General features: G+C 37.8%; 1 protein-coding gene across 2 annotated transcripts; it reads right to left on the minus strand.

Annotated features, from left to right (window-relative positions):
* Nucleotides 1-25,613: 25,613 nt before the first annotated feature.
* Nucleotides 25,614-121,681, minus strand: plppr5.L (phospholipid phosphatase related 5 L homeolog). Of its 2 annotated transcripts, XM_041589279.1 has the most exons (7): nt 120,533-121,681; nt 69,830-69,962; nt 65,310-65,560; nt 48,611-48,787; nt 42,647-42,766; nt 39,812-39,856; nt 25,614-26,205 (listed from the first exon to the last, which is right to left on the minus strand). In XM_041589279.1, the coding sequence occupies exons 1-7, from the start codon at nt 120,761-120,763 to the stop codon at nt 26,173-26,175; spliced, it is 990 nt and encodes a 329-aa protein (XP_041445213.1). In that variant the 5' UTR covers nt 120,764-121,681; the 3' UTR covers nt 25,614-26,172.
* Between the last annotated feature and the right edge of the window lie 215 nt (nt 121,682-121,896).

Consider the following 121,896-nt stretch of genomic DNA (forward strand, 5'->3'; position numbering starts at 1 on the left):
GTGAAAAACTAACTGGTGTAAAACATGGTGGTTTAAAACAACAGTACAGACCTCCTCGCTGGGTATCCTATATACTAACCGAAGGCCTATCTATGTCCCGAGTGGAGGGGAGGCAGATGCGCACGCAACTTCGGTTAGGATCTATGAGATGCGCGCGCAACTTCAGCCGAAAGACATAGATGCGGCCTTCGATTAGCAGATGTGCTGGAAGGTTAGGATCAGAACAGGTTAGGATCGGGGAGGCAGATGCGCTGGAAGGTTAGGATCTAGGGAGGCAGATGCGCTCACCGTCTCCTTCTGCCTCCCGCCGCCTCTTCTTTCCTGCTCACTCAGGCGGCGACCGCTGGAAGGTTAGGATCTAGGGAGGCAGATGCGCTCACCGTCACACTAGGGGAACCGGTTGCGTACCTGCACGAAAGTCTGTATAAGCGTCGGCCATCTTGCTACTCCTCTGCGACTTTGTCATCCGCCCACTGCCAAATCCGCCCACTAAAGTCTGTATAAGCGTCGGCCATCTTGCTACTCCTCTGCGCGTTTGTCATCCGCCCACTAAAGTCTGTATAAGCATCGGCCATCTTGCTACTCCTTTGCAAGTTTGTCTAATGGCGGCGCTAGCGTCACTCTAGGAGGGGAACCGGTTGCGTACCTGCACGAAAGTCTGTATAAGCGTCGGCCATCTTGCTACTCCTCTGCGACTTTGTCATCCGCCCACTGCCAAATCCGCCCACTAAAGTCTGTATAAGCGTCGGCCATCTTGCTACTCCTCTGCGAGTTTGTCATCCGCCCACTAAAGTCTGTATAAGCGTCGGCCATCTTGCTACTCCTTTGCAAGTTTGTCTAATGGCGGCGCTAGCGTCACTCTAGGAGGGGAACCGGTTGCGTACCTGCGTGGGTGGCCATTTTTAGCAAAACGGGCTATATTATCTCCAAAAAATATTGATGTTGACATGATAAACAACCAAGTGATTGCATTACTTCCTGGACAAAGCTGTGTCTTTCTGAGTACTGACTGTATTGATTCTGAAGACGAAAGTGAGAAACTTAACTTCCCATTAGAATATTTAAACACTATCAACAATGCTGGATTACCACAACACAATCTTATACTCAAAGTAGGAACAATAGTCATGCTGTTAAGAAACCTTAAGGGTAGGGGCACACGGCGCGATTTCGCCGCGATTCTGCGCTAAGCGAGTTGTCGCTGCGTTTTTTAAGCCGAAATAGCTTTGCTAACTTTGGCGCTGGCGTCAATGCAAATCGCGGCAAAATCGCTGCGCTAATTCACACGCGGCGATTCGTTTTCTATTGTCGTCCGAAGTTGCCTCGCTGAGCGTTTCCGGGCGACAGTAGAAAAAGAATCGCCGCGTGTGAATTAGCGCAGCGATTTCGCCGCGATTTGCATTGACGCCAGCGCCAAAGTTAGCAAAGCTATTTCGGCTTAAAAAACGCAGCGACAACTCGCCCAGCGCAGAATCGCGGCGAAATCGTGCCGTGTGCCCCTACCCTAACACTAAGCAAGGTTTATGTAACGGTACACGGTTGGTTGTGAAGAGCATGAGACAAAATGTTATCAAGGCAGAAGTGCTTACAGGATTCTTGATTCCCAGAATTGACCTTACCAGTTCTGACCAGGAATTACCTTTTAAACTTAAACGACGACAATTCCCCATTAAGGCTGCATTTGCCATGACAATCAACAAATCACAAGGACAAACATTGGATAAAGTCGGCATTTACCTATCTGAGCCTGTGTTTGGTCATGGTCAACTTTATGTTGCATTTTCAAGAGTGCAGCGTTCATCTGATGTTAAAGTCAAGATTTTAAGTACAGCTCACCAGGGAGAACTCATTCAAGGACAGGAGAACATTTTCACAAAAAATGTTGTTTATAAAGAAATTTTTCAGTAACACTTTACTACCAATAAACTCAAAATTTAAGAATTCTAATAGCAGATAGGTAATAACAAGCAATAGGCACAGATTCACTCTACATCCCCACAAATTAGCGTCGCCAGTTGCTGCCTGGGGATGCAGAGTGAATCAGCACCCATCGCATTTTGCTGCCTCACTGTTGTTACCATTCTTTCATTAACGATTCTTTAGAGAATCGGGGGTTTACTGGTAAGGCAGAAACAGAGAGTAGGGAGTAGTATAGGCGTAAATGAATGTACACAGAGCTAGGGGGCGTGTCCAGACGCACAGGCAGTGATCAGTGGAGGTGGGGGCCCCTTGTGGCCAATCAGGAGACAGTGGGGCGGAGCGGAGTGTTCGGCCCAAAGGGAACACCCACAGGTAGTGACAACAGTCATTCCCTGGCAACCGCAGGCCGGAATTTGCATAGCAGGTACTCGGGTTTGTAGCCGCATGACAGTAACACACTCAAATGAGTGCGAATACTCTCAGGTCTGCGCATCACTCCCCACCTACATCCTGGCACCGGAACTTTATTCTGCTAAAGCAGCCGCACCACCTTCCTGTGTGCCCACGTACTGAAAACCTTGTGTCGCTCATGTGTAAGGAGCCAAACCTTCCGCTCCTTCGCCCGATACTCCCATAGGTCTGTACCTAAGCCCAAAAAGCGAGTCATGGATCTGACTGGGATTAAAAGCAACAAAGTTGCAACACTTAGCTGTGCCATGTATCCAGCTAGATTAGGTGGAAAAGGTTACTACAATATAAGGAGGGAAAAGACAACAGATGGATAATAACAAAAAGGGAAATGTTGCAAACGTAAAAGGGACATGACAAAGTCCAATGCATCGGATGTTCTAGATAAAACATCCAAGTGGCAATAGTTCATTAAGGCCACGTGGGGCCACAGTATCCAATGTGTAAATCCATCTGGATTCCTTCCTCAATAATGCTTGGTCCCGGTTGCCCCCCCTGGGCAAGGGTGGTTGGTAGTCAATGGCCATACATCTGAAAGTGTGTCCCTCGGCTAGAAAATGTCTAGCCACCGGTTGAAGAGCCTTGCCTTCTTTGAGTGCTTTGCTAATAGATGAACGGTGGTTGGCTATGCGCTCCTTCAGAGTCGTGGTGGTTTTACCAATATAATACAGGCCACAAGGGCACGTTATGAGGTACACGATGTAAGTCGAGCAACACCCGAGTCTACTCCGGATTTTGAACCTCTTCCCCGTATGTGGGTGAGGGAAGTCAGGTCCTGTAAGTAAGCACCGACAAGTAACACAATCCGGGCACCTGTAGCAGCCAGCCTTCTTCTGAGTAGTAAGCCATCCGGGCTGTATTTCCCTGAAGAAAGTTCCTGTGTGGAACTGAAACGTCGGATTGAATAAACCTGCTCATTTTCTTGACATTATATCCTTGTCTTCAAATCCTTGGAGTGCTGTCCCACCCTGCACCTGTATCCATTTATCTTTTGGATTAGCACCCAGGTCTTTTGCCACTTATGGTGTGCGGAACATCTGCATCTCTACTATTATGGACTGATCTCCTAGTGGTTTCAGCCCCCTGCTCCGCACCCAGCAGCCCTTGTCCATAGGGTCAGGATCGTTTTTGTGTCGTCTATCGTCTATTTTCACCATATGAATTGTACATAGGTTTACTTCGGGAACCAGTTTTTCCAGCCAGATCCAGACCTTAACATTGGTCCGTTACTACCGCTTGCATCCCCCACTCCCTGGATCACAAGATGGCGGTGAGTTCATCACAGTTACCATTGGACATTGATACCAGCCAAGATTTTATGTTTACAACACAAGATGTGGACAGGATTCTGTTTTCAGTAACCCCCCAGGATATGGCCATAGCTAAATCCAGCACGGATATCTACCATGAACTTTTAAATCTCAAAAGGAAGGAACAGGATCTCCTTTTGCACGGGATCTATTTATCCAACTATCATCGCCAACGCCTAATACCTAGGGGATTTAGGGTCAGCAACATCCCTACGATGGGCCGCAACAACCCAGAATTTTGTGCCAAATGGTGCGGGATCCTTAATAGATGTTCCTTCGATCTCATTCTCCTAGTAGTCGAATTTGTCGGTAAGGAACTGGCTGCCACAAGAGAGGGCATTCGTACCTTGGAACAACAACATCTTGATACACTAAAACAAGACACAAATACAGATTGGTTGGGTAAACTTCAGCAATTAGTTGACAAGTATACACAGGACCTCACATACTTTAAGCAGAAGAAATTAAACAAAGTTTCCGAGGACTACAAGTCCAAACGAGTATATGGGTGGCTATTGGGACTTCGTCAGGACAACTACAGGAGACCACCTCGTCGAATGAAACATATCCCGAAATCCTTTCGCTCGGTAGATAGTTCAGATCAGTCCACCGACTCTGATACAGGCCCCGAAAATACCGGCCCGAATACTTCTTCTTTTTTAGGGGTGGCCACGAGATCAAAGGCGGGGAGAGAGAAAGAAGGCGGAGAAAACACACCAGACGTGGAGGGAAAAAAGCTAAAGGGAAAACCTCCGAAAAGAGGGGGGAAAACATAATTTTCAATTTGAGCAAGCACATCCTCCAACCCTGTGAAATCTCCCTGTTATCCAAGGGTCTATCATTTATACCTACATGTTCACCAGACCCATTGGATCTTCTTGTGGATATCCATAGGTTCCAAAGGAAACTCCGATTAAAAGAGCACTTTAAAGATTCATCCGATAAGCCTACCCCGAAATTTCGAGCTAGGAGTAATTTTGACCCTCCCAATCCTCCGGCAGCGATCAAGACATTTGGCAAGATCCTCAGTTGAGATGTGTACCAACAAATAGAATTTTCCACAACGACAGAATCTATCCCCACGAGAGAGATAGGCTATCAGGACACTTCAAGCTGACAAGGACCTGATCATCAGACCGGCGGACAAAGGTGGGGCAATCGTGCTTCTGGATTTATCCTATTACAGAACAGAACTTCTTAACCAACTCTCTGACACCACCACCTATCGCCTTTTGCCTGGCGACCCTACCCACAATTTTAAAAAAGAACTTGACTCATTCTTATCAATGGCCAAGACCGCTGGATGGATTGATACGGACACCCACAAGTTCCTCACTACACAGTACCCTAGGACACCGATCATTTATACTTTACCTAAGGTTCACAAATCCCTGGCAGCCCCTCCTGGGCGACCAATCATTTCAGCAGTGGACTCCCTGTATCAATCCATCTCTACCTATGTGGACCAATATCTACAGCCAATAGTCAGTACCATGCTCTCCTATACCCAGGATTCGGGCCACGTCATCAGAAAACTAGCAGAACTTCCTCCGATCCCCTCGAACAGCATATTGGCCACCATGGACGTGACAAGCCTTTACACGGTGATCCCCCATGACCAGGGGATTCAAGCCTGCAGGAGAGCCCTTGTATCCTCTCCCTCCATAGATGTACCCATTGAGTTCTTGATACACCTCCTAGAACTGACATAATCCAGGAACTTTTTCCGGTTTGAACACTCTTTTTACCTTCAACTGGCAGGGACCGCAATGGGAAGTGCACTGGCTCCGTCCTACGCCAATATTTATATGCTTGACTTTGAAACAAAGTACATTCTCCCGCTACTGGGACAACAAATCCTCACCTACCTCCGCTACATAGATGATCTTCTCCTGATTTGGACAGACACGGAGGAGGCACTCATATCCTTTCATCAGGGGCTTAACATGATTGACAGCCCCATAAAATTGATCCTCAATTATAGCAAGGAAGACATTGATTTTCTAGATTTAAACATTTTTCTATCAGGCCCAGAAGTGGGCACCCGTCTCTTTAGGAAGCCAACAGACAGAAACTCGATCCTGCATGCCAGCAGCCACCATCCTCCGGCCTCCATCCGAGGGATCCCATACTCACAGTTTTTGCGTGTGATACGCAACAACAGCTCCAGATCCACAGCTGTATTGCAGCTCCGAGAGATGCTGGATAGATTCCTTGACAGAGGCTACTCACCTGGCATGTTATATGAACAACTTGAGAGGGCACTCCAACACACCCAAGCTGAACTTCTCCAGCCTATTTCCATCAAGGAGCCCACTTTAAAAAAAACCTTGATTTTCTCCACCACTTACTCCACAGCATCTGGGCAGCTGAAGGCCAGCATTAACAAACACTGGCCCATGCTGAATATGGATGAGTCACTTTGCCTTCATTCCTCCGAGAAACCTCTGATGGGCTATAAAAGAGGAAAAACTTGCGAGACCTACTGGTAATAACCGACCTCAAGGGGATCACCAATACAGAGCCCGGATGGCTTACTACTCAGAAGAAGGCTGGCTGCTACAGGTGCCCGGATTGTGTTACTTGTCGGTGCTTACTTACAGGACCTGACTTCCCTCACCCACATACGGGGAAGAGGTTCAAAATCCGGAGTAGACTCGGGTGTTGCTCGACTTACATCGTGTACCTCATAACGTGCCCTTGTGGCCTGTATTATATTGGTAAAACCACCACAACTCTGAAGGAGCGCATAGCCAACCACCGTTCATCTATTAGCAAAGCACTCAAAGAAGGCAAGGCTCTTCAACCGGTGGCTAGACATTTTCTAGCCGAGGGACACACTTTCAGATGTATGGCCATTGACTACCAACCACCCTTGCCCAGGGGGGGCAACCGGGACCAAGCATTATTGAGGAAGGAATCCAGATGGATTTACACATTGGATACTGTGGCCCCACGTGGCCTTAATGAACTATTGCCACTTGGATGTTTTATCTAGAACATCCGATGCATTGGACTTTGTCATGTCCCTTTTACGTTTGCAACATTTCCCTTTTTGTTATTATCCATCTGTTGTCTTTTCCCTCCTTATATTGTAGTAACCTTTTCCACCTAATCTAGCTGGATACATGGCACAGCTAAGTGTTGCAACTTTGTTGCTTTTAATCCCAGTCAGATCCATGACTCGCTTTTTGGGCTTAGGTACAGACCTATGGGAGTATCGGGCGAAGGAGCGGAAGGTTTGGCTCCTTACACATGAGCGACACAAGGTTTTCAGTACGTGGGCACACAGGAAGGTGGTGCGGCTGCTTTAGCAGAATAAAGTTCCGGTGCCAGGATGTAGGTGGGGAGTGATGCGCAGACCTGAGAGTATTCGCACTCATTTGAGTGTGTTACTGTCATGCTGCTACAAACCCGAGTACCTGCTATGCAAATTCCGGCCTGCGGTTGCCAGGGAATGACTGTTGTCACTACCTGTGGGTGTTCACTTCGGGCTGAACACTCCGCTCCGCCCCACTGTCTCCTGATTGGCCACAAGGGGCCCCCACCTCCACTGATCACTGCCTGGGCGTCTGGACACGCCCCCTAGCTCTGTGTACATTCATTTACGCTTATACTACTCCCTACTCTCTGTTTCTGCCTTATACCCAGCGAGGAGGTCTGTACTGTTGTTTTAAACCACCATGTTTTACACCAGTTAGTTTTTCACTAAGCTCAGTATGTTTCATGTTACATACGGTTGCCTAGCAACCAGACTTGGCGCCATTATGCTGTTTTAAACCCTGCACTGTGCACTATGTTCTGTATTTCCCTGAAGAAAGTTCCTGTGTGGAACTGAAACGTCGGATTGAATAAACCTGCTCATTTTCTTGACATTATATCCTTGTCTTCAAATCCTTGGAGTGCTGTCCCACCCTGCACCTGTATATATATATATATATATATATATATATATATATATATATATATATATATATATATATATATATATATATATATATATATATGATTAGTACATAATTCAGATTATTGGTACATAACAGCACAGAAACCAGCACAATTAGCATCATAATTTATTCATCAGCTTTGTAATATCAGCTACCGGGCTTACCTATTTTTTGATTTGTGACAACCCCTAAGCTTAGCTTCTAAACAGCTGCTCAAAGTTCACTGAGCATGTGCGTGTAAAAGACTCTCTTAACAAAATCCAAGATAGGGAGTTCCTGTGACAAAGTTGAAGTCCTGCATTATTATTGCTATAGAAATGCTGAACCTTTAGGCTGTTTGAATAAGTTCAGAATATAAAATATGCAATTGTTTGCCATATTCAGTGTTAGGGTTCAGTTCTCTTTAAAAAAAAAAAAAAAAAAATACACCTATCAATCACTGTGGCTTGTTCACTGGGAGGGACCTCCTGGTATGGAAGGCCTCATTGGGGCACAAACATTTTCTTAATGAGTGAGGTGACTATAGCACTCTATAGGGGACTTTTCTTAAAAAAATGCTATTGTTTCCCCCATCTGCACTGAAGGCACTGTAGGCCTGCACCTCCTGTAGGTGAAACAATTTTTTGGTGATAGGCGATCTTTAATTAGCCTTCCCAAACTCAAAAGTCACCCTCCGCCTATGCATAGAGATATCTCTTCACAGCACAGAAAAACAAAGAACTGCTCTTAGAAGAAGAAGGTGGCTCTGCCTCAAGGCCAGGGTACTAGTGACCAAAGCTAGCTTGAATCCATACAAGTCACAGAATCTTATTCTCGTATACACACACACATATTTTTACAGGTCTATCTATACACTAACATATATGAACTATACATAGCAATATCTATACTTATTGTGAATTTGTATTTGTGATTACTCTAGCTTTTCAACTCGAGCAATCATAGATTATTTTTCGGGATGAATTACTAAGTATGGAAACTCACAACGGGGTTCCTTGATGATTGTACCCTGCTAAAATGGATTTAATTTACCAAACCAAACTGGTTGATCATGCCTCAGTAATGTCAGACCACAATCATGGGCTGCCTAATTACTATTAGCTTTTTATAATGGCATTATAACACAGTATAAAAGGCTATGTCAGTTAATAAAGAAAGCATGACAAGTCAGACCAAGACAATACAGTCTCTGGCAAGCCAAAGTAGTCAAAATAGTTGTTGCCCATATATGCTAATAAAATCAGTGGTAGCAGCATTCTGATAAGCCCTGATGAGAATCCCTCCTCAGTCAGGAATCAGGATCTGATCAGAAGACAGGCCAAGGTCAGGACAGGCAGCTGATATCAGTAGTTGGTAAACAGGCCAAAGATCAGGAAACAGATCAATTTTTTAAGGAAAAAACAAGGAAGTGTTGGCCTCAGCATCCTTTTAAATGCATTGTACGTTCGTGTTCAAATCATGTTGGTCGCAGAGAAGAGCGCTGACAAATACAATTAAGTAGACCTCACATAAAGAAGACCAGATAAAATAAAATATATAGAGCAATTGCATAAACTACATTGTAATAAAAATCATTTATATGTGAAATATCCCCTAACTGTTTACTAAAACTTGAGAAAAAACATCAGTTGTGAGTCCCTCCAAAAATCAGTCAAGGATATTAAAAAATACAAAGTATTTATTAGGACTTAGTAGACAGCGGCCTAACGCGTTTTGTGCCTTGTTGGGGCACTTACTCATGGGCTTAAATACTTTGTATTTTTTACTATCCTTGACTGATTTTTGGAGGGACTCACAATTGATGTTTTTTCTCATGGATATGCGCCTATGGACTGGTGTGAACTGTGAGTATATCCTCCCCCTGTAACTATTTTTGCTTTTTTGCAATTCTATTCATTGAGGTAGGGCCCACATTGGCTTTTTGGCACCTGTTTTGTCGTTTTTGTTTATTAGAATTTCCCAAAGTGCTACATTTGTGAGATATTTTAATTTTAGAAAATATGTTGAAAATAAAAAATGATGCGCATAAGGGTAAATGATACATAATCCAAATAGTCCAATGCATTAGTATTCCCAAGTGGTCACATTGTCCTAAAAATCATAGATGTTTGCCTGGTATATAGACTTTGGAGTCCCTATTTTTATTAAACAAGAAACAAATATGCAGTAAATGCTATCTTTTAACCTGACAGTTAGGGGCAGATTTATCAAAGTTCGAGGTGAATTTTCGAATGAAAAAAAATCGAATTTCAAGCTATTTTTTGTGTACTTCAACTAGGGAATAGTCCAAATTCGATTCGAATTTGAAAAAAATTCAAAAATTCGAATATCGAATGTACTGCCTTTTTAAAAATTCGATTTCAACTATTCGTCATCTAAAACCTGCCGAATTGCTGTTTTAGCCTATGGGGGACCTCCTAGAACCTACTTGGAGTCAATTGGTGGACTTTGAAAAAAATCTTAGTTTTTTTGGGAAAAACTTTGAATAGAATTCGATCGAATGCACCATTCCTCCAATTTGTACCATTTGAATTTGGCTGAATACGGACATATTCGATCAAAAACGGACCTATTCGACCAAAAAAAAAAGTTTTTTCAATTCGAAATTCAACCCTTGCTAAATATGCCCCTTAATTAATGTAATGTTCTTTTTAGCAATAATAGCAGTATACATTAAGAGAGCAACATTTTACACCTTGCAAATCAATACAAAGTTACAATTTAACATGTTAGCAACCCTGCAACAAGAAGGAATTATTTTGGGCTGAATTATTCATTTGGTAAATACAAAAAAAACTATTATTACAATGTAAATGTCTCAAACATAGCAGTAGTTTATATGTTAAAGCAAATAGCTAATATGTTCTTTTAGCTGGAAATCAAGGTTCACCTATGCATGGAGTTGTGACTTTTCTTCCAATATGACATTTTCTTTTAATATTTTGTGCATGCCTTCCCAGATAAAGCCTTCACTTTGTGCCCAACTCAATGGAAATGTAAATATCTCAACAGTGGCAACATTACAATATCATCTGCATTAGATGTCAAGTTGTCAGAATATAAACAGAAGATGAATAACTGCCCACAACCCAAACACAGCATATTAGGCATTCCTTTACTAAAAAACACCAGTAAGCAATCTGAGAACAAGCTTAAAATATTGACTGCATCGCCAAGACTTCCTACATTAAAATGTACCTCAGCCGGTAACGAAAGTGTCATAGCTGCGGAAAACAGCAAGAGAATAAGGAAGTTAATATATATATTGAAGAACAATTCATCCAACAGATATAAAGTGTATAATGATTGTAACACTAAGAATAAAAGATATACAGAGGCCAATGAGAAAACTATCGAAGCCTTCATTTCTCCTTTATGTATTATCCATGATAATGATAATGGGGAAAAAGAAGTAGCAGAAGAGACAGACTGCCCAACACCACCTGATATTATGATCCAGACAAGCGCTGATGGCAATATTCATACATATGTTACCAAGCTTTCTGAAGAAAACAAATTACTGGTCAATGATACTTCGACTAGTAAAGGCAGAGAGTTTGAACAAAAGGACCCAAGATGTGACTTAATTCCTTATCCTTCCTCCTGTTCTACGTCTCCAGTATCTGTGATAAAAAGAATTTGTAATTCAGGCAGAGAGAAATGTACACGTTATGAAAGTACCAAAAACATCTCAAAAGCGGGAGTACGAGAATTAAAGTCTGGAATGGTGAGAATATTTCCTCTTTCGGGAAAGGAAAATACCTCTCAGAGACAGGTAAGCAATTAAATCTAATCTGTATTTCAATTCTTTTATTTAAAGCTATAGTTTGTTGTAACGTGCAATCAATGTAATTTTTGTTTAGAGAACTATACACAAAAGGGAATTAATATAAATGGATCAAAAATGCTGTAAGCAGGGAACTCCACTTAAGTTCATGGCATACAAATATTATAGAGAATGGGTGCATTGGAAAGCTATTTCTACAAACTAAATAATGTTACCCGCAATAATACTATATACACAATCATTTACTCCAGGCACACCATATTAACATATAAGTTATGAAAGGCATAGGTATAGTATATTCATAAAGCTTTTGTTATGTAACTGACATGATAAAATAGCCATCAGTAGAACAATTATGGAATAAATAAACATACAAAAGGGATACCTTTAAAAAAAGAAAGCAGAACCAGCAAAAACAGACACGTTACAAGAATGAAAAGCCCCAACGTTTCTGAACACAGTCCATTCTCAAGGGAAATCAGATTCTCATTCTTGAAATATGTCTGCTCTTGTTGGTTCTACTCTGCTCTTCACAGAGGAGATTCACATTCAAGACTAGCTACAATATAAATTGATATGCAATCAATGACTGTGAGATTTCACTCCTGTCAGTTTCACACCGCCTATGTATGCAGACAAAATATTTAAATATGCCCCTCATTGCTCCATATGTGTATGCATTGACAGGACTGTCTGTAATCTGTCTGTCTAACACTGCACACACTGAGTGTATTTCTGACAGAAAATTCACACTTGATTGTTTTTACTCTGGTGGAGATAACATGATGTGTGCCATAAACTTTAAGCCTAAGAAAGCCTCCCGTGGCTATAAGAATGTCCTGAGGAAGGCAATTTATTTTTATTAGTGTGATGATGTTGACCTGTGATGATGCATTTTGCCTTCTCAGCTGATTACAATATAATAAATTGATGAGTGCTCCAGAGGGATAGTACAGCAAGAATCTTTATATAGCAGGTTGGTGATCTATGTTTTGGAAACTTCATGAGAAAAGCAAGTCACACTGCACTACTGCAAAATATTACTGCACTTTGTATTTATTTTTGGATGATTTAGAAGATCATCCAAGATTTCCTTCTAATAAACATATCTCGCTTTCCCATAACATTCATAATTTTGATACTGTAATTTATTTGTGTACTGTATGGGGGTTATTTACTAAACTCCGAATACCCGAAACTCCCCGAAATCCAAAAAAATTGTGATTATTTGTGTTATAATAGGCTTTTAAAAAATCACGAATCTTTCAGAATTTATTAAACCCCGAAGGCTAAAAAGCCTGAATATAAAAACACGGCATCTCGAAACCTGTCGAGGTTGAATAAAAGTCAATGGTAACAGTCCCATTGATTTTTGGTTGTGTTGGGGGTTTCGGGCAATTTCACTATGTTTTCGGAGCTTTTGGGTGAAAACTCAGAAAAATTCGGAGTTTCCGGGGAAAATTTACGGAAAATTTGTGAAAATCGTAGCTTTTCCCGCAAAGGTAATTTCAGGAAAATTTAATAATAAATAAGCGTTAAAAACCCGAGCTGGTTAAATCGGAGTTTGTAGCAGCCGATATTGAGATAAATTCGGACCTTGATAAATAACCCCCCAAGTGTCTTGATAATAGATAGCATTATGTTAAAGGGGTGGTTCAACTTTAATTTAACTTTTAGTATGTTATAAAGACTTGGAACTGGGCCCTGCTGGCCCAGACCTGCTCCTTGGCCCAGTCTGTTTTTACTGCTCCCAATCTCCTTCTCTGGCCCAATTGCAGCAAAAAACAGGTATGAGCCCACATCGGTGGGCCCCGGCCCCCCAGTTCAACCGTGATGTTATAGAGTGGCTAATTCTGACCAACTTTTCAGTTTGTCTTCACTATTTATTTTTTATAGGTTTTTAATTATTTGCTTTCTTCTTTTACTTTTTACAGCTTTCAAAAGGGAGTCACTTTCCCCCATCTAAAAAACAAATGCTCTGTAAGGCTACAAATTTATTGTTATTGCTACTTTTTATTACTCATCTTTCTATTCTGGCCCTCTCCAATTCATATATAAATAACTAAAAACCACAAATAATAAAAATAGAAAACCAATTGCAAATTGTCTCAGAATATCACTTTCTACATATACTAAAAGTTATCTCAAAAGTGAACAACCCCTTTAAAAGGATTCAATTAAAAGGAGTCAAAATACTTAATGTACCGCTTCTTCTCCCTGCAGGGTTTTTGGGGGTTTCCCGCCTTTCTTCCTCATACTTTGAAAACATCGCCCCATAGTGCTTCACATTCAAGAACGCAGAAAAGAAGTGGCAAGGTAGGACTACAAAAATTGTAATAAGTATGATTTTGGACTAAGTTGTACCCAATCAAGCACATGGTGGGTTTGTCAAATTAAAGGGAAATAAAGCCTGTAATGTCATACTCATTACTCTAGTTACCATATATGGCTGGTGTAATAAAGACAGCAGTATCACATGGCAGGATATTTCCCCAAAGCTATCGACTACCCTCACTCCCCTTCTAGAAACATACGCATTCAGAAATTGCTACAGTGTGTAAGTTCAAATAGCCATCAAAGTGTGTTGTGCATCTATGGTGTTATTGTAAATTGTTAACAATGGTTCATGAAGTAGACCATGTGTTTTGGGTGCTAGTCAGCAAATACATTGCATACTTAGTAAGAGAGAGAACACAGGCAAACCTGTACTGACCTGTAATAAATGATTTGCTGCTACATCAGCATTTCTGTCCTAACAGAATAGAACAACCTGGTTGAATGAACATTTCTAAATGGCTCTTGTGCTATAAGCTGTTGCTACAGCAACCAAAAGAGGCTAAACCACTTTGTGAGTTCCAAGGAATAAGAATACCTTGCAAAGTGTAATGGAACAGAGCTGCACAATATGTTGCAATATAATGCTTACTTGAAATGTAACCATCAGAATAAAAACTAACTAGTATAGTATAGTATATATCGGGTTTTCGGATTATCGGATGAAACCCAGGGGAGACCACAATATCTTCAAATTGGAAAAGGGAATTCTTTCATTTACTTCTACAGGATCTCAACAGGTTTGAAATGGAGTATTTCTGAATTAGGACTTCGGTGTATAATAAATCTCGTTTTTTTCCTCAAAAAAATTGAGTTTTTCCCCTTTAAAAGCCCGGTCATAGATATTTAGTTTCAGGTGGCGCTGTGAATTCCAAGAGGAGATGGGAGAAAGGCAGGGTCGGACTGGAGGGCCCAAGTTCCACCGGGGCTACTGTCTCCGCCCCCCTGCCCTGTGCATGCGTGTGCGTACAGGTTTTTTCTCACTACTTGTCAATCATATTTGCAGGGAGTGGGTCTAGGCCGGCAGGGCCCACAGGAGCCGGGGCCCATGGGGTTTTTTCCCGTGTCCCGCTCGTCCAGTCCGACTCTGGAGAAATTTAGTCTGTAACTTGGGAAAGGACAGAAGGAGAAAGGACAGGCATAGACAGGTAGAATTGGGTGTCATCATCAGCATAAAGTCCAAATGACTGAATATATTTTCATAGAAAAACAGAGGTCCTTAGATTGAACCTTGAGGAACTTCAACAGCGTGAGAAAATTAAGTAGCAGTAGAGTTAGAGAAGGCAACTTTAAAGAAACTGTTGGAAATATAAGAGTTTAACCTAGAAATAGCAGTGTCATGAATGCCAGTTGAGTACAGAATGTCTAGGAGAAGTGGGTGATCATACAATATTTGTATCATATGGCAGAAAAAATGTCAAATACACGATCATCAAAAGCTGAGAAAAAATGTCCCAGTGCAGGGCTAGTTGGCTCTATACCAAATTACACCAAACACTGCAATAAAAACATGTACAACACATAAGAGATGTATTATTAAGCAAGTGTGTGTTGCTGAAGTGACAGTACCATTAACATTTATCTCATTTCAAATACAGCACATTAAAATGATGTCTTGTTTTATTTTCTTCTGTAGAGAAATCAATCAGCAACACAAAAGATTACTTCTCGTCAAAATCAAAGCAAGCAGCTATCTGACACGAGCCCTGCAGGAAGCCAAGCCACTCTGGCAATGTTGAATGCAATTAGAAATGGACTGCCACAGAATAATGTCAAAATCAGGCTTGGGCAGAAACAGGTATGTTTAATTTCAAATGTATGTCAATAGGATTAATATCTGAGATACCTGAACTATTTATTATCCTTCAGGCTTCCAGGAATTATATATGCGTGTCTGGGATATTAGTTGTATATCTTAATGTTTACTTTACCATTCTTTAATTAGTATCTGCACAGCACAATTCCTTTTTATTGTCCAAAAGCTAATCAGGTTGGTCAGAATATGTTAAGGCAATAGAGTGCCTAATGAATAATGAGGAGATGAAATGATACCCATAGAAAATACCAGGACGTTATCATAAGGTTTAAAAACTAATAGAAAAAGATCAGCATTATATTGAAGACCATAGACTCTACTAAATGGGGGTCTTTACAAAGAACCGGGAAGAATTCAAGAGCCCGTTGTTGTATTAACAAAAAGTTAAAAGAATTACTAAAGTAATCAATATGGTGAAAGATGAATCTAATAGTTAAACACTTTTGTTAGTCCTAGTTCATTAAGCTTATTTTTTATTTTGTTATAGCAAGAAGAGACATTTAGGGTGGTTATTTATTAAGGTGAGATTTTTTCGTGATTTATTATGCCCCAAAGCTGTTCCAAGTCTGAAATCGAAAATATACACCATCTAAAACTTGCCAAATTCATGTAAAAGTCAATGGCAGATGACCCCTTAACCATTTGAAGATGCTTTAACCCTTACAAAATGTTTGGGGTTTAACGCTGGTTTTTCCCGCGAAAACTCAAAGGGGCAGATGTATGAAGGGTCGAATATCGAGGGTTAAAATCGAATATCGAAGTCGAACGATTTAGCGCAAATCCTGCGATCGAATGATCGAAGGATTATTCGTTCAATCGAACGATTAAATCCTTCGAATCGAACGATTCGAAGGATTTTAATACAACGATCGAAGGAATATCCTTCGATCAAAAAATCTCAGGCAAGCCTATGGGGACCTTCCCCATAGGCTAACATTGACTTCGGTAGCTTTTAGCTGCCGAAGTAGGGGGTCGAAGTTTTTCTTAAAGAGACAGTACTTCGACTATCGAATGGTCGAATAGTCGAACGATTTTTAGTTCGAATCGTTCGATTCGAAGTCGAAGTAGTAGTCGAAGGTCGAAGTAGCCCAAAAAACACTTCGAAATTCGAATTCGAAGTTTTTTTAATTCGAATCCTTCACTCGAGCTTCATGAATCGGCCCCAAAGTGTTTCGTGGTTTTCGGGTGTCAAGAGAAAAAAATTATTTCATATGCTAAAAATCCCAAAAGGCTAAATGTGATATTGAAAGTATAATACGAAAGTATATTGCGAAGATCCGATTTGTCAGCTCCATAATATGCTGTACTTATTGCTCTGTTTGTTTCTTGTGTTATTGAAATTGTCTGTATGTATTCTTTATTAGCCATTGGGAATTACACTGCAGTACACATTGAGTGTTACTAAACACAACCAAGAGGGTGAATAGGAAGTAAGACTAAAATCTGGAAAGCCAACATTGAAGAAAATGCTGTGGAATATGCACCGTAGCACACCAGAATTACCCCAGGAATGGCTTTTCCACCCTCTACACAATTGACTTTACAAATGGTTTATACCAAAGACTATGCACATTGTGAGTCTTCTACAATTTCGACTGTGAAATTTTAACTACAGCTTTACTTACTAGGAGTTCACAAGTGCTGACCATTCTTTCAGCAGAAGTTCTAGTAGGCATCCTGAGACTGCTGGTATATACTGTATCTCATTATCTCTGCAGAGCAATTATGTGGTACTATAGTGAAGCAGGCTCAGAAATATTACAATTCTCCCTTTAAGGCATTGACAGAACATGTAAAGCTTTATATGTTTTTGCACGGAGGTGTGGTAGAACCTTCTGGGGTATCGCAAGAGAAGCTGATAAAGAGTTGACTATGTAATGAAATATGTCGGTGCATGATGGGTTATCTGCACAGTGCAGAGTTGCAGGAAGATATATAATGAAGGAGAGGCACTATCATCACAGACCCAGCATGGCAAAACATCATAGCAATGACAATATCAAAGAATGGAGGAAACATGTTTGAATATTAGGAAAGAAACTGCATTAATTGTATTTAATGAGGTATTCGGTTTTTTCTAGAACTCCCCATAAAGGGGCGGTATACCCTTTGTTTTTCATCAATGAATAGGGCTTGTGCTGAATATACTTTTTGATTATAAAATCTGTTTTTTTTAATTGTGTATGGGAAATCTGAAGCCATTCCATGTTTGGTATTTGCAAGGTGGATAATTAAATTACCAATGCACAGAGCAGCAGAAGACCATTGTGCAGTGGGATTATCTGGGCACTGGTAATCGAATTATCTTCCTCCCATGGACCAAACATGTGACAGCTTCATTTTCCCATTTTTTTATTTCCCTGCTCAAAAAATAACAAAAAACAACGATTTTTCATGATTTAAATAAAGTATGTTCAACACAAGCCTCATTCATGAACTCAATGTACCTCACTTTACTCTTCTATTGGGTTTCTTCCTCTTACATGCACACCAACAGAACTTCACCAAAGTTACTCCCTATCTTTGAAATTCATTACTTCACACTTCCACTCCCAGATCGAACAGAGTTTTAGATGTTCTTTTCAGACTCACCTCTTTTGTTAAGCTTACACACTTACCTAATAACCACTAACAGCTCCTTTGCATTCATCACTTTCCATAACTCATCAACTTTTGCTGACCCATTATATCCTCACTAGCAGAATTTCTCCAACATATACTTCCCCCACCACTACAATTATTTTATACCTTTTGCCACACTTGTTCAGACCCTTATAGATTGAAAGCCCTTGTGTGCAGGACCCTCAATTATTATGTATGCATATATGTTGGCTCTTTAAAATAAATGTAATAATAATAATAGTAAAGATCTGGTTTGTTAAACAGAGTTAGAGGTTTCATATCTGTTATATTACTTGCTGTACCTGCAGCCTTAGTATCAAGTCTGTAGAGATGCTATGTGCTATATAGATAATTCCTTTTGAGCAAGAAAATATCTTCTTTAAAAAATGAATGAACTAGCAAAGTAAGATACTGAATTTGAAATTGGATTTGGCTACAACTAAGGTTTTGATATTTGTAGAAACTCTTATTAAGTTTTGATGAGGTTTTGCTAAGCCTGGAAAGTTCATGATCAGCACACGTTCATAGTTTTTCTGGATTTACCTTGCATTTATTGTTCTGTACTTTCTCTTGGCCATTCCTTTAGCAGTGTAGGCAGTCACAAATGTTTTATATAATAATAAATGTATTTATTAGTCCTATGTTTTCATATTGCAGCATGTAACTTCTGTATAGTATACCCTACATTTGCTGCAAGCATGGCAAGTATTATATAACTAGTATCCACTAACTCCCATAGTGGGAATGTTTGAATGTGTTCAAAAGTTATTGGGACTTATTTTAATGATGTTTTTATTATTTTATCATTTATCATTTCTAAAGCTGTAATAGAGGTGAGTGCAGGTTTAGTAACTAGCCTGTTAAGGATTATTGTAGCATGCCGACAAACATGGCCTATCACAGGCTACCTGTGAAGTTAGCATTGGATGAATATCTGATTTTTGGCTTCGGGTATAAGTGCAGAACAGATCTGCTAGCATATCCACCCAGAGATGCCCATATAATGGCTGCTAGTGCAGAATAGCTAAAATGTGTGCCATGATGTTCATGGAATATTTCTCTTAATTTGGACCAGTTGAACCAGAAAGATGCACTCAACTAATTCAATGCGATGTACCCGAAGTACCTCCAATGGTTTATTGGTGCGGAGTACAAAGATCAGACGTTTTAGAGGCCTCATGTCTCCTTCGTCAGTGATAAAGTACATACTTTATTGACTATTTTTGTGCAACATTCTTTTACCAGTGTCGATTACTAGGGATGTAGCGAACTGTTCTGCGGCGAACTTGTTCGCGCGAACATCGGCTGTTCGCGTCCGCCGCAAGTTCGCGAACGTCGCGCGACGTTCGCCAATAGGCGTTCGCGTCAAAATCGTTCGACCATTCGACCATTCGATCGCTAAAATCGAACGATTTTCGTTCGAATTGAACGATCGAAGCCATTGGATTGAATGAAATCATTCGATCGAATGGCTTCGATCGTTCGAATCGAACGAAAATCGTTCGATCGAACGATTAAAATCCTTCGATCGTTCGAATCGAGCGATTTTCGGATGTTCGAAGTTCGCGAACTGTTCGCGAACTGTTCGCAATTTTTGCCGGTGTTCGCGAACGGCGTTCGCGAACACATACTCGGCGGTTCGCTACATCCCTATCGATTACACAATTTTTTTTAGGTAGCGCAGGGGGAGATAAGGCATGTCTTTCTTGTATTCTGAACTGTGTTTTAGGCGTATTATAGTTTACATGCATATAATGTAGGTGGAAATTTAACAGGAGTTTTTTGTTTCTTAGGTAATTGATATTTTCAATTTAAACTAATGAATAAAATGTTCTTGACCATTTGCAAACGCTGGACTCAAAAATGTTGACTGTTGGTCTGGTTTCCCTCTTTCCATGATAAGGGCATGCTTATATAAAACTGACAATATTATTACAGGTGTAGGATCCCTCATCTGGAAACATGTTATCCAGAAATCTTTGAATATGGGAGGTCCATCTCCGATAGACTTAAAAAAGTCTATCAAGTACCTAAATATAATAAAATAAAATAAAAAGTTGTTATATTGCCCTACACGTGAGCCCAGTGTATAGTTTATGTGCCATATGTTAGGAAATGTAGGGGGGAAGCCAGTTACTCCAAAAAAATGTTACACTCTTTTTCAGCCTATCGAAGCAAGTTACCCCAAAAAAATGTTACGCTCTTTTTCAGCCTATCACCTTGAAAAAAAATAAGATGCCAACTCTATTTACTCTATTGCACTTCGCCTGGTCTGAGGTGGCGAAGGCAAGTCTGGAGCAAGAGGTAACGTTCAGTAAAATCCGCATCTTAGTGAATTTGCATAGTCACGTCCATTCGCAAGGCGCTATGGAGCGACGTACCCCTAGAGTATATCTCCTTCCCTAGCAAAGTTACGCCAGCGACTGTTAGTAAATCTGCGAAGTAAATTTGCCCCTATGGGAGACAGCCTTTCTGTAATTTGGAGCTTTCTGTATAACTAGTTTCCAGATAACGGATCCCATACTTGTACTTACACATTATATATATTAAATGAAGAAGACTACAGACCACACATAGTATATTTATTGCACCAGAAGCTTTGGAGATAAACTTGACTTTATGCTGAAAACAGGAGCTAAGCCATAATAACAAATCAACATTTATAGCTGTTTAAATTACCCTAACAAAATCTATGGAAAAATAATGACCGAATAGAAAAAAACCTTAGAAATCAAATTCTTTTTTAATTCTAGCTGCTGACTCAGCATGTCCCATATCTTCCTGATTTAGTTTGAATGGAAAAGTTCATCCTGTATGTTTATAATGTTTACAATTGTCATTTCTTAATACTTGCTTTCCTTTTCTAATATTCATCATCTGTGCTCAGGGAGGAAATGCAGGCAGTTATAAAATTGTCAACCAACCATCTGTTTTAATTAGATTTTTTTTTTATTTCTTAAAAAAATTGCAGTTAATATTATCAGATCATTTACAGACTTTAAATAGCTCACAGATCTGAATTTGTGAAGATTACCATGTATGTTGAGAAGGTTCTAAAAGGGTCTAATTTTTTTCTATGAGGCATTGGAACACTGATTCTTGCTAATTTCAACTGAATTATTTTCCCTTACACTGAGTAGAGCTTTAAAGGAGAAGGAAAGGCTTATTACATTGGGGGTGCCAAAAGTTAGGCACCCCAAAGTGATTATATATTCTTACCTCAAATCCATGGCCGGTGCTTATCAGGAGAAACCTGCACCAGTCCAGGGGTTCTTCCAGCGAACACCATGGAGAGATCAGCTTCCTTCTTCTTTCTTCAAATTTCCCGGGGTAGACGCATGCGCAGTAGAATGAAATAGCCAACATCTTCATCGGCTGTTCGCGCTACCGTGCATGCACACCCACACGTGGAAAGAACAAGAAGGAGGTCAATTGTTCCGTGGTGCATGCTGGAAGAACCCCGGGCCGGTGCAGATTTCTGCTGAGAGGAGCACCAGGGTGTCAGGTAAGTATATACAATCACTTGGGGGTGCCTTACTTTTGGCACCCCAAGTAAATAAAGCCTTTCCTTCTCCTTTAATGTTTTATGTTTAATGTTAGGTTATCTTATGTTTTCTGTTTATTACTTTTAGCTTGAAGACATTTGAGCAAACAGTGTTATATATAGTTTGCATAACTGCTTATTACGTTTTACATTGCATATGCTTTGATTTTACTTTTGTTATGTAAAAGTCTTTTTTTCTTCTTGAAATCTCAATAAAAAGACTTAAAAAGAAAGAAAGATATCCTTATGTAGTAAGTCATGCTCCAGTATTTTCAAATATCCTTAACTTCTCTTGCCAAAGCAGAGCACCTAAGGAAAAATAAATTTACACGGACACTTTTGCCGCTATGATATAAAAATGCAAAAGAGGCAGCATCCAAAGTCTCTATTCTTAAATCAACAACTTATCTCATGCAGTTACCGTCCTCCTGCATAATCAATATCACAGCTGCCTTCTCATGCTTTACCAAAAGAACGGCAGTACCGCTGGGTCTCTTAAATGTAGCACATGGCACAATTAACTAAGATAAATACATTTCTGCTTTCAAACACATGTACGATAATCTAGCTGCTCCCATATTTTTCACAAAGATTAGAAGCTGAATGGCAGCAAGAGACAGAAAACTGGCAGAATGCATTTGTTTTTATGTAAGGTTGTTTGATTTGCTTTTGGGAGTAGAAATAATGGGGGATAGTAGTGAAAATATACATTACACCTTTTTTTCAGAAAAAGATAAATAAATATATGGTTTGTAGTGTAAATATATTTTGATCTGTATTGTGTATTTGAAATTGAAGGAAATCAATCATTAAAAATTGACCACTGCCTCATTGGCTATTTAGAGTAACTGTGGGAAGAAGATGGTCAGCTTTTCATCCATCTGTGCTTCCTCTAAAAACATTTTTTTTTACATGGGTGTAAATTGATGGAAGAATCAAATATTTATTTAACTTATCTATACTGATGCTCAGGAAATTGTATTGATTGTGTTTGATAAACAATTAAAATTGACATTATCCCATTTACATTTGATGCGTAAGAATGATGTCACAATGAAGCATTAATATAGGCTTGTAAAAACATACAGTATATGACTGTCTAATGCTTGATTTTTTATTGGTTTGGAAAATCTATGGCCCTTCCCCCCACATGCTTTATTAACTTCTCCTAACTACTCCTGTGTGTGTATGTGTTTATATACAGTATAATTAATTGTATATGGATTAAATACAACGTTAAACCCAGTTTACCGCTGTGTAACTGGCATGATGTTATAACTCCCAGCTGTATCCTTTATTGCTATTACTAGATTGCTTGCATAAAAGAGTAAACTGTAAATCCCAGTGGTATCTGGAAGTTCTTTAATGCATATGAGGCTACATATGAGCCAATGGCGGTGCTTGAGAAAAAAGCTTGTTTTATTTTATTTTTTTGAAAAGATTGATATTGTCCATTTGATGTATCAAGAGAGAAGCAGAGTAGAATGTCAAATAATCACACACAAACATACACATACTCACAGAAAGACCAGTTGCAAAGTTATGGGCATCTAATGCACATAAAAATATAAGTGCAATGGACATGGTCATCAATAGTGATGGACGAATTTATTCGCCAGGTGCAAATTTGCCTGTTTCGCCGCCGGCAAATAAATTCACCAATTTTCCTCGAAAATTTGCGTTTGGCAAATTTTTTGGCCAAAATTCGTGGTGAAGCGAAACGGGACAAATTCACCCATCACTAGTCATCAATTAATACTAAATCAGCCTCTAAAGGAAATATATAAAAAAAAAAAGTTCCACAGCTCAATCTTGACATTAAGGGGGTTATTTATTAAGGTTCGAGTTGTGTTGTCCATGAAAATTCGAGTTTTTGAGGTGATCACAAAAAAATTTGATTTTTCAAGATTTATTATACCCCGACTCTGGAAATAGCTGGAATTGGAAAATACACCATCTAAAACCATAGCAGAGGTCCCTTGAACCATATGAAGATGTTAATAGAGGTTCGAGTTTTTTCTGAGGGTTTTTTTTTGTCAAATGAATTTGAGTTTTTGGGTTTTGCAACTCGAACTTGCTGAATCTCGTTTTTTCCATTCGAGTTTTTTCTTTAATAAGAAACCATCCCAGTTGTGAGTTCATTCGAATTCATTAGAGGTATAAAAAACTCTAACATTCAATCTTTGTTAGATAACCCCCTGAACATCTAGCATTTATTTATGTTCTCTTGATTTCTTGCTGGCGTTTTCTAGCCTAAACATCTTGGGAGTTGAGAGGTGACAAGATCAATTCAAACCAATGAGCTACAAATATTTCCATAAAAAATGCATGTATCAGACAAAATACTCAATCTATGTAGTAGAAAGCATGTGCAACTCAAGAAGAATTTGAGAATATAAAACTGGTACAAAAATTATAAATGAGTGGGAGCAACACTGCGTGGCTGGTAGTATGTGATATTTCTCTCTTTCAATAGTCTGATTGCTGGTCATTTACCTCTATTTGCATTTCTCACTTCTCGCTCATTTTTAAGGTAAAGTAAAAAATACCAAAAACTCTTCTAAGATTTAGCTTAATCTGCTCATAACGATTAATTTAAAGGTGACCTCTACCTTTAATTTCAATGAAAAAAATACATGGCCCCAATAAAATACACCAAAGAAGCATAATTAAGTTGTTACAGTTTTTTTTATTTTTTTTGTAAATCTGCTCTACTCTCTAAAATGAAATGTACTAAAGTATCCACAGTTTATTTAGGAATGCAAAGGGTCAATCAAATTAACATTGTGTAACCTAAACAAGGGATCCCGGAATTTCATAAAGTCATCTTTTCTTATTATTACGGAAATTACAAACCATTATAGGCGCCTGCAAAATTTACTCTTACATAATTATTTTAATGTTTTCACAGAATAACTGGGAATGGTTTTAGAGCAGCATAACACTTTTGGTTTTTCAAAGAATGGAGATGGTCTGGGAATTCATTCTGGCTTCACCAGTTTCGCAAGAAGGCCCACAGTTTTAGAAACATTTAAGGACCAGCATGCCATTCCTTGATGACCAGTATAACTTCATTCATTGCTTTCCTCATGGGTCTGCCTAATGGAAATTTTGAATATATATTCAACAAACAAACTGCATTATCTACATAGCTTCTATTTTGGTTATAATTAGTGATGTATGAAGTTTTGCTGCAAAAATAACATCCATAGGATCCAATGGGTGAAAAAAATTGTTGCCCATCAAAACAAATTTGTTGTGCCTCAAAAAAATGTTGTTGTCCATAGACTTCATTGCATTTCGACAAATTTTCACCTTTTGAGAATGTTTCGGTGAAGCGAATCATCTGATACAGGTTCAGAGAAACAGTATCAGATGCAAAGAAAATAATTGTTTGGGTGGAGGACCCCTTTAACTCTTGTGCATGCAGGTAGTTTCAAATACTAAGTATAGTTCCCCTGTAAACCTAAGGTTATAGTGACCCTTGAAGTTTGTTGCATAACTAGAGTGCTCTCAGCTCCCCTGCAAAAAATATTCAGGGGGCCGACGCACTCCAATCCCCATCCTCTCAACCCTCCTGCCCACCTTCCACTCTGCCTTCTCCCATTTCCTGCCTTGTGCCAACTTGCACCCCCGTTACCCATCAAAGGTAAGAGAGCGGCTGGGGAGGGGAGATTTCTTGTTAGTTATAGTGGAAGCAGACCCCACAGTCCGGGGCACAATGTTCCTTGCGACTGCGGAGTCTGCTTCCTCTTTATTTACACCATTATATTTACAGTAAGTGTGTTCACATATGTTAAAGAGATTAATCTGCATTTGGTCTACAGATGAAATAGAAAGAAAACTCTCTGCAGTACACGACAACTTTCCAAATAAATAAATTTTTAATTGTGATACATAGAGTAAAAATTTGCATTTTCCCTTCCAAACATAAGCACCAGTCTTGATATAACATTAAGTATAAATCATATATTGAAATATTTAGCAAAATACCATGTGCAAACTGTATTAAGCACAGAACATAAATACATTTCTTTTTGTATTGTACATATTGGATTTTTTTTTTTATATGGGAATCATTTCATGCTAAATTAGCTTGAATAAACCTCAACTAAAATATGTGGTCTACTCTAGAGTACTGTACATGGAATATTGAAAAAAAAGAATTGTGGGGCATTGTAAATACTGACTAGTGCACATTTTTTTTACACATCTTCAATGGTTCTCTGAAAAAGTAAGGAAAACAAGGTATAATTACAAAACAACCTTCAGATGTGAACAATATTTTGATACTGTAAAAATTATTAAATAGACCAGGTACGGTAGCTTGTACTTCCTGCTCTTTTCAAATAGGTCTCATTTGAGATGAGTGGACTGTGAAGAGGGTGGAGGTCCAGTGCAGAGAGTAGGCATCTGATTCAGCATCATGTGACTTCTGCAAATGCAGTGAGGTGGTTCTATAACAAAAAAACAAACTGTAATTAGTAGGTAGCTCATAAAATATCAAAAACTGTAACACAGTCAGGTTTAACCATCCACTTGCCGGTATTTTTTTTGTTAATCCTTCAAGCAGTCATATGCTAAATAAGCCCTCGTGTATTTAGTTTCGGAATATGGTCTGATTTATTAGAGATGATGTTGGAAATGCCTACGTCAACAAGCAAGATGCCATGTCTACCTGTATCCAGCTGTAAGTAGTTGCACTCCAGTGGCTTGGTGAATTAAACAGGTTTATGTTGCTCTCCTTTACAGAACAAGAATTCATGTCTCCATGTTTCTAGTTGGGGTCTGAGATGTTAGAGTAAAGAGAATTTGTGAAATGATTGGGCTGATGTCTTTTTCTCTAAAGGCTAAACAATCCTTAGTAAATATTTCTAATTCTACCCTTTATTTTTATCTTATTGCAAAGCTTTCAGGCTCCTATCAAGATGTCAGGCAACTGGATCACTTTCTTCATGGAGTTGCTACGTTTGTGGTACACATCAGTATCGCTTCTAAAACAAATATTAAATTTGCCCCCAAAACCTTTTTTTATTATTATGTTGTCCTGTTTAGATAATGGTGTGATTTTAGGCAAATAAACACTACTGTTTTTTAATTGTTTTATAAATAAAAATTATCACTAAATATTTAAAGGAATACTGGAAAATATGGTCTCCCTGGTTAGATTTCATTAATGGTGTGGGTTACATGCAAACTCTCTCTTCTTACTCAATTGATCTCTTTCCTCTTCCTTTTTTTTTCTCTTTTTTCTCTCTGTTAAAACCCTCTGGTATTTTTTTATTTTAGTTTTTTTATTCTAAATTTAATCTGCTTTAAATTTTATAATATATAATTGTTTTAGTTATAACATAGTAAGGTCATGCATCCAGTGTACGCCTACTTTATTAAGAAAAGTAAACTACTGGCTAAACTTAATTGCCTGCGACTTCCCCTTCCCTTTCTCTTTTTCCTGTACCCCTGTTTCTTTTGGAAAAAATATATATAAAGATTTGAAGAAGGAAAAAAAAAAATATTTAAAAGCCATTGGGATACTTAGAGGTAATAGAGATAAAACTCTAATAATATACAGATATTAATAAAATGATCCAATATAATGTTGTGTGTTCCATGCCAGTTTCTACAAACCACAGCCAATAAAGATGGTTCTTAAGTAGAACACCAGCCTAAAGATTAGCTTTAACATTTTCTAAAAAAGATGCTAGACTCAGAAGGAGAGATTATTTATAATTTAGCTCCATCTTGAACATGCAGTATAATTTTTGCCCCATTGCACAAAAAAACCTAAAGGAAAACAACATTTAAAAACTATATGAGGGGGCACATTTAGTTAATTAACCCTCGATATTTGACCATCGAAGTAAAATCCTTCAACTTCGAATATCGAAGTCGAAGGATTTACCGCATTTAGTTTGATCGAACAATCGAAGGATTAAATCCTTCGAAATCGAACGATTCGAAGGATTTTAATCCATCGATCGAACGATTTTCCTTAGATCAGAAATTGCTAAGAAAGCTTATGGGGAAGGTCATCATAGGCTAACATTGGTGCTCGGTAGGTTTTAGTTGGCAAAGTAGGTAGTCAAAGTTTTTAAAAAGACAGTACTTCGACTATCGAATAGTCGAACAATTTTTAGTTCGAATCGTTCGATTTGAAGTCATAGTTGAAGGTCAAAGTAGCCAATTTGATGGTCGAAGTAGCCAAAAAAACCTTCAAAATTCAAAGTTTTTTTCATTTGAATCCTTCACTCAAGCTTAGTAAATGTGCCCCTAAGGCTACTTGAAAATCTCAAAATAGGATAAGTTAAACTGAAAAATGGTTTTAAAAAGGAGAAAATATAGAGCTTTCGAGACTATTTAGGTCTCTGCTTAAGGTGGGGTTTTATGATGGATTATATCATACCTGAAAGCTTGAGTTTTATAATGTACTAATTTTGTCAATAAAAGATAAGTAATAATAATAATCCACTCTATATTTTTGTAACATTTGTATTTGTAACACAAGGAGAGTATTGTCTCTCAGGTTGTTTACAACCTAAGAATAGACTGGTTTACTGTTTTAAAGCAAACAAGTTGATCCCGTGAGTAATTAAATGTCCATTTTGTGGCCAGCAAGTTTTTTTAATCTGAGGAGATGGAAATCCTTTACTTGCTACAGGACCGTTTTTAAGCAGCATAGGTTTTATATATATATATATATATATATATATATATATATATATATATATATATATAGTCGTGTTCCAAGGAATGACGCACTCCAGGACTTCATAATGAGATCAAGCAAAGTGAAGTTTATTTGTCAACGTTTCGGTCCAGTCTGGACCTTTCTCAAGACATAACAAACAGAACATGTCCGAAACGTTGACAAATAAACTTCACTTTGCTTGATCTCATTATGAAGTCCTGGAGTGCGTCATTCCTTAGAACACGACTATCTGCACTATATATGACAGCACCCAGGCAGTAAAACTCTGCTGGATTGGAGTGCACCACAGCCTGAACTGTATATATATATATATATCCACAAATATCTATATATTGTTAACCTATATATATATATATATATATATATATATATATATATATATATATATATATATATATATATATAAATTCAAAAAAAGAACCGCACTCTCAGGACTTGCTCCACATGTAGAAAATAATGCAAATTTATTTCAACGTTTCGGCTCAAAACTTAAGCCGTCATCAGGAATATATATATATATATATATATATATATATATATATATATTTTTATATATATTTTCTTAACCTGTACAAGCACGTTAATAAAAATGTCATACCCTGGCAAACACATGCTAAAAAATATAAACTTTAAGTTAGCCAAAGTAGTAGTAAAATCAGAGGAAAAGCATACAACTCACCATGCAGTTTTAGTAGTATTTGCATATTTTGTTAATACAGTTTTCGGCATGCACACTCTGTTATACACACACTATGGGGGTTATTTACTAAACTCCGAATGCAAAAATCACGAAAAATTTTTGATTTTTTTTTTTTTAATAAAATCCGACATCTCAGAACTGTCAAGGTTGCATATAAGTCAATGGGAGAAGTCACAATGATTTTTTGATATGCGCTGGGTTTTTGGCAATACCCCGAAATTTTCAGAGTTTTTGGGAAAAATTCTGAGTTTTCAGGTGAAAAATCTGAAAAAAATTTGTGAAAATTGATGAAAATTCTGAAATATATCATGAAAATTAGATTTTTTCCTGCAAAGCAAATTTTCGGGAAAATGTAATAATAAATAAGCATAAAAAACCTGAGCGGATTTGATCGGAGTTTGTAGCAGAAAATATTGAGATAAATTCTTACTTTGATAAACAACCCCCATGCATTGAAAAGTATGTAAAAACTGATTTCTTCTGCATTGTTAAAATCTTCTGCATTGATCCAAAAATGTGTCATCCTGTTGTAGGTTGGATCACAATGATCCCTTGAATGATAAACTATACTTTAGTTTTTATACCATAATAAGTGACCTATTAGATAATCTTACCAAAGTGGAATATATATATATCTTTTTACATCTTCTACTATGATATGCCATTTTGTGGTGCCTAGTGTGTGTCACTAATTACCTGACAAGAAAAAACATGTGTTCCTTTGGTTGGTGATTCAGTACAGTGTTTTATACAAGCCAGATGGTGTAATTTAGTACTTAACAAGTTTTTTTCATATGGTATTATCAAATACCACGTATTATTAAATTTTTTTTTTTTTTTCATGAAAATGATTGATATGAAATTGTGTTTTACATGTAGACTGTTTTATGGGATATATTTGTATAGAGACCTTCTCTAGAGGCATAGTTTCCATTTAAGTAAAATCAATATCTTGAATGTAAACTTTGAATGTAGCTTTGGCTGTTTGATTATTTGTTCATGAAGTTGTTCAGACATAGAATAACCAAATGCAACAAAACTTCTCAGGGACCATCGATGAGGATGTAAACAAGTACTTTTGCTTCAAAAAACATTGTTCCCCTGTGTAAAATGTCCATGCATTTCCTAATCAACTGATGTGGTATTTTATGTTACCACATATCAGTGATTTGGACACTGTACAGTATACTACCAAGCTTTTTTGCAATTGCTCATCTTGGAGAAGATTGGTCACTTGTATTTTTTATACATAACACATCAGTCTTCAAGGCCTGTCATTCTTCCTAGAAGATTTTAAAAGTGCTTTAGTTTGTCACCTCTTTAACACAAAATCACAAACTTACCCTCCTGACTAATAACAGATCATAACATTAAAGAACTACTCAGTGCAATTAAAAAGTCCCGATGTCATGATTGGTATCCCAAAACCCAGAACAAACGCCAAGGTTCTGGTCACAGTTCACAATTCTGCCTATAACAGCTTCCTTTAACATTGGAAGGAGCCCTCCACTACTCAAATGCAGCCAGGTCTTAAAGCAAGAGAACTAAGGTGAGGGTTCTGGACAACCTTATAGAGAAATTGAGCAGGCACTTCCAAGGACCAATCTTCCAGGCAGATTTTTCAATTAAAAAGTATTTTATTTATTCAAGTGCACTAGGACACAACCTAACACGTTTCAGATCGATAGGATACTTAGATCATAGGGCGGTGCACCTGGACCCCTTCTCTAAACTGGTGAGTTCTTCACTTCTTCACTTCACGTGAGTTCTAGACCTGAAAGATTTGCTGCATTTACCTACTAAAGTTCATGATCTTAATTTGAGGGTTCTGGACAGGCAAGTAAACTGAACATGAGGCAGGATGTTACATCCAAAACATTTGCTGGGATCTCAGTGGGATAAAATAAAAAAAGTTGTGCATTGCAATGGTTTATGAGAGCCATTTGGTTATATTTTGAATCTAATGCAGGAGACAAGCTCACTTACCCATCTAATCAGTGATATCTCTTACAATGCTTTATGAAACTCAGCATATGAAGAGAATAATAGAGACTGGGGAATCAGCAGGTAATATATTGGATGTAGCGTCTGTGAGTTATGTCACCACTTAAGGGAGGGGGGCTCTCTGAAGTGAAGGAGGAGTGGGAGGTAATTTCTGAAGCAGGGGAAATGTGGAGAGACCCTACAGAAAAATCTAGATGGTTGCAAAGTTATATGGACTACTACCCTAAGTGGAGTGCTAAAACTTTGTCGCAAATCAGGCCAGTATCCAGTGGAACATGTTGTCAAGCTGACTAATGAACAAACTCTATAAGTTACTGTTACTTTTGTTACACACTATTACAAGTTACTTCCTACTTGAAAACTCCATTGTGATTAAAACAGGCAGATTTCTGTTTAACGTTATCTTTCTACTTTGAGAAGTTATTTCTAAAGCTAACATCTAAGTGATTTCCCACAAATGGTACTGGAAAACTTCTCAGCAGCACAAATGATTAGCAATTGTGGATGCCACTTATTTTCTTCAAAAATTCTCAAATTATAGACATTTATCTTGCGATACTTCTTGAATGTTGATGATTTTAATGTTATGGTTTTAACTGAATTGCATATATATATATATATATATATATATATATATATATATATATATATATATATATATATATATATATATATGAAAAGACGTATTTTTCTAACTATACAATAACGTTTAAAGGGATACTGTAATGGGAAAACATGTTTTTTTACAAAATGATTCAGTTAACAGTGTTCCTAGTGTCAGTTTCCCATGCCCCTCCCCCATTCATGTGACTTGTGCTCTGATTATCTTCGATCCGCGTTTAGCCACCGGCAAATAAATTTGCGAAATTCACAAACTTTTCGGCGAAGTGAAACAGGAGAAATTTGCCCATCACTAGTTGCGATCCTCATTTGTCTTTTTGGCTTTTATTTCAGATTTACTGCAACTTTCCTCTGCCCGACCAATCTAGACAGGGAACCCTCATAACAAACTTTTAAAGAAGCTTGGAAAATCCTACCTGATGTCTAATAACAAACTGTCCAAAATAATACAGCACCCTGGTCCTGTGCAAGAAAATACAATTATTTAAAGCATGGAAGGACTTAAAGGGGAAGGAAAGGTGTAAATACATAACCACACCTACAGTTTCATCTCCTAAAACCAAGCGTATATATGTTCCCAGAGGGATATATATAAGAGAAGAGATCAGCGCCTGTGGCAACAGAAATTAAAAACAAGCATAGCGTAATACGTTCCAAATAGGTAATATCACCCTGTGCATGCACTTAGTATTAAGTCCGTGTTTTCTCCCCTTTTTCCCTTAGATAGCTGTTAGTGGGGGGGGGGGGTGATAGGGTAACAATGGAAGTGATAGGAAGATGATGGCTTCCCTGCGAAGAGTTAAATATACTCCAGGAGTGCTTCCACCTTCTATAAAAATGCCTACTTACAAACCACAGCAGTGGTGTTATGCATGTAACAGAAAGCTCTTTTCTGGTCCCTCCTTTGGGTCACGATATTCCTTCCAGGTTCCAATGCCAGAGATAAAAACCAGTGATAGTGTAATACCGTTTTATTAAAAACAACTTAAAATCAATTAAAAAATTACACTCACATTTACCCTGACAGGGTTTTGCGCATTCAGTCCAATAAAAAGTCCATATGGGGTTGCGAGTAGTAGTTCTGCTTACTCACTGCCAGACTCCCTCGTGGTGCCTTGCTTCTGGGCTCTGGTGTCCCCCAAATTGTGCCTAACGCGTTTCGCTGTACGTGGTCAGCTTCCTCAGAGGCGTAGTTTCTACGTAGAAACTACGCCTCTGAGGAAGCTGACCACGTACAGCGAAACGCGTTAGGCACAATTTGGGGGACACCAGAGCCCAGAAGCAAGGCACCACGAGGGAGTCTGGCAGTGAGTAAGCAGAACTACTACTCGCAACCCCATATGGACTTTTTATTGGACTGAATGCGCAAAACCCTGTCAGGGTAAATGTGAGTGTAATTTTTTAATTGATTTTAAGTTGTTTTTAATAAAACGGTATTACACTATCACTGGTTTTTATCTCTGGCATTGGAACCTGGAAGGAATATCGTGACCCAAAGGAGGGACCAGAAAAGAGCTTACTGTTACATGCATAACACCACTGCTGTGGTTTGTAAGTAGGCATTTTTATAGAAGGTGGAAGCACTCCTGGAGTATATTTAACTCTTCGCAGGGAAGCCATCATCTTTCTATCACTTCCATTGTTACCCTATCACCCCCCCCCCACTAACAGCTATCTAAGGGAAAAAGGGGAGAAAACACGGACTTAATACTAAGTGCATGCACAGGGTGATATTACCTATTTGGAACGTATTACGCTATGCTTGTTTTTAATTTCTGTTGCCACAGGCGCTGATCTCTTCTCTTATATATATCCCTCTGGGAACATATATACGCTTGGTTTTGGATTTACATACAGTTGAGAGACTGTGAAGGGGTCGGCAAGAAATTATCTAAAAGACTGACATTTTTTATTGGCTGCATTTGTAAGCTGTATATAGTTTCATCTCCTTCTTGCTAACTGAACTGTCTTGGCAATGATAGGGGGATGACCTGATTGGTAGGCGGTCCTCTAAAGTCAGGCTGTACTAAGTGAATAGAGATACTTGACTCTTTGTCCTAGACAAACTATGAATCGCAAAACTGCACTGGGGGAATATGGTAATATTGCTATGATGGCTGATATTTTTAACCTATGTTGTTTAGTTAATTTCGTTCTCCTTTAATATATACTGGGCTATCCATGAAAACAAGGCTTTGTTTGACTTTTGCCAAAGAAAAAAAGAAATAGGATAACCCACAACATTTAACCCACAACAAGGAGGTACAACAAGCCAAGTTTAATAAATGTGCAAATTTATAAACCTTGGTTTGGTGTAACTCCATGTTGGGGGTTCTCTTTTTCTTTTTTTCTTTGGCATAAGTAGAAGCCTAAAGATACATCAAGTTCTAAGCCTCCACTGATATTTGAATATGTCACGATTTCTGGACTTGAGTGGAAACATACCATATTTTATATTTGTCAATGTTATTTATACCAGGCCATAACTAAAGGAAGCACAGACCAATATAAAATAAAAAAAGGTAACTGCATTAAAAAAAGCTTTAGGGTTTTTTTTTGCGGAAATCTGTCTTTTTCTCCACCATGAAAATACAAAAATTGGCTTGTAAGAAGGACTGTACAGAAAATATGTATATAGCTATAATTTGTCATTATCTAAAGTTACATTTATTTAAAAATTGGGTATGTTCAGAATTAATTGTACTAAATTATTATGATTTTATTTTTTAAAGCAAGTAGTTTCAGCTAAAGTGCATTTAAAATAAAGTTAAGTAAACTACAAGATCACTGTGCCTTAAACAGGCCAGGATTTGCGGCGAGGCCACAAAGGTCCGGGCCTAGGGCAACATAAAGTAAGAGGCGGCATGTCACCCAGCACACGGGTCATTTGCCTGGTTCTGGATCACTAAGCACTCAAATTCGAATTTTAAATTCAAGTTGGTGATTTTAAACTCAAAATTGTGAGTTGTGACCAAAAAAACCTCAAACATTTAAATTTGAATTGCTTTTTTAAATATTTTCAAAACAATGCACGTACTAACAAGGAAATATGTTTTGTGTTTTGAATAAGGCATGTGATAATCATCATCATCAATAATAAAAGCCATGTGGAAGTCATCTTGAACCCTATACTGACAAAACTGCAAAGTATTTAAGTATGTTGTAAGCCTGTGGTATGACATCTCATTTGGACAGACAGCAAATGTTATTGTATTTTTTCTGAACAGCTTAGAACACTATATTTTGGCAGTTTATTGCATTTTGAAAATGTTAGAAAAGTTGTTCTGTTCTAATTTTCAGAAAGGTCACCAAACTATAGTGCTTATCTCAGCCCAAACAGGACACTCAACACAAGCCATTTATAATACAGACACATTTCTATTGCCCTATTTTATGTTGATGATGCATAGAAGTATTTAGTCATTCTTATGTAATTATTTCATGTTATTCCTTTCAGGCATTAGCATTGTTTAAAGTATACATCTGGTGTGTATGGACAAAAAATTGTATATCATAATCAGGCCTGTTATATCGTTATTATGAACACCAAGTTACCATTTTAGCCCCTTTCATACCGAGTCAGCAGATAATCTGGTTCTCTCAGACTGGCCTTAAAAATCCTGTTTGGTTGAGGACTGTGTCGGCTAGTTGTCCTTATCCTCCTGTATTCCTGTCATTGTGATCTGATTGTTTGCATATAGGGCCTCAAGGTGGGAATTTTGGGGAAAGATCCATTCATAACCAAGTATATTTATTATCAATTGTAGAAGGACAGAAATAAAATACTTAACATCACACCACCCATACAGACCCCCAGTATAAGATAGTGATTTGCTAAACATAATATAAGCCTTAGTGATGGGTGAATTTATTCGCCAGGGGCAAATTCCCGTGATTCGCCGCAGGTGAATAATTTGCGAAACTGCAGCGAAAATTTGCCTGCATAAAAAAAAATGGATTCCAGCGTCCAAAAAAACGGACGCTGGTGTCAAAAACCAGACGCCGGCGCCGTTGCGAGAATTTCCCCCCAAAATTCGCCCATCACTAATAAGCCTTAACAACATTCATATTTATTATTATTAAAGTGTTTATAAAACTACATGGAGCAATACATATTCTTTAACTGAGTGCGTCATATTAACAACAAAATGTAAAATGTAAATTAATTATGGGGAGGGGTCAGTTCTGTATGGAAGACATTCATATGGAATTTAACAAAATATTATTGTACTGCGATGATGATTATGACTACAGTTACTAACTTGATAATGCTATTTGGCAGAACCTTTGTCACACACTTCTAACGCCCCTGATACAATTTTCAGTTCATCTGTAAAATATAATTAATCTCCTGAAACAGCACTTTCATTATCCTCTAAAAACATGGATAAAATAATGAGCTAGCAGTTCTGGAACTATGGGTAGGCAGCAGAGGCAGCTACCTGGCATGGGGGGGGGGCTGCAGTTCCAAGTGAGGAATTGTAAGTGAGCATCTGCAGGCAGCAGGGACCATGTGTTGGGGGGATGTCATGGTGTGGTTTAATGAGTTTGTGAATGAGCATCAGGTAGGGCTTGTGCAAGTGGTGGAGGGAAGCAGAGGTGGGTGGTAACAAGCTAAGTTATATTGCTTTGGGTTTAGTTCTAAGAGATAGACAGAGAGATCGGTAAACAGATGTGTTTCAGTGACTTTAAAGTTATTTGTTATTGTAAAAGATATTATGTGATTTCTTCACTTGTATAAATCCTAATTTATGATGAAAAAATGCAATCTTGCCAATATTGTTGTGCACTTTATACGATAATTTAGAAATAGCATGATCATTATGGCTGCAGCATGCACTATATTTTTATCCAGATTTCTCACTATAAAGAAGTCATTTTTGCACTGCACATCTATGTATCCTAATCGAAACACAGCACACCAACACACAGGTGCTTTTTTGCACATTTGTTTATTGCCTTGTTTTGTGCTTGTGATCATAACGATTCAATCCAGATAACCATGAGAGAAGCCTTCCAAACCGAGTCTTAAAGGTGTAAGTGTTCCCAATGTCTTCGTCAGAACTTTCATTACAATGATTCTGCTTGTCCTACAGTATACAGATAGATGAATTATGTATCTGATATGAGCAATGCATGGCAAAACTGGCCACAGAAAGAGAAATGATCATTCTTGTGAGAAGAAAGAAAGAAAGAAACATAAGACTACAATATAGAAAAATAAGAATAAAAATATAAATAAATTAAAAAAAAAAAGAATACAAAATAAACCAAGACCACTACTTTTTACTAAAGGTATATGATCTATTTTCCGGAATGCTTGGGACCTCGAATAATTAGATCACCATAAGTTAAATCACTAAAAATCTCTTAAACTTGAAATAAACCCAGTTGGATTGATTTTCCACCAATATGAATTTATGCAGCTTAGTAACCATCAAGTACAAGGTACTGTTTTATTATTACAGCAAAAAGGAAATATTTTTTTAGAAAAAATTAGACTCTATAGCTGATGCCCTTAATACTGAGCTTCTCGAAACAGGTATCCAGAGAAGGCATCCCAAACCTGTATCTTCTTGCCAAATTTCAGTACAATAGCAGATAACTGCAAGTATTCTGCTCCATAGCTTCCATGTGCTTTGCCAAAGCAGATTCTAACATGAAAGCAACACCTTCTCAGCTTGGGTTCCCTTGTATCTGTGTACCTTGGGCTTTGCATCTTTAATTTAATACATTAAGCTGAATGTGCACACTGCAGCACTTTGAAGTTGTGTTTGTAAATGAGCCTTTTTACATTAAAAATGAAACAAATTCTCAATCCCATGCTTATAATTCTCAATCTGGAGATAACTTATGTTAAATAAAAACCCCTCATTTTCTTTTCCCATTTGCTCCTCAGTTTTGTACCAATCAATGCATTTTGTGCTCTACTTAATACCGCTGCTAAACTTTGTGCCTGTGGCTCAGCTGCCTTTCCAAAGCTTGGATTCTAAAATAAGTTGGGGAGCTTCTGGTTCATCTTTGGAGGCACAGACCTCTACTACTAAAGGGCTGTGGTTGCCTTGTGCTGGTAGAGAAGCCCGAAAAGTTAAGCTTTAGTTCTCCATACAGGGACATGTATACGGAATGCATTTTAGGATATCCTGCAGTGAAATACTTCTCCTTCATGCGATGTCCTATGCCTTCGGTATGGCGCGTCGGTTGCTTTTACCGCCAGTCATCATCCAAATCTGCAATCACAATTCCATCCTCTACCCTCCCTTTTCAGCCGTCAGTCATAAGAACTCTGCCCTCAGCCTTCTGCTCTCATCCTTCCGCCCTCAGTCTGAAAAAGAGAGATCTGAGGGGGGAGTGCTGAGCTGCAAGGGCGTAGGGAAGAGGGCGGAAGGAAGAGGACTTAAAGGAAGAGGACAGAGAGCATAGGACATCGCATGAAGGAGAAAGTGATGCCATGGATAGCAACAAGGATAGGAGGAGTGGCATCATGATACAGGGTTAAAACAGGCAGGACTCTATTGGAGGGGTTAGGAAAAGGGGGGTGGTTAAGCCTAAAGGTGGGCACTGGTGGCCATTTTAGTGCCTATCTAATTGAGGAGTGCCACCATTTAATAGTAGGAGAAAGAAGAGAGGCAGGCCCTTGTCAGTCTGCAGGGACCTAAAACTGTGCCGCTAGGAGAGGCATATTCATGATGTGATGGTTTAACCCCTAAGGTGGGTGACCATAGGGGGAAATCAGAGGCAGGCAATTTATGCAGCATTAATGGAGGCACCCAGTTAGGGGAGGCTCTAAAGGATTTCGAGGCTGACGGCGTATCCTCTGAGCAGGATGTTGCGGCTAGAGGATATTTCTTGGGTCAAAGAAAAGCAGACTGACAGAGGCTCAAGGGGATATTGGTTTACACAATATCAATGTTATATTCTGATGTTATGAATGTATAATAAAATGTGGTTATGTTATATATTACATACACATGATGCTAATGTTTGGAGGATTCTATGGTAAGGTTAATAAAGCTGTGGCCAGGAACATTCCAATAAAGAAGTGTCATGCAGTGGTTCTTGTTAGATGAAGGGGATGTATGCGGATTTTCCGTACATGTAGAGGCTAAAACTCTGAGAGCTCCATCCTGCAGATACCACAGACAAAGTTCAATCCTAGTTGCTAATTTCTAGACTGATCCAAAAGGAATAGAAAAAAACTGATCCAAAAGGAATAGAATAAAAATACAAATTCTTAAGAAAGCAGAAAGAAAGCTATACGAGATATAATAATCTGTAGAAATCAATTGAAACGTATGAGAGATTTGTCATATAAGTAAACTCATACCCTAAGTATAATAATAAACAAGGTAAGACTGTATAAGGAGTGAACAATGTTACAGTATACATATAACAGTATTTTATCTATATTAAAAGGCGCTGTATAACTTAGGGCATCACCTTTGTTTTGTAATAAAAATAATTAAAACCAAGTCAAAATGCACACTCAAGCTAAATCCTCTGCATGTGCCTGCACCCAGGCCAACTTGATTATTTGATTAATAGAAAGTAACACTATAGGCTACTTTAGATTCCAAGGAACTATGGCAATGAGCTTTATGTTCTGGAACATACATAGAAAGTAACTGTATTAATATTTCTATAGTATGCTACATTTTGTATTAATATGGTTTACATTGATTATTATGGTATTGTTGAATAGATCTTTGAATACATCTTTGGAGTATAATATTTTATACCAAGCACTTCAACTGTTCCTGTTCTGCAGTCTGAGTATATATATACAATAAACTGTTCCTGTTGGCCCCAGACAATGCAAGTCAGCAGTAGATTTTATTGAATCACGACTTATACTCCTCTGGCGTGACAAATCACTTTGCAGTGGTTATTAGATACAGCAAGCAATGTGTCTGCAGCTATTACTTTAACCATACAATAGGCCCTATTAATCTTATCCTCAGATGGAGATCATTTTATACTAGAGAAAAAGTTTGTATTTACTATTGTACATTTAAGATAAATTACTTACAACACATCTTTCGGCCTCATTGCAAACCCTTTCTTGGCGGAGTGACTTTGATCATGCCAGCATAGATTAAATAAGATATAATAAAGAAATAATAATAAATAATACAGAAGAGGGGCTTCCTCCCATTGTGGAATTTTCTTTAACACATATATTGCATTTGCAATCGTTGACAGAAAATTAGCTTATCAATCAATAAGAAGCTGAAAACATTTGATTTTTGTACAATAGTCAGTAGAAGCACGCCAACCTTAGGGGGTTATTTATCAAGGTCCGAATTTATCACAGTATTTCTAATATCAAACTTCGAGCAACTCCGAATTCCTGAATGGACCTTATTTATGAAGAAAAAAGGCAGAAAAAATAAGGTTGGGCAAACTTCGGAGCTTTTTGCGCCGAAACCCTGAAAACATCGGATATCGGTACGGACATCAGCACAGATACTGGGACCTCGATAGCTTTTAGATGCTGGGGTTTCAGATTGAGAGTTTTTAGACCATCGGACTTTAATAAATCTCGTAAAATTCATAGTTTTTTTTTGTTCCGAAAACTAGGAATAATTAGAGGTTCGGATATTCAGACCTTAATAAATAAATCCCTTAATGTGGGGTCTGGGTGCACATGCCCCTGACCTACGACTCAAGGAGAAAGAACACTGTCAAAATGTTTTAGCCAGGCAAAGTAAAATAACTATGGACAATTCTTGATGGTGTTATCAGTCAATAGCCCATTGTGTTTTTTCTTAAAGTGCAACTTCCTCAGGAGCATAAGATTATTCATGTTAAAAATAAATTTAAATAGCACCACTGTGAGAAAATGCTGGTTTAGCTTTTTCAGTGCATCATTTTTATTTGTTAATCTCTTACACTCTAAACACCATATTCTTCATATTTATAGATGAAATAAGGACCTAGAAGCATGGGCCATAGATTTTATATTCTATGGCAGATAAGTGGAAAATCCATAAAATTAGGGGCAAATAAAGATAAAGAAATTGCAGGGGTGTAACTACCGGGGGAGCAGGGGGTGCAACTGGGCCAGGGCCCGCACCCCCGGCAGATCGCGCGCGCTGCAGCCGGCTGGATTCGGCTGCAGCCGCAGAGAAAAATCACACGGACGGTTCAGTTACTGCGTAATTGTGAAGAATATTGATTCAAAAAAATCTGTGAAATGCATTTAAATTGATGGACATTTTTCCACATAACATACAGTTTGATTAACTTCATTGCATTTTGCTTGAAAAAAATTAAAGTATTTTTCACGTTCTTTTTTTTTTGAGCAGCAAAATGTATTGCAAAATGTGGAATTTCACCACAAATCCATTCCACCTGAAAAATAAAAACCTAATAGTTTACTTTATTATTAAAAGAATTTTTCGGTATAAAAATAAAACTGGGTAAATAAAATAAAAAAGGTTTCTAATATGGATAGTTAGCCAAAAATGTATTGTATAAAGACTGGAGTGACTGGATATCTGACATAAAGAATGTAATGGCAAAAAGTAGGGATGCACCGAATCCAGGATTCGGTTCGGGATTCTGCCTTTTTCAGCAGGATTCGGATTCGGCCTAATCCTTCTGTCCAGCCGAACCGAATCCAAATCCTAATTTGCATATGCAAATTAGGGGCGGGGAGGGAAATTGTGTGACTTTTTGTCACAAAACAAGGAAGTAAAAAATGTTTTCCCCTTCCACCCCTAATTTGCATATGCAAATGCATATGCAAATTAGGATTTGGTTTCGGTATTCGGCTGAATCCTTCGTGATGGATTTGGGGTTTCGGCCGAATCCAAAATAGAGGATTCGGTGCATCCCTAGCAAAAAGAAATGAAAAAGAGCTGACCCATCAAACTGCACCCTCCCATCCATAAGCTCCGAAGCTCATGTGAAGAGTAAAAATGAAAACGTAACCTTTAATGTATTATTAAAACAATGTCTAGTATGCAACATTAAAATGAAAGGTTAGCTGCAGGAAGTTGACTGACCAGGCAATTGGTGGGTTAAGGAGATGATGTGCTCTTGAGTTTATATGTATAGGAAGCAACTGCTAACCATTGATAATTAAGTAGCACATTCAAATTACCACCATAGTAAATGTGAATGCTGATGGGATCCCTAAAAGGAGACGATCCGTCACAGTGCCAACCCCTTCACCGACTCGGAGCTTATGGATGGGAGGGTGCAGTTTGATGGGTCAGCTCTTTTTCATTTCTTTTTGCCATTACATATTTTCCATTTGACCCTGCACTCCATCCTCTGTGCTTGATGGTATCGTATCTGATATAAAGCCAGAACTAATTGCTGCTTTGCAACTCTCTTGGTTTCCACTGATTGGTTACCAAGCAGTAACCAATCAGTGACTTGAGGGGGAGGCCACATGGTTCATAATGCTTTGCTTTTGAATCTGACCTGCATGCTAAGAATCAATTACAAACTCACTGAACAGTTATGTTCCATGTGGCCCCCCTTCCTTGACTAACTCAGAGTTAAAGAGCTGTAAAGCAGGGAGTTGGGTTCTGTTCTGTTAGACATCCAGTCACTCCAGCCTTCATAGGTTACATTTTTGGCTAACTAACTATATTCATCATCATTTATTTATATAGCGCTGTCAAGATACGCAGTGCTTTATATTAGAAACATTTTTTATTTTGCACAACCCTGTTACCCTGTTTTTATTTTTACACTGATTTGTTCCTTTAATGAGGGCAAAAAGCACAGTTAGTTATATGTATAAACATGGTAAGAAAAACATATTACGCATAAAGTATTATCTTGCCATAATGCCCTGTAACTTCTTCTGAAAAACTGAAAAATAGATATCATATCATAAATAGCATACCTTCTCCAAAGGATTCTCTACCCGAGGGATGCTGATGATCGGCATCTGGGCCAAGTTTTCAGTTGGCCAGTGTTCGTGTTCTGTTCGTCGTCCCTTAAAATTATTTACCACGCATACTACCTAGAAAAATAAAATATTAACCATTTAGGCATATGTGGTCTGAGCTTTACTGACTTGGAACAGTGCGTCTATCTTTCCCTTACATGATTTAGGTCTTAAAGGGGGATCTAGCATAAAGATGAAAACCTAATATAAGCTTCATCTCACTAAGACACTTTCTAAATATAATGTACAAAATAGGGGTGTGGAAGCACTCTAAAGGCTAAGTAATAGTATATTTAAGTATAATGGAAGTGCTAGTTTTAATGCACATTCCCTGGGCCCCTGTCTCAAAAGTAAGTTTTACAAAACAGGGGTTTTTAGTTACAAAGTTATGATCATAAAGTTGAAAAGCCACCATACCACGTCAAGGTAAACCCCACATGGCGGTCCCTAACTTGTTTGCCTTTCGGCCATAGTATAAAAAGTCTTACTGCATAGTAGCATTCAGTGTAATCAGTGTCTGTTGAACCTTGGGGTTCCCAGGGGGGCCCAGGGAATGTGCATTAAAACTAGCACTTCCATTATACTTAAATATACTATTACTTAGCCTTTAGAGTGCTTCCACACCCCTATTTTTATACATTGTATTGTTGCCAGAAGCTGTGGCTGAGCTTCATGTGGTTTTTAATAGCACCCCATACCCCCCCTTAAACTAATGGGGCCCTATACTTTTAAAAATGGGCGTTGGTTGGACAATGCCTCTCCCTTAAAAGCCGCATACTGGCGGGGGAGGATAGATCCTTTTCACTGAAACCAAGGTTCAACAGACACTGATTACACTGAATGCTACTATGCAGTAAGACTTTTTATACTATGGCCGAAAGGCAAACAAGTTAGGGACCGCCATGTGGGGTTTACCTTGACGTGGTATGGTGGCTTTTCAACTTTATGATCATAACTTTGTAACTAAAAACCCCTGTTTTGTAAACTTACTTTTGAGACAGGGGCCCAGGGAATGTGCATTAAAACTAGCACTTCCATTATACTTAAATATACTATTACTTAGCCTTTAGAGTGCTTCCACACCCCTATTTTTATACTTTCTAAATATAATCAATTTAAAATTCTGTACCGTTTAGGAAAAGTTACTCTTCAGTATCTCATTCTCAACAACCAGAGAGTCTGAGGTCAGAGGCCTGTGTCCGATTTTGATTTACAGGTAGGTCTAATATGTCTTATAGGGGGGCTCCGTTTCCCAGTAGCTGTTTTAGAGCTAACTCAAATAACCAACTCCAGCACAAATAAAAAGCTAACAAAATAACTGACCCTGCATGCAGCCAAACAGGATTAATTTAAAATAGGAGTGATTTTAAAAGAATGAGCTCTAATATATCTTCTAGGCAAAGGGTGCAACCCTCTCTCTCCATCAAACTCCATCAAATACTGACTCCACCTACTGCATGAAGTAAAAAGAAAGGGAGAAAGGTTGCTGTGTGTGGGACAGTGAAGAATAACTTGGTTAGTTTCATAAACACTACAGAATGTTTAATTGGTTATATTTAGAAAACTTCTTATTTCAGTGAGATGAAGCTTATAGGAAATTTTTATTTTCGCAATAGATAGATCGGTCTCTAAAGTTACATAAATGCTGTAATCAGGGGGCACATTTACTATGGTTTGAATATCGAGGGTTAATTAACCCTTGATATTCGACCGTCGAAGTAAAATCCTTCGACTTCGATTTTAATCCATCGATTGAACGAAATTTCTTCGATCAAAAAAACCTTGGAAAGCCTATGGGGACCTTCCCCATAGGCTAACATTGATGCTCGGTAGGTTTTAGTTGGAGAAGTAGGGGGTCGAAGTTTTTTTTAAAAAGACAGTACTTCGACTATCGAATGGTTGAATAGTTGAACAATTTTTAGTTTGAATCGTTCGATTCGAAGTCGTAGTCGAAGGTTGAAGTAGCCAATTCGATGGTCGAGGTAGCCAAAAAAATACTTTGAAGTTTTTTTTATTCTAATCCTTCACTCAAACTTAGTAAATGTGCCGCAAAGTGTCTAGTTCAAATTTAGAGACAAAAAAAATAAATGCAAAAATGAAAGTGTCTTTATTATCTAATTTTTTCTTAATATTATAGTAATACAATAGTATCAACAGTTCAACAACAAATATATATTTACCTCTGAAACATGAATAATTAGCACCAGCATGTCGATCTTTGAAAACTGTCTACATGTTGTGCTATTGTCATGCTCTTTTTTGTTGTTTGTTTGTGGATTTTATAAAGTGTGGCTTTACCTTATATACTTTGGTTCAGACTGGCTGGTGCAGGAAGAACAAAGTGCTATAGGAAAGAGAATTCTATGACACCACTTATATTGTTTTTTGTATTACATTTTTGTATTAATGTGGTTACAGCTTTTAGTGCTTCCACCTCTGCCCTTCCTATTGTCCAGTCCACTTTAGAAAATATGAAAATAATGTACTAATATATTCAACCAAAGTCAACCTATTCCTACACAATGTATTTTTGATAAAGGGTACTGCTAGCACAACACATATTGAAAGTTTGCACATCTTTCCCTTTAAAACATTTAAAAGTAAAAACGGTATGTTATATGGCTAATTGGCAATTCATTTATATGTGTGCTGCAGTTAAAGCCTTTTGCTGCATGGTGTATTGTTCCTATTTAAAGGTGTAAGATGGTGGTGCTATTATTGCTAATATTGCTAATATTGGTAAGGTATTTATCACATTCCTTTAATACCAGCCATTTGTGAAATCTACATGGTTTACATTTAGTGATGGGCGAATTTGCACCGTTTCGCTTCACCAAAAAATTGTGAATTTCCAGCGAAATGATGAAAAATTCGTGAAACAGCGCCAGCGTCCATTTTTTTGGATGCCAGCGTCCGTTTTTTTGGACGCTGGCGAAATTGCACCGACAGCAAAAAAAACGGATACCGGCGTCCAAAAAACGGACGCTGGCGTCCATTTTTTTGACACCGACAAATTTTTGCCAGCGAATTTTCGCGGCCGCCTCACAAATTTATTCGCGCAAATTCTCCGCAAATTCGTGCCTGGTGAATAAATTCGCCCATCACTGTTTACATTAGCCTGCAATATGCATTATATCTGCTGATTATTAATTAGCCCTTCAGTGTATATACTTAAGACCTGCTAAATAGTAAAAAGGATGAAGTAGAAAATTTACTTGTGTATTTCAGAATAACCACCACACTAATACTCTAAATAAACTTAAATATAAAATAACTAAAAATGAATTTTGCAAAGCTACTGCATGACTACACAGAAACCATGCAACTTGCACATTAAGGGGCAGATTTATCAACGGTCGAATTTCGAAGCCATGGGAGTTTTTTTTGAACTCCCATAACTTTGAAATTCGAATAAAAAAAAGAAAACGTATTAAAAACTTATTAAAAAATTGACGTTTTTTTCTGCAGGTGAACAGGCTGTATTCGAATCATTCAAATCGAAGAAAGATCGAATTCGATTCAAAGTATTTGCAAAAAAAAAAAAGTCCACCAATTGACTCCAAATAGGTTCTAGGAGGTCCCCTTTAGGGTAAAACAGCAATTCAGCAGGTTTTAGACGGCAAATGGTTGAAGTTGATGTTTTAAAGAAATAGTACATGATAAATTTCGATATTCGAATTTTCAAATTTTTTCAAATCGAATTTGGACTATTTCCTAGTCGAAGTAGACAAAATAACTTGAAATTCGAATTTTTTTACTTTTCAGTTCGATCCTTGATAAATCTGTCCCTAAGAGTCAAATTTCGAGGTGATTCGAATAAAAATTCAAAGAAAGTTTGAGGAGCCCTCAAAAGGTATAATTCAAAAGTTTTATTATTTCATTGATCTGTAAAGTTGCTAATATAAAGAGAATGCTTCTATAGTAGATACTTTGAACCAGCCCACAGGTTGGTTTCAAATACTGTAGGTGTCAGCAGGGAATACTTGTGCAGAAAATCCTTTCCATAAACAATATATGTACCTTTTGCAGCTGGCTCCTGGAAATTAGAAAAAGGTAAATTCTTGGAGGTGTATGTAAGATGAACCCTTGTGTATAGGCGCAACAAACAAAAATCAAAATATACACACAATATATAAGCAAAGATTAGACAGACTTAATGCCCAAATGTATGGGCTAATGCTTAGATATGTAGTTATATAGAGATCATTTTCCTCTTCTACATAATGAAACCTTACAGCATCAAAACATAAGGGTTATTTCCAGTTACTTGTAAGTAAATCTTGTATACAGATGCCAAATTTTAAAGTTCTTCAGACACTTCCTTAAACATAGGATGACTAGATTTTCCAAGTAGTGTAACACTTCCAGTTAAGTTCATACTTTGTAAGAAGCATGCAGTATTAAAGGTTCAGTATACCTTTTGTTCGCCATGTTCAATGGATAGGGTTTGTGTTGCACATACTTTTTTGCCTATTGTTTTAATCAAGGAAAAAAATGTTATTTCTTGAGCAAAAGGGGACATGTATGCCACCCCACATTTGGTCCTTGCAAAGTAGATAATGAAATTGCCAGTAAACAATCACTTCCTTCACCATGTGCTATAAATACTTTACCTTACAGATGGTCAGGAGAATTAATAGGATGGTACAAAAGTTTGCTTCCCAGGCTGGCTTTGTACTTACCTTCCCAGACGAGGGCAGAGTAAAATTAGGTAAAAAAAATTTAAAGGACCAATGGCTGTGGGTTGGGTAAAGGGAGACTTATAAGGGTGGTGGTATAGGTGTTCCCCTGAAAGGTGTGGAGCTGGGTTGAATCTCCTTTGGAGTTCACCTGGCATTTTCTCCTTTTTCCCTTTCTTCAACTCCTCTGGGGAGGCCAGCACTACCAAGCCCCCTTGGGGAGACTTTCCATTCCACTCATCTAGCACCAGTTACATGTTTGGCCATTCCTTCCTCTCTTTTATGGCCTCCAGCACTGCCTCATCCATCTCAGCCTCAGCACAACTAAGTCTGTGGTCTTACTCTAGAAATAGATCATCCATAAATGGCTTAAGTTGTCCTTCTACACTGGGGCATTGTTTCCTTTTCAGCATCATTTTGTTCACACTACATTAATATGTAACCAATATTCAGATTTTAGAAAAGCAGAAAAGACCTAGTTCTTACAGCTGTGCAATGGTTTAGATTCATCCCAAATAACACCCATTCTGGGTGAATCCCAGAACTACAAAGCCCCTATTTTACTTTTGAGTTTCACCTTACAATCAACACCCATTCTGGGGGATGCCAGCACTACACATGGGAGAGTCCTGATACCACTTGGGTTTTTACCAAGCACCAATTTTCCATAATCTCCAGCACTAGGCAGTAACACACAAGATTAGATTAATTTGGAAAGCTCTGCACCAGGGAAGCAGTTCCACCAGCCTTTCATTCTCTGAGTTCCTTAACTTGAATAAAACCACTCAGCCGTTGGTCTCATGCATTTATATGGTCATAGATTCCTCTATAAATTATAGTATCCTTCTATTTTACATACTGTATATACATATATATAAATATATGGGGTTTTCCAAGGTACCATGTCTTTCAAAGCAGAGCACCAAGCTCTCTTTTTACAGAGAAAAGTCAGATCAGTCAAAAAAGGGGTATATGTTTATTTATACAGGATACTATAGGAAATAGTACTGTTGTTTTTCAGAACTTACAATATAAAATAATAGGTCCCACACCTGTACCACAAACTGCTGCACAATATATAAAGATGGCTCCAGTGGTCTCATCAACTGAAGGAACCAAAAAGCAATAGCAAGAAACAAGTTGAAACCTAGTATATATTTATATTTACATTTTACATTGTCTTTGGTTACAGTTATCAAAAAAAAAAGCTTTATGATAAAGAGTTATATGTTGAACATACCAGAAAAACAGCTATTGATATTCCAATAAGAAACCCTGCTATGACATCAGACCAATGATTGCGATATTCCGCCACCCTGTTTATTCCAGTAAGAAAGGCCAAACACATTAAACCCAAACAAAGGACAGGTTTGGCAAGTCGTGTTCCTTTGGCTTTGATTGTGCTGGTAATATACATCTGAAAGAAAAAACAAAACAGTAAACAATTCAGGTAGCACACAATGATAAGTTATATTTATAAATATGAAGACAAGATGAAGATTTTTTAAGAGGTAGCAAATTTGCTCAGAAATAGTAAACTATAGCAACCAGTGTGTTGTTTGTGTTTCAACAGCAAATCAATAAATTCTACCCTTTGCTTGGCTATAGGTTACCATACCAAAACTTCTGCATCAATTAATGATATTCCATTCAAGCTAACTTTAACAAAACAGCTAATCTAAGTAGAACATTTCTACACATTAAACACAGATGCTGACATTCCCAAACTCCCCATAGTTAAATGCTTGTGATATACAGTATACTTACAAAGGATCTAACTAGAATTTTTTAAGGTCCATATCATTGTTTGATGATCAGATTAAAGTATTTAGTATTATGAGCTACTTCTGTTTTAGAAATGCTCTACCCATCTTAAGTTTTTATTGTACTTGTTTCATGTTGGGCACTCTGCTTTCCTAGATGCCTGATCATCTGTGGCGTGTATTGGTACACCAATGGATATTAATGCATGATCTTATCCTGGAGGAGGGGTTAATTTAATACTGCCCCATGTCTCTAATGGCAATGTAGCAATTTATATAGCCTTGGTTGCATTCTTATAAACATATTCTTTTAAAGCACCTTTATTCAAATATAAAAGGAAACATTAGAGGTTCAGCTTACTTCGCCCATAAGGCCAACAAAATAGAGAGAGGGCCATCATATGTTGTAAAATAATTCCAAAAAAAAACCCAATATAAAATCAGTATAAAGTGGCACTAGCACCATCTGCTGGTTACATTAAGAGTTACAGTTGGAGAGATCGCCATCTGTCGGTAATAATATAGATTGCAACAGAAAAGATCTTCATCTGTTGGTTCTACTAAAAAATTACAATTACAGTGTTGCCATCTATTGGTTGCTCAAAAGAACAACGATTAAAAATAAAATTAAATGTATAAATACAGAGAAATTGTAATTTGGAGTAAAGGACATAAATATTCACAAGTATACAACAGAAAAGGTAGAGATACCAAAATATGGGAACTTATTTAATGGACTGTTCTGATAATTATTCTCTGCTAAATTGTAAGTGCAATATAGCTTTATTTGAATAAAGGTGCTGATACAGTTTTACACAATAGGAGCTCTCCCATTCTTTTATGTTTATTTGTAGACTGCATGGGACCAGCAGATTAAGGAGGCAGCACTCCATGTGGAACACTTTTTAGAGCTGTTGGACCATTTGCATTTAACCCGTGAAGTATCAAATCATTTTATTTAATATTTTGAGTGCCTTTTTTCTCCTCTTTTTTCCTCCTCCCCAGGACTTTGTTATTTATGTGCATTACTTGTTTTGATACACCACTGCTTTAAAGCAGTTAGCACCCGTTTTTCTGATATACATCTTTTATTGGTTGCATTTGTTGGATTTTTGTATGCAATAGCTTGTCTGACTCTTTTGTTTCTATATATGCACATGATAAACATATGTATATACATATTATGTATGAGTGGTTGTAGAGAAAAAAAGATTAAGAAGGTTTATTGATTTGTGAGCCCTAGCATCATGGCAGGTCTGATTATAAGGAGTCTGTTTTTTCTGTACTGTGTGTACTCATATTTTTATAATCAATAAAATAAAATAAACATTTGTTGAAACAAAATAAATGATTAAGTAGGCATTAATTGTTTACAAACATGAAATTCCAGCACCATTACATTATCTTTAACAGAGAGATACGTGTTAAGCGATAAGTATATTGAGAAAACCTTGTAAACTGCAGATATGGGACCTCTTATGCAGAATGCTCGGGATTATGGGATAATTCCATAATTTGGATCTTCATAACTAGACATAAGTCTACTAGAAAATTATGTAAACATTAAATAAACCCAATAGACTGGTTTTTCTCCCAGTAAGGATTAATTATATCTTAGTTTGAATCAAGTACAAGGTACTGTTTTATTATTACAGAGGAAAAGAAAATCATTTTTAAAATTTTGGATTATTTGGATAGAATGGAGTCTATGGGAGATGGCCATTCCATAATTTGGAGTTTTCTGGATTATGGATGCCATGCCTGTATAATCTACAAAGTAGATGTTGAAACAAGTAACCCATATACTGTAACTCTTACATTTACATATACAATGTACTAAAACCACTGTGGCCCATTACTACTTTAGCATCCCTACTCATGTTTTGAGAACTACTCTGTTTAAGCCACAGCACCCACAAACAACAAACACTTTATAAAGAGGCAGATTTAAACACAGAAAAACTCACTTACTTTCTATTCATTTCTATGGGATCTTTACAACAATATAAATCCAAGAACGGGGAGCATCTCACCTCTCTCACACTCTCACCTCCGTGCTGCACGTAACATCCGTCCCCCTTCGGGTCAAATCCATAGACACAAAGCAATTTACGGAGCACTCAGAGTGGTGTGTTGAAAATGCATAAACTTTAATAACCCATTTTAAAAAGTAATTTCAGATGACAAAACATCAGATCATGCGCTTAACGCGTTTCATGGCTTCTGAAGAAGTGGCGAGAAGCCATGAAGCCAGATGTTTTGTATGCTGATACGCTGAAATTACTTTTTAAAATGGATTATTAAAGTTTATACATTTTCAACACACCACTCCGAGTGCTCCATAAGTTGCTTTGTGTCTATGGGATCTTTAGAAGCTTATTTAAGAAATGGGGAACTCTAATTTTCACCCATTGAAACATATGCTTTTAAAAATTCCATTGGAATTAATAGAAATCCACTCACTCATTGATAATCTGCCCCTTTGCCCTATAGTCACAAAGACTCACGGGAACATGCACTAGGCACAAAAGTATGCTAGCCAGGCAGCTTTGTTTTAGAAAAAGGAGAGATTTCCTCTTTTAAGAACACAATTATAGGATTTTTTTTCTCACATAGCATAATGTGCTTTAATTAGTAAACAATGTGCATTAGAGGAGAAGCAGAATTTTATTTTTAAGCAGTGAGGAAGAGCTGCAGCAACTACAGCATGTAATCAAATGAAATGGCTTGATAATGACCCTTTGACAACTTGTTTAGCACAATGAATGCAATTACCATCCCAATTTTCAGCATCATTTCAGGAGCTATAACAGTTAACTGTACTATAAAACTCCTATGTTTGCCTGCTGGTGAATTCTGCAAAACTCTTTATAAAAACACTTTTTTTACTGTTAATCCATGTGCTACGCCAGTTAAAGGCATCATGCTACCTGTAATATCTACTATTTCTTTCAGTATAGATATAACACAAGACCACATCTGGTGAGCTTTCCAGACATAGACCACCCTATTATGCAATTTTATAACAAACTAACAAAGAGCTTGAAATCTCATCATGTACCATTGTCCTAATTATATAAGTATCATACACGTTGAAAGCATGTAGGCATAAACTTGCATTTTTTAACAATCTTTGTTGGTTACCACCTATTCATTAAAACCACCCTTTCCCTAGGTAGTTGTTAGGGTGGCCATAGATAGACTAACATAACTATTTACCAACCAAGCAGCCTGTAGATACATGTATGGGACCTGTTACCCAGAATTCCCTAATTTGGACCTCCATAACTTAAGTCTGCTAAAAATAATTTAAACATTATTTAAACCAATTTGTTTTGCCTCCAATTAGAATTAATTTTATGTTATTTGGGTTCAAGTACAAGGTACTGTTTATTATTATTGAGAAAAAGATAATTTTAATGATCATTTTGATTAAAATTGAGTCTATGGGAGCCTTTCTGTAATTGTGAGCTTTCTAGATAACATATTCCATACCTTTACCATGCATGTTCAGATGGTTGGAAAGCAAGGTCAAAATTAGTTAAATAGCTTGTTAATCTTTAACAGAAATATGAACAAGAAATGGTCTTAAAAAGATGAATAATAAAATCAATAGCAATAAAACGCTACCCTCACATTATCAATGAAGATTTCAATCCATCCAGACAATGATATACAGTATTTAGAAGAAATAAGTCTAAAGCAACTGGATTTTGTTTGAGTTTTCCTTGAAAAGAACACTCTGATGAACACCTTCAAGACAACTCAGAAAGTTCAGCGGCTTTAGACTTATTTCTTCTAAATACTGTACTACCCTCAAAAGAAATCTGCTTTCTGGGATCTGCTGACTCGAGTAACCTTTTAAACTAGAAAATAGAGAGTGGATAAAACAGAAAGACAAATCAGTTGAAGGATATACACACAAATCTGAAAATGAATCTATTGTAAAAGCATCTTAGAACATCAGCATTCTACTAAGAAATATGTCTAACACAAATGTTCCCTTTAATAAAGGCATATTAAAAAGCATTTAAACATTGTCTGATTTAATACATAAGGAAACACAGAAATGTAAACATGTCTGGTTCAAATATTTGTTTTGAGAAAAACAAATTTGTTCCAACAGGATATAAATAATGCACATCTCAAATTCATGAAATAAAATTATGCTTAAAAATTACAGTTATTCCCTAAAATGTATAACTGATGAATGGTTATTGTAGACCCTATTTCACTACTATGTAGGCAGAACTTACTGGTTGTAATACTACTCATTAAAACAGCTGGTTGAATACTGTATTTGCCATTTAGAGGTGACAGACTGTAGAAATGACTAGGGCACATGTTATGTCGAGCACATAGTGCAGAACTGCAGGTCACACAAACAAGCAGTTCTTATGAGTTTGGATTATATCCAATAATTAACATTAAGAGAGAAAATTAATTATACATGCATTTATGTTGCTTCAGAGCTATACTATGAGCTTCAATTAAAGAAAAACAAAAACCACTACCCTGAAAACACCAGATGGCTGACTGATCCGTATATGTGTGTATTTGTCTGTGTGCATGAATGCATATCATTGCAGTTGATATTGCTGGTCACGTAAGTACAATTTCAGTAATAATATAAAGTATGTACACGCCAAGGAGTTTTATATATGTGACCTCAGACATTCAGATTTCAGTCAGTTTCACTCTCTGCCAGCAGATGTTATGCATGGATGGAGAGGATTGTTCTTAGTGGGCACCAACATGTTTTTGGTGGGTGTTAGTTTGTAGCTGTTTGAGATTCTCTTTTCTAAAAGTCTGTTTAATGCAGATTTATTTTAATGCCAGATTTATTGGGAAGTATGACAAAATATATACCTGCAAAAGGGATACTAAACCAATACTACATACTGTGTATTACTTACATACTAATATAGTCAGTTTACATAGGAGTAATCATGTTCATGTCTTTATGCATAAAGTCTCTTTCTCTATTTAACTGACAAAATTTCTCCTTCCCCTGGCTGCCAAACCCTAGCCATCTTAAAATCTGTGTTAGTTCTTTAGGTTGGCCCATCAAACGTTTCAGACCCTTCCGGGCCCTTTATCAAGCCTCTTCAAGGCTTGATAAAGGGCCCAGAGGGGTCTGAAACATTGCCCTTTTGTGATGTATATATGGGCTTAATAAATCACTTTTGACACAACTTCAACTAAACAGATGTGCATCCGGATTTTTCTGCAATTGCTGTTTCTCAATTTTAGATGAGAATATCTGTGGCATTTTTTTAAAATTGGGGTGCTCAAGAGTCACCTGACTAATCCAAACAATCTAGAAGAATGGGCTAGAATTGCTCCCAAACACAGCTCTAAACTGCAACATACATACCCTTAAAAACAAAAGCTGTTATTCCTGCCAAAAAACTAGTATTATATACAAAACCATGGGGTTAATACTCCAAATGCAGCCAACATTTGGAGAGTTGGGAGGGGTATGGCTCTGCAGGAGAGAAGAAGCCTACTGGAAGCTGGTAAAATACTAGCTAGGTGGAAACCCTATCCAGCGCCCAAAATCAAGCGGGCCTGCTAAAGAGCTTAGAGGCAAAACAAAACAAAGAGCTTTTTTGCCTAAATAAGAACAGATCGAAACAAAGGTTTTATATCTTGATCACAGGTAAACAGGTTAGGGACCACCGTATGGGGTTTACCTTGACGTGGTATGGTGGCTTACCAATTTTATGATCATAACATAACACTGTTTTTCTTTTTTTTAGACAGGGGATTATTGTATTTAAATATGTTTTATATGACCTTAGGAGTGCACCCACAACCCTCCTCTTGTACCTAAATAAGAACATAAAAGCACTTTAACTTTCTTTCTTTCTTTACCAGTCCACATGTAAGCACTCTGTATAATTAGCTGCTCCTTATCTCAGACCCTAACAGGAGGAGAGGATGGAGTGAGTTCCGTAAAAAATAAAACAATTTACCAAAAGTGTTTTATAATGGCAAGACATTAGGAAAATATTTTATTTCATATTAAAAGAATAGGCAAACTACATTATCAACACAAGTCATATTTATTGTGATAACTTTAGCCTGGGAGGCCCATTTACTATTGGTCGAATATCGAGGGTTAATTAACCCTCGATATTTGACCCTCGAAGTAAAATCCTTAGACTTAGAATATCGAAGTTGAAGGATTTACCTCAAATGCTTCGATCGAACGATCAAAGGAAAATTAAATCCTTCGATCAAAAAAAGCTTTAAAAGCTTATGGGGACCTTCCCCATAGGCTACCATTGGTGCTTGGTAGGTTTTAGGTGGCGAAGTAGGTAGTCAAAGTTTTTTTTAAAGAGACAGTACTTAAATTATTGAATAGTCGAACGATTTTTAGTTTGAATGGTTCGATTCGAAGTCGAAGGTCGAAGTAGCCAAAAAAAAACTTCGAAATTTGAAGTATTTTTCATTCTAATCCTTCACTCAAGCTTAGTAAATGTGCCCCTTGGTGTATATAGATGTATAATGCCCCTTTAAACGTGAGAACTAATTTGCTTGCAAGGCTTAATTGAAAATCTGTTGATGACTCCATGATCTTCACACACACAAGCAATTCCTGCTGTTTTCTGCTACATGAAGCCTATTTCATGTGCTAATGTATTGAATTACTATTGTTCTGGTTGCAACCTATTCTGTGAAAGCAGTATAAAACTGTATGCAATAGTAACAATAGTGAAACAGTAAAAATAGTAATGTGAGTGTTCATGTTCCTGTCAGTGCTCATTCTAAAACACTTTTGTCCTGGATCAGGCTGCACTCTATACCCACACACCTGCTGGATTGGAAATCAGGAGCTAGATTCTGCACAAGCACGCCATGTCCTCACTGTCTGTAATAGAACAGGTGGTAAGTACAGAGCTCTGTGTAGAGGTATAGAGTACAGAGCTATCTCCATGATGTCTCTCTACTCCCCCTTATGAATTCAGAGCTGCAGAACATGGGCAGCACTGTATTCATGGGTGGTGATGCCGGTCTCAGTCAGGTGCGGATTTCTTCTCATGGCGCCCTGAGGCCAGTGTCCTCTGGTGCCCCCTCCCTCCCGCAGGATTGCGCACATGCACATCCTTCCACACCGGAGCACTAAGCGTCTATAGCGCTTAGAGCTACAGAACAGAGCAAACTACTGCTGCCGCTAGGCGGCATGCCGTCCCTTAAACTATGCCGCCCTAGGCCCGGGCCTTTGCAGCCTTGCCGCAAATCCGGGCCTGGTCTCAGTACTGCATTTTGGAGTGCATGGATTTAATGTTCCTTCTAATTTATTCATGGCTGTGATTGTATTGCTTAGAGAGAACAGTGCATGAACCTCTGGCAATTTTTAAGGGGCAGGGAGCAAAGTGCACAGTAAAGTGCAAAGTAAATGACTCATGAAGAATGTAATTTTTCACTAGCTAGTTTTAAGTCACAGGATTCCTTCTCTCTACTTATATAACCTCAGGGTACTTAATCTTTACTGTCACTTTCCCTACCCTCAGCTCCTGACACCATTCACCATCCTTTATGAGCCAGTTCAAAGAAGACTATATGAATTCATACACCTGGATGGAGCTGCCAAAATTTTGGGGGCAGATTTACTAAAGAGCGAATTGTCGCCAGCGACCGCTTCTCACACATCGCACCACTTCTCCAGGCGCAAATTCACTACCACTACATTAATTCACTAAAATGTCAAGTTACGCCCTGGGCACCAAACTCGGGCGACTTTTCGCTAGCGTTACTTCAGCAGTTCGTTTTTGCCTAGCGCAAATCCACTAGTGATCTTGCGCTTAGGTCAATTTGCATATGGCGGTTACATTAAAGTTGTATGGACGTCTTTATTATAAATGCTGGTGCAAATGTTTGAAGTTACCACTTTTTCTTAACAATGTCCAGGGAACCTTAATACAGACAAGAGAGTTACTATAATGCCCTACACATGAGCCCACTGTAAAAATTAATGTTCCATATTTAAAATGTCTGGAGAAAACCGGTTACCCAAAAAAATTTTTAAGCTATGACTTTTGCAGGCAATTCCGCTTCAAAAAAGGAAAAGACGCCAGCATTTTTGGAACTTTAATGCATTTTCAGCACACAGATTATGATGTACCGTATATACTCGAGTATAAGCCGATCCGAGTATAAGCCGAGGTACCTAATTTTACATATGAAAACTGGGAAAACTTATTGACTCGAGTATAAGCCTAGGGTGAGAAATGCAGCAGCTACTATTAAGTAAAACATGTAAATTTCCCTCATGCAAAACAAACAAAAGCAGTTATAGAGTGCAGGACATTTTTACCTTGCCTAATTGCGTGGCACCAGGCTCCACTTCCAATTGGGCCTCTAGCAGGGGACGGGGCCACACAGGTCCGTAGCTTCTCCCTGTTACTAGACCAGAGTTAGTTCCTCCTGTGAGGTTGGATATGGGAGATCTAGGTCAGCAACTGCTTGGTGCAGAGTGTCCTGTCAGCTGGTAGGGCAGAGTTTGGGGACTTGGCACCACTGTTGGGTTTAAGTGTTAGCTGGTGTTTGCAGACACTGGACTTATTTCTGCAGGAAGTGCAATCCACCAGGGTCAAGGGACCCTGTTTAAATGCAATGTTCATAGGTCTATGTTGCGCAGGCAGAGTCTGGGCTGTTGTCTGTGGGGCAGGTTCACTTTGTCATGTGTTGGGCTGCAGGGTAGAGTTGCAGGCTTCCCAGGGTCCAGGACAGGGCACCCCCAGGGTCCGGAGCTCACTCACCCTATGGTGCGAACTCTAGGCCGCAACTTCATGGAACCGCGCTTCCGGTCTGCTGCGCTTGGGGAAGAGCAGTTACTGTAGTCCGCGGCTTCCTATGCGTGACTAGGCCGCACTGCGTTCTCAGCTGCTGGCGGTGCTGGAGCGCTCGGTTTTGCTGAGAGTTACAAACGGACTGCTCCTCTGCCTTATGGATAGCCTCTGTGATGGTATGTAAGGTGGGGTGGAAGAATGAGGGGAGATTAGCCTTACAGCCCCAGGAGAGTCCAAAATGCCACCATGCGCTTGCTTGGCTAGCCATGCCCCCCCATGTACTGCATATTCAGTACCGTCTATCAGCGTAAACTACTGACTCGAGTATAAGCCGAGGTAGACTTTTTCAGCACATTTTGGGTGCTGAAAAACTCGGCTTATACTCGAGTATATACGGTAAGTGACAGAAGATTGAGGAAGATCTAGCTTCTTTTAAGCACTTCACCCGGCATGAGGTGGTGAAGTCAACTCTGGCGAAAGAGGTAACGTTCAGTAAAATCCACACTTTGCGGAGTAGTGCCTGTTCACCAGAGTGAAAATACGACTGGCGATAGGGTCCGAAACTGCGCTAGCTACGATCTGGTTCGATCACGAATTGCCACTTGCGCCTGTTAGTGAAAAGTAGAAAGTAAATTCTAGCTTAGTGAAGTAGAACATTGGCTACATTTGACTCCTTTTCCCAGCTGGTCCCTCACAATGTTGAAAGAGGAATGGATAGTTAGACGCAATATACTTAGATGGGATTTCAAATGTTCTTAAACAGATACAAGAGGTGTATTTTCAAACACCACAGGGTTAATACTCACAGAATAGAACTGAGATAGAGGAAGTACATTAATCATAGGCAGCAATAATAGGCAGATCAAAACTATGACACCAGAGTGGAGTAGTCTGGCAGGTTGTGAGATGCACATTGAAGGCTAGTGGTCCAGATCTCCTCTATTAAAAATGTGCAGGAAGTAAATACTAGCCTGGATCTGTGTTCTTACTATGGTTCCTTCATTTTAAAGTCAGTTGAGTCTAAGGTTGAGCTACCTCCAGCTATCAATCCTAAGTTGATAGACAAAGCTGCTTTTGCTAGCAGAACTGTCAAACTAACAACCCTAGAATGTACAATGAGATATGCTTTTCAATTACTGTCTAACCTTGTTCAAGGGGTCCATATTCTCTGATGTCTCTAAAGGGGTTGTGCCGTTAGGGCAGAACTCTTTACTGGGGCCTTATTGTCCCATGCTCCCCATCAGACATCCACCTTGGTCAGAAGATGGAGGCCAAAGAGGAAGAAATCTGGGTTTCCAGTTACTATATTAAAGTTAAACAGGAAGTGGTAGTTAAACTTCCTGGGCCAATGGGTACTAACCCACCCAAGCACCAGGAATTGAGAGGAATATTAAGTAGGGATTTCCAGACAATTGGGAGTTAACATAATGGGTCCCCGCACTTTTATATAGATCTGGGGAAGGTGCAAGAGAAAGGGAGAGAGAGAGAAAAATAAGGGGGATATAATGACATTCCCTTTCATTGTTATTTCAATGAAATATTTCATTATTGCTTCCTCTGTATTTCTCTTACATTTCCTACAAGGACATGTCTTAGCAAGTTGTCTGTTTGTTTTTGGCTTCTAAACTCATTTTGTCAAAATTCAGAACACATATTCTTATATATTCCTTTTGAATAGCTATAACATCAGACCTTTTAAGTTTTACATGTAATGATTTTGATATTATGCATCAAGACACAATTCAATAAGAAAAATGTTTAAAAAAGCTTTTTTTTCTTTCTTTTTTTTTCCAGCAAGAGGAGGCAGTCGTTGCCATAGCAGCCACCCACATTGTGGAAAAAAATGCAGTGAATGGAGTGTTATTTGTCAAACATAGCAAAAAATACAGAGAGCCAATGTTATTATGAACTGCTGCATGTTAAAACCAAGAGGCTTCAGCCTGATTGTGCTAGTATTGCTTATTATCTAAGAAATTTAGTTTAAAATCATGACTGCACTGAAAGGCATAAGCTTTGTAAACTCTGAATAAATACTTTATACTGAACAATTGCAATTAATAATTATATGGTTTATTCGATGAATAAAAATAATATTTTACAAATTATACATAAATACAAATATATACAATAAATTTGATGACAAAATTACCCTGAAAGCCTATTGTTTTATTAAGGGCATGCTGGCACCAGACCTACATGTCAGCTACTTAATTATATTTTCTCAAACACTGTCATCTATAAATTAAGAAAACATGATCAAGACCAGAATATTTAAGCCTCTCTACACACAAAGTGGATACATATTAATTCATGCCATTATGTAGTAACAAGAGAAACAGTGATGCCTTAATTGGGAAGATTTAATTTAAATATTTATTTCAAATTCATCTACCCCACCCCATTGCGGTCTATCTGCATTTGGAGATTTCTCATTAGTTTGAATATGGCCCAATTTAACATATATATGTTATAGGGTATTCATTCAGCTTGTGATTTGTGGTTCTATTGGGCTTTTTAGACTAGTTTCTGGTTTCCTCTATAGATAGTCAAGTCTGAAAGACATAAACATACATTTTGATGGCATTTGTAAAACTGCCCAGTATATTTAGTTGGTTGGAGGACATGGTCTGATAGAGAGGACATATATGCAGCCTAAATTGAAAAATAATTAGGACTTCTATAGTTACTGATGAGCACAATACAATTCTTAAAGAAATGTATACCCCCAGATTGAAAATGTAACCAACAAGTAGTTTATATTTCATATTAAGTAGACTATTAAAGAATCTTACTAAACTGAAATATATATATAACTATAAATATTGCTATTTTACCTCAAGACACCATTTTATGATATTCTTTGTGCTCCCTCAGAGATCATTTGACCAGTAACAATGCAGCTCAAACTGTAACAGGAAAAAGTGTTTTATAAAAATGGTTTATTTAGGTGAAGAAGGGTTTTACATATAAGCTGTTTTATGTGATACATTTTTATAGAGAGCTACAATGTTCGGGGGTATAGTTTTCCTTTAAGTGATGCTGAAATTGTGACAACCTTATATGCAGCATCAGGGATGTTCAGGGATAAAAATAGTGACAGATAAGTGATGTACACAATGTAATTATCTTATTATAGAACTAGTTGCTGCAACCCTCTGGTGTTGATAGTGATGACATCACTAGGTTCTCTATGAGGCACACTCATTTGATCAGTAGGTATAAGGGAGGGTCTTAATAGGGTCAAAGGTTCATTAAATCTGTGCAAAACAAACACAAACAATGATTGATGGATAAAGGGTCCTATAATTAGGACCCTTTATAATGGGTCCTATAATTAATTTGCTATGGTCATAGTACCTTATAGTTATACCACTGCTAATACAAAATGAATTATCACCATGGATATTATATTGCAGCTTGTCATATAGTTTACACCTATGGATTTTGAACCCAGATAATGATTTGTGAATTGTATGTTCATTGAAATGGGAGGATTATTGGTGTATACTAATCCCAGAGCTGCGTTTATGGATATATATATATAATTTCTAGTAATTTTACATCTAAGGTGAAATAAGTAGTGTTCAAAGCTCTGTGACCGGGGTGGGGCAATGTAATAAAAGTGTCTTTGATGAGCTGGCATGATTTGCTGCCCTAATTTTTGTTGTTTAAAATGGGAACTCCACACAAACATACAGTAACTTAAGCTTTTTGAAAAGTAAACATAACTTCAATCAACTTTGCAATATACATCAATTAAAAAATATGCAGATTTTTAATGGTTTGGAACAGTTCCCTAAGCCTAGCCCCCTGCTTTCCTGCTGATCTGTTTGACTACTTTGCTGAGCTGGCTGACTACTGTTACTTTGTATCAACAGCCAGCTGTCCTTAGCCTGCATCCTCTAAAACACACAATTCCCTGCACACGTGATTTCAATAAGGAAAGGAATATCACAATGAAATGCATTGTGGGTTATGTAGTTCCTGCATGCTGTCTGTAAGCTGTGGAGAAGTTGTTATAATTTGTAACATCAGTGTTTAGTCCCTCCTTCCCTGTCAGGATTTCAAATGATGCAGAAAGAGTTTAACAAATAAACAGCTGGATTTCAGCATAGAAAATGGCTTTTATTCATACTTTTTGTAGAAACAGGTAACTGTGATGGGTATATTAGGGTTTCTGTGTTATGTGGGCCTCTTTATTAAATGTTGGTTTGGAAGCCAGTGTTCCCCTTTAAAGGTGTATTAAGAAACATGCACTGAGGATTTATTATTATAGAAACAAAGTGATTATGTTAAGGTGTATATGGCTATGAAAATAATGGCTGATATGACAGCAAGACGCAATTCAGTTTAAAATATATTGCATCAGAAGCACTTTAACCCCCATGGTACCAATCAAGAGAACATAGCTAAACAATTTTCTTTCCAAATGGCAAAGGTCCCGGCATACAGGAAAAAAGAGCAGGGTTGCTAAATACAGACTGTAAAAGTGCAAAATCTGACATTAGTTCTATGTATTCTAACAGTTTAACTGTGTACCGGATGGCATCAAATCATAATGACATCAACGGAGAGATGTAATCTTGCCACTAAACTAAATGGGAAATGATCACATTTTTGTGCTGGTAAATTTAAAAAATAATTATTTGCCACAACGAATATTTAAATAGAAAAGTATCTTTGCAATTCTTAATCCATAGTAATTAAGAAAAAACTCGAACCAAATAGTCCTGTTTGCGTTTTGTTGCAGAAAAAAAACTTGCAAGCAAGAATCACATTGTTCCGTGCATTTTCAATGTGGCTGAAAATCTGAAATGCTTTAATAAACTGGGCAAATAAATAAAGTTTATCAAGACAATTTTCCATTGATTTCTATAGAAACTTTTCACCGTTTTTTCTTTAATAAATCCAGAATATTCATATACATTGTTTTCGCAAAATATTTTCTCAAATAATTTTTTTTTTCAAATCGAGAAAGCACAGTTTTTTTAATATGCAACTTAGTGTATCTAAATCCTTTCAAAACATACGTGTCTGCCCCATGTGACATTCTGCAGCATACAGAAAATAATGCTGTTGCATTGTTAAATTATAGAAAACACAATACATGCACATTCAAACACACACAACACAACCTTATTTACTGAAAAGTTGAATATCAACAGTTGTGCTAAGACAGGCTTTTCTGTGGTCCTGTCTATTAGCCCTGTATTGATATGTTGTCAAAGGAATAATTTTCTTATGTAACAATTAGGGATGGGCGAATTTGACCTGTTTCGTTTCGCCAAAAATTTGTCGTGCGGCAAAATCTTTTTTACGCGCGTCTTTTTATTTTGACGCACAACACCATACAAGTGTAACAAGGCAAAAAAATTTGCCCATCCCTAGTAACAATCAGCTATCAGTAAGTAATGCCTTAATCAGCCTGCCTAGAAGTGGAATTATTAAAGTGTCTCCAGGCCCTAAATTATTAAAGTGTCTCCAGGCCCTAAATTACTACATATTGCATTGCATACGTTTGTATAAAGCATGCCCATATTTTAAAATATTAGTCATAGAGCCACACTTATGTAAAAACATGTATGACATAAATGTACACAAATGCTTTTCATCAAAATACATTGACTCATAATTAAACAACTGTGAGTATAAAGAAACAATGCACACAAACTGTACACAAAAGACTCTTATTAATGTTCTTCCGTATAAAGGTATAACATTGACCTTGAAATCGAGTATCTGTCATATCTTTTCATTCTGATCTGGGCACTAAGTTTAAGAAGCTTGTAGGTTCTATCATTGTCTATGTGGGTTTCCTACTGGTACAATTCACTGTGTATGAATGTGATAGGGACCTTAGGTTCTAAGCTTCAGGGGGACAGGGACTGATAAGAAATAAGAACAATCTGTACACAGGGTTCCATAAACACATCCATGCTATATAAATAATGGATACTAGGGATAGTATGAATACATCTATATGCTTTGGAGCTCTGCAGCTCGTATGGGTAGCTATCTCATTTAAAAATCTCTTTTAGAACAACATCACTTTCAACACACAAACAAATCAAGCTTCTGTCTCACCCTTTCATTTTCTGCTCCTAGTGAGTTCCAATGCCTTGCTAGACTTCTCTCTCCTTTATGTGATGGGTGTCTTAATAGAATCTTTATAATATGCATGGATTGTATAGGTTACAGCTGACCATAGCAACCACTAGTAGCCAACATGACAAAAAAACAAAAATACTGTAAAATGTATTTGTAAACATTGGACACAGATTAAAGCAGCTGAACACAAACATCTCCTCCACAAAAGGAACAGTAATACACAGACCTCACAGAACAATAACCCCCCCCCCAACAATTCGTAGCTCAATATATTCTGGAATAATATCTGAAATATGAAAAGCATAAACTTGTGAGCTCTTTTACATAGGTAGCTTTATCATTAATATAAAAACAATTTGCATATTGCTACCTGAAATTACAGTTAGCGGCCCATTTACTAAGGGTTGAAGTGAATTTCGAATTCAAAAACTTCGAATTTTGAAGTAATTTTTGGGTACTTCGACCTTCAAATAGGCCAAAATTCGATTTGAATTGAAAAAGCTTTGAATATTCGACCATTCGAATATCTGACACTTCGCCACCTTAAACCTGCCGAATTGCTATGTTATTTGGCTACGTTTTTAGAAGTCGAAGGTTTTTTTTTTTTTTTAAATTGTTTGATTGATCGATTAAATCGTTCGTTTCGACTGATTTCTACATTCGATCAAACGATTTGAATTCGATCGAAAATGGCTAAATTCAATCAAAAAAAACTTCGACTATCGAATTTATACAATCAATGGTTGAATTTCGAAGTTTTACCACTTTGAAATTCGACCCTTAGTAAATGTGCCCCTTAAAATCATTCTACATTTTAAAACTAAACCAGCATCTGGCAAATAATTGAATCTAACCAATCTGTCTACCTAGCTATCTAAATGATCTAAATGACCTATGGCATGACTTGTCCTTCCTTATACCATCTGCTTCTGGAAGATTATTGTATAATCTACTAAAGATTGATGGATTTTCCCTCCATTGTTTAATTCTGGAACAGATTTCAATTATTTCAACTTAATTTACTATGTACAAAAATAAATCAGAAGCTTATACCGGCCCCTGTATCAGATTATACATTAGATTAAATTCGATTTATTGCCTTCCCCTTTCCAGGGAATTTTATTATTGCACAACTTAAATAAATAGAAGCTGTCTTGACAAGATATAATGAAAAGTCAAAAATACCAAGCCCCACAATTATACATATAATTGAAGGTGCATTTGTACATACAGAAGAACATTTACTTATTTCAATGCAAGATGTACTTACTGCCAGGTACAAAGCTGCATAAACACTAAGAGCTGCATCTTTGGATGGAAACGTTCTTCTGGCTTTGATAACAAGATCTGGGATCCCAGTGCAAGCATTGGCATCAGTAATAAACTGTGTAAACTGTCGACAACCAAGTGCTGTATAGTTGGGTTTACAAACTGTAAGGAAATGTGGGGCCAGATTCCCTGTAACAACTTGTCCAGCATTTACAAATATATCTGTAGCAAACAATCCAAAAGTATAAATGCCTAGAAAAAAAAACAGAAATAAATCAAAATGAATATCTCATTCAAAGTAATAGTCTCTACTTTTAAAACTCTGATTATTTTTTGACACAAGAAAAACAGAGCTAACAAAACAATGAAAACAAGCATAAAAGTAAAATAAAATTCCATAGGGGGCAGAGTTGTTATATAAAGAAACATAAGATTACCTGCATTTCTATATATTTTAGGACTGCTCAAAAAAATATAACAGATTTACACATTTATCAGAGCTGATACCCAGTGGTGCAACTAGGCATCACCACCTTGACCAAAATCACAGGTCAATTTACATGTGATCTGTGATCTTGTGTGCTCTGTGGGTCACCCATGGATCCCATACAGTGGAAGGAGACCCAAGCCCCCCTTGTGCTTCATTTGTAGTTATGACCTGTGTTAATTCAACACAATGTGTTTGACTGTTTTTAGCAGAGTTCCAGTAGAGTGCAAGTGGATACCACAGCAATGTTACTTCTACTATTACTATGTATTCAAATTGGCTGACAATTAATTAATCAATGTTTGCTTTAAATTGAGGTGCAACTGAAAAGGTACAAAGTTTTATTTCTTCTTCCCTATCCCTAGGCACAGAAAATACAAACAATGCAGTCTATATTGATAAGTTACTGATCCTACTACTTTGTCTTAGCAATATAAATTAAATGTTCAATAAGAAAAAAAAATACAAGGCTAAAATTAAAGGGATAACTGTTGTAAGAATACAAATGACTGTACATAACTGTGTACAGTGTAAATTGTTGTGAAGCCGTTGGGGATAGCATATCAAAGCAGGATTGTATGTTGATGTAGATCATGGGATTGCCATACCACATACCATAGTTTTGATTGAGAAGCCTGAAATTAATTTTTTTATTCCCATACATATTTCTTAGAGTACAAAATTCAGAGCATGCAGATGTACATATTGAAAAGAATAATAGATTACAAGTATTTTTTCTCTTTAGTCATAATAAGACAGTCACTTATATATATGAGTGAAACTACAGTTCACCCCAGTTCAATGCTCACATAATTACAACTGCCTTGGCCCAGCTTGAAACCTCCTCCCCAATGTGGGGATACACACCGGTAATCTACCGGTGCCCTCTCCACGTCACGGGGGGGGGGGGTTGCGCTCTCATTCATTGATAGTTGGAAGTCCAACTATCAATGAATGAGAGCGCAAACACCCCACCTCCCCACCCCGTGACATGGAGAGGGCACCGGTAGATTACCGGTGTGTATCCCCACGTTGGGGAGGAGGTTTCAAGCTGGGCCAAGGCATTTGGGAGCGCAGGTGCAAAGAAGGGAGGCTCCAGCAAATCTAAGAGAAAGAGCGCGCAATACCCAGGATCGGGTTACCATGGCAACACAGGCGGAACCGCGCTGTTGACAGCCGCCGGTAGAGTTCTGTTAGGTCGGGAGGCAGACCACAGAGGATGCAAGGGGAAGTTGGCCACAGGTCATTGGTATGATGCTCTGCGAGGAGGGACAGAAGGGCACACCGGGCTGTAGCATCTCTTAACCCAGGGAAAGTTGTTTTTAACACTTGCTACCCCCACAGGGTACACCTTGTGCCTGCTTTAAACACATGGACACTTTGTATAATTCACTATTGGACACTTCACCTGATACACTGGAATATACTTATGATTGTTTGATGTACGGACATATTATTTGGCAACAATATGACACTCGCAGGGTTGATTTTGATGGTGGCACACACTGATGACGTCATACCTCATGGTTATGACACCATGTTGTTCTCTTTAAAAGGAGTAACACTGTATGATTTGTTTTACATCCTGAAGACGGCCCTAGTAGAGGAGCCGAAACGTTGAAATAAATTACTTTAATTTTTCTCACTTACAAAGTTCTTGGAGTGCGGTTATTGGTTATTTGTAAATAATACTATTATTAGACTAGCACCCAGGCAGATGCCGCAGAGAGTGTTTCGAGTGCACCAGGTTGGACTAACTATATATATATATATATATATATATATATATATATATATATATACAAAAAACATCAGCACTCCAAGGATTTTAAACAAAGTTCAAAGGTGAAGAAAGAGCAGGTTTATTAGAATCCAACGTTTCAGTTCCTATCTGGAACTTTCATCAGGGAATACAAACCACCAACAAGTAGTGAACGCTTTAAAAGGGTTTTTGCTGCCAGTTATCGTTGTTAGGCAACCACAACCCAGAAGTGAAAGATAGACATTCAGTGCGGTGTGAAACAAGCACAATAAGTGAAGCACAAGTGCTCTCAGGTGAACACCCATATACTGACCTCTTCTAAAATGCACCTAGACCCCAGCCTTGATCACATGGAGAGAGACATACACCTACAATGCCTGCAGACACAGACACTCTGAGGGCGTGGCTAAGCCTCTTCCATTATCCTGTAGCAGTGGGGCAACCCAAGAGGTTGGGAACACCAGTGTGGTGGAGTCACGCCTCCTAGTAACTTTGCCCTGCATAACTTAGCAATGTCAAGTAGCGTCTTGCAGGGAAGTCACTATCAACTCTGTATAGTGGGCAGTGCATGTAAATACACAGACTGACACACTTAGCTATGAGTAATGCAAATGACACAGGGCAAGAACAACAAATGGAGGCTAAAGTCTGCCCCATCACCTATGTTCCCAGAACCCACATATCATGACCAAGTCCAGGTAATGGGAATCATACTCCAAGGTGCGTATGAAGGCATAAGGGGTAAATTAACAGAGATAATCACCCTGTAAGTATAGGTGCATTGCGAATCACTGGTCAAAATTAAAAACAAAGTTACAGCATTGTACTGCAGTTAGTCGTGAATTAAGGTAAAAGGTGGACAAAAAGATGGAAGCATATTGAATAAGGGACATAGCTTACAGGGGGCATGAACCAAAGCATCCAAAGTTCAAAAAAAGGGCATCACACAAAGCAGACCAGTGGCAAGGTTTCGTTCAGTCCACGTGATGCCACAGTCTCCAATCTGTGGATCCATCTGGATTCTCTCCTAAGTAGTGCCTGGTCCCGGTTGCCGCCTTTTGACAATGGAGGTTGGTAATCAATTGCCATGCATCTGAAGTTAGGTGGTGGGTGCCCCTTCTGGAGGAAATGTTTGGCTACAGGTTGTTGAGACTTGAGTTCTTTGAGTGTGGTGCATGTTTTGAGGTACAACCAAGTCTGTGAAGGATTTTGTATCTCTTCCCCGTGTGTGGGGGAAATTCGGGCCCGTCAGCAGGCACCTACATGTTACACAGTCTGGACACTTGTAGCATCCTAGTTTACTCTGTTTAGATAGCCAGTTTGGTTCTGAATCAGGCAGCCCCAGAAAGTCTGTCTTGACAATTAAATCCCTCAAATTCTTGCCCCTTCTGTAGCCCATAATGGGTTTTCTGGCTTTGTGGAAACAGAGGGATTCATCCATGTTCAACATGGGCCAATGTTTGTCAGTACTTTTGGCAAGATGGCAGGATGCTGATGAGAAAGTGGTTGTATAGATTAGAGAATTAGTGGCTTCAGATTCCTTTCATTTAGATATGAGAAGATCAGATTGCGTATGTTCTAACTCCCTATTCAGCTGTGACAACAAGAGATCCTGTGTGTAGCCTCTTTTGAGAAACCTAGCAAGCATCTCCTGAATCTGGACTTTTGCAGTGGCTCTTTCAGTGTTATTCCGGATAACCCTCAGAAATTGTGAGTATAGTATCACACGGGTCGTAGCTGGTGAATGGAAGCTTGATGTATGCAGTATTGAATTGCGATCTATTGATTTCCTGAAGAGACGGGTCCCCAATGTGGAGTTACTTATGAAAATATTAAGATCAAGAAAGTCAATGTCCCTTGTACTATGACACAATGAAAGGCTAATGGGACTGTCAAGGTTGTTGTTGATGAAAGGCAAGGAGAGCCTCTTCAGTATCTGTCCATATCATAAACAGATTGTCTACGTAGTGGAAATAACAAATGCTGATGCCCAAGAAAGGGAAGAATGTGAGTCGTCTCATATTCAAGCATAAAAATGTTGGCATAAGATGGTGCCAGCGCACTTCCCATCGCGGTGCTGGAGACCTGTAGATAGAATAGTTTCTCAAAACTAAAGAAGTTCCTGGAGAGGGTTAATTCTAGTAAGTGAATGAGAAAATCGACTGGTACCCCTCTGGGGGGTGTATTGGATAAAGCCTGCAGACAGCCCATATATATATATATTTTAATAATTTTTAATGAAAAGCAATACAAATTAGGAGAATACACTTACCAAGAAATCTGACAGTTCTTCTCACCAGTGGATTAATATAACAACAGTCTCCGGTTAAGAGAGTCTTTTCCTGGTTTTCAAAATCTCTTGTTGCGACCTGTAGGCAAAACACTACTGTTTCGCCAACGATTATCTAAATAAACAATAAAAGAGCAGGATATTTGAATCTGTTTAATGTTATCATATGCTAACAGCAACATTTTAACATAGGTTATAGAATTCATTTTGACCGCCCAAATATAATCACTTTGGTTACTTTCCAAATGATTTCTTTAACAATGTGCCTAAATGTACTTCATCTTCATAGCCAACAACAACTGACTTATTCTGCATACCCAACTGGTCCCAAAAACCAACATGGCTTAAAACCCTAAACAGTACTGCAAAGAAAGGAATACGGTAAAAGTACCATGGGGAAATTTACTAAAGGGAAAGTGGCACTGCCAATTTACTAACGGTCGCTGGCGTAAGTTTGCTCGCATAATTACGTTTTTGATTTTACTGACCGTTACCTCTATCACCAGACTTGCCTTCGCCACCTCAGGCCAGGCAAAGTGCATTAGAGTAGATAGGAGTTCCTCAAAAAAAGTAGAAAATTCTTCTAAGTCCCAAAAAACGCTGGCGTCTTTTCATTTTTACAGGGTGATAGGCTGACAAAGATCGAAAAAAATTTTGGGGTACCCTCCTTCCCCCCTACATTTGATGACATATGGCACCTAAACTATACTGTGGGCTCATGTGTAGGGCAATATAAGACCTCTATATAATTTTATTAAAGTTCCCTGGCCTTGTGCAGTGTAATATATTTACTGCAGCATATACGGCCATTGTACTTTAACTGCACGCCGTATACAAATTAGCCAACGCTAGCGTAACTTCGAACTGCTGGTGTATTTTCGCTAGTGCAACTTCGCCAGCGTTCGTTACCCTGTGCGCAACTTCGGAACTTCGTGAATTAGCATTGTCCAGGCGAATTTACCCCTAACGAAGTGTTGCGATGTGCGCAAAGCCAGCGCTGGCGAGTTTTAGCCTGTTAGTAATTTTCCCCCATGTGTCATTATCCTTAAGCAGAAAGAGGATTAAAATGAAACAAAAAACATTCTTTTCAGTCTTAGCAAGTATGATAAATAGTTGCAGAATTCATGGGTCGATTCATAATTCATTTGGCCCAGAGTTGTTCCCCATCTCTGCCCTGATCTGCCCTCACCCACTTCCAATCCTCCCTTCCTACATTCAACATGTATTCACTTGGTTAATTTAGGTGACATTATAAATATGAAGAATTTGCTCTACCTATTTGATCAACCATCAAGCAATTCTATTCTAATTTATGAATGCAGCCATTGCATTGTAATATCACTTGTGTTTGAAGTTACCCTCCCATTTAGACTGTAAGCCCTACGGGGTAGTATCCTCTATCCTTTTGTCTCCTTGACACTGAGTGTATTTATTTTTTATATTTATGTGAATTGTATTTCTAATAATGCACTTATTGTTACTTATTATTGCAGTGAGCTCTTGTTTGTTACTAATAATTTATTGTTTTGTTGTACAGTGCTTTGGACCTATGTAGTCATGATAGATTGCACCTCAGTGGAAGTGGGTCCACTATGCTAGGGGGTAGAATGGCTATGAGGCTGGGGGAGTGTTTAAACTAGACAAGGGGGGTGAGCTACAGAAGTATGGAGAAGCTAGGTTAGATGGGGCAGTGGGATTAGTAATAATTAATTCAATAATTAATTCTTCTATAAGATCAATTGTTATATACAGGATTGACGGTGGGTTAATTCATTTGGCACACTAGTCACTTTTTGAACAAAAGAAGTTTTATACTGAATTGAAATGAGATTGGAGTGAAATAATTTATTGCAATTCACTTTATAAATAGCCACTGTAACTTATTATATGTATTGGAACCAATATATATTCGATTTTCAGCGCCTTGCTAAACTCATATGCAGGATTAATATTCTGGGCCAATGTCGTAGGAAGTTTTTACAATGTACTTTTTTTGTTACTATAATACAAACACCCCTCTGCTGTGCAATCAGTTGTAAAGCAAGTGTTACAATCCATTTGCAAAATATTGATACATTATTCTGAAAAAATAAAAATGGCATAATAAACCTTATTTAAAGTTTTTTGAACCAGATGTACTGTATTGCTGTAATACAATTCTAACAGGAAAAAAATGAATACATGATTTGTACTAAGTGTGTCATCAGTAAATTCATTTTCCACTCTATCAGTTTTTTTTAATTCAGGCCAAAATGAAATCTTATTTTTCTTATAAAGACTGGAACCAGGGCTATCCAGTGGCTATTTGTGCATTTGTCATATTCTATAAAGTGTGGAATGCTGAATAGCTTTATATGATCTCTTTCATTAGCATTACAACCGGGCTATGATTTTGTGCTTTTTGAGAATCACATTCCTTAACAGCCTTCTGAGAATAGGGATGTAGTTAAAAATGTACCTGATTATAGAAATAAAGGATGCATATAATTTACTAAATGGACAACTAATTCCTCTTGCACAATGCTCTTGTGTTTGTACTGTTTTCTGGTAAGTCAAGATTTATTGTAAGGGACACCTCAGTCATCTTGGTGAACAAGCATGTAGTTCAGGTTTAATTACTCACAAATTAGCTTCATGTAGATATAAAGATGCAGTAACTTATAAATGAAAAGAATGTTAAGTATTGTGTAAAGTGGGTTGATCCGGAAGCAAAATCATTTCTTTAGTTTGTCGAGCTGGAGTGTCCGGGACCTACTGGGGCCAGGGCCGAATTTACATTGCAGGCGCCCCTAGGCCCACTGTCATTCATCGCCTCCGTCCGCTCTCTTTTATTTAATCAAATTTTCACCATTGAGTCCGGAGTACTGGAGATTGGTGCACAGGAAATTTTAAAAACTATCGTATCTCCTGTGCCTCCCAGTTTTTATGAACCAATACAGGTGTGGGCTCATTTACATTTCCTACACTGTTCCCTGTTGATTTCCATGTGTTATATGGATAGGATAGTGTGGCACATATATGAAAACCAAAAAGCATACTGTATACTGAGTGCAATCACATCAATAACATTTTTAATCGGCTGTGCAAATAGTGGTGCAAATTGGAGCTTCAATCTAGAAGATTATGCCCCTTTATTAAAATATATATTTTTAGCCATCAACTGTTTATCTATTGCAGATATGGAAACATGCATGTCACAGATCAAACAAAACCACAGGGTTTTCACTTAAATGTATGACATTTCAACCTTGGGGGGGGGGAGGATTTCTGATGTCCTATTAACAACTGCATAAAGAATAAAATGGGATTATAAAGTGTGGGTCCATTATTAGCCAAAAATACATACGGTTGGCTAGGGTTGTCACCAGGCCTGTATTCACTGATTGGATCAACATAAATTTTACATCATGCATTATAATATTATATAATATATGCAATATAATACAGAAGAAAAATAACAGGACAGAAATGTTGATATTTTTCCATTTTATGTCCAGTATGACTCCACTTCTGGTTTTACGACTATTTTATTTTTCATTAATAGTAGTAAAAAACTGGTTATTTGTTCCATAGTGCACAGTATTGCCTAATTTGTAGCTTTAACATGTGTATTGATTAAAAGTACAAGAAATCACTTCCTTTGTTAATGCTGCAGCTGATACTATTCAAGCTCGGCAAAGCTACACAAACAGGAATTACAGATCGATTTTTATGGTTGATCAATGAAACTCACAGGGGGTGAGCTCCTGGACCCATTGTGCAGGCACAGAGGCCCAATGCTTTGTGAAATGTGTTAACCCCCTGCTTATAAACAAGTTTTATCATACTGGTAATTAAGTCATACACAAATAGATGAAATAAGGTAAAAACACTTATTATATAGAGTCTATAGACAGACCCCATAATTCTCTTATGACGGTGTTCATGTAAATATTTACCTGTACTGAACAAATGTAACCAATACAACTTTAGTTTACAGTGGCTTTTTAAGAAAAATACCCAACTCACTAATATTCATGTTTCAGTTAGCTAACATTATTTTTGTTGGTATTGTTGCAACAATGTGAATAGAAATGCCTGTACCATTTAAGTATTGAATCAATAGCTCCTTGACAATTTATAGCCTTGTTTGTATGTCAACTTTAGGCAAACTGCTTGCTGGGTGACTGTCATTGGTACAACATACATCAAATCTAGTGGTGAAGTTGTTGTTGGTGGGGTTTGGGTGGTCCACTGCCCAGGGCTGCTGAAAATTCTTGCTTCAGCTCTAGACATTGTGCTTCAACCATAAACAAGAGTCTCCCTGACCAATATCTGATTTGTGCTTGGTTATATATCAAATATATATGTTGAAAAATCTGATCTGATAAGAACTACAATACTTTGCTTACCCTATGTGAAGTTATTCTTTGCCTAGGGACTAATATATAGATAGATATATGATAGATAGATAGATAGATAGATAGATAGATAGATAGATAGATGATAGATAGATAGATAGATAGATAGATAGATAGATAGATAGATATATGATAGATAGATAGATAGATAGATAGATAGATAGATAGATAGATAGATAGATGATAGATAGATAGATAGATAGATAGATAGATAGATGATAGATACATAGATAGATAGATGATAGATAATAGATAGATAGATAGATAGACAGACAGACAGATGATAGATAGATAATTAAATAGATAGATAGATAGATAGATAGATAGATAGATAGACTATTTTGGTCAACTACCTGAGTGGCCAAATTGGATAAGGTCGCATTGTCACTTCACCTGACAAGTGGATCTTGCATTGTATAGACAGCTTAAAGGAGAACTATAGGTATAATTACTGGGGGAGGGGTGTCAAAATGTTAGGCACTCCCCTAGTGACTATAACATTTAAAAATGTAAAACTGCACCAGGCCAGGATATTTCTGTAGGAGTCGATTTTCTGCAATTTTCTCTCTTCATTTGTTTGGGCCAATGCAGATGCATGCACAATGGAGTGAAAAGAATTCAGCTTTCCACTCTACTGCGCATGTGCCATCCTAGACTGTAGCAAAGAGAATACAGAAGAAGAAGATGGTGGTCAGAAATTTTCCTGGGCCTATGCAGTGCGAACAGGAGAACTGGCCTTTGTATCAGGCAAGTGATTATAATCACTGGAGGGGTGCCTAACTGTGGACAGAGCAGTGACTTTCCACAACAGTTAGTAATACGTTTATAGAAGCTAGGGAAAGCTCTGCTAAAAGTATTACTGTACATTCTGATTTTAACATTTGTATTGCACAAATGAAATGAATAAGTTTTGGATGGGTTTTTTGGTGCAAAACATAATATGAATTGAAATATTTATGGTAAAAATGTGTTGTTGCTTTTATATTTTTTGGTGGTGTCAAAATATTGAGAAACTATTTACATACAGTAATTGTAATAATAAATGCAATAAATAGTTGTGTTTATTGGAGTGACATGTTATTGGTTAATGCTTTTAATCAAATTTAAGTATCATACTTTACACTGTATTAGCTACAGAATTCACACACTAGGACTACTGCTCATTCATAAAACGCAGAATGAGAGTAGCAGATTCAAGGTCAGTGAAAGGAATAATGAATATAATCCTGACCCAAATTTACTGTGGAAAACACCACATAGCGGAGTAATGAGAAAATATTTAATGACCCAATTACTTTATATGCAAAACTACAGATGGAAAGTGACAATTCTGAAGATACAGCAACCAGAAACAGCATTTTAGCATTTATAATGTTTGTAAAACGTATGGGGAACAATTTACACATTCAAGTAAAAGTATATCCCTGAACATTGCTGTCTCAATAAATATATCACAAAAAAGCGGCCCATATGTAAAACACCTCTTCATCAAAATAAATAATTTTCCTAAAAATATACTTTTTTAGAAGTACTTGCCAATGACTAATCTCAAATAGAAAACTGCCATTTTAATTACTAAGGGCCACCTCCTGGCTTGTACAATTCACTGTGCTCATTGTACACACAAATCAAGGACACGCATACTGTACATGTTAGGTTACATCAGCCAATGAATGGACAGAGCTCTTTCTTTTGCTCCAACACTTCTTCCTGTTACAATTCCAACTTCATTTTTTCTGTCAGGTGATATTTGGGGGAGCAGAGAGATTACTTGACAGGAAAAAATGCAATACTGCCAAACATAGTATTGTATTCAAGGGGTAACCTCAGGCCTCTGCACTCTGGGACAGAGCACAGAAACATGTGCCAATTCTGCAACAGAGAAAGGTAAAGCGGATGTATTGTGCCAGATTTTTTTTTCTCTTTATTGAATTTCTAGTAGAAGTACATTGCAAATATTCTTCTGTTTTAGATTTAGAAGCTGTAGATACAATATTGTTTTTTGCCTTTTATACTCCTCTAAATTGGTCGAGAGCAGTCGTCTGATAATAGAGGGTTGTGTTAGTAATATTTATGCCACCCAGTCTTTTACAGTAGGTAGCATTACAATTCCCACACTACTCTGGACTTTTTACTTGCCCACATAAACTGTGAGAACAGCTTCTGTAGTTTTAATAGGAAATATGGAGGAATATGCATAAAGATTGTTCAAAATGTGTATAGAATCTTAGTTGCCAGCATTTTTAAGGCATGTAGCCTCCCTAACCAGGACAGATGCTGGTGTTTCCATGAATTTGTATCATTGTATGGTATAATTAAGGAAAATTACTTGTGTTTTTAGGGAAGGCTGTGAGATGAATACCCAAATAATATATAGAGTCATCGCTCAATCAGTGACTTAATAACTAGATTTTACTGGGCTCCCCAGCAAATTAAATTTTGGGGCCCAAAAACATTGGTAAGTTCACTTGTTCTGCCAAGACATATTACAATTGCTCATTAATTGGGCCTAACTGAGCTCGCTACACTCCTGCACTCCCCCCCCCCCTGCAACCACAGGGACTGCTTCCTCTATCGCTACACCCCTGTTCACAAAGCTGTGAAGTTTCCTTTGTTTAATATAGATGCTTCTAAGCTGAACTGGTTTCCTAGGCCTATGATAGACAAACAAACCACAATGATGCGTTAATGGCGGAGCTCTCCCGACACTATGATAGACACATCATATTCTCCCCCGGGATATAAACACTGAGAAAAGGCCAACCTGTCCTGCATCCTTTCTATACATGAAGTGACAGAAATAAATGAGATCCACCTATTACTGTACACATGGGCCTGATTTATGTTTGCATTTTCTGGCTGAAATTAGCCTTGCGTTTACAGTGACAGGTGGATGTCCTTCATTTCTGTCACTTCAACTATGGGACAGATGCAGGATGGAGAAAAACTGCGGTGTCACACTGGCCTTACTTTGTGACTTCCTCAAGCTTTAGGTCTGCACTCGTTGCACTCAGGCATAACACTATCATGGTAGTGCAAGTTAGTGCAAGCAGCTAAGTAAATCATGAGTGAATCAAATACTTTTGATATTGATGTGAACTCTAAGAGGCAGATTTATCAAGGGTCAAATTTTCGAATTCAAATTTTCGAGGTATTTTATGACCAAAACTGTCAAATTTGACTTGGGCATTGTTAAAATTTGATTCGAGTTTTTTTAAAAATTCAAATTAGATTTTTGAGATTTGTCATATTCTGGCCCTTTTAGAACTCGAATTTGATTATTTGCCACCTAAAACCTGCTGAATTTTTAGTTTTAGTCAATGGGAGATGTCCTGGAATCAATTTGCAGATGTTTGCTGCCTTCCTGACATTTGAGATTTTTTTCACATCGTGTTTTTAAAACTCTATGCAAATTCAATTCAAATTCAATTTGAGTTTTCAGGTCGATCCTATTGACCCGAGTTTATAACATTTTATTTTTTTTAATAAATTTTGATTGGTCGAATTTTGAGTCCATGGGAGTTTATGGGAGTTTTAAAAAAATAAATTAATAAATCTGCCCCTAGGTCACCGTATGTTGGCTTTCACTCCCCCCCAGGCATGGCTCTTATATAGATGGCTGATTTCAGATCCTGTTACATATGGCTTAGCTTGCTTTATTAATTCATACATGGCCTTTTTTATCACATGTATCATATTTATTTTCTGTATACTCCGAAATATGTAGTTCCACTGCTGCACCCTATATAAACCCAGCTCCCACACTCTGGTCTGAGCATTGACTTCTGTAACGTGAGCACTGTGGCTTGCCCCAGCTCTTGCTCCAACCACTCAGGCCTGGTCCTGCCTCTATGTCTGCTCCATCCAGCTCCTGCCTGTCCCTGCCTCTATGCCTCCTCCTCCTGCCTGTTCCTGTCTTTACATCTGCTTTGTCCCTTTCCTACTTGATTTTGTCTCTACACACACTCTGTCCTGCTCCTGCCTGTTCTTATCAAAATATACATTAATATGAAATATAAGCCTTTATGATATTCCCTATAATTTATTCCTTACTATGTAACAAATGCCATTTCACTTCCAGCTTTAATATCCATTTAGATCTCTGTGTGGTATAATATTATAAGGTTTGCTAAAAAATGCTTCCCAACAGAATACAGCCTGAGGTTTGTCATAATCATATCTGCATAACTATATGTAACCTCATGCCTCTTAATATTGAGCTTTTATTGTGAAATCAACTACACAGTACACCGAATGGACAGTTCTTCCTTCCCTAGAGCACAAACCATTAACTTGCATTCTGTAAAATATACACTTATTTAGTTGAAATAATTTAGTAAAAGCCATACAAAATAATGGTAAATATACAGATATTGTATTCTAAGTAACTAAGATTGGAAATATAATTTCTCACTTATGAGTCACATATACATATAAAAACACCTCTGACATAAAGTCTTGTTCTTCGGTAACTATTTACAGGCAATTGAGATTTTTATTTGGTCATTTAGACAATTGTGTAATATACAGTAGCATAGTTAAAATTATTAATAATGAATTAAGTTAGAAACCTTTACAATGTTCTTCACGTGAAGCTGCAGTTTGTCTCCACCATCTCCATTTATGGCAGCATCATATAATTATATTGCCAAACAGCAGTCTAAAATTGACAATGAATAAGTAGAAGCCATTCAGTCTCCACAGTACATCTAAATGCACCACCTGTATATTAAGTTTGCATGAATTTGTTTACTTTTTAATGTAAGCAACACAACCTCCGACCAAGGTCAAATTGTGTCTTAAAAATAAGACGATATTTACATGATCACAGCTGGTTTATAATCAATGTTTCCAACAAAACTGTACAAAGTTTTACTCGTGTTTAGGGATTATAGAAGCTGGTATGCATATCTCATCTTTATCGCTTTTGGCCAGATACAATGTATGACCAAAAGTAGGTGGCCACCTGCCTGTCCAACATCTCATTTTAAAACCATATGTTCCCCTTCATCTCATTCCAAAAATGATTTAACCTTGTATTCTTCTTGGAAGTCTTTATCAATATTTGTTGCTCTGTTTTCACTTTAGCAATGTGAGCATGCAGATAAAGCACTGGTTCAATTAGTATAAAGCTTCTGAGACATTTTCAGGGGACCAGAATAAAATTGAGTCAAATCTGGAAAAATCTAGAATTAGGGAAATGTGTTAAAGAAATTTATTCTTCAAGGATATAAGCACAAGAGTATTAATGACAATGGTTTAACATTGCAGCATTTATGCAATGTGGAGGGGCATGTGCAAGGCCAAGTTACATGCCGAACCTCACTCAAGCAATAAGTGATTTGTATATGACTGAATGAGGTGCAGGCTAATCGGAATTAATTATTTACAGACAGGACCAAGACAAATTATGCATCTAATTAGTATTTTAAACATCCTAATTTCATGAATAATAACATTCACAGAGAACAGACATTTTTGGGAATATCGGCACAACATTTTTGTGAAAAATCTGGGAAAGCATTATGTAAAATCAGGGAAAAGCACCCATTAAAATGCATGATAAATTGGTAGGACTACAAAAAAAAACAATGTGAAATGCAGGGTAACATAATATCAGTGTATGTAAAACTGAACTGTACAACCTCATATTACTGCTTGGTGGATGGTTGTTCTATGAGTGCAAATGCTTGCATGGCAGTAAGGTATATTATTTTCCCTTTAGGAATCTTTTCAGTTTTGGTTTACAGAAAAGAAAGGAGTTTACTCCTATAACATAACTGAACAGTGATTCAGTTTGTGTTTGGTGCAATGTTATTTATTTTCTTTATGTCATATTGAATTTTCATAATAATAGCTCTGTGCATAATGGCTTGGCACAGTTAATAAATAGAAATATTCAACCTCAGTATAAAAAGACAGGTAACAGCATAATAACAATGCAATATGATGTCCAAAAAGCAATATCAATCAATGTGCAAACACACATTATGGAATGGCACATTTCTTTGTTTTCCCTGGGGTTGGGCTGTATATTTTTTATTGTAAAAATACAAGGCTGATAAATGCTAAATAGATTAGAGTCCATCAGAGGATTATTGATCTTGATTTGATTTCTGATCCTGTTTCTTACATGTAGGATAACAGTCACAGGGTGAATTATAAACAGAAAAGATAAATCACATTTTACAAAACTCTGTATTACTTATAAATGCATAAAGCAAGATTTGAAGGCAAAAACAAAAATATCTTAACAAAGCTGACCCTTTACAATAATAACCAGACTATTAATTACTCTGTTTCTGTATATTTTAGTTAAATATTTTACAATTATTTACCTTAATAGTCCTTTATTATGGTGCAATCTTGTGTTTTAGAGCGAAAGGTTAAAGTTGTACATTTTAGGGACATAACTGGATTTTTCTTATTGTTTGTAAAGGACTTTCAACGTTAAGCCATCTCAGGTCATTTAGCCTGGTCATGTGCTTTCAGAAAGAGCCAGCACTTTAGGATGGAACTGCTTTCTGACAGGGTGTTGTTTCTCCTACTCAATGTAACTGAATGTGTGGCAGTGGGACCTGGATTTTACTATTGAGTGTTGTTCTTAGATCTACCAGGCAGCTGTTATCATGTGTTAGGGAGCTGCTATCTGATTACCTGCCCATTGTTCTGTTATTAGGCTGTTGGGGGGGGGGGTGATATCACTCCAACTTGCAGCACAGCAGTAAAGAGTGACTGGAGTTTATCAGAGCACAAGTCACATGACTGGGGGCTACTGGGAAACTGACAATATGCCTAGCCCCATGTCAGATTTCAAAATTAAATGTAAAAAAATCTGTTTGTTCTTTTGAGAAATGGATTTTCAATGCAGAATTCTGCTGGAGCAGCACTATTAACTGATGCATTTTGGAAAAAAAGCATTTTTTTCCCATGACAGTATCCCTTTAAATATGGTGGCATGGTACTCATAGGAAATGTGTCCTTACTGATGGATTTTTAAGACATGCCAACTCGGGTCCAGGATTAGCAATCATATTCACTGGGGTGCCTAACAAATTGGAACACCCCAGTGAATTTAACTTTCTCTGAAAATAAATGTGAAAATAAGAGGCAGAATGCAAAATAAGGGAGGTAAGCTAGAATTCTGGGACTTATATCTGTATGTAGAAAATCATGCCTTGCAAAAGTGGAGCCAGTTTACTCGCAACTTTCTTATCATGAATGGGAATGTGCTGATTGATTATCCAACAAGCAATCCTTTTGCTGTGAAACCAACTCCCAGTCATGGGACTGATGATTATACAAGCAATGGCCTGCATGCAACACTGTTTCCATGTAGCCTAATGCCTTTAGATTTCCTGGCAATAAGGACTGATATTTATGGAGATCATTTGCCACCTGGCCAACTCCCAGTTTGCTCCCTATGTAACACTTACACTACATCAGATAAGGTACATTAAACAGGGTCATATTAGAGGGTGTGTAAAACCCTTGCACATTTTAACACCTGCCTTTCCCCTAATGAATTGCACCATAACATTATTTAACTCAATTCACACCCACATCTATGCAATCAAAACATAAATAAACTTGCATGCCATTTACAAATGCAGACTCAAGATACATTTACAGTTGAGAAATAAAGAAGACAATGTGTCATCTATAACTAAAATACTGTATATACTAAAATGTTGCCAATATTTTGCAGTAGACAACAATTAAATATGTTGTGGTAAAACATATATATAGTATTCATTTTTTCTATCTTTACTTCTCTATACAGTAAATGTTACTTTGGCATCACTGTTGATTATCTAAATTAAATTGCCTACATGGATCATTAGTTGGGTTATCTAAGTGAGTAATGTTTAACTGTAATGGGAACATTTCCCCCATTCCAGACAAAATTCTTATTTTTATATATAACTTGATTACTACACGACTGCTTAGATCTAAATGAATCAAAGTAACACATTTTATTGCTATTTATTTACAAAATGATGTACAGGGAAGCCAAAACTATGATATATTTTGAACATATGCAATGTTATATATCCAGGTACGAGTGTGATTGCAGGAGGGGGATATATTCAGTGACCATTTCTGTTACATAAAGTGTTGTATTTAAATACAAGAGTGTAAGTTTAGTCATTGAAATTTAGTAGAAATTGGTTCTATCTTGCCATTTCTGGCATTGTTTAACAAAAAGCATTTATTTACTTTGTATTATATGAGATGGATAAATCTGATAAATAATAATAATACTTTCATTTTATAGACGGTTGCTAATCTGTGTAATCAAAGGCATCTAAAAATAATTTTAAAATAACATGAACCCAATAGGATTGTTTTGCCACTGATATGGATCCATGTATCTTAGTTAGTATCAAGTACAATGTACTTGTTTATTATTAAACAAAAAGGAAATACCTTTGGAAAAATTTGAATTATTTGCTTAAAATGGACTCTATGGGAGATGGCATTCCTGTAATTTGAAGCTTTATGGATAAAGGGTTTCTGGATAACAGATCCCATACTTGTATTTTTAAGCTTGATTCGCTATGGAAATTGAATTTTTCTTGCCTCTGTGTGATAAGTGGCTAATTTATAGATATATCTCTTAAAGGAGAAATAAAGACTAACTAATAAGTAGACTAGAAATGGAGTATACCAGCCCAAGGCAACCACAGCCCTTTAGCAGTAAAGATCTGTGTCTTCAAAGATTCTCCAGTAGCTCCCCATCTTCTTTTCTGCTGATTCACTGCACATACTCTGTGCTGCTGGCACTTACTGAGATTAGGGACCAACTCACAATATACTGTACACATTGAATATAAATGTTTTACAACCCATGACAGTATATCGTACATTTTTTTAATGGTAATGGCTCCCTTGACACATGTTGAAGTGTACAAAGGAGTCGGACAGGAATGTATGGAGACCTAAGCTATGTAGTGAAGTAGAGAGGAATGAAAGGTCAAAGTCATTCTTGTTTAATGGGCTAAGGAAGGCTGCAGTAGGGAGAGGTGGGGGTTAGGGAGACAAATCAGTATATATGTGCAGTAGTTTAGGTAGGATAGAATAAGGGCATGAATGAGTGTCTTAGCTTTTGATTTTTTTTTGGAGTAGATACATACATGTGGAGATAGCTATGAGGCAGTTAGAGGTTAGTAAAGGAGTTGAGTTCATGGTTGAGGTCTTCCAAAAAACTGACCAAGTACAGAACCTTAGGGAACACACATATTGAGAGGAACGTGTGACCAGTTTTTGATAGCATATGTTTCAGTTAGAGAGCTAAGTAGAGAACCACACTTTACATTGATTAAAGACTGCATTGACGAGAGTGGCTAGTGGTATCAAATGCAGAAGGGAGGTCATAGAAGATTAGAATTTTGACTTTGACAGAAGAACAGAATACTTTTCTGGATTTCAAATCAAGTGGTGTGAGATGTCAAAATAAAGGGTATAATAGTTAGAGAAATGGAATAGGTCAACTGTGGCTTTTTTAAGAATAGGCTTGTAACAGGTACATTTGAATGATGAAGGATATTCAAGAATCTAAGGAAAAACTAAACATATCTGGCACAGCAGAAAAGAGGGCATAGGGTCAAGAAAATAAGATGAAAGTGGGTATAGCAGAAGAAGCCAAGAAGCTGGAATGGCAGTTATAGGATCAAAAGAATAAAGGAAAGAAAATGGGTTTAGGATTGAGGAAAGAGTTGACCTTTATGGTAATGACCTGTTTGCAGATGGATTCTATTTTATTTTGGAGAAATCCACAAACTCCTAAGGAGTGAGTAGAAAGATGAGCAATGACGTAAGTTATTATTACCCAGTGCTGCAACTGCACCTAGAGACTGTAATCCCTATTGCATTTTGATTAATATTTAAACCATGGATTGTTTTATTTATACTGATCATTATAAATATTTAGCATTTAGGGCAATGACTCAAAAACGTTTTCGATGTAGACATCAAACTATTGATGGAAATGCAGTATAATGAATACTAAATTATTAAGTGTCCTTTACATCCGTCAAAACTGACTTAATGAGGTAAATCTGGAACAAACTGCTGGATATAAAGTCTGGAAAAGCTGAAAGAAATACATTAAAATACACTCAAATTTAGTTTCCATATTAAGTGCTTGTACGGTTAGTAGATAATGTAATTCTATCTTAAAAATGCAGGAATTTAACTAATAACTAATATTTATTGGGGACATGAAGATGCTAATGCATTTAAAGGAAGACCAGTTTCAAACTTGCGCCATAGGTGCTCCTTCCTTAAAGGGATTTGTAGGGACCCATAGGGTTAATTCCCCTATGGTCTGAAACCACATGGTGGAAATTCCCTGCTTCTCCAGCTACAGGTTCAACCTAGAGTGTTGGGAGGGTCTGGAGCCATGTCACTATGCAGTGTGTCTGGCAGATACCGGAGGGTGTCAGAAGGTGTCGCTGCTGCACAACCTTTGGATATATGCAGAGCCATGTGCCCACACTGTCAGTCCTAGTTTCACTTTAATGCAGAATGGAGTGACTGTCTGCTGGGGTGCTGCATGGCAGACCTCAGGCTATGGAGAGACACCACAAAGTTGCTACGCCCTGTATGGGCTCAGGGATAACTGAATAGTGTTGGGAACATGCCTTAAAGATTTCAGCATGTTATGTGCTCAGCTAGGAGTGCTTGGAGCCTCTGAGGCTGTATTCACATGGATGCCTGTTCCAACTCTGTGTGAGCCTGCCAGTTCTGTGTGAGCTTCCGGGGGAGTCTGCCTGTGGGAGGGTAGAGAAAGAGGATCCAGAGTGTCACCTGTTTGTGAACAGGCTTTGTTGCTGTGCCTGTCACGTGGGAGCAAATTACCTTTGTTCAGATGGAGAGGTATTTGGGCAGGTAGCGCTACCTGGGGACAATAATGCTCTTTTGGAGGAAAAGGGACTGATACTCTTTATCCATTAGTAGTGGAGTGTGGGACTTTGCCTGGCAGGGAGGTGCCACCATTGGACTGCAACAGGTTCCCCAGGGTAGTGGGTCATTGTTATGTAAATGTATATTTAATCTGCACTTTCTTTATTATAAAGTTGTATTTGTTATACAACACTGTGTGTGTTTGAATGTTTTTCCTAATGGAGCCACCTGCAGGTGTATTCCCAGATTCCATTAGGTGAAGGCAATTCCCAGTACCCTATCACTTAGCAAACGGGACTGTGTGATGTACAACTTTGGCATAGGGGGTGGCCAAAAAGGGGTTACAAGTTGTCCATCTTTCAGTTAATTTTTAGTATGACGTAGAGAGTAATATTATTAGAAAGTGTGTAATTGGTTTTCACTTCTTATTATTTGTGGTATTTGAGTTATTTTGCTTTTTATTCAGCAGCTCTCCAGTTTGCAATTTCAGAAATCAGGTTGCTAGAGTCCAAAATTCCCAAGTAACTAGGAATTCATTTGAATAATAGATTTTGATATGAATAGGAGAGGGTTTGAATAGAAATATAAGCAATAAAAAGTAGCCTTATAGAGCATTTGTTTTTAGATGGAGTCAATGACCACCATTTAAAAGCTGGAACGAGTCAGAAGAAGGCAAATCATACAAAAACTGTAAACTGAAATGTTACTTAGTCCTTGCCATTCTACAACCTACTGAAAGTTAACTTACAGGTGAACGACTTCTTTAAAAGATGCTCTTTGGGATTTTGTGATCATAGAAAACACACAACCCATTTTCAAGAAAGAAATAAAAGATAGGATATATTTATAACAATATAGTTATGCTCTACTTATGTTATGATCTAGTTATAGCTATGATCTAGTCTAATATCACAAAATTATACCAAAATGTTGGATTGCAGGAAATGTATATTTACCTTAAAGGGATACTGTCATGGGAAAAATTTTTTTTTCAAAATGCATCAGTTAATAGTGCTGCTCCAGCAGAATTCTGCACTGAAATCCATTTGTCAAAAGAGCAAACAGATTTTTTTATATTCGATTTTGAAATCTGACATGGGGCTAGACATATTGTCAATTTCCCAGCTGCCCCAAGTCATGTGACTTGTGCTCTGATAAACTTCAGTCACTCTTTCCTGCTGTACTGCAAGTTAGAGTGATATCACCCCCCTCCCTTTCCCCCCCCCCAAAAGCCAAACAAAAGAACAATGGGAAGGTAACCAGATAGCGGCTCCCTAACACAAGATAACAGCTGCCAGGTAGATCTAAGAACAACACTCAATAGTAAAAACCCATGTCCCACTGAGACACATTCAGTTACATTGAGAAGGAAAAACACCAGCCTGCCAGAAAGCATTTCTCTCCTAAAGTGCAGGCACAAGTCACATGACTTGGGGCAGCTGGGAAATTGACAAAATGTCTAGCCCCGTGTCAGATTTTAAAATTGAATATAAAAAATCTGTTTGCTCTTTTGAGAAATGGATTTCAGCGCAGAATTCTGCTGGAACAGCACTATTAACTGATGCATTTTGAAAAAAAATTTTTTCCCCATGGCAGTATCCCTTTAATAATACTTTACTAGAACACCCCAATTGCAGTGACCTTTTCCCAAAAAATTACAAATGACAAACATGATTTGTAATTATGTTTAGTTAATACCTTCTGTATCACTGGTTACAGAAAAGTGTATTTGTAAAACAAAATTCATACAACCCAAAAACATTTCTGTAGTAAAAGAGTGAGGGCTGAGGATATAGGTCAGTGAACATATATTTTTCTTCGTGGTCATAGAGGACACAGGTGAATATGGTCTTCCTTCATTATATACAATATTCTGTAACATAATACAGAAGGTTTAGCACAAGATTGGCTTCCTCAGTTTGTACAAGAACTCGTTACATTAAATGGAATAAAGCTTCTACTTCTACCAAGATGGTATACACATAAAAATACTTTTAAAATGTACTTTCTTTAACTTTCTCAAACTCTTGTCTGATATGACACCACAGGACTGAAGGATAGTGGATATCACCCTATTATATGAAATGAACAATCAATGCAGCCTGGAGAATATTTAAATTTGACATTGGTGACCATATTAGACGAATTGCAGAGAGAACATAAATGAATATACAGTGGTAATAATATCTTAAGTAGTACTGAGCATGATTTTATAATGGGAAGAAAATGTCAAACCAACTTTCTCACTTTTATGAAGAAGTTGTCGGCAAGTTGGACAGCAATGTTAGGCTTTTGATACAGTAACACAAACATGCACATGTTTAAATTAAACTTAGGTGGTCTTATAAAATTTACTTTTACATAAAGCACTGGGTTAAAAGACTAGCTGCATATGTTTGTAACCAATGGCTGCAGAGTTTTGTATTGGGACTGATTTTATTAAACTATTTTCTTAAGGAGATTCGAAGAAGATTGAAATTAGAATATTAATTTCATTTGTTAAAACATATATTGAGATCATTAAATATTTTTAAGAACCAAGAGTGTGTGGCAAATGGTAGCAGAATTCATGACTAATCCATACACAAATAGGTTTGAAGAAATCTTGTAATTTGTCTTTTTAATAGGATGTCAGCCGCACCATCATTTTTCATGTTATATCTATGTTATGACTAAGTACATAAATGCTTCTTGGTCTGCAGACTCTTTCATTTTGAGAAATGACGATTAAAGGTTTTTATAGTGAAGCAAAATGCTGTGTGTAGAAACTAGGTAACACAGCCACCACAAACAAGGAGGATACCTAAACATATAAAAAGGCCTACAAGGAGAACTTCTAAAAATAGAAGTTGCAAGTTAGTTATGTACAGATCTTTAACATAATCACTATACTACTAGCTTACTTTGTTAAGTTTAAGGACTACAAAAAAATATGGTTGTCGATGATTTTTAGCTTATTACTTTTCAAATGCTTAACCCATGGTAAAAAAGCCTGAAGTGCATTATATGTTCTTTTTTTAGCTTCACCATAAAGTTCATTAGAAATTGCTCTTTATTATATGTCCTATAACAGATTCTGATTAAAACCAGTCATCAGAAAAGTCTTCTTTTTCCTGGAAAATTACCTTCTAACAGTTATTGCACTACATAATGGTAAAACATTACAGGAAGGGTATGTTCAAACATTCTGCATAAAATCTTAATGGTTTCTCAATAAAAAGTAAATAGGAACCATGTATATTAAATAATTACTGATAGAGGTTGCTGCATGTGCAACATTATCAAATAAGCAAGACTGCTTTATTAGCCAATATATTAATTATTTCCAATAATGCGTCATGACTAGCCAGGACTCAAATCTTGTGTTTGCAGTTTCTGGACTTGCACTCACCTTGTGAGCCACTGAAGGCTCTTAGGGCTGGTCCTGATCTGTTTACCTATGTATTACTTGATTCTGCCTGTATTCTGTCTGTCTCCTCCCTTGTCTCCACCCATCTCATTTGTTTTATGTGTTACTCATTTTCTCATTATGACCCTTTACAAGCCCGGCCATGACCTTTGCTCAGGGCTTGGTCGGTGTTTGCCTCGCTTCCCTGTGTGACATTGCTGCCCCCCTAATCTGAGTTCCTGAGTCCTGTTCCAAGTTCCTTGTTCCGGGTTTCTTGCTCCTGATTCCTACTGCTGCGGATTCCCCGGTTCTGACCTTGGCCTGTTTCTGTTTCTGATTCCTGCTTGCCCTTTTCTCATCTTTCCAACTACGATTACTGCTTGCAATTTTCTCATTGTTCCAAGTTCAGAGTTCCAAGTTCCAAGTTCCAAGTTCCAAATATCAAGTTCCTGATTCCTACTGCTGCAGATTCCCCGGTTCTGACCTTGGCCTGTTTCTGACTATGATTCCTGCTTGCCGTTTTCTCATCACTGCCTGTACAGTACTTTTGTTTGCACCTTCTCTGTACGTTTGTTCTTTATTAAACCTTAAGCTATGACAATGCTGGATCATACCGGAAATGGGTAGTTGAATAAAGCAGAAAAAACAAGGGTTGAATGGACATGCACTACATGACTTTTTATCAGGGGCTCTGATTCCATGGGGAGAATTGAGAAACTCATTTCAGACAACAGAAGCCTGCATGTTACCAGAGGTGGCAAAAAGCTGCTCCTGGTAACTGTAAGAGCTGAATTTGCAGTTTTTAAACCAGAAAATTCAGCTCTTCTAGTGCAGAGAGATCAATTGTGATCTATGCACTACCAATGCATCCCTCTTGCACCCACACCTGCTCAAAAAAGTAAAGTGCAGGGAAACAAGGAGGGGTGGCATTGGAGGAGCCTCCTCAAGTGGCAAGGAAGAGAGAATTGCCCCTGCTTTTTATTCCCCTCTCATTACTAATTGTGAAATGACAGGCTTAGTTTCAAAAAGCATTAACTTAATTTTTCAGAAGGATTGAATAAACATAATATTGAACAGCAGTCCGCAAGCAGCAAGAGGCTGAATATCCAATCATTATTAGAGAGCATGTCATACATAATCCACCTTCCTCATCCTGTGAAAACAGCTTGGGCTGCATGCAAGAAGACAAAAATGAAGGCTATTTAGTTACCCAGAAGTCCAGTCAATCACTGATTCATTGATTTGTAAATCAGTATCCTAAAATGATATCTTGCCTACTGTACATAATGATAAAGATACTGATGCCCAGCTATGCACGGTGAAAAGAGAAAATATACATACAGCCCTGGTCTATTGCTTCCAGTCACTACATTTCCAGATGAAATAAAAGGAAAGCAATTCATCTTTTTCTTTTTCTGCTACTATGCACCTCATTCCCAGTGTATCACCATAGTTACATAAAGCATTTTACGACTGGAAGCACCTTCCCCTGTCACTCACTGGCTTATAATGAAAAATGACAAAGGAAAAAACAAATGGCTGTTGAATTCTGAGCTGTAGCTCTTGACAAACAACATGTGTTCTCTTAGTTCTGAATAACTTCAACATTTTCTTTTATTAGTTTGCAGCGGAATACATTTTCGCCAAAATGGCGCATAGCAAAAGACATTATCAAAGGTATGGGGTACAAATTATCAAAATAAAGAGAGGTTGTTTTGTTGGATAATGTTATATAGTAAATAAAGCACCCTATACTGTAAAATATACGGATATTATAAGTCACTGAAGAGTTCCATAACCATATAAAAGCACAAGGCTGAGTACTTTTATAAAGATCATGGAACTAAAGATCATAGAACTCCGATGATAACATTTACAGGATAATTTAGTTCAGGGCTATCCAACTGATAATGCGCCCCCCCCCAGTGGCATACTTTTCTTGCCCTATGCTCCCTGTGTGTGCCATACTTTGCCTGTCCTACTCTGCCTGTGTGTGCCATACTCTGTATGCCCTATTATCCATGTGTGTGTGCCATGCTCTGCCTGCCCTACTCTTTCTGCCCTATTCTCCTTGGGTATGCCATACTCTGACTGCCTTTTGGCGGGGTGTGCTACCGCCATTAATGTGGATATAGTATTAAAATTTCTTGTGGTAACATGGATGTGGTTTAAGAAAACAGGGAGTAGTGAACACTGGCTTCCATTATCAGCCCTTCACCACATATGCCAGAAAAATTCTGGCCTTCAGTACCACAGAAGTTGGAAAGCAGTGATTTAGTTCATATGGATATCATTTACAGGATATGCATGGCTCTTGTGCATTATATATAGATCATTAAAATTTAGCAATAGTTCACATCTATACCATGAATACCTTATCTATTGGCAAAGCTCAGAAGGATTGTGTAAGAAACTCTTATCCTGGTTAGGGATGTAGCGAACGGCGGAAAAAATGTTCGCGAACATATTCGCGAACATGCGTCCAAAAATGCGAACGGTTCGCGAACATCGCGAACCCCATAGACTTCAATGGGAAGGCGAATTTTAAAAGCTAGAAAAGACATTTCTGGCCAGAAAAATGATTTTAAAGTTGTTTAAAGGGTGCAACGACCTGGACAGTGGCATGCCAGAGGGGGATCAAGGGCAAAAATGTATCTGAAAAATACATTGTTGACACAGCGCTGCGTTTTGTGCTGTAAAGGGCAGAAATCACACTACGTCACTCAGGTGATGTTTCTGGACACGGAATGTGAAAAAGCTCACACAGCTAGGTGGCACTTGGTTAAAGACTGGGCAAACAATGCCTGCAAGGGCAACGTATACAGTAGTGGATACGGAATATATTATTGCTGCTGTAAAAACATCACTCAGGTGATGTTTATGGACACGGAATTATTATTGTTATTTAGACAGAATGTGAAAAAGCTCACACAGCTAGGTGGCACTTGCATACCTCCCAACTGTCCCTCTTTTGACCACTCAACCCCCTGTCCCTCTTTTGTACTGGAAAGTCCCTCTTTTCTCTGCACTGAACAGCCAGAAAAAAAACCAGTTTCTAACTTAATTGGCTTTTGGCAGAGAGCTCAGAACAGCTAACAGGTGCAAATAAGATACTTTGTAACAATTTTGACTCTGGTTGGTGCTGGTAGTGGTGAACTACTAGGAGGAGCAGCACACCAGTCCCTCTTTTCTCTGAACTGAACAGCCAGAAAAAAAACAGTTTCTAACTTAATTAGCTTTTGGCAGAGAGCTCAGAACAGCTAACAGGTGCAAATAAGATACTTTGTAACAATTTTGACTCTGGTTGGTGCTCGTAGTGGTGAACTACTAGGAGGAGCAGCACACCAGTCCCTCTTTTCTCTGAACTGAACAGCCAGAAAAAAAACAGTTTCTAACTTAATTAGCTTTTGGCAGAGAGCTCAGAACAGCTAACAGGTGCAAATAAGATACTTTGTAACAATTTTGACTCTGGTTGGTGCTCGTAGTGGTGAACTACTAGGAGGAGCAGCACACCAGTCCCACTCCCCAACACAGCTAGACTAATAGCACTGGGCTCTTATAGTAGCAAAGTAAAAAAACAAAAAAGAAAATAAAAGCAGTCCTTACAAGGACTATTGGGTTACAGGCAGCAGTCAGCAGATGAGAGATCAGCAGCAGGACAGCTGCCCACAGCAGCTACATACAGAGCACTGCAGTAGAAGGTAGATTACTAGCCAGCAAAGCTACCTAACCTAAAATGTCCCTCAAATCCCTGCAGAGTTCTGTCCCTACAATACAGAGCAGTATCAAGTAGATTACTAGCCAGCAAAGTTACTATCAACTGTCCCTCAAATCACTCAACAGCTCTCTCCCTACACTAGCTCTTCCAAGCACACACAGGCAGAATGAAAAAACGCTGCAGGGCTTCAGTTTATATATGGAAGGGGAGTGGTCCAGGGGGTGTGGGGGTAGTCCAGGAGGGAGAGCTTCCTGATTGGCTGCCATGTATCTGCTGGTCTGGTGTGAGATTGCAAAAATAAGCGCCAGCTAAGGCGAACCCAAATTGGCGAACGTCGCGCGACGTTCGCGAACATTCAGCGGACGCGAACGGTCGATGTTCGCGCGAATTAGTTCGCGGGCGAACAGTCTGTGACATCCCTAATCCTGGTGGTCTAGTGGCCGGCGGGGACACCCACCACTTGCTTCCTCTCCCTCTGAGTGCCAGTTCTCCTATGGCGCACACGGCATATTCGCGAAATGGCGCAAAATTCAAATGTATTTAAAGGGATTTCGGATTCAAACTGGTTGCCTGTTGTTAGGTCTAACTTGTTTAGTTCCTGGGTGTGTTCCCCGTGAAACCTGCTTGTTATACTGGTAATGACCCTTGCCTGCCTGACTACTCTGAACTCTGCAATCCTGACCCTATCCTGCCTGACAATTCCAAACTCTCCAATCCTGATCCTTGCCTGCATGCCTGCCTGATTATTCTGAACTCTTCTATCCTGATCCTAGCCTGTCTGACCACGTTATTCTGTTTGGTTCTTCCTGAGTTGTGGCCTTCCATCCAAAATCCTTGGTAAACAATGGTGCCCCTGAGCTCATCCAGAACTCTTGCTAGGCTCCTCTCTTATTAAGAGCTGGGGGCATCTGATTAGCGGAGGGCTCCTCTCGAAGTGAAAGGCGGCTGCTACAGGCAGAAGCAGAGCCAAGCACAGGGAGCCTAGCACTTGTTCTGGATTTAGGGTGCCGATCATGACAGGTTGCATGGAGAATAGAGCTTTCACTTTATGTGGTAGTCCTGTGAGGGCACCTGTCATTGTAGTGGTTCTGGGCTGTGGCAGAAGGGGACAGCTTGATAAGAAATGGGTTTTGGATGATCAAGTTTAAGTTTAAGAAGGCATGGACAGCAACCCAATGACTTTTGAATGCGTTGATTATATTTGTAAGATATACAAAAAACATAGTTTGATATTTGGAATAATACATTTTGGTATTATGTGGGTCCAGTGCAATACACAGCTTCTTCATTGCTGTATCTTAAATGAATTGTCTATTTGCATCACACACATTGCACTGCCAAAAGGTATGCCATTATACAATATTGAGGCCTCCTTGGGATTTTACTTTGGTAACATGTGGCCCATGGACCACAAATATATCACCCCTTTAGACTAGAAGAAAAGAACTTTCATTTGAAGCAACGTAGGGGGTTCTTCACAGTCAGGACAGTGAGGTTGTGGAATGCACTGCCGGGTGATGTTGTGATGGCTGATTCAGTTTATGCCTTTAAGAATGGCTTGGATGATTTTTTGGACAGACATAATATCAAAGGCTATTGTGATACTAAACTCTATAGTTAGTATAGGTATGGGTATATAGAATTTTAATTAAAAGTAGGGAGGGGTGTGTGTATGGATGCTGGGTTTTCATTTGGAGGGGTTGAACTTGATGGACTTTGTCTTTTTTCAACCCAATTTAACTATGTAACTATGTAACTATGTAACTATCCCATTTCGATTCTCTCTCTTTATCTGTGTCTTGGACTTGGTAATATTACAGCCTGGTAGTCTTCACAATCATATCTGCTTTATTCTTGTTTTAAACTAAATAATCCCTTGCAGATAATGGTCTCTGGTCACTATCTTTATGTATGCTAATGAGGATACTTCTCACAGTCATTTTACACTAAACAAGTTTCTGTCTTTTCTCATGCTATAGCAAATGCTGGTTCAAAAGATTTATAGGCTAAACTATTTTTTTTTATATTTAATTATCAAGCCCTGTGAGTTTTTCATCAGTTTTTGCATTGTCCTGTTAGGAAATTATGTATAGGTTTTGTGAATGTAAAAGGAAGGGTTGACAATTTAGAAATAGCATAAAGTTTAAGGCTCGTGGCATATTCCAGAGAGGTTTTCCCTCTCCTCAGTATTTCAGAATGACATACTTAGTATAGGCTATAATCAGAGAAAACATCTTGTACTTGTTGCTATACCAACAGATCCATCTAAGAACAGCACAGCAGGGCTATTTGCCTGGTAGCTTACACAGACAAAGACAAGGTTATTTGATGGATATGCACGTATAGTATAAAAAATCACAAGCAAATCTATGAACAAGGACCAATAAATTACTACTTATTACATTATTGTTTATTATTTCCTTTTGCATACCTAATTTGTCTCTTAACAGCCCGAATGTCCTGTCCCTGAGCATAGGGGCAAACTATTATACTTCTGTTCACAGTGATGATACATGCATTACAATTTTAGAGCAATATTTATCATGCTGTGTAAAACATTGGAGTAAAACATCATTGGTGATGTTGCCCATAGCATAGTAATCCAAGAAAACACTGGCACTCAAAGGCAAGCAAATGCAGGTTATACCCTTGCGTATTTCATTCCCTGAATATGTATGTAAATGTGGGGATTGACCAATCAAGTTATGTGAGGGGTGTTAAAGTGGACCTGTCACCCAGACACAAAAATCTGTATAATAAAAGTCCTTTTCAAATTAAACATAAATCCAATTTCTATTTTTTTATTAAAGCATTCATAGCTGTTGTAAGCTCATTTAAAAATTTCAGCTGTCAATCAAATATTGTCAGCCCCTCCTTTATGCCCTGGGTATAGAGGCGGGGCAGACAATTACTTTCACTTTCCATTCAGCACTTCCTAGATGTCACTGCTCTCCACACATTCCCCCGTTCTGTTAACTATTTAATTGTGTAGCCAGGGCATGGGAATGGACATCGGGTTCCCCATTCTGGTGCACAAACAAGATTTTGAGATGATGAAAGGCTTTCCTTTAAAACAGTGTCCACAAAACGGCTGCTGCCTGCTTGCTATCATTTTGAATTCCCAGACTGAAGGGAACAAGATTCATATAATTTATATAGTGTAATTAAAGTTCATTTTGCTTGACTAATGTGATAAAATAGGATTTTGGTACATTTCTTTGGGAGACGGGTCCCCTTTAAATTGCTTGCACTTGCACATTTTTCTATGCTTGACAAAGGGGTCTGACCCCGAAACGTTGCACGTTTGCAGAATAAAATACGCAAGGGTAAAACCCTGCATTTGCTTGCCTTTGAGTGCCAGTGTTTTCTTGGACTGTTTGCTGAGCAGGGTGCCGATCCCTCCAACACCGTGCACCAGGTGCTGAACTGCCGAAGGCCAGGGTGTGCGAGCGGGCTACAACACGCCCATAGCATAGTCTCAGAATATAACTATCTACATCATACTAAAACTTAATTTAAAGGTAGACAACCCCAAGATGTGCCAACATCCAAGAGATAGATAGATAGATAGATAGATAGATAGATAGATAGATAGATAGATAGATAGATAGATAGATAGACCCAAAATGGAGGCAATGACATATAAACATATGTATAAAGCTGTGATATTATAGGAATCCATGTGAGAACATACTACCAACCAGTACCATTAACATCATTTTTAAATTATGTTTGCCCTGATAGTAATTCATAACATTATGATTTATTACAGTCTGAGCAGCACATGTAAATTTAGATTATATATTTTAATACAAATGTATAATAATCTGAAAAAGTTTACAGTTTAAGATCGTCAGATAATCTCCCCTTTCAAAGGTCACTGTGCTGCTCCTATACAATACTTTTGAAAATGGCATTACTTTACAGTTTAATTAGACTTGTTTGCATCAATTAGGTGAGCAACTACAGACTACTTCCTCCTTCCTGAGAAAGAAGAAAATACAGAAATTATTTGCTGCACAATTTGGAAACAAACAGTCACAACTTCATCCAAACAGCAAGCTAATCAGGATAGATTGCCTAAGAGAAGTATAAGGCTCCCACTGAGCCACTTTCCAAGCCTTATAAAAATTGATAAAGAGCCTAGTGGGAGCCTGGAATGTCACTAAGGCACTATGTGCAGACACGCTTTTCAATAAATCACCTTGCTGATTACAAGACTTCTTACTTTTTCTGTAGATGTCTGGAAATTTTGGGGCATACAGTATATTGCATACACCAGCACAGGCATGGTGCATCATACTCAATTGTAGATTGTATACTATTTATATAATACACAAGAGCCATGAAGATACTGTAAATTATATCCTTATAAACAGTGCTTAGCGATGTCATCGGTTATAATCAGAGTTTAGTGAGGTGTCATTTCTGTCACATTGTCACGGACGTCTCCCTAAGTTCAGAACAAGTGCTAGGTTCCCAGTCACGGCTCAATCTTCTGCCTGTAGCAGCAGCCTTTGGCCTCGGGAGGAGCTCTAAGCTACTCAGATGCCGCCAGTTCTTAAAGGGATCCTGTCATCGGAAAACATATTTTTTTCAAAACACATCAGTTAATAGTGCTACTCCAGCAGAATTCTGCACTGAAATCCATTTCTCAAAAGAGCAAACAGATTTTTTTATATTCAATTTTGAAATCTGACATGGGGCTAGACATTTTGTCAATTTCCCAGCTGCCCCAGTCATGTGACTTGTTCCTGCACTTTAGGAGAGAAATGCTTTCTGGCAGGCTGCTGTTTTTCCTTCTCAATGTAACTGAATGTGTCTCAGTGAGACATGGGTTTTTACTATTGAGTGTTGTTCTGAGATCTACCAGGCAGCTGTTATCTTGTGTTAGGGAAAAGCTATCTAGTTACCTTCCCATTGTTCTTTTGTTGGGCTGCTCGGGGGAAAAGGGAGGGGGGTGATATCACTCCAATTTGTAGTACAGCAGTAAAGAGTGATTGAAGTTTATCAGAGCACAAGTCACATGACTTGGGGCAGCTGGGAAATTGACAAAATGTCTAGCCCCATGTCCGATTTCAAAATTGAATATAAATGAAATGGATTTCAGTGCAGAATTCTACTGGTGCAGCACTATTAACTGATTCATTTTGAAAAAAAAATTTTTTCCCATGACAGTATCCCTTTAACTTGAGAGGAGCAAAGCAAGAGTTCTGAACGAGCAAAGGGGCATGTTCGTTACCAAGATTTAGGACAGAAGTCAGCAACTGCTTAAGGAGTAGACGATAAAGCGTGGTCAGGAAGGCCGGGGTCGGTACAGGCAGAGTTCAAGAATAGGCAGGCAGGCAAAAAGTCAGGATTTGGCAAAGTATAGCAAAGTCAGACAGGCAGGGATCAAATTCAGAGAATTCACAGACAAAATTCACACCCAGGAACTAATCAAATTAGATCTAACAACAGGCAATGAGTTTGGGCTTAAAGCCCTTTTAAATATTCAAATTATTTGCGGCAAAAGACATGATGACATCACGCACGCGGCATGTAAAACCCAAAAGTGTGCAATGCACGCACCACAGGAAAGCGGCCAGCAGGGGAGAAAGGGTCACCACGGTGGGCGTCCCCGCTGGCCCAATGGACCACCAGGATGCATCCTTACACACATGACTCATTGAAACTTGTGTATTATAATAAATAAATACCCCCTGTTGCAAAATATGAGGATATTCGAAGTCACCTCAGAGGTGATTTTCCCCTCGGGTTATTATATTGTCAATGAAATCCTCAATGATGTATAATAGTCACCAGAATTCAGTAGTCATTTAGTTTTTTTGTTTTTTTTTATCTTTTCTACAGATTTAACACATATGAACTTTTCTGCCTGCACTGTTTGGGAGCACTTATGTTTGGACACTTTAATTAACACTGCTATAATATACTATTTGATGCACTGTTGCGTTACACTGTTTTGTTTATTGTCCACTAGGTGGTGAATGAGGGTTTAAATAGTGAGATTCATTGTCAGTTTAGCTTGATAAAGGGCCAAACAAGGCCCAAAACTTTTCTGTAATGCTCCAAAAAGTTATGCACTAAAAGCATTTTTATTCTACAAATGACAAGTGGTGCTGTTCCATTCTGAATTCCAAGAAGAGCTGATATCATTGAACACCCCAATTAAATGGTTGCCATTTAATACCATGATTTGTTTTAAGGAGACAGTTGTGTGTATGTCACCAGAATTCAGTAGTCATTTATCATGTCATAGAAGTACTAATATTGTATAATTAGCTGACTTTTCTCCTCAAAGTGTGCCTTATATTAAAGGTATCATTGAGTATTAAAGATATTAATAAGTATTCTGAGTGGTCCTCTGAGCACTTTTCTAATGTACATTTATTTTCTATTTTAAGTGGTTTCTAAAAATGTTACCAGTTTTATACTGCTAGACAGGCTTCAGCTCAACAGCTCTTTTTTAAGGCTCGGAGTGTCCACAACTCCATCTACAGTACATACCGTCTAGGCACTTCCAGTATTCAGTTGGCCCTTGGGTGGGTGGCTGGCCTTCAGTTAAGCTAAAAGTCTTCTATTAACTAAAAATACAAATATCTCAAAAACCAGTCAAAATAGTACATGAATGTTAATTGCAAGAGAGCTGAGAGAAGCACCCCAAGTAAGTTTACATTAATTCATTTTTTGGGGTTTAGATTTCCTTTAAATTGAAAACTGTCTGCAACCTACAGAACCATCTATAGTATATTTTAGCTATCCGCCTATTGGCCAAGAATCAGTTATCCGGTTTCTGGATTCATCACCTTTCCAGCTTAATTTAAAGGCTATAGATGAAAAAAACAGTAATACCAATTAATTGCAAATTGTATCAGAATATCACTCTCTACATCATACTAAGAGGTAATTTAAAGGCGAACAACAAATTTTGAGAAAGTGGTAAATCCAGTAAGGCAAAATCTTTTTTAACAGAACAAAATGTTACAGAAAACACTATTTAGTCAGCAAATTTAGTAATGATGTATAGTACAGCAAAGATTGTGCAACTGCAACTGTGGAATTGCCTAATAAATGGGCTCTAAAATGTAACTTAACACTACACCTAAAATCAGTAGTACACTAAGGGGCATATTTACTAAGCTCGAGTGAATGGTTCGAATGTCAAAAAGTTCGAATTTCAAAGTAAATTTTTGGCTACTTTAACCATCGAATAGGCCATATTCGACCATTCGACTTTGATTCGAACAATTCAAAGTAAAAATCGTTATTCGACCATTCGATAATTGAAGTACTGTCTCTTTAAAAAAACCTTCGACTTCATACTTCGCCAAATTAAAGCTACCGAAGTGCAATGTTAGCCTATGGGGACCTTCCACAGTAATTTTCTAAAAAATTTTTGGTCGAATAGAAATCCTTCGATCGATCAATAAAAATCACTCGAATCGTTCGATCGAACGATTTTTATTCGTCCGCAAGATTGCCAAATTTGTTGAAAAAACTTCGAATTCGATATTCCGAAGTTTTTTGTACTTCAAAATTCGACCCTTAGTAAATCTGCCCCTATTACTTACATTTGATTCAGCACTGCACTTCCTTATGTCGTGTCAAAATGGAGGTAAGTGAATCGTGTAGTTCTACCCTAAGGGGTCTGTTTATGACATATATATATGAGGGCAAGAAACCGGCACTCACGAAAATGAAGTCAACATTGCCTGGGTGCAGTCCTCGGTCTGTAACATCAAATGGAAATAGTAGAGATCGCACTCGCAGGTCTTAGGTGTAGTAAGAAGGATTTTTATTGTGGACAATCGCTGAAGTTTCGGCTGATACAACAGCCTTTCTCAAAGACAGGCTGTTGTATCAGCCGAAACGTCAGCGATTGTCCACAATAAAAATCCTTCTTACTACACCTAAGACCTGCGAGTGCGATCTCTACTATTTCCATTATACACCATCAACCCAAAAAGAAATGCCTGGATGCTGGTTATATACAGGTATGCAAACGACAAAATAAAACCGCACTCCCAGGGCTTTAGTGTAGAAAGTGTGCTTGACTTTATTTCAACATAAGCCTGATGACGGCTCGAGTATAGGAACCGAAACGTTGAAATAAATTCAAGCACACTTTCTTCACTAAAGCCCTAGGAGTGCGTTTTTATTTAATAAATAGCATTATTTTTTATCTGTATTGAATTTTTTCATTTTTGATTTAGCACACTACTATAAGGTGTAATGATTACATAAGGGGTAATATTGTGTTAACACAGATAATGATTAGTATAATATGGGATCCTCACACAAGAGAGTGCTTGTAGTAATTGTGTTGCTGATGGGGATAGATGTACTTTGATTCATGGTGAGTGTAGTTTTGTATTTTTTGGGGTTACACGATTAAGGGCACCTGTTAGGGGTGGTAATGATAATACATTCTGTGGTGGGATGACCATCCATAGCAATAGTGGTCTCTTGTGCCCTTTAAGGCTATGGATTATAACACACAAAACATCATATTACCGAGTTGTCCTGGCCGGCCCTCTTATAGTAACACATATTTAAATACGAATAGAGGGGGTACCATAACTTGAGGACACTCGCAGAGGCATTATATATGATTATTGATTACTCTAGAGGTAGGTCGCTGCCAGCTGAGCCACAGACACATAGGGTTAAGAATGGAGAGTAAATATGTTACTGTAAATATTTAAGTGAAGGTCGAGCCTTGCAATATAAATTTTAGCAGTCCAATAGAAGAAGGTGGTAGCGATATGCTGTTGTGTTATACTCAATGATTTACATTTGAGCAATATAATTAACGGAAACTGCTCCTTTGAGTGCAATTTAGTAATGAAATATTATATGAGTGATATAGGTAGAACTAGCAACATTTATGAACATTTCCTGTTTCTGCTAAGTACCAGGACAGATATGGTTACATTATTGCTACAATGTTATTGTTTTTGTATTATGAAAGATGAATAATAACTGGTACATTTTACACATATAGACTGGAAGTATATTTAGTTGAATATTGAATTGGTGTTTATTAACGACTGATTGTGTGACGAGGCTGTAACTGTTGGTTTTCCCGCCAGTGTGTGGTTAAAAGACATGTTCTGAGTTGATGTTAGCACTTTGAGAAAGGCTGAGGAGTCAGCCGAAATGTCAGTCTGCTGCTATTTCATTAAATAATTCTGGTTTATTTTAAAGACCTGAGAAGTGCTGATCTTTTCTGCAAGTGTATGGAGATCTCTGTTGATCGTGCACCCAGGCAAATAAGTTTTCTTTATATATGGCACAGGTTAAATAGTTGAAAACAGATACCACCATTATGTTCTACAGAGCTTATCTGCTGTGTTAGTTGAGCCTTTTCTCCTTTGAATGGCTGCCCCCATGGCTACACAGCAACTTGTTTATATAAACAATAGTAGTGTTTCTGAAGCAAACACAGCAGTTTTACTAGTGCAGGGCAACACTGCATTATATTTTTATTACTTTAAAACAATTTCATGTTTTAACTAGAAGTCCAGTGAATTTGCTGCAAATGTCCAGGTTTTGCATGCGCTGAACCTCTCCTGAAGCCTCAGAGAAAATGCTCCACTGACATCGCTGAAGTGGTCTGCTCATTAGCACATTGGGTTTTCGCCTGGAATTTTGCAAAATAGGATTATATATATAGAGCAGGTCCAGACTGAGAATTAAAATAGGCTCTGGCATTTCAGGTACACAGAGGCCCAATCAGCCCACATAGAGGCCCAAACAGCCCCCACCAACCCACTAAATACTGACTTTCTATGGGACTTTATAGCAGCCCCTCTGGAACCCACAGATTGCCAGTCCGGGCCTGATATAGAGTCATAGTGAGTTCAGGTCACGGCCTAAGTATATGCTGCTTCTGCTTCCGGCGGCATCTATTTATAGACATCAGAGACAGGGGTGGGTGGGGGTCGGGTCAGGCGTGGGTATATAAGGGGTAGTGGAGTGGCAGGTTAGGGTTGGATGCAGATGCAGAGTGGCAGGTTAGGGTTGGGTGTGGGTCGACAAATTTGTCAACCCACACATCACTAGTGCCTTGCTAAGGTAAACATTTACTTTAGTGCATGTACTTGTAATAAAACAATCTCTCTCTCATTCTCTCATCTTCTGTGGCATCAGGTGTAACGCCAGCAACCATTAGGCTCTAGGGAGCAATATATGCTCAGCAGCCCAGAGCTTGCTGCCACATCACATTTTAACAGTTACACAGTACAACTTTAATTTTTAATGAATTTGGGGATCTGGGGGCCTTTACTAAAGACACAAATTGTAGGAAAATGTTAAATTGTGGTTCTACTGTACTGCATCGTAAACCCATGATAACAATCAGAGTATACCTATTACAGCTTGTAAATTGAAGCTTTGGGGTACATTTTATACAATGTTTTTCCATTTTTTGTAATTATCAGTGAATTGCTTTTTATAAAGCTCACAATAGCTAATTAAATATGGACAATTAAACACAGACAATTAAAACAGTAAATGAAGATGCTGCATAAGCATTCACACCAAAATATCACAAGGCACAATTATTAACCCATGAGAACTAAACAGCTGTAAACAAACGATGTACCAAAACTTTCTTCATCGCTGGGCTAAAGAAATGGGTGCAAATTGAATTAGGGTGGCTTAGGGTGCAACAAAGACCAATAAAGAATATATGTTTTGAAAGTAGCCAACCTATTTTTAGCTGTTTTCAGAAAAAAAAAAATTGCAGGGACAAAAGGTCGCCAAGACAAAAAAAAGTCACCGCAAGAAAAAAATGCCCATTGGCTTAATGCATTTGGACTAAAAGTTACCAAGACAAAATGTTTTCAATGGCAACAGTGCTCATGATGCATGAAACACAATTTTTTGCATCCATTTCAAAAGATCTTCAGTTTGGGAATTACAAGGTAAAGTGACAGTGGCTATATCTATATAAAGCAAACTGCCAAAACAGAAAATGGGTTCATAGCCACTGTCCCAAAGCAACTTTGCAAAATGTTCTTAAAATTCTACTGTTGTGCCTTTGGAGTATGTTTTATTTCAAGTTTTAATACAAAACTGAGAGCTTAGAGGCTGCAGAGATTCCACTACTTTATTGTTTTGCAACAGAAATTTTGCAAGCATGTCCATGTTAAAGCACATTAAAGTTGGTTTATCAAAGTGGAAGTAGGACCACTAGGGATGGACGAATTTTTTCGCCTTGTTTCGCCGAAAAAATTACGCCCATAGACTTGTATGGCATTCACAGTCAGTGTAAGTATGATGTTGTTACTTAACTATGTGCACGAATATAAGTTATGACACCATTTGCATAACAAATTGTGTTTCTCAAAGCAAGTTTAGTGTGCACAAAGTGACAAAACGCAATATTGCAATGTATTGTCTGTTTTACCAAACAAGTACATTATAAACAAAAAGTATGTAGACACCTGCCTGTCCATCATCTCAAAACAAGGGACATTAAAACTAAGTTGGTATTGCCTTTGCTGGCAGAGGTGTAACTACAGTCCAAGAATGGGGGGTTGCAGGGCCACAAATGCACATCATGCATGTGGCCTCACACCACCCCCCTCTAAGGACTTGTGTCCACCATATGCACACACTTGAAAAATATCCTTACAGCAATATTGCTCTATCACAGTTCTGGTGGGCATCAAGGGAGTGTGAACCCGATGTGATTGCACCCCCAGTAATTACACAATTGTTTGTTGGTAAAGCAATCTTTACCCTCTTCTCTTCTGGGCAAGCTTTCCACTACATGTTGGTAGGATTAGCTTCCATTCATTTGTAAGAAGTTTAACACTAATGATGCATAATTAGACCTCACTATTCACTTGCAAATAATCCCACAGTTGTTTTGTTGGGTTGAGTACAGGACTTTCTGCAGGGCCATCAAGTTTTTCCTCTCCTGTCTCTGCACACCTGCTCTCTATGGACCTTTGTTTCATTGTCCTGCAACACAACAGGGCCTTTCCCAAACTATTGCCTAGTAGGAAACACAGAATTGTGTAGTTGCACCTGTGTCTGCAGTGATGGGTTTGGCTTAAATAACCAGTTCCAATAATTAGAAGGGCAGTTTAAAACTTTTGTTCATATAGTGTAAGCAGGAACTGCATCTCCAAGAATGTCGCACACAAGTTTGCATGCTGTTCCTATGTTGAATGAAAGAAAATTTTGTGCACACGGTCTACATAAAATTCGATTAATCATGTATCAGACATTGCATCTGGTATAACATTTTACAAAGTCCTGCCAGACCCCAAATAAAAGCAACTGCAACTACTGCATTTACTTCACTTTTCATGTAATAATCAAAACATATGTTCCTATGAGATATTTCTGTCCTTTTTTTGATTATACTTATCTGCTCTTATGGTTGATGGACCAGGGTGGCACGCTTAAAAATCCAGGCTACTTCAGTAAACACTGGGCATTTCTTCACTACCTGCCTTATCGTATTGTTCACCTACTTCAGGGCAGTTTTATCACAAATTTCTAGGAGCAGTGGTAGCCCACCAATTAGATCTGTGTCCTGGGCCCTCTGTACCCTGGCTAAAGAACATCTCTTCTGCTTTATATCAGATCAAGTGTATGTGATCATAGTCCACAACATTCATATTCAGATTGCACCTTCATTTGACCCTAACCTGTGAGCACAGAATTTTAAGTGATGCAATTGCCATAGACCATTATAGGTGGCTTTAAACAGCAGCATATATAAAGAGTGATGACTTTTGGTAGGTTTAACTGTATCTTAGAAATGTTTTCCTTAGCATAACTTCAATTTCTTCATATTGTAAATCAACTCTTCCTACTCTTATATGGCGATACATTTATGGTTACTTATATTATCCTTATAAATGAGTATATAATATGTAAAAAAACAATGCCTAGTTATTCACTTTGGACCCCATTTCAAATGTACAGTATATTACTGACTTATTTTAAATCTTCTGAGACTCTCTCTCATCTGGTACGATGCCACTGCAATGGTGGAACGTGGATTTTAATAGCTTACCATTTATACACCTGTCATCTATAGAGAGGAAGTTTTGTTAAGAAATCACTATGAGGACAATATTTTGTAGAAAGATATCATAGGCTGATAAACATTTTAAACATTTAGTTCTACAAGTACACAAGGTTTAATACAATTAAATGCTCTGTCCCTCCTGGGATACCACAGAATGCAGACTAAGTACCATTAATGTCAGCAGCTGAGCCCAGAAAAAGGACCAAAGTGGTAGAACTGTGTTGTGGAAGGTGGAGGGTTCTAACTTGTTTAAGGGCTGCTGTATAGTGAATAGGGATGTAGCGAACGGCGGAAAAAATGTTCGCGAACATATTCGCGAACTTGCGTCAAAAATGCGAACGGTTCGCGAACGTCGCAAACCCCATAGACTTCAATGGGAAGGCGAATTTTAAAAGCTAGAAAAGACATTTCTGGCCAGAAAAATGATTTTAAAGTTGTTTAAAGGGTGCAACGACCTGGACAGTGGCATGCCAGAGGGGGATCAAGGGCAAAAATGTATCTGAAAAATACATTGTTGACACAGCGCTGCGTTTTGTGCTGTAAAGGGCAGAAATCACACTACGTCACTCAGGTGATGTTTCTGGACACGGAATGTGAAAAAGCTCACACAGCTAGGTGGCACTTGGTTAAAGACTGGGCAAACAATGCCTGCAAGGGCAACGTATACAGTAGTGGGTACGGAATATATTATTGCTGCTGTAAAAACATCACTCAGGTGATGTTTACGGACACGGAATTATTATTGTTATTTAGACAGAATGTGAAAAAGCTCACACAGCTAGGTGGCACTTGCATACCTCCCAACTGTCCCTCTTTTGACCACTCAACCCCCTGTCCCTCTTTTGTACTGGAAAGTCCCTCTTTTCTCTGAACTGAACAGCCAGAAAAAAAACAGTTTCTAACTTAATTAGCTTTTGGCAGAGAGCTCAGAACAGCTAACAGGTGCAAATAAGATACTTTGTAACAATTTTGACTCTGGTTGGTGCTGGTAGTGGTGAACTACTAGGAGGAGCAGCACACCAGTCCCTCTTTTCTCTGAACTGAACAGCCAGAAAAAAAACAGTTTCTAACTAAATTAGCTTTTGGCAGAGAGCTCAGAACAGCTAACAGGTGCAAATAAGATACTTTGTAACAATTTTGACTCTGGTTGGTGCTGGTAGTGGTGAACTACTAGGAGGAGCAGCACACCAGTCCCTCTTTTCTCTGAACTGAACAGCCAGAAAAAAAACAGTTTCTAACTTAATTAGCTTTTGGCAGAGAGCTCAGAACAGCTAACAGGTGCAAATAAGATACTTTGTAACAATTTTGACTCTGGTTGGTGCTGGTAGTGGTGAACTACTAGGAGGAGCAGCACACCAGTCCCACTCCCCAACACAGCTAGACTAATAGCACTGGGCTCTTACAGTAGCAAAGTAAAAAAAACAAAAAAGAAAATAAAAGCAGTCCTTACAAGGACTATTGGGTTACAGGCAGCAGTCAGCAGATGAGAGATCAGCAGCAGGACAGCTGCCCACAGTAGCTACATACAGAGCACTGCAGTAGAAGGTAGATTACTAGCCAGCAAAGCTACCTAACCTAAAATGTCCCTCAAATCCCTGCAGAGTTCTGTCCCTACAATACAGAGCAGTATCAAGTAGATTACTAGCCAGCAAGGTTACTATCAACTGTCCCTCAAATCACTAACAGCTCTCTCCCTACACTAGCTCTTCCAAGCACACACAGGCAGAATGAAAAAACGCTGCAGGGCTTCAGTTTATATATGGAAGGGGAGTGGTCCAGGGGGTGTGGGGGTGGTCCAGGAGGGAGAGCTTCCTGATTGGCTGCCATGTATCTGCTGCTCTGGGGTGAGAGGGCAAAAATAAGCACCAGCTAAGGCGAACCCAAATTGGCGAACGTCGCACGACGTTCGCGAACATTCGGCGGACGCGAACGGTCGATGTTCGCGCGAATTAGTTCGCGGGCGAACATTCCGCGACATCCCTAATAGTGAAATGGCCATGAGAATTATGCACAATTTTGGCCAACTAAAATTTCACGTCCATTTCCACCTCTCACAAACTTTAAAAAAAATGCTACAGATGGGCTTATGGTCCTTTTAACAAGTTATAAAGAATAGTTAAGTAGACGTGGACTGGGTAGTTTAATTTCAAAAGCAATATATCATACCCTTTCTTAATCTGTTTTAAAAATCACTTCAAACATTTCTGCAGTTGAGAAGATTCTCAAAAAGTACAAGGAGTGGCCTGATTGTAAAAGGATACCTTAACAACAACAGATTTATTGCTCTTAATTTACTATTCACACTATTCATTTACTGTGATTTGGGGCATCATCCAAGCAAGAACGCCTTGGGTATATTTCATCTTAAAGCACTATCCTTTGGGTAAATGCACATAAAGCCCAATTGATGAACTTGCAGTGTTGTCTGCCAATGTAATTTATGAGGTTTTCATGTATAAAAGCAAATGAACACTATATTTTCTCTCTATGCTTTTTTTGAGAGGATGCCATTAAAAAGATGATTTAGAATGAAAAGCGCATTGTGTCAGTATTCCAAAAAGGAGTAAAGTAAGCATAAATGCAGATCACATAATGGATATTATTTGACAAAGCCAAAAGTATTTTGGTGAATAAAACTCAAGCATTTCAAGGGCATGTGAGCATACCATTCCATATTTGCAATTAAGTCTGAACCCGAAGCAAGTAAAAATGTTCTGCTAGCCAGGCTATAAACAATTTCCTTATGCCCATATAGTCATGGTTTTTAAGGTTAACTGTATCCTGTGTTTTAAATGCCTGTGCTTGGATAGTACAAAGGTAACAGATTTTATTTGTTGTAGCTAGCTATGCCTTAAATGAGGGGAATATGACAACAGAGTAGTATTATGGGTTATTATATTGATGTTATTGAATGTGCAATCAACGGCAGTAAATGGGTGGGGTGAGTTAATCAATACACAATCTCTTACCTAATTTCAATAGAAATTCTATCTTTGCATACATTTTGTTAGGTTTTAGTAAAAAGTTTAGAATTATGTTTCCATCATATACCCATATTAAAAGCTACAGCATAATTGGCCATTTAGGCTACAGCAGGATTGGCCAATGTTTTATCATAATCTTGCAAGTACAACCACCAATGCACCTAAAACCTACCGAGGTGCAATGTTAGCCTATGGGGGGGGACCTTCCCCATAGGCTAACATTGCACCTCGGTAGGTTTTAGGTGGCGAAGTAGGGGGTCGAAGTTTTTTTTAAAGAGACAGTACTTCGATTATCGAATGGTGGAATATTCGAACGATTTTTAGTTCGAATCGTTCGATTCGAAGTCGTAGTTGAAGTAGCCAATTCGATGGTTGAAGTAGGCAAAAAAAACATTCGAAATTCAAAGTTTTTTTTATTCTATTCCTTCACTCGAGCAAAGTTGGGCCCCAGAAAGTCACTAAACAAATGAATGTACTATTCTGAACCTAGTTTTCTAAACACTACGTGTTGCCTCCATATTTTGGAGTAGCGCTACCCTTTGCATACAGTAGTACCTGGGCCCATTTGCTATTCTAGGAGCTTCAGGGAAAGAACCACTTTCTCTCCAGTTCTATGTCACTATCTGATGGGTATTGTCTGTGATCTGGGATCTGATTAGTCATTTTGATTGGGAAATACCAAAAATGCCATGGGATCCATATTCAAAGTTGTTTCTCAGTGGAGAAACCATCCTCATATTGATGCCATCCTCATATTGAAATGAATACCTGCATTTTAAAAACAGCTGAAAATTTTGCAGACAAAAAAAGACTATTGTGTTAGGCTAAGGCCACACTAGGCGATAGCGCCGCGATTTGACTCGCGGCGACTTTTCGCCGCGACTTTTAAGCCGCAATCGCTGGGGAAACTTTTGCGCTGGCGTCTATGGGGAATCGCGAAAAATCGCCAGCGTAAAAACACACGCGGCGATCTTTTTTCTATTGTCGCTCGAAATCGCCCAGCGAGGCAATTTCGAGCGACAGTAGAGAAAAGATCGCCGCGTGTGTTTTTACGCTGGCGATTTTTCGCGATTCCCCATAGACGCCAGCGCAAAAGTTTCCCCAGCGATTGCGGCTTAAAAATCGCGGCGAAAAGTCGCCGCGAGTCAAATCGCGGCGCTATCGCCTAGTGTGGCCTTAGCCACACTTCACTAGTGTGAAGAAGAGAACTTCAGGTCAATGAGTTGGGAGTTACCACCTGTGGTTTGATTGTATATATGTCTGCTCTAATAATCATTCCATTAATCCTTGTTGTTGAATTAATCCATTAATTCATGTATTAGACCTCAGCATTGTCACAGTTAATGATAATTTTATAAGCACCAATCAACCATTTAAATGAACTTAATAGCTAGGCCATTGATTGATTTGCCAACAATTTATTAATTCAAATAGTTTCTTGGAACAACACACAAGAGTATTTCGTATAGGTCTTATCTATAGGACCAAGTGTAGTTCTAATTCTAAGTATAGAGCCAAATCCCTATAACTCTAATTACTTTAATAGCGGCATTCATCATAGTTTATAATGAAAGTGAATTTAATTCTAGGCAAGGTTCCAAAATACTTTGATTGAAAAAATGTTTTTTACAGTTATTTCATTTAATGCAATTAGTATTAAAAGCACTATGTGTATAATTGCTGGTCCTTGTTTCATGTACTATAGAGAAAAAGTTTCAGCCAAAACTAAAGTTTCGACATTGTCAATCTCTTTTCTTTACTTGTGATGTAAAAATATATATAAAGTACAGATGTGGCTGTGGGGGGGAGTATATGTTTGGATAATAATGAATAGTGTTAGTGAAGGGGAAATGAATCAGCAGAATGTGACATGTGAAAATTTATGTGCTACTGGATATCCCTTATATTTTGGTTTGCATGTAAGTGTGTATGCTTGGGTTTGTAAATATGTTCCATGGAGTTTTTGGATTTACAGCCTCTTTCATAGAGATTCAAGTGACCACTAATGTTATATCTGTTACTTCACTAGAAAACACGTGAGTAGCGAATTTGTGACGTTTCGCTGAAAAATTCGGGCATTTCCTGCGAAATTCGCAAAACGGTGAAAAATTCACAAAACGGCGCCGGCATCTCATTTTTGACACCGGCGTCCATTTTTTTTATGCCGGTGAATTTTTGCTGTGGTTTCACGAATTTATTCACCAGTGGGAATTCGCCTCGAATTCGCGCCTGGCGAATAAATTCGCCCATCACTACTTGTGAGTTAATAAAAAGTTCTAGTAAGTATATTACTCATTTTTGATGTGGCTGTTTATGCAAAGTCTATGGAACAAGGACATCACATCCAGAATTAAGATTTTGAAAAATTCCACATGCTCCTTTAAAAAAAAATGACCCCATAATCTCTCATAGGAAATATACAGTTTCAAAGTGTCTAAAAAATATTTCAGTAAAATGTTGATTGATAATTTAATTCTAAAGCTTTACACTATGCTGGAATGTGCATTATCCAAACGAGGTGAAGCAGAAAATGTTTTTGGCAAGGTAGAACAGTTTATAACAATGCTAACATTTGAAATACAAAATGTTGTATGTGAGTGGATAATTTTTAACCTTCTGAACTTTGTTAAATAAAGGGTCATGTGGCTTTTTTTGTTTTATAGGGAACCAACACATGGATTGAATATGAGAGAAATGTTCATATATTTGTAGTTTATTTATATTAACCAATATTATAGTGACTTGCATGTCATTTCTTGTCGTATGTGCATGAACTGCAGGGATCATACATGAGGAGATCTTTTTATCATGCGGTGTTAAAAAAAAAGGAACAATTCACCACACATCACTGTGCAAATCAAGCAGTGTATTCATTTCAGCAATTGAGTACTTCTGCATAAAAATCCGGTGTAATTGGAAGCAGCCGTTGAAATTGCTACAGGAATTTATGAGGCTCATCTATAAAGTTTTTTTTCTGTGGTTTTTTTTCTTGCAGCTGGAATATTTCCCATTAACTTTAATGGATTATGCGAGATCTAAAGTGGTGTAAAAAAATGCCAACAAATGCAGTGGTCCCTTGATAAATTTGCCATTTATTTTATACAACTTTTTATAACTTTTTGTTGTTGTTATTAGTTATTATGTGCAAAGCTCCAAAATGGGAGAATTCCATTATTTTTTGCAAGTTGCAAGTGTCTGTGCTACTACACCCAAGAAAGGGTATTCATGAGGGGTGGTGCAAAGCAGAGAGGCCTCCCATCCTATATCTTGGTGCATCATTAAGTAGTGCAAGTTAGGAAGAGGCAGCAGACACAGGCAGTAAAGGGGGCCCTGTACTTTCCATCTGTGGGTGGTAAGGAGAGGGCAGGCCAATTGTAATGTGCGGGTCAGGATAAACTTGCACCTGACCCTAACCTGCCATCCTTAATCCGCACCTGACCCTAACCTGCAAAATCTTTACCCGTATCCAACCTTAACCTACAAAATGTTGCTATTGGAGGACCTGCACCCAACTTGTACCTGTGTCTTCTTGCTCTGGGGCAAATTCACTAACCCCGAAAATTCGCCAGCGACGGCTTTGCTCACAGCGCAACACTTTGCATGGCATAGATTCGCCAGGACACCGCATATTCACTAAAATCCAAAAATCCAGGCCGCCCAAATGCTGGCGAAGTTGTGCTAGCGTTACTTCACCAAGCGAAGCGAAGTTGCACTAGCGTTGGCTAATTTGCATACGGCGGGAAGTTAAAGTTGAATGGACGTATATGTTGCTGAAAATACATTACACTACACAAGCCCGGGAAACCTTAAAGGGATACTGTCATGGGAAAAAATTATTTTTTCAAAATGAATCAGTTAATAGTGCTGCTCCAGCAGAATTCTGCACTGAAATCCATTTCTCAAAAGAGCAAACAGATTTTTTTATATTCAATTTTGAAATCTGACATGGGGCTAGACATTTTGTCAATTTCCCAGCTGCCCCATGTCATGTGACTTGTGCTCTGATAAACTTCAATCACTCTTTACTGCTGTACTGCAAGTTGGAGTGATTATCACCCCCTCCCTTTTCCCCCCAGCAGCCAAACAAAAGAACAATGGGAAGGTAACCAGATAACAGCTCCCTAACACAAGATAACAGCTGCCTGGTAGATCTAAGAACAACACTCAATCATAAAAACCCATGTCCCACTGAGACTCCTTCAGTTACATTGAGAAGGAGAAACAGCAGCCTGCCAAAAAGCATTACTCTCCTGAAGTGCAGGCACAAGTCACATGACATGGGGCAGCTGGGAAATTGACAAAATGTCTAGCCCCGTGTCAGATTTCAAAATTGAATATAAAAAAATCTGTTTGCTCTTTTGAGAAATGGATTTCAGTGCAGAACTCTGCTGGAGCAGCACTATTAACTGATTCATTTTGAAAAAATTTTTTTTTCCCATGACAGTATCCCTTTAATAAAATAGAGTTGTTATATTGCCCTACACATGAGCCCAGTGTATAGTTTATGTGCCATATTTTAGGAAATGTAGGGGGGAAGCCGTTTACCCCAAAAAAAGCCTATCACCCTGAAAAAAGGAAAAGACGCCAGCGTTTTTTTGGGACTTAGGAAATTCCTCAAAAAAATAGTTGAGAATTTTTCTATCTACTGTATTGCACTTCGCTTGGTCTGAGGTGGCGAACGCAAGTCTGGCACAAGAGGTAACGTTCAGTAAAATCTGCATCTTAGTGAATTTGCGTAGTTACGTCCATTCGCCAGAGCGCAAATTCGCCTGGCGTTAGGGTCTATCTCCTTCACTAGTGAAGTTACGCCGGCGAAATAACGTCACACTGGCGAATTCGCCCCTTTAGTAAATTTGCCCCTCTGTTCGCTACTTCTGTGCATGCCTCTAATTTCAAGACAGGAAAGCTTTGGAAGAAGAGGAGGAGGGTACTTCCCCAGTCTGACCCGCACCCAACCCTAACCTGCAATGGTATCTTGCCATATATTATATAGCAAATGGTGTTTCCTATACATAATACAAATTGCCTTATTTTACAGTATACACCTAATTGCTAATATAAGCCTTATTTTAAGGTACTGTACCTATTTATAAAATAAAATATATATACTATTCAGAAATGTGCTGATTACCAATATACAGCATGTTTATCAAATTAATTAAAGCATGCTAGTCAAATTAAGGTCCTTATAAATATTATGGTCCTACTTTGTTTAAGTATATGAATGTGCGAGGAGCAGAAGCATTTCACATCCAAGACTTTGCTACTATACGAGTGTCCCATTACACAGACATAACCATAGAATTTATGATGGTTGCAACTGTAGTGTACAGTATATATTTTTCAGTCTAAATGTGAAATATTAACATTTAAATGTGAAAGTGAAAAAGCCCACTTGCCTGTGTGGGTTTTAACCAAAGCAAATTAATGAACATAATGGCACTGGAGTAGTATTAACTGATGAAACTGTGTGACATCATGTTTTGACAAATTGACATTTATCTCCCACTTTACCTAAGAAGCCCCGTATGTATGAGGTTATGTGTTTGTATGCTGTTATTCTAAATCTTGCATATACCCCCCCCCCCTCCTATATAAAGGTACACTGTTGATATTATCTTCAGGATTATACTCACTTTCCACATTTCCTATTGCCAGGCTGTGTTCGCAGATGATGCCTGCCAAGATCATGTGTTAATATAATGATGTTTGGCAGCTTACAGCACAGAAGCTGCTGTTGTTTGGCTGTATGGCGCTGCTATTTAAGAATTAGGTCATATTATCCACCATGAATGATTAGAGCTGCTTGCAAAGTTTTACACATAGGGGAGACAATATATTTTTCAGTAACAGCTTTTTTGTGAATAAAAAATATTAAAATAACCCAACAGTAAATATGAATGTTATTTTAAGACTGCTGTCCCAGAAGGTTCTCAGCGACCGCATTTTTTTTCCAACCAGAAAATCACCATGGAGATTTAACATGGGGTTTGTGGCTGGGCTTAATTTCTAAATATCAAAAGATACCATGTACAGCTCATGTGGGATTCTGTGTGCCTGAATCTCAATTTATGAGATCAGGGGAAAAGCATGGGTTTGTTCTGAAGCCTTTATCTTCTTTTGAAAGAGTAAAAATGGAATTCACTGAAGATTTAAAATAACAGTGAGAGAAGTCTGTACAAACGAAGATACCTTTCCTTTTCCTTCTCTGTTTTATATAAATCTGGGTTGTATTAATAGCAAAGTAAAATAATATAAACACAATAGTGAACATTTTTTCCAGAAAGGCAATGACCCTATTCTAGAACTAATTTATTCAAGAGACAGATTCATAAAGTAGAACTTTATGTTCAGAAAGAAAATGTAACCAGCAGATAATGTATATCCTAATAAGAGACCTTTCACAGGATATTGTCAAATTGGCATATAAATATGAAAGTATGTTTTCCTTTTACATAATGTAGGTTCTCACTGTCACAGCTCTGCCCATTCATTGGTTGATATAACCGAGCAAGTAAAGTTTGCGTGTGAAAACAGAACCAAGATATGGAAAGGTATGAACTTCATTACTTAATGCAATACCGAGATATGTACACGTTTCTATGATTTTTAAGAAACAGCTTTGAAATGTGTTTTAGTATAAAAAAAAACATAAGGATTGATATATATTAAACAATGATTTAAATATGTGCTGTTTTATGTGATATATTGTTATAGAGATTTAAAATGTTCATGCGTATAGTTTCCCTTTAAAGGAAAAACATACACATAGCTAGTAGGTGACCTTACGCAAGAGTTCACACCTTGACATTTCACTAAATGTCAGTAAGTTCCTAATGGGACTTATGGGATTGTTGTGATAGAAAAAGTTATCAACAAAGCAAATGCTGTAGTTGGACCATTTCTATTGTTTAAGAAAAAAACACCAACAGCAATCTAAATATAACTAGTTTTTCTATTGGTCTGGATTTAGGGTACAGGATGGGAGCACCATTAACTTTTTTTTGGTGTTCCGGAATGGTGCCTGCTTGGTGTTTGCGTGTAGCTCCCCTTTGCTGAGGGTTTGGGGCATGAGCACCCGGACCCATTATGGAAAGCGGTAAGCTTGTCCTTCTATTTAAAATGTCCGTGCTTTTTATGGTTTTCATTGTACAAGATGGGAGCACTCCCAGTAGACTGTAAAAAACAGTTTCAAAAGGATCGGATTTTTGGAGTAATGTTCTCTAACAATGACAAGCATGTAGGACTTTGTATATTAATGAAGTTATATTACTCTGGGTTCACTGACCCCGGCATCCACAAAGCAAATTAATCTTGAGACTAGATTTTTTTCTAAACCCTCTCCTATTCATCTTTCAGACAGCCTTTCGAACCACTGCATATTTGCTATCAGACGTCGAAGCACAGCAAGCAACATTTTATATAACATAAAACTTAAAATCCGCATTAAAAAAGTAAATAATTCAAAAACGGAGAATAAAAATATAATCATACAGCAAAAATGGTTGGAACTGCTTGAGTAGCGTAAACATTGACAAGGGATGACAACATATTTGTCAGTAAACCCTTACTATGAGGTTATGTACAAAACACAGACCCAGATTGTATTTAGAAATTGGTTGTGTAATTTAAACTTCTAGTAAAAGTTGAGGTGTGCTGTGGTGGCATGGAAAGGACTGAGGAACCCTGATCATGATACTTGATCAACTTTGCCATTTCAAAAACTGTTCTGTGCTGGGGTAGTATCTCTGACAGCATGAACTGGTTCATCATGGATATCGCCACTCCCTATGCTGAAGACTCAGGGCTGAACAACTCTTTATGTTTATGAGTTACCACTTCCTAATAAGAGTTCTCATTCCTTATTGGTTAAAAGAGCCATAGTTACCTTCCAATGTGTATATATATATATATATATATATATATATATATATATATATATATATATATCATTATTTAGAACCATGACCTTATACCTCTTGGACTTCTTTTTCAGAAGCTGCTGCTGTGTAAGTGATTCCATATCCTCCCTACAGCTGTGACTGCACACTTCACAAGGTTCCTCAACATTACTGAAGAAGGCAGCCATAGGTCAGTATGAGAAAACACAACCCAAGTACAACCCATATGCAGCTTCACAAAAAAATCACCCAAGAAAAATAAATAAGAAAAGAAGAAACTTCTCCCCCTAAAACAGCATTTTCTTTCACTGTTTTCCAGTGGTTTTGGAGATGGCAGATAATTGCTGTAAAATGTTTGACACTACAATTTCTTTCCATCAAAAAGTTTATAGTGTTATGTACAGTTTGAGGACTAGTGATAAAATATGCTGTACAGTAAAGCAGAGTTCTTAAGTAAAATGTTTCTGTATCCCCAAGTAATAAACTAAAAGTATTCGAGGAATGTCATGATCAACTAGTTGCTGTATTCATGTTTGACATTAGATAGCTTTTTTTCCATTTAAACTACTAATAAATCATTATTTTGTTTTTACTGTTACTATCCTCCCTTCCACCCCTGCAATCAGAATAATTTTCCTAAACAGTGATAATTAACTCTGTAAAACAAACCCCACCTTCTTCCAGTCTTAGGCTTTGAGAACAAGAGAAGTTTATTATAGAGAAACTAATCTGTGTACTCCTCATGATAACTGACCTTCAGCTGCTCTGACCAACCACAGGAAGTTGGAAAGTGGAACTACTTTCAGTTTCAGTATTGCCCTATTTAGAACAGTACTATTTAGAATTTAGTACTGCATTTACATGAACAATGAGGGTATACCACTTCTTTTAAGATTAGGTTTACTAACAGAGGTGCTTAATTGCACCAGTGCAGTTACTAATAGCAACCAATTATCAAGTCGTTTTAATCAGTCCTCCTCAAGTTATAAAATGAATGCAAAGATCAAGGTGTTTGCTATGAGTACATTACCTATAATTAAGTAAATAGTAGCAAATAGATTGTAAATAATCCCTGTGTAAATCAAATGAATTTTAAAGGATTGTTAAGCAAGTGCCTTTTCAACACAAACACAAAAGTCAGTAATTTGAATGTTCAAATTGTGCAAGGGGAATTCTCATGATCTTGGCGATGTTGGTTAATATATGAGATTTATAATGCAATCTGTGGGTCTGATTTATTAATGATCATAAAACTTTACTGAGCAGCAATGATAAGCTTTAGAGGGCATCTCACATTTAAAAATGTATTTTCCACGCTGGAATGACTAGTTCTAGTGCAGAAAATAATTGTCCCAATCGTTTCTTTCCATATCAAGGAGTCAGGATTAAGTTACATGATTACTTTAGGATTACAGAGTTTAATATTTAAAAAAACCAGCCCCTGAAGTTGAACATTTTGAGGGGTTGTCTTCCTGGCGTTTCACAACTCATTTGAATGGAAACCACTGAAAAGCAGTTTTATGAAGCTTTTTTATGACGAGATAGTTGCCATACTAATGATGTCACTGATATCAGTTCCTCCCCCCTAATAAAACACATTAACAGAAATTACACTTGCAGACCCCCATGTAAATTAAGTGCTTTGTCATATATGGTGTTTGTATACCATGTTATTAAAAAGTTTCAATGTGGTATAAAAATACCAATAACCATTTTTATATTTATGGTATATTTTAGGCTTGTTGTAAAATAAAAAAAAGTTACAGCTGATATCTGCCAAAAAATGCCAGAGGAAAGATTCACACATAGGAGAAATCATAAGCTATTATCATAAATGAATATGTCTGGATTGTTGGAATAAGAATTTCATTATTATTAAAACATATTATTATTCATTATTATAAAAACATATTATGTGGCATTATTAAGGAATCTCTTCAATACCACTATTTAATGCCCTTTGTTTGGGTCCTCATATTCATACAGTGCTTAATTATACATTGTTACAAATAGCTTGTAGCCATGGTAACACATTGTGTTATTATGTGTGGCAGTGCGCATGACAAAGCTGAGATTGACATATTGTTGTTTTGGTTTGTGGGAAATGAAAACGAATGCAAAGGTTTGTGGGAGAGTAGAGCAAATCATTGGGAATTTAGAAATACACCTGGCTAATATATGCAAGTGAAAATGCTCATATTTTTCACAATTTCATAATATGTGGTGTAAAAACACTAACAGGGGAATGTAATAAAAGTCGCAAAGAGCAAAACAATTCGCACCAATAAGACTAAAAATCCACATCTCGCAATGTAATATTGTTCCTTAAACTGTTATTGTATTGCGAATTTTAATTGCGCACTCATAAGAAGTGCTTGAAGGTGTCGTAATCTTTTGGAGCAAACATAACGACTTTTTCAGTAAGAAGTTTTATTACATTGACTGCGCATTGGCACAAACTATAAAATTCGCAAATGGTCTTTCACTGTCGGAAGTGGTCGCTAAACAGTTTCCAGGCTCGCAAAAGCTATATTAAATTCGCACAAAGCAAAATTTGTTCGCGCAAAGGCAAAACTTTTCGCATTGCGAATAGTTTTTCTGTTAGCGATTTTTATTACATTCCCCCTAAGGGGGTTATTTACTAAAATCCGAATTGATCTCATAGTATTAATAAAAAAAAGCTCAACCAAACTCCCATGCCTGATTTTAGCTTATTTATTAATTTTAAAAACTCGATTTAATCAGATTGGGAAAAAACTCTATAAAATCGAGCGAAAACTCGAATCATACAAATCTTACGGGATTTTTCCTGAATTGCTTTTTGCATTTTTTTACGAAAATGACGGGAAAGCTCAGACCACAATAACGTCAAATTGGAATAGGTGCATCTCCCATTGACTTATACAGGACCTCCACAGGTCTGAGATGGCGGATTTTCGGATTGGGCTTTTTGCAGTGTATAATAAATCTTGAAAAATATATATTTTTTTTCTTCTAAAAAATTTAGTTTTTTAGTAAAGAAAGCTTGAGTTTTTCGAGATTTCACAACTCGACCTTTAATAAATAACCTCCTATATGTGGCATAGCCCTGATAGGCCATAAGCTAGTAGCAAGGCATTGGTTTAGTGGACCCAGCTCCAAATTTAAAACTGCAGCTTGTGGTGCAATACTAAGCTAAGTAACTAAGGAACATATACATAAAACATTTTTTAACCTTTCATGGATCTCTAAATGCAGTTTATAGAGACAGATTCATGCTTATACAAGTTATGTGTATGTACTTTTTGGTAAATGCACAAATAAGTTGTTGTGTAACACAATCTAATAAAATTCATATGTTTATTTAATTTGTACAGGCACAAAAAGGCACAACCAATTATTTTAATTCTATTTTTCATTCAGGGTGCATTATGGTAAGGCAGTCAAGTTCAAGCATGTCTGTAGCCTATTGCTCTGCAAGCTTCTCTGGGCTCTCTAGAAGCCAAATAGTGAACAACCTGATATGAAGTAGTTGGTAAGAAAACAGATTTTGGTATGCAGTAAAATAACTAGGATTTCTCTTTTTTAGCTACATGTTGTGTTTTATATCCTAGTCTAACTTTAAAAGTATAAATGAAAGTATAAATAAAAGTATAAAGTCAAATAAATATATTGCAAAGAGTCTTCCATATTTATTGACAGATAAAAAGTTCCCCCAGCTGTAATAATTAAGCACCTTTATACAAGAAAGCAATGTATTTTTGTGCTGCCATAGAATATAGATGTAATGGTAGTAGCCAAGAGCTGAGTTATTGTATTGAAGACACTATTGTCTATACCCTAGAGACAATGAACCTTTTGGTGACCCTTAAACAAACTAGAGACATGGCAGTATGCTGCAGATCTGGTCTGTACAAAGAGAACAACATAATAAGAATTCACGGACTCCAGATAGGGGGCAGATATTAGAAAGTGCAGTCAAATGGGGGGACGAACTGCAGAGAAAAGCCCAACGAGATGCATAAACCAGAGGGATGCTGCAAGGTAACATAATGGCAATGACTGAAGTGCCCTTAAAACAGACAATATGGATTATATTAAAATATTCAGCAGCTCTACTTACGTATGGAAATAGCAGAGGCACACAATAGCTTTACATGTTAATAGATACATACAAATGACATGGGGACATAAAATATCAGAGAGACTTAAATGTTAATACTTTTGTTATTCAGAAAAAGCTTATTACTGTGTCACTTGCTCTGACTTCCCCGACACACCAGCATGTTCAGTGACAAAATTCAGACACAATAAACACACACGAGAGGGTATAGATTTGAGAAGGCTTACCACAAGTACTGGTACCCCTGTGACAAGGGAGAGGAGGAGGACAGGCGGGATGTCACTGCTCTCATCCGGTCCTGGATAGGGCTTGGTGTAAGAACTATCGTAGCAGAAAAAACCCTGGACATTCACAGTGAACGTGTCCGTATACTCAAAGTAATAAGCCAGCATTACAGTCCCTGCCATTATCACCATCTGGAAATAAAGCATGATCGTCAGAGAGAATTGAAAACTCATTTAATAACAATCCACACATCAAAGGCACAACTGGAGCTCAGTCGCTGTCCCTGCATTCAGTGCTGAATCCAAAAGCTTTTTCCTGGGGAAGGAGAAATAGTGGTAAGGCTGAGAGATTTGCCCTTTTTCCCTGTAGCAAGAAAGACGCTGTTTCTAAATAAGATCATCTACTTAATGAACATGGTTGCCGGGTTCCACAAACAGATTTAAAGCAGATGCCCACACATAGTAAATAGCCTTCAGTGGCTGAAATGTTTTTTTTTTTCAAGAGCTCCAGTCTCTTGATTCTCCTTTCCGTTCAGATATATCACTGATCCATTGTAACCTCCAACTGGCATTTACATTATTTCAGCTGCTTCACGGGTGGTGAAAATAACAGATTCTCTTGTTGCAACATGCTGTCTAGAGAGAGGGGATTTAATCGGTAAGCCTGCTCCAATGCAAAGACAGCATCTCCTTCCCACTATTTTGTATGTGAGGCTGTCTCTTTATAAGAATAAAAAAAAATCCCAGTAGAAAGAATCAGATCCTCCCCTATATACAGTAAGACACATATACAGCTGCCCTAAATATTTCAGATGAACTGCTCATGCCTGGGGATTAAGCAAATAATCTGGGTAGTTTCCTTTAAGAAATGTAATATTGCATTTTTCTGTTGATGCTGTGAATATTAGAGGACTCCTTCATGCTGCCGTTTTGCAATAAAACCTGATCGAAAGCAGTAGGTTCATTGCTTCGTAGTGCTGATATCTCATGCCTAAATAGATGTGATGTTAGTTAACAAGATGTATGCCAAGCATCAGCGTCACATAGAGTTCAGCTCCCATTCCTAAGCCCTGCAATACTAAACACTTCCGTCTTTGTGCTCCCCTCCCCTACAAGCACTACTATCCAACACCATTTTTTATAGCCCAAAAGCTGATTCTCTGTTTCTCCCATTATATCATCACAGCACACTGGAGAGAAAAAAATATATGTGTTTGTGTATGTGTGTTTGTGAACAGTTCAACCTTCAAATGAGTGATCTGTACTATACTAACTGCTATGTATTTAATGGCCACTGAGCTATGCCTTTATTATGAGTTTACCCCTGCAGTTATAACCTCTCATGTAGAGGTTTTCGGATGTTTTGG

This window comes from Xenopus laevis, chromosome 4L (assembly GCF_017654675.1).
Source record: "Xenopus laevis strain J_2021 chromosome 4L, Xenopus_laevis_v10.1, whole genome shotgun sequence".
Taxonomy (NCBI): domain Eukaryota; kingdom Metazoa; phylum Chordata; class Amphibia; order Anura; family Pipidae; genus Xenopus; species Xenopus laevis.

Coding starts and splice junctions, on each gene's coding strand:
- plppr5.L (XM_041589279.1), bottom strand. CDS start 120,763: ATGAGTTTTCAATTCTCTCTGACGATCATGCTTTATTTCCAGATGGTG. Junction 42,767..48,610: donor TATCAATAGCTGTTTTTCTG/GTATGTTCAACA, acceptor TTATTTTTCTAG/GTAGTATGCGTGGTAAATAA. Junction 39,857..42,646: donor TAGAGAATCCTTTGGAGAAG/GTATGCTATTTA, acceptor GCATGATCAAAG/TCACTCCGCCAAGAAAGGGT.